The sequence below is a fragment of the Micrasema longulum genome, unplaced genomic scaffold (assembly GCF_059751315.1).
Source record: "Micrasema longulum isolate JH-2025_06_02 unplaced genomic scaffold, ASM5975131v1 h1tg001536l, whole genome shotgun sequence".
Classification (NCBI taxonomy): domain Eukaryota; kingdom Metazoa; phylum Arthropoda; class Insecta; order Trichoptera; family Brachycentridae; genus Micrasema; species Micrasema longulum.
In genome coordinates this window covers 1-144,179 of record NW_028278719.1, presented here as the reverse complement: position 1 = coordinate 144,179, position 144,179 = coordinate 1, and the positions used below count along the sequence as shown (strand labels likewise).

General features: G+C 33.3%; 4 protein-coding genes across 6 annotated transcripts in view; 1 reads left to right on the top strand and 3 right to left on the bottom strand.

The window, feature by feature from the left end:
* dx (deltex E3 ubiquitin ligase) overlaps positions 1-1,885 on the bottom strand; it is an 18,662-nt gene extending 16,777 nt beyond the window's left edge. Inside the window, exon 1 of the mRNA XM_088236331.1 lies at positions 1,759-1,885. The gene's annotated coding sequence lies outside the window, so the exon portion shown is untranslated. The remainder of the gene's footprint in view (positions 1-1,758) is intronic.
* Positions 1,886-4,893: 3,008 nt separating this feature from the next.
* On the top strand, positions 4,894-20,550 carry LOC148274989 (double-stranded RNA-specific editase 1-like). Of its 2 annotated transcripts, XM_088236336.1 has the most exons (9): positions 4,906-5,030; positions 6,954-7,018; positions 9,311-10,254; positions 12,369-12,639; positions 13,688-13,903; positions 15,712-15,831; positions 17,043-17,179; positions 19,017-19,242; positions 19,369-20,550. In XM_088236336.1, exons 4-9 carry the CDS (start codon positions 12,465-12,467, stop codon positions 19,476-19,478), a joined length of 984 nt encoding a protein of 327 aa, XP_088092462.1. In that variant the 5' UTR covers positions 4,906-5,030; positions 6,954-7,018; positions 9,311-10,254; positions 12,369-12,464; the 3' UTR covers positions 19,479-20,550. The 2 variants fall into 2 exon arrangements, with proteins under 2 accessions (XP_088092460.1, XP_088092462.1); XM_088236334.1 differs by lacking the exon at positions 9,311-10,254 and having other exon boundaries at positions 4,894-5,030.
* Positions 20,551-29,548: 8,998 nt separating this feature from the next.
* On the bottom strand, positions 29,549-49,062 carry Rbpn-5 (Rab GTPase-binding effector protein rabaptin-5). The gene is made up of 15 exons (XM_088236333.1): positions 48,825-49,062; positions 48,631-48,741; positions 47,854-47,991; positions 46,466-46,581; positions 45,305-45,415; positions 44,337-44,450; positions 42,307-42,367; positions 40,661-40,779; positions 39,669-39,901; positions 38,472-38,565; positions 35,188-35,351; positions 34,853-34,955; positions 34,617-34,733; positions 33,120-33,230; positions 29,549-31,262 (listed from the first exon to the last, which is right to left on the bottom strand). Exons 1-15 carry the CDS (start codon positions 48,874-48,876, stop codon positions 31,095-31,097), a joined length of 1,812 nt encoding a protein of 603 aa, XP_088092459.1. The 5' UTR covers positions 48,877-49,062; the 3' UTR covers positions 29,549-31,094.
* Positions 49,063-62,001: 12,939 nt separating this feature from the next.
* On the bottom strand, positions 62,002-139,841 carry LOC148274987 (phospholipase A2-like). Of its 2 annotated transcripts, XM_088236329.1 has the most exons (6): positions 139,307-139,841; positions 137,229-137,533; positions 89,714-89,819; positions 85,676-85,823; positions 68,011-68,237; positions 62,002-62,222 (listed from the first exon to the last, which is right to left on the bottom strand). In XM_088236329.1, the coding sequence occupies exons 2-6, from the start codon at positions 137,513-137,515 to the stop codon at positions 62,127-62,129; spliced, it is 864 nt and encodes a 287-aa protein (XP_088092455.1). In that variant the 5' UTR covers positions 137,516-137,533; positions 139,307-139,841; the 3' UTR covers positions 62,002-62,126. The 2 variants fall into 2 exon arrangements, with proteins under 2 accessions (XP_088092455.1, XP_088092456.1); XM_088236330.1 differs by lacking the exon at positions 137,229-137,533 and having other exon boundaries at positions 139,307-139,711.
* Between the last annotated feature and the right edge of the window lie 4,338 nt (positions 139,842-144,179).

The following is a 144,179-nucleotide window of genomic DNA, read 5'->3' as shown; positions in this document are numbered from 1 at the left end:
GTTTGGGGGGGGGGATTTTCAAAATTACAAAATTATAAAAAATGACAGCTATAATAATATGGATAGATAAAAATAAAATTATTACTTTTGGCTTAGTTTAATTTTAGTAAGTTTTAGTTAGTCTACTTTTACTGAAATGTTCTCCATCAACTCAAATCATTAGTCAATTCATTATCTTCATAATTTCCCAGGTGCAGAAATAGAGGAAGACCGAGAAAACCATATAAATGATTTTGTTATATTAAAAAGAAAAGTTAACTTTAGGTGATTTTATAAAAAAATTAGATAATGATTGTTTCGAAGTCAAATTTTTAGGGATGCATTGATTCCATCCAATCTACGGACGGACCGGGCCGCACATGGTACCTATAGTATGTCATTTTGTCGGTTCTTCCATGTATAAATTTCTGATGATGTCAAATACATTATTTGTAAGACGTCTACGAAATTCGCATAGGTTCAAATTAAATTTAACTATGCGAACGGGAACATAAATTTTCATGCACACCGTCTTAAAATGAACTAAAAATATTATGTACTCCTCCGCATATTTCTTCGAGTATTGATGCTAAAATACTAACATGGAAAAATACAATAATATTTAAGAAAAACATTAGCATGTTATTGTTATTAATTGATAAAAAAAACAGCACAAAAATTCATATGAAAAGTATATTCATTACAAAAATTGTTATGCTAAAATATTATTATAGTAGCAGGTGCCACATTCAACAGTATGAAGACTGTCTGGAGATCGGATATTTACTCGGTGAAAACCAAATGCCGCCTATATAACGCCTGCATACACCTATTTTCGTCTATAGATGCGAATCGTGGCACCTCACTAGGGCCCAAAACAGCAACATTCTGAGCTTTGAGAATAGGTGTCTCATAAGAGACTTGGGTGCGCGGTAGTTTAACTTTGTGAGGAATGAAGTAATAAGAGAACGGACGCAGCAAACTCCGGTGACAACTGTCATCAAGCGGAGGCGATATTTTACAAGGCATCAGGGTCTCGACGTTCTGGACATCCACTGCTGACTGTTCGTCGGCAGTTTATGTCAGAACTTCGGGATGAGAAGATGACTTGGGAGGACGCAAGGGAGTTGGCAGCCGATAGAGATGCATGGAGGCTCTTTGTGGATACCATATCCTCCAACTAAGGAGCAAACGTGGAATGATGATGATGAAAATATAATTACGATTTGTTTCTGCATATAAACGTAAACCTTGATCGGTATATTTTTCATTGTTTAAATTTATGAAACCTAACAATAAGGCCGCCCATGTTCTTAAATATTTAATAAAGTTGTTGATAACTTGATCATACGAAAGTTTATACTATATTTTAATAATATTTTATTGATAAACCACAATAATTAATCAAGAAAAAGTGCAATAAAAAATGAGAATAAGTATTCAAATGTCAGATTTGAAAACTTATAAAATTCTATAATAGTAAACAATAATTTAATAAGGTATCCAATGTAATTATTAAAGTTGAGAAATATTTGAAGAAAGTTTCGGTGCCGTTATTGAATTGTGCAAACTATAGCCAATTAAATATTTCACGAAATAAAATCAAGATGTACCAATGATTGGATCCGATTAGTATCATCTGTGATCTGGCGGTCGGTCGTGAACCTGCCGCTAGCTAGATGCGTGGGAAACAACCGACACACAGCTTCCCATAATGTATCATCTTAATTATTTGCCACCATACACTGGATAATTTATTTAAACTAAAGAATAACTCACTTAATTAAACTTTTAAGGTGTCCAAGCACGACACAAGCGCAACATTCCAACAGAAAAAACTTTTAAATTTATCATGTCAACAACGAACAGCCCCGCAACACCGCCATTTTAATATCAAACTGAAGTTAACCGCATATCGAACGCATTCCTCAAAAATTTTTGACATGTAGTGCTGCATCCACATTATAATTGTTTAGTTATAGCAACACTGAATTTTAAAGTCTATGACAGACTGGCCGGGTCCAGCGTTGCCATTACTACTGATTTTTCGGTAGATCTACCAATTTTTGTAGCAATCTACCGATCTACAGAATTCTATTGAAATTCTACTGATTTCTCTACATTTCCTATTTTTTCCATAGAACAATATTCAATACAACACATATTATACAATACACATATTATAATAAATTTATTGTTTGCTTCCTCACTTAGGTTAACATCTGTTGATTGTTAAAAAACTGCTTATCTATCAAACATAAGTATATACCGTCAAACGTGACAATTTTGCCCAGTTTTAACAAACTTTTACAAATCATATTTTTTTGTAAAGGACTACTCCTATTTATTTTGTTAAATAGTGATACTAATTATTCTGAGCATTTTTACAAGTACAAAACGTTTGCTTTTCTTTTATTTATGCAATTTTAGAAGACAAAACATGCTGGGCAAAATTATCTCTACTTGTTGACAATTTTGCCCACTTGGTAATTAACTGTTATTTTTGGTTTCATCATCCTTATCATACGGTTTATTACTACTTTTTGGGCGAAAAAAACTGTTTATGTTTAAACAATAGCATCATTGAGGCAAAATTGTCAACTATTTCCTGAATTTTTCTATACAATGTGAATTTTTGGACCAGGGTTGGCACACAATTGGATTTTTAACAAAACCAAAGGAGTTTATCTCTAATCCTTTTAATTTGTTCGTGTTTGACTATGCATAAGCCAATATTTTTTTTTTTACGAACCATTTCAGTTCTGATGCAATTGTCGTAATTAAGGGAGCTTGCCCCTTAAACGATTTTTCTTTAACTGTGTATGTAGAAAAAAAAACTATCTTTATATTTTTGCTATTTGCTAGATTACCTTTACTTTGAAATTGTATTTTATGTACAGAATTCATAATATTTTGTTTATTTTATTTTCTTCTTTAGATTTTTCAAAATATTTATATAAAAAAACATTTAAAATAAAAAAATAAGTCTTCATAATTTCACAAAAAGCTGGCAAATTTAACAAATAAAACTTTCTAAAATGTGGTCGGATATTCTTACATTTTTTAAAATGGTTTAAATTATTTTTGAATGGTAAAAATAAAAATTGGTTTTTGTTTCACAATGTTTAATTTACTCAGATTTACAGATTTACATCGAATTTATGAAAACGTTGACGCAAGATTACAGGTTCAGATAAAGATTTCACTATGTTCCAATTAAATACATCAGCAATATCCTCAACTTGAGATCACACAGAGCTCCATCACGTTTGCGTCTTACAAATGACATAACAATATTCAAATTGTGGTAGTTGATGCGCCGATAACTAAACTGACATAGTATTTGTCATTTTGCGTATCAACAGTGTTAAACTCGGTTTTTTAGTTTTCCTCGGCCGAAGATTCGGAGGCACGTTGTTCATATTTGTCGTAATGACTTGTGATGAATGTCTTGAAATCTGTTGATTCATTAACTGAGTAGGCATCAAAGTCTGTTGTTTCCGTATCGTTATGACATTTTTTCAATGTTCTCCTTTATAAGGTTTAGGTATCTTTTGATCCTGACGGCAGAGAAAAATCAGATGGATTGTTTACCAATTGCTGTGTGGTATAAAAAGTTTACATGAACAGAATAACTGGCTTGTCATTTTCAGCGTGTATTTGAGTTGAAACCCCCATCAGATTTTTAAATCTTATTTGTTAAATCTTTGGCAAAAAATCTGATTTATGGGCCAGTTTGAACAAAACATCCCGTTACCTCGTTGAAAATAATTTTTTTGCCATTTACTTCATTTTCTTTTAACTTACTTGCCTCCTTTCAACAACACAAACTCCGCAACAACAAAAGGTTTGACAATATTTGTAGATATACACAAACAGACCTTCAAGTTTAACTTCAAATTTCAAGTGATCAACTGAAGCTGGCGGTAAACTAAATATTTAGTTTTGCCATGGAACTATCAAAATATACTTACCAAATGTAATTTTTATGATACCAGTAACTTTTCTAACTTTAAAACTTGATTTTGTTATAGATTTCGGTAGTGAGCAAAATTGTCATGGCTGGGCAAAATTGTCATGTTTGACGGTAATGAATGATATATTAATGAAATGAATTGGTAAGTATTTGTGAATGGTAATTCCCGGTTATTTTCAAATATTTAATATTGTTGTATAATAAATCATGATCATAGAATTTCATGACATTATTAAAAAAAATATATCTCCCTTTGCCTATCTTATGAAGAGACATGTAAGGGCATCACCTTTAATAAGTATAAACAATGATAGAAATGGTTTTTTTCAGTTAATTATCTATTTTCTATTTAAATTTAGTTGAATCATTGTTTTTAGCAATTTGTTCAGTACTTCAGCAGTTAGCACTTTTTATATTTAAATAACTTCAAAATATTAATTGTTTCTTTGTTTGGTCATTTTGTTTGACAACAAAATTTGACTGATGATTGTAAAAATGACCAGGACATAGAAAGACAGAGAAGGGCTATCAGTGTCAGGGCCTCTATGCTGCAAAACGCTTCTACCTCAAAAAAATAAACATTTTTACCGAGTCATTAACAGGCTTATAATACACAATACTTGCATTTCTACAGAACGGGTATTAATAAACATCATTGAATATATGTTATGAAAATACATTCAGCTGATGTATCTTTATGCATTGAAAAAATACATTGGTAACTTAGTGTGTGATTTAATTAATTTATTTCGCTACATACACTTACATCGCGTTTTCGACTATTTAAAACCCCGGCCTTAGGCGAAATGGCGCTTTAATTTTGAACAACTGTCAAATTTATTTTTGCCCCCCCCCCCTCCTATCCACCCGAATCTACCGATTTATTTTTCTGAATCTACCTATTTTCGCTTGATCCAGTCTGGCAGCCCTGGCAGAGTCTGGCATTTTTTATCTATGACATAAAGAATCGATTCGTGACTTGCCGGCGTCGCCATTATTCGAAATTTTAAAAATATTAATTTTTGATTACTTTTCCGTCTAATCGACTGCTTCAATATGAATACCAGGAATTCTTGTAAGTTATTAAATTATATACATTATTCTCAATAGCTTTCCCTCAGTGGAAACATGTCAACTACGTTGTCTAGAGATGTCGTGACCTCACCATTGAAGCTTGTGATCTAGATAACTGAAGCGCTTAAAGTATCTATAATTTAACCCGTATTTACTCTCTTTAAGCGCTATTCAACATCACTAAGCTTGTTTCACACGATATGTGTTCGTTGTAATCGTAATATCACTGTATTATTACTACAGTGCGTCAGCGTACGGTTAGCATTTTATTTTGGGCGGCCTTGCCCGTTTGATTCCATAGGGTCAGTTCATTTTATATGCAGGAAATTCTGAATGTGTATTTTAACTTAGTGGGTATCACTTCACTGTCATGGCTTCCAGAGAACAGCAAATCATCAGTGATCTGGCCCATCTTTTTTTGTATTTTTCTTTGCATGCACTAGAATAAATTTATGAAGCCAAATGCGCTGTCCCATTTCACAATAAAATAGTTTATAAGTACATGACAATATTTGAAAGTAACAATTTGAATGAGGAAGACATCACAAGTTCTAGTCGGAAAGATCTGCCGATTGGTTAGTCAGCTTCCCGGAAGCCGGGAATCTATCACAACGCTATTATTGGTTGATTCTTAAGAACTTGTGACGTAGTTCAAAATAGTTCAGTTTTATTAAAATCAATGGCAGAAAAATGAATTCCCACGCATATCATTTAGCGCAGTGGACTGTTTTTTAATTTTAATGAAATAAGTAAATATCCTCGATATGCGGTATGCAGTGTCAATCGGTCACAACCCCAACGAATGAGATGGATTAGGAATAGATGCCACTAACCTGGTTCGTTCTTGATGGAATTGCTGTGGTCCGACTAGTCACCTGCGAGCGGCACCAACACTAGGACAGGCCCCCGATCTGGAGCTGAACACCGGTGGTTGGTAGAAACAAAGTATATGATGTGGTACACGTTCTACAAAATAAAGGCTCGATTCACGATACGAGGTCTTATTGTGGCGGGTGATCAAAGGATACTAAAGTGGGAAGTGAACAGTGGTTGTGGGTACAAAGGATGTAACTTCGCTGTACAATTAAATGCTCTAATGTTTACTGTGTGTAAGAAAACACTTCATATACATTTTCCCGTAGCACTGAACTTCCTCATAGCAATGTTTAAATCTTTCGGCATCATCAGCATACAAGACAATGCATTGTAAAATCATTCATTTTTGCTCCCGTTCTTAAACCTTTCAGTTCTGTCTTATAGATATCGATATATACGTTGAATAGCCGTGATGACACCACACATCCCTGTGTGAGCTCTTTAGGAATGTCAAACCACCATGTGTAGGATCCATTTACCCTACCTGTGCTGTCCTCATGCAGAGATGCTATAGCCCGTATCAGTTTGACGGTCATTCCATACTCCGATAACACCTTCCATAATATATCTCTGCTGACTCTATCAAACAATTCTTGCAGATCGACGAATGTGCAGAAAATTTCTTGGTCTTTAGCCAGAAATTTTTCTGTCATGTCTTGTAAAGCAAACATTTGATCCTCGGGAGTAAGAATTCACGACTGACATAAGTAAAGAGACAACCTTTCGCTTTATTGCATATAACAAAAGTGTTGCAAACTTTTTTTTATTTATTTGATTTTCGGTTCAACAATAAACGTGTAACGGACAGTTCGTCGCTGCGCTTGCAATTCTCGACTCGAGTACCCGTGGCCCGCCGTTTTACTGTAAACTGTAGCTAACTTCGTGATTGGTATTTCAAGAATGATTTTTGACTGTATGAACGGCTCTATAAGCGTGTTGCGAATTATTACTTTGAGATTTGACATATCATAGAGATGTACATATACATCCTCATCCATTCAAAAACCGCTCTGTGTATTACTGATGCTTACCTATTTATTATTTGCAGATAACCGTAATCAATACCAATCTTCCCGGTACAACAGTCCCGGAACATTCATTCCGGCTGGTCAGGTAAACACCTATTCCTTTAAAAAAATATTTGTAAATAAAATTGACAATCGAATATGGTTTAATATAAATTTTCACACAAACATAACTGTTGAAATTATAACAAAATGTCCCGAGAAGTAACATAATCTATTTAACCTAACCTTCAATGAGCAGGATTTTATTAATAAATATAAAATAATCAATAAATCGTTTGAGCCGAGTTGTGGTTCCCATTTTCTAATAGTAAGTTATTTACGGCTCGTAAAAAATTGTTTTTTTTACAATGGCAACCTCCGTGGTGTAATGGCCAAGACGCCTGACTCGCACACGGAAGTTCCGGGTTCGATTCCCGGTGAAAACACAAAAATTAATAAATTCTGGTTCTTAATTTCTGTGTTCTGTACTGTAATTTACAACAGCTATTGGGCCTTCTGTCCTGTTACCCTTATCTGCATCTGATGGTTCATAGGGCACCGCATTCGTAAAGTAAATCCAGACTATCTCGATCATCTGTTGCAGAAAAGTAAAATCTGGCGCTAAAAAAATATAATAAAGAAAATATTACCAAATCTTACGGTTCATTTACTTGTCCAAATGAATATTTTATGTCCATCCAGCCAGACATTGAACCTGGGATCGTATGTAAAAATAGCAGAATGTTAACCGCTGGGCGCTGGAAGTGTTCAATTTAAAATTATAATGGGGAAAAAAAACATATAAAATTACTTGTGGACAGCTTCGAAGTATCAAAATGTATTTCAGTGCTTCTAAACTGTCAAAAGAATTTCCTTAATAAGCAGATATTGAAATATTTTCAATGAAGTAATACATACTTGGCCAGTTATTTCTACAAGTTTAAAAAAAAAAACATTTATAAATGTGTCAAATAAACGTATGATTTTTGTTTATATGTATGTGCGATTAATTTTCTGTCTGCTTTATTTTTATATTAGCTAGATGAAGTGACTTGTGAAAGCAGAGAATTTTAGACTAAAATGCAAAGTAATATTTTTATGTACCACTGAGTTTCTTTGAAATGAACTAAAATAAAACCTTCAAATTTGGAATATCCAGTGACCGGTTTCATCGCTTTTGTAACATTTTGTATTTACCCCGAAAGACTTTGTTAACCCTCCCTTTCCTGTGATGTGCCGGGGTTGCAAATTGCACTTAATTTCGGTAATTACTTTGAATATTACCATGAAATTTTTCGTAATCTTCAAGGAAACCTTAACACATAAGAAAAAAAAATCACATATTAGATCATTTTAAATGAAATATTTAGTCCATCAGGATCTCTGAAAATGACCAAATATAGAGTACCCTGTGACAGATATATAAAGCATTCATTTGAGAGAGAGAGATTAATTCTAATTGGATCACTAAGCCAGACACACGTATAATTGTAATAAGATGTAAAGAGACAATGATTATCAAGCGATCATTTCCTAACCTATATTTAAGATTAAAAGGTCCTTCAGATCAAAATAATTCCATTAATTTACTATTCTTTATCTTTACTGTTTTCGTATAAATACAATGATTTTTTCAATAAAGATACCAGTCTCGAAGATGTTTGAAATCTGGTTATTCCAAATTTGTGAGTTTAAGTATCATTCAATAATAAATAACCAAAATGTATTATTTCATCAAGCAAACCTTTTGATGATTATTGATGATTTTATATCAATATTTGTGTTGAAATGTTTAACATCGTACTTAGACTATCATTAAACAAATAAATCATAAATGATTTTGAACAAAATATCAATTAAATTACGTACTTAAAGGAATGCGCTTTATCAAGAAATATCGTCAGAAAACATCAATGTTAAATAAATAATTATCTTTTGAGTGTACATGTCACGACTTTTATATAATTATTCTAAAACAAGTCAATAACCATAATGTTCTAAGTGCTTTGAAAATTTAATTCAATTTCTTCCTACCTAGGCTGTTAAGATTTGCCCATCAACTTTTATGATTTGTCTAATATTTCCAGCCACTTTTGAAAACCACAAAAAATGACATTTAAAAAAAAATACTTTTTTGAATATTTTTACACACATTTTTATTTGTAACAGTCTAAAATTCCTTAGTTTTCCTATATTATTAGTGGCAATTAATATTTAACCCCCCCGAATGCTCTCTATGGTCCTCCGCAGTGTGGTGATATCGAACATCACTCAATTAAGTACTTCTAGAGAAATGATTTCGCACTCACCACAAACAGCATGAAGGGGATTAATATTGACAATTAGTTCTTAAAATTTTATTATTTTGATTCATTTCCCATTTTACCTGCCTTTACAGCTACCACTGGGGCTAGCGGTCCGCGGGAGCACTCCTCCCCCCCTCCCCTCCGCCCCGCTCACGCCCGGTGGTTCCTTCTCATCGCCGGCCGTATAGATTTGGCATAGTCTCCCGATCAATACATCTCTCCGTCCCGGAGACGGTTTATCTTTTCGGGAGACTGGACTCCATAGAGAGTGGACTGTGTCATAAAATAACTACCGATGATTCCTAGTGAATTGCAGATACTGTCTTTATTTTGCCTTTAATCATCTTTCGATACTTTGTTATTTTGATCAGTCCATCCGTATTCTATACTGTCCCTTTGGTAATGAGCCACTGTGTAGTAAGACACGGCACGCCGTTACAGCAGTCTGTACCGACGTGTTGTCTCGTTTCCCATTTCTCATTTAGTCGCTCTGTTGTGCATATATGCGTTTGTATGCGTCGAAAGCATCCATGTTCGCCGTCGAGCCGTGTCTTCCACCCGGACTTTGCCGACTATTCTGCGCGAAATGTCCGGCGACAAATGACCCCAACGCTCTCTTGTAAAAATCAAAATAATAGTTATAATATCACCGTTTTGTACAGCGTCACATCGAAATAGCTTGTTTTTTATTATGGGCGCGAGTGAGTGGAGAGGTTTTGTCGCCGATGACCTCGCACGTTATTATCGGCCGTGTCTCGTGGATATACGTTAGATTGGATGTTTCGATGCAATAGATAAGCGTATACTCAGACAGTTAAGGCCGCAAGTTCCCAGGCAGGCGACGGTGTCAGGAGTCTATCGGGGCGCACACTTCACAGTAACTTCTCCCCATTTCTCTGTTGCCCTGTAAAGTGTCGCCCCCGGCATAGGCCGCCTGCCGTCGTCCTCGCCGGGATCTTGCGGCCCTGATACTCCCCATTTCCGGAAGGAGGAACTAACAGTAAGGACGTGCGGCTGTGTGCAACAGTAACAATGGGTATGTTTGTGTTCCGCATTCTATATCCGTGTGATGGATGTAATCAAAGCACCAACTACTGCTGCTTTCATTACTGTCTGCTAGTTTCTAAGTGTTCTCATTGTTCGTTGCATTTTAATATTACATATCCGTGTCCCCTTTATATAACCAAGCAAAACATGTCTTTCCTTGCATGCCATTCAGAAAAAATATGATAATTAATGCTGTCATTTTGTTCTACAAGTTCAGTTAGAGAGTTTTATGTTGCGGCTAGATAAATATTGGCTTTTTCCTCCTCTTTTTGTTCATATTAAACCTAATGTTTGTTTAACAGCGACAGGTGCCCTGGGAGCAATGGTATTTTCAAAATCTTATGTTCAAATATAACCTAGAATTTGTAAAAAAACCGACTTAAGCTAAATTTTTCATCAATATTTCTTTTATCCCCTTCAAATAGAGGCAATACATTTATTCCAAGGTTTTTTCCAATCTTCATTTCACTTCTTGTAAGCCAGTTTCGGAATGGCTTTCAGATCCCTCTGCAAATTTTCTTTTATCGCCTCAATCGAGCTAAAATGCTTTCCGCAAAATGATAATTTGAGTTTAGGGAACAGGAAAAAGTCACACGGAGCCAAATCAGGTGAATACGGTGCTTGGGGAATGACTTATACTTTACTTTTGGCCAAACGCATCTCTTCAGCGACAGATTTGTGTTGATCTTTTTGAAGAAATTCAATTAGTCTTGGCGTCATTCGCACCGCAGCACTTTTCATGTCCAGAACATTGTGTATACTGCTATGCATTGATTAGCAGCTAACTCTCTTATATATTTTCTTCCGAAATTGATGTGGGTGGATGACGAGGATGCGGCAAGTCTTCAACCACTTCTCGGCCCTCTTTGATCGCTTTGGTACCACTCGTACGTCTTTATTTTTGACATGAAATTTAATACAAAATTCTTTGCTCAACTAATTTCGATAGTGTAAATTCACACAACACACCAAAAATTGACACGTATGAAAGTCCTACCAGCCTTTAAAAAAAATACAAATTTTGGGTCATATTCAAACAGAAGGTATATAATATATATATATAAATATATTTATATAAATATATGTATTATTTATTATGAACGGTTGTCCTATTGTCCAGTAGAGCTGAATATGAATCCTGCAACTCGTTATTTTAATTTTAAATCTTTTTAATGTGAAGAATCACAAACTAGGTGCTTCAAATATTAATTTTGAAACGTAGTTTGGTATTTAATAATATATAAAAATATCTTAAAAATATAACAAGAATTTTTAAATAATTATAATTCTCTTATAATCTCACTGTGTTTTCTTCCTGGAGTGGACAAATAACCTGAGAATAGTACAAAAAATATCTGTAATTATTTTACTCTACTATTAGAGTAGCTCAATAAGGAAGTTCAGTGCCATGGGAAATTGGAAAAATGATAAATGTAATAAATTAAAAAATGGTTTCTTGCACGCGGTAAAAATTAGAGCATTTGTATGGCCGGGTTACTCAAAAAAGTATGAAAATGGTTTTGATAAAATTGAATTACTTTGAAATGTCACAGGTTCACGTGATTACAATAACCAATCGGTTGTAGCGCAACCAGTAACGGATTTCTAGTTTCCGGGTAGCCACGTTTTTAAATGTTAAGCACGTTTTGACGTTTAACAGGTAAAAATAATTTGCTTTATTTCACGCGGTTCAACTATTCAATGGCAGAAAAACTCAGGCTTAACTCATGACGTCACGGGCGGTGTAATTTCAAAGTATCAGTGGAGATTTTCAAAATTACCAAACTTTAACAAATCATGGCGATGGCATTTTTTAATTTTGTTAGTCTATAAAAAAATTTAAAAAACCGCTGAACTTCCTCATTGGTTGGTTGGGAGAAATTGCCATTTGGCAATAAGCTCGCCAATGTACAATTAATATTATGTACAAAAAAATAAATAAAAAATTGTTAGAAAAAATGTTGTCTTATTATTATATTATACATGCATTCCGTGATGTGCAATTAAATGTCGGATTTCATTTAGATAATTTTATTTTAAGTTAAAATCAGCCATTACCATCTTAATAGTTTTGTGTTGAACTAACAGTCCTTTGGTACACAGAACCAGAATCAGAACCAGCCTCAGTCCCAGTACTCGCAGCCCAACAACCAAAACCTGCAGCAGATTCCGCACCACAACAGCAACAACCAAGGATGGATGTCCACCCCGCCCGCCGCCCCCGTCAAGCAGCAGACCTTCCCGCAGCAGGTCCCCGAGCTGCCGCCCCCCTCGCCGCCCCAGGAGGAGGAGGAGGTGGAGATGGAGCCGGCGGAGGCGGCCGATGGCTCCGAAGACCCGGCGACTCCCGGCCGCAAGAAGTGGATGAAGAAAGGTTAGGTTTTAGGATTTGAACATCGCCAGCTTCTACAGTGTAACCCCCTTTCCGAGCCGGACTGGAAAACTCCGAGGGAATATTCCCCATATTTTCATTTCATTATGGCATTTGTAGAAACTGCTGCAGTCAATAAAATACAGCCCATGTAATACAATATACAGTCAAACTCGGAGTAAGATCGGGGTGAGATCTCGGATATAATGAGGAAACATTTGTTGGCACTTTATTTTATAGTTTTCTCCATACATTTGTTTACTTTTATAACGAGCTTCTTCTCGGACACACCGAACAAAAACACTGTCAACAGTTGAGCAAAAAATCTTCAATTGTTTAAAATCATCATTTTCGAAATATGAACCTAAGTAGTAAAATCCAAATGGGGGACTAACTTATTACCGATGCCGCTGGGCGTTGGGATCGGTTTAAGTTTATGATATGTAAGCGTCTAAGTACCTAATTGGTGTTTTCGCCGAAAGCATTGACAAAGTATCACACGTATGGTTGAAACTGCGTGTAAAAAATCCAAGCTTTGTGAACTTGGTGAGCGCAGGCTTGGCACCTCATTACAATTTACAACTTCTTTTTTAGTTTATGAATGACATCCTTGGTTTGGTTTTTACAATGTTTTTTTTTTAATGTTCTATGGTCAATGCATAATGAACATTGCAAGTGGGTGATATCAGATAAGCTAAAACCTAACCCTTGAATTGTTAACATGACCACTAGCAAGCGGAAGTGTTTAAATTTTCGAAATCGAACCTCTTGCATGGTAAGCAAATGTTTCAAAATAAAATTATGTGTTTTTGTAATCAGTAAAAAATATCTGTCGTCAAAAGATACATTGTTTATATTATTTCCTAAAAAAATGTTAATTTCACTGCCGGCGCAACAATTTTGTATACATTATTTATTGAAAATTCTCGATGGAATTCTATTGCAATTAAGTATTAACTTCCACTTAATTATTTTGACCAATTAGCGCTTTACCTCGATACTATTTGTGCGACAGTAGCTGACGGCGGATGTCGGTATACGGGTGTTGCAGGGTTCAAGGTGAGCACGCGCGAGCGCAGGCGGCGCCAGAACCGCCAGCTGCGGCGCCTGCTGACGCCCAAGAACGCGCTCATGGTGCTCAACGAGCTCACGAGGGACGTGCGCCACGAGTGCACCGTGATACCCGACCCGGAAACCTTCGCGCCCACGTTGCCGCTCAACTACGTGGCCATGCTCAATGTTGACGGCATCGAGTACCGCGGCACAGGTACCAATTCACACTTTGTATTTAAAAGATATTTCTTTAGCTTCATAACAGACCCATTTATAGTGGTGATATAAAATATTGTAAAGTATCTTTAGTTGTAAATCTGCTCCGAAAATATCACTACAGTATGTGTTTAGTAAGGTGTTTTTCTCTGGGTTGGATCCAGTGTATTAGATTAATATTTGGAACTACCCACATAGACTATATCGTCACCATTCTGGCAAAAGTCACTAACCAATAAAACATTTTGAAAAATCGCAATTTGAGGTTTTATGTAAACAACATGATTCATTCATGTATTTTTAATAAATTCCATTGGCAACTTTTCCTTCTGATACAAAAAAAAATAAATGCAAGGTATCATAATTTGGTTAAGTGGCTTTTGTGTCTTTATAATCTGGACAATGCAAGCTATAAAAGTTAGTGAAAGGAAGAAAATATAAAAATTATTTATTTTAATGTGGTTAAAAATGAATTTTTATTCAATGAAATATTAATCATACAAAGTCACTTAGTAAAAAATAAATTATTCCGATTTATGCAACTTTTTCCAGCTAAGTTACCTTGGTGACGTCTGCCTTCTAAAGGACATAAGTTTACGCTTCGAATAGTATATTTGTAAGGCTTAAACGTTTCACCTGAAATAGTGCGATGAACGAAGAAAGCATGACATCATTTTCTATAGAATCCAATACAACATCGTAATGCAACTCTAACAGTATTGCACATAAATCGGGAGCATCGTTCTGCAGTACATTCACATCGTCCCTACCATGAATGAACTACAAAGGAACGTGGCCTAGAAAGAGACCCTAGGGCGTGGCAACGCCAGTCAGTCAGCCCAACAATTTCAGTTCAGTCAACCCAGCTCGACGACGTCACTCAGTCCCAGCATGTAGTTCAAGTGCTGTATCTTATTCGCCATGTAATAAGTACGCATTAAACAGCAACCTCGTGCCTTCTCTGTCAATCTCTAACTGGGGTAGGAGCTCCAACCCTCTCAACTACTTATATCCTACATATTTAACTCCTGAAATAGTAGTCTCCAGCGGTCCCTATTTGTTGGTCCCCGCAGTACCAGAACCCTCCTACATTAACTTCTAACCGTACAAGAATAAATCCCTACAGAGAAGCAACGCCTTTCGCAACAGTCCACTGCTGCAGTAATATAAGAAGGAACCTTTAAATTAATGTCATTTAGCAGTTTAATTTGTGAATTAATAATATCTTATATAAAGTTTATATTTGAAGAACTAACTTTGCGGTTATTTTATTATAATAATATCTTATTTAGTTTAGTAGTTACTAGTTTTTGTTACATTTGTGATTACATTACACATTAGTAATTAGTGAAACGGTAACTGTTACTGCTACTCCTTTTAAATAACCAAAACGCCCATCTCTAGTAGCCAGTAGCTCTCTGAGCTTCATTAGGGGTGATCCACTCGCTCTCGTTGTGAGCATTAGCAAATGATTTTTTCATAAATATCATTTTTGGGTTCAAATATAGTTAATTGAAGCAATTGTCTATGAATATATCATTTTAAATCCCTAATTTTTGCATATGTATTGACTACGCAGCACAGGAACGTGCAGATTTTTCTATCACGGTTAGGGAAGAGTAAATATTCTCTCAAATGATGACAATTCACTGCGCAAATCTGAATGTCCTCTGAATCTATCTCCGGCGTACAGCTGTCTAGAGGTATCAGGGTCCGCATGTTCTGTGATATTCTGACACCGACCTCCTCGCTCTCTCGGCCTCCCCTTTCTCCTTGCGCCGTGTAATCGTGTCCCCCGCTCCGTAGGCACCTCCAAGCTGCAGGCCAAGAACAACGCTGCGGAAGGAGTCATCCGGGACATGATCATCAAGCAGATGGGGCAGTTTCCCGAAGTCGCCCCGCCCGTGGACGACGATGTCAAGATGGGTGAGTACTTTGTTTCGATCGTGAACATTAGTTTTTGTCATGATGTCGAGCTGGTGGAAGCAAGTCGGCGTGAAGGTATCTAAAACAGTTAAGTATCGTTTACATGTGGACAATGATAAGACAATTTCGTATTGTCCCAGCTCAGCGAATAGCCTCGACTACGCAGGCAGAACGGTAAGGGACAATATGGTAGTTCGGCCGCAGTTCACACATAAGCTCTGCGAAAAAGAAATCCGACAGAGTTTATTACGAACGAGTTCACAAATAATATTATTTCAAGAGGTATTGAAATTGAAAATTCTGTTAATGCTTAAAACATTGGAGTCCTCCGGTATACCACCACTGAAATAGCTTGTTCTGAAACACCAGTAGTGCAGTGATAATACTCTGCTTTCAACAAAATTCAACGGTTTGCTGGTATTAAAGCAGTGGATACCGAATAAACTCCACAGTTTTTATAACAAACTACCTCTGACGCAGTGAGGGATTTTGCACAAGATTAAATCTTATCAACCATACTTAAAAATTGTGTCATTTCTTTTGCCGTTCATTTCATTATTTCACTTTGCTTTTTTTCACATACTGTTTACTTTCAATAACTGTTTTATTGTTATTAATATCACGTTATTAAATTTATATTTACCTGTTATTTTTATAAATACATTGTTTTTCATTAAATATTCTACATTACTTTTTACACTTAAGTCCGAGGAGAAATTAGGGTTAGAACAAAAAGCATTGTAGTCCCATAGTTATTTGATAGTCCATATTTTAAATGTTTTTTTCTTAAATATTCTTCTCAAAACCCTATAAATAAAATAAAAAACAGCAATAATGTGTTTTTACTTCGAGAGATACATTTAAAACAGTTTTGTAAAAGTTGTAACTTCAAACTGCTCTCCTGAACAATTTATCAAATGTGATTTCCAGCATTTCAGCTTTAAGGTCCAGATATTATATCCAGAGATTCATAAGCACAAACTCAGTGTATCTACACATATCTATGACATACACAGGTTTTATGATTTAGTACCAATTAACATACTGTACTTGCGCAAATAGCTTCAATTTTGCAATGACCTTATATGACTTCTGTTACTGAGCGTAATACAAGGGTATTTAATTGGTTATTCACCTCAATATATAGATGTAATAAATTCTCCTTGTCTCTTGATTAGTTAGAATAACAAAGTGGTGTATTCATCTTGCAGTGGATTCCGAAGAAGACAAGGTGGAGAGCCAGGAGCCGAGCTTCCCCATGATCCAGTTGGCTTCGTACGCGCTACACAAGCTCTTCACGGACTGGCAAACCGAAGGGTTCAAAGTACCCCAATTCGCGCCCACTAAGGTATGCCAGCTCCCATTATTACACTGCTCATTAAATTTATTTATAACTAGCGCAAAAGATAAAGACATACGAATGAATGGTAACGCAGGATGAGAACGACCAAGGAAGGCATGGAGCGTGATCAGGTAAATGAAAATCTTAAGTCTGGTCATGTCAAAAGCAGACAGTACCGAAGGGCATGTGTGTGGAAAAAGCTCGGAATGTATGTCAGGATAGATGTGTGTTGCGGTCCATCCTCTCGGGGGAGTGGCATGATGGTACATAGTAGTAATCAAAATCCTCGACCACTTTTTCCACCCCTGAGATCTTTCTTTGGCATTTTAGTATATATTTTACTTTCTGCTTGTGATAATCTCCATCACCATCATCAAACCCGGTGGTGCATCTGTTAGAGGAAGATAAGGTGATCAGTCTTACGCTTCAAGTGCCAGTCCTGGGACGATGAATTACTTCAGTGCAAAACCACCTTCAATAACAAATATTTCATGCCAACCTTCCCGGAAATTGAACCTGGGACCTCAAGCGTGGTAGGCGATCGCGCTAGCCACTACACTACAAAGCGGACGGTTCTCCGCTCGATTTCCTTTTTCAGGATTTTTACCATCGAGTTAAAAACATTAATCCAGGATTCCGATTCCATTCTCATCACATTATCATCTGTGTCAGTAACTGCATTATCCGCCCTGCTGTTTCCATGTTGTGATAAACCGTTTCCAGTTTTTAAAGTACAGTAAAAGCCCGTTTTTACGTTCCTCAATTTTACGTTTTCCCGCTTTTTACGCCGAAATGTTCAGGTCCCATTTTGTTCCATACATTCTCACTCAAATATTCCCCCATTAACGTTTCATACGTTTTTCATAACCCCGGTTTTACGTTCGATCTCAAAACTCATTCGATTTGTCAAAAGACAACGAGCCGCGCACCGCTGCGTGAATGGAGAGTAAAATCGAGGTAAAAAAAAAATGTGCAAATTGTCTCAAACTAAATTCAAAGTATGTGCAGTGTAATTGACCTTTTTGTTTAAGTGTCTAATTTTGTCATTTTACTAAATTGTGACGTGCAGTTGATGCATGTTTAGGAAGAATTCTTTACATCAATAAATTAGGATGCAGAAAGTTTAAAAATGTGGCAATACAATATTATTTGATGTTGTAAACATAATATGAAAACAAGATACTTTAAACAGTTGTCGTAAAAATATGAAACAGTTTTGCCGCGATGTAGATGACAGTTGAAATTTTGTAATGCCATACTAAAAAAAGGAATATCATATAAATAAAATTTCCCAATACTTAGGGGAAAAGTCATTGTATGCATTTTATGCAAATTCAAATTTTTATTTTCGTGTTTTTAAGGTTAAGGTTACCTACATAAAAGTATTTATAGGTTACCTACATAAAAGTATTTATACGTGTTTTTTTAAAATTAAATCATAGGTAAATATTCATAATCTCCAATGATGACAGTTTTTACAATTTTTCTGCAGTATATTTAGTATAGTCTAGTACAATAAATATATTGTATATGTAATTTCATTTTTTCCATAAATTTTTCATTTCCTCACTTTAGCGTTTTCCTTAGTTTTACACTTTTTCTGTTGCTCCCTTGAAAAACATAAAACAAGGGTTTTACTGTATATCTTATTTAATTTCAATAAACTATTTTTTGAGAAAGCTGTGTTCAAATAATCATAAAACATTTGTATTTTTAAAAAAATGTATTTCGATAGACATAACCTATATGTAATTCCCAGTGACGCATCTCCACCAACTCATTTTACATTATGTAAATAAAAACGTGGCAAAATTTGACTTCTGTTTTGTTTGTCTTTCCTTAGCCGACGAGCGCGCCCCCCTCGGAGACGGGGTCTGTGGTGGTGGCGAGACGCGCGAACAAGACGCCCGTGCTGCCCCCTTCTCCCGCCTCGCTGCACCCTTGCGTGCTGCTGTCGCAGATGCGCGGCGCCCTCAACTACTCCTTCCTGGCCTGCGAGGCCGTCAAGCCCAACGCGCAGATCTTCTCCATGGGCGTCACCGTGGACGGGACCACCTACATCGGGAAAGGTGACACCATTTTGCTGTTGAATTTTTTTTTTTATATACATATTTTAGTTCTTATTATTAACATACAGAATTGACGTTTTGCTGTTTGTGATATGTGTTTTTAAGATATTATCTTTTTTCCTTCAGCGTCCAACAAGAAGGAAGCTCGCAAACTTGCCGCACAGAGGGCGTGCGAGGACATCTTCAAAATAGCTTACCCGGATGAGGATAGGAAGGTTCCTATCGAGGATATGTAAACATTACAATTATTCCAAAATCATGTATTGTAATTCTATAGAGTAAGATTATAAGTGAACGCGTAAACATTACAATTATTCCAAGTATTGTAATTCTATAGAGTTAGGTTATAAAGTGAACACAACAGGACAAGCTTCTTGTTTAATTATGTCAAAGAGCTTTTCCTGTACTTATTAGAATTAACCACTTTTTATACTTTATGGGAATAGCAAATTTGAGTGAGTGTTACGTAAATTGCGGGTGGCCAAACAATGGAAGACTTATTCAATCGTCTATTTCGAGTATGTGAGAGTATTTCAAGATGTGCTTACGAGATAATGGCCCCCTGTTTATATGTACGGTACCCCGCTTACAAATGAAATGATATTGTAAATCTTTGAAAGTTTTTTAGAATGTTAATTAAAGTTTTGAAACATCATTTCCACCCATAAATAAATTAAAAACTGTAATTTGATAAATTTGACAAATGAGTTTTGAAACTGCAATATAAATGTAAAAGAGGGGTCCTTTTAATACACAAGTATTTATATATAAGTTAAGCAAATCATTATACACTAAGTGTTATATTGAATAAATAAAAAAACGGGACTTTCACCTGAATTACTATTCATTCATTCCCTTATCCGCAAATGGTGCACATTTGTATTTGTACACCGATGGCAGCCTGTGTCAAATATTTTTTGCTATCAGTCCGTCACTCGAGGTCTGTGAAATATTGCGGTGTAAAAACACCCATTTTAAAATGAAAGTAAACCTTTTTGGGAATCGAACCCGAGACCGTGTGTGGTAGCCAAACGGGCTGACCACGAGACACATATTTTAGTGAATGCTAATGAGATTTTCTGGTTAGGTTTTTTGTGAGTCTAACATATATTGGGATAATATGTTTTCCGTGTTACTGCATTGATAAACACAAATGTAATATGTTTGTGTTGAATAAATTCAAATTTCAGTCAAGACAAGAATGTAACGTTAGGTGTGCATTTTTTTAAATAGGCAATTAAAGTTTTTGTAGACAGCCAAATGTACAAAATCCTCTCTTCTCTGAAAAAAAATAAACTTTTCCCATCATTTTTTGTTTTATTTGTTTTTTTACCCATGGAAGTTGTAGTAGATGTCCCTCACACGCCATAATGCGAGATAATGGTCGAGACGACCGAGACGATGATTGATTTTATCAGAATAACTAAATATGTAATTTCATTACATTATTTAATCGGCCATTATGGTGATAATGCACATCTATTATATAAAATTATAGTATAATAATATAGTTACATATATGGGCCTGTCCCGTGCTACATACTTAGGTGAACAGTATGAAAGACCGCCACCTAGAAATAATCACTAAGCCCACTCCGAAACTAAAAACACTTTAAATTTATATTCATGACCAAAGTGCTTAATTATATATTTCCCATCTTCTTTTGCTAATTCTTCGAAACTAAAGACGGTAGAATTCCATTTATCCGAACTCCTGTCATCCAGATTGACAGATAACCGGATTGGAAATCAGGAAATAAAAAAAATAAAGATGTTTTTCATTTTAATACAATTTGTGATGAACTTTGCTAGACATGTTTAAGTAAAACATTTAAGTTTGTTGGTGAAAATTCTGGATGGAAGTTCATTGTAATTTATTATATAAATAAAAGACGAGTAATACTTTTATCCACAAATTTGGAATATCCAGTGACGCGAAAACGATGAAACCTGTCACTGGATATTCCAAATTTGTGGATAAAAGTATCACTCGTCTTTTATTTATGCTATAAATGTTTAAGTTTTTGATGTAATTTTAATTCTCTTATTTGAAAAGCAAACTGTCTGGTACTCATTAATCTGGATAATTGGAGTTTTACCGTAGTTGAACATTTTAGGGAACATATACATACTGCGGCGGTGGTGATTATAATTATGACAATCTCTAAATTAAAAATATTTGAAGTAAGTAATAATGCTCAAAATTGATTTATTGGGTAATTATTATTTACAACGTTTGGACATATTATAAAACAATTTGATAGAAATATTTCACATTCTTACAAGAAACGATGTAATATGTCTTCACATTTTCTACAGATCACTCGTGTTTTTCTACTTAAAATATTAATTTTTGAGGAGACGTAAAAGGTCATAAATTAAAAAAATACATACTCAGCCACTAATTAGTACACTTTATAACAATTTAATATTATCAAGGTAATTTTCAAAAGTTTCACTCTAATGCGGTTACATCGTTATTATTAGGGCACACATAAGAATATGCTTATGTGCGCCCTATTTCAAGATTCACAATAAAATAATAATAAATAAGGAGCAAACATTAAAAATCTTTTTGTTACCAAAAGGGCTACATGGATCAGATAAAATATGATATTTAAACAATTCCAGTTTGAAAAACATTAAAAAAATTTACAACTGTGTTTTCATTAGTAAATGAGTGTTTTTTTTTTTTTTTACATAAATTAAAAATATTTACTCATTAAGAATTACGAAATTAAATCACAAATAACAAAAAATCTCAAATTGTATATCCTTTTCGCCATTAATTCTATGAATATCATAAAATTTAAACAGTAAGAAAAGCATTTTTTTAATCACAAAGACACTTAAAAAGATTTCATAAATTTAAAATAATTTCACAAGAATATAGGGAATGTTCCATTATTTTAAAAAAAGAACTCTAAAGACAGTTTCTCTATGAAATCGTCCAAAATTTAACGTTTTAATTTCATAAATTCATATAGGTATTTATTTTAAAACTACATCTCAAGAAAAAATCGGAACCCGTAACTTGCTGGCACATTTTCCAAAACCTAACATCTGATATCACTAAAGGTATATACTACAGAATAAAGATAGATAGGGGATATTGCTGCTCACTCAAAACTGGAACTTGAGTTACTAAAATAATTCAATAAATGACAAAAATTATTAAATAATGTTCGTAATATAAATGTGTACGGTGAAATACCCGATTTTCAAAATTAAAGTTTTCTACATCAATGTACATTATAGATTTAATATTGCGAACCACTTATCCATAAAGCATCGGAACTTGTTTTAGTGATAATTTTTGCTGTTTCTAAAAAATGCAGTTCCGTTATCTAGCGGGCATGGTATGCGGTGGGAATAACAAGACGGCCGTCATTTTTGATAGTCCAAATCACGTTATGCACCATTATGATGGCCGTTCTGCAAAACACCGCCGTTTGACATTCTACTCACAATCAACACCCTCCAGACAGCTGCGCTATCTAACGAACTAATAGACAGTGCTTCAATGACGTCATCCACCACTGCATCACGGCACCACTCTTAGGAAATCATAGTGCGCCAGTGAGCGAGCATCAGGCGTATTGGTGTTCTTATTTATCCAAATATTTCGGTTCAAGGCTTTTTCTATTAGCCATAAATAACCTTGTTAGAACATCGTAGAGCCGGGTTAGGTTAGGTTAGTGAGTCTGTGACACTGCAACCCATCTCGTGTACTATGGATAACTTGTGTGATGTCATTTTTAAAAGTAAAAATAAATCAAAACAAGAACTTTATTTTAAGAATATGGAACCATTTATGATTGATTTTGAAGCGATGTTATTTTACTTTTTACTTAGAAATTTTAATCTCGAACAATTTTTAATGCAAAATTACTCTGCAGAATGTATTAAATATAATATGTAAAAACCTTTTTAAAAGTAGACATTTTTTGTGAGATTACAATTCGGACATTGTGAATTTTCTCCCACTTTTTTATTTTCTAGTATGTTGGAACTTTAACTATTTAAATACTACTACAATAATATAAGTAAACACTCACTAGAGGAATCTGTTGCATAAGTTAAATATTATATAGAATCAAGGTAAGCGTCCACGTGTCTGAATTACGTTATATTTACTGAAGTATGTCCACTTGATCCGCAGCATTGGATTCCCGACGCAACAGCCATTTGCAATTGGATTTTTTACATTTGAGTCCACTTGATCGGCAATCCGTAGGTCGTCATCGGCACGCGTCGCAATAGTTGCTCTTCCGGATCATTGCATTGGCATTACCGATGGGCCGATGCGTGCGGTCCGTCCGATACAGAGTGGGCACTAAAAATTCTAAATTCCGTTTGATGTTATCTGTCCGATGCAGACATGTGGACGCTTACCTTTGGGACGACCGTCAGTCTACAATGTACAGGAATGGAGGCGGTCAGATTAACTTTAACGGAAGAGTGGCCGTAATCTAAATTATTAAAACTCAGTTATTATTGAATAATAATAAGTAAAGCACAAAAGAAATCCACATGTATATATATGTATTATGATCTTATTTAAATATCTTAGCATTTTATATAGTGATGTATTATGTACAGTAAATAACTTTACTAAATCTTCCGAAGTTACGTATCACGAGAAATCTTACGCAACATGTGAGTATCTACACAGTGAGTGTATCCATTTAGTATAATAATTAAAAATTATGTTGGCAAAAATGTATTGGTTGATGATATGAAATATTTATTTAAACGGGTGTTTTCACATCACAATATTTCATAGTCCCTGGACTGGTGCCTGAAGCGTAAGACTGATCACCTTACCTTCATGTAACAAAATGATCAAGATACGCTGTGATTGGTGTACCAATGCAATGCCCTATGCACCATTAGGTGCGGAAAGGGAATGATGATGAAAAAGAAAAATTTGCATTCTTACAATTTACCCAAATATTTCAATTCAACAATATTTTGAGTAAGTCCAAATGTTTGTCGTAGACAAGGGTGGATTTTCATCGCAACGGAGAGAGAAAATAATTTTACTTTGTAAAAGTTTACAGATGGAAGTGTTGAGAAAATGTCGATATTTATTTAAACATAAGCAGAATGGTGAAAGTGGCTACTCAAACCAGCCAGTGACAGGTCATTAGCCCTGTAAATACCTAGACTTTCATATTTCTGTTTCAAAGATGTTTTCTTTTTGTTGCAATAAATTGAATCTTCAATTTGCTGTAAATAACTGTTAACCTAATATTGATATCAATCCGGTCATGGAAAAATACAGAATTTATCTACAAAGATTTAGACGCACCCAAAATATTTAAATCGTCTGGTTTAAACAAATAAGGCCTATAAAAAAAACTTACCCCTTTCAACAATAGATGTCACTAGATTTCCTCGTACTCCCATTCTCTACGACAAACCAACTCGCATGTGAATGTTTATCCAAAATTTGATATTGAAATGCCATCTTTGCGCTAGCAATGCGTCTGTTATTGGCTGGTACATAATATGAGCTAACTGTAGGTACTAATCACAGAAGGATATTTCCTTACGCCACACATCACAAACCAACTACATATTTCATCATTCCATATTAGAGCTACAAAAATATTTTTATTATTTACAGAAACCGGACATGTGATCGTAAATGTGCTATTAATTCACAAAATATGAACATCATAAAGTCTAACAAAGAAAATAACATTATAATTCATTTATAACAATTAGAATCATCAAATTTAACACAATTTATAAAAAAATTATCACGTCGAGAAAGTAAATAAACCCTTAGTGCAATGTCATATTAAATATTTTTAATAAGTTTTAAGTCATATTAGGATAGATAATTTAATAGGGACTTGAATAATTTCTCAATGGGTGATGTTATCTTAGCCTTTTTACATCGGGCAATACTACAGCCAACGTCATCGTGAAGCACAGTATATGTTAATCCGCCAAAATTAAAACAACATATTTTTTCATCGTGTTAACCATGTTGAAAATTACTTTTCATCAATCAGCCGGGTTTTGTGTATTATGAGTTCCTCAAACCCAAAGAATCCATCATTATGGATCACGTTGGAGATCGCTATCGACTACAATTGAATCGTTTGAGCCGAGCTTTGGAGGAAAAACAGCCCCAATACGTGGAGAGACACGACTAAGAGATTACGCAGTATGATGACGCTCGGCCACACGTTGCAAGAAGGAAGTTCTCCGGCTGGACATTGCTTCTTTATCGGGTGGTAATCGTATCCCTAGTTCCGTTCGATGACTCGTGGCCTGGCCGAGCGGCCCTTCGATTCTTACGAAGATGCAAAAAGATGGCTCGATTCGTGAATAACCTTAGAGTCGTTCTTTCGTGGTGGTATTCGTATACTGCCAGAAAGATGGGATAAAGTAGTCACTAGCGATGGACAATACTTTAAATAACATGTTCATTATTAATTTTCACAAAAAAAGCGAGAAATTATTTAAGTCTAATACGTAACGCCATTTTTGTTAAAATCACCTCAATTGATGGTACAATACAATAAATATCCCAACATGTCTGGCAGCTACATGATGCATGGATGGTTGATATTCTAGCTCATTTCCAATTGTGATAGAATTTACTAACACAGATAGAAGTTAGATTAGAATACGGCTTGCAGCTACAGAGCACATAGACAGTATGAAATCTAGCCCCCATTAACATTGTTAAATTGGGACTATTCAATGTATTTATTTTCAAAATAATTGTTTACAAGACTTGACCCTTTTTACAAAATTTCATTTTGAAATAATTTGACATTAACAAACGTCTTGCAGCTGCAAAGCGCACGGACGAATGGAATTCTAGCAACCTAAAAATGATTTCAACAAAAAATATGCATACATCGAGTTTGTCAAGTTAAATATGACTCCATTAGAGATGAAAATCATAATTTAATGCAAAAATTATGTTTTCGGACAATAATGAATTTCAAATTTACAGTGATAAATTGCTACATTACGGTTAACAAAATAATATTATAGATGCATCTTAACCACTTACTTAACTTATCAATCAGATTCTGTACATGATTTTGGACAGGTGCTATAAAATGACCTGACAAAAGAAATTAATACCTTCACCGTGCACATAAAATTGACCAACTACAGTTTTGAGAGAAAATAGTAAATTAGACTTTAAAAAATCGATATCTCAAATTTTCCACATGAAAATTGTAAAATCTGTATGAAACCTTGTTGTGTCTTTTTAAATGAATATACATATTTTAGCAGAGATAGATAAGTATTTGAAAGGGAATATGGAAGGTTAGTCATTTGCAACTTAAACCAGCCAAAGACAGGTCATAAGCTCCGTAAATCCATATTACCTTTTCGAAAAAGTTCTCAATAAACTTCGGAGGGGGGAGAATTCAGAACATGTTTATAAAGATTTATACAAACATACATATTGTCGCTTATATTGTAACACGGCATATTAAAAAAGCGTGTTTCTTTTTTATTATTTTATTTTTGTTAATGGGTACGCCATTGCGTGATTTATATGGAAATTGTGGCAGCCTCCGAGGTGCAATGGCTCAAACGCTCGACATACGTACTGAAGGTTCCGGGTTCGATTCCCGGTAAGAAAACAATTATTAAATGTGATTTTTCTCAAGCCTGGACATTCTGCAATGCAATTCACCGCTGTAATTGGGCCACCTTGGCTGCTGGGTGTCAAAAAACTAAATTTACATTTTAATTCTCGCTATTACTGGTAAAAAATATTAATTATAGAAGGTTTATTTGTCCATACGAAAGGTCTCTTGATCAAATTTCCAATATGGCTTTCCCGAGTCATTTCACAGTCCCCGGACTGGCACCTGAAGCGTGAGACTGATCACCTCGCCTTCATCAAGATACGCTGCGATTGGTGCACCGATGCAGTGCCCTATGCACTGGAATAATAATTATGAAGATTTATTATTGTACTTCCCGAGTCTAAACCGAGACACGCGTAAATGACAATCTAAATATGTACGTATTCCAAATTTACAGCACTAAAACTTATTTGAAATATTTTCAAATGTTTTAAAATTGAATTTACTTTTGTTCGCCAAATACATTTTCAGTAGAAGTTTAATTTCGGCAAATGAAAATTTAAAAAATATCTAATTTTGCAGTTGGTCAATTTTTATAAAATATTTCGAAATACAGTAAAACCCCCGTTTTACATTTTTCAAGGAGCAGCAAAAAAAATGTTAAACTGAGAAAAACGCTTAAGTGCGGAAATGAAAAACTGCAGAAAAATTGTAAAAACAGTCATAATTGGGGATCATTCATATTTATCTATAATTTCATTTGAAAAAAAAAAAAATTTTCAATCAATACCACATCATGTTTTTTTTTTTTTGAATGTGTTTAAATAATGTTTAAATAATTTTATGTAGGTACTTAACCTTAAAAACACAAAAATTAAAATTTGGATTAGCAATAAGTGCCTACAATGATTTTTTCCCTAAATATTGAGAAAATTTATTTATATGGTAACACTTTTTTTAGTATAACACCGCATAATTTCAACTGTCATTTTCATCGCCGCAAAACTGTTTCACACTTTTATGATAACTGTTTAAACAATCTTCTTTCCAAATTATGTTAACAATTTCAAATAATATTTCTACTACCAAATTTTAAACTTTCCGCATCGTAATTTATTGATATAAAGACTCTATTCTTCATGCGTCAACCGCATGTCACAATTTAGAAAAATGTAAAAATTAGACACTTAAACAAAATGGTCAATCACACTGAACCTACTTTGAATTTAGTTTGAAACAATAATTTACACATTTTTTTATTTACCTCGATTTTATTCTCCATTCACGCGGCGGCGCGCGGCTCGTCTTTTGACAGATCAAAGTTTTTATCAATTTTCAGAGTAAATCAGGGTTATGAAAAACGTAAAAAACCTTGATTGGGGGGAGGAATATTTGAATGAGAATGTATGGAAAAAAATGGGACGTTAAAATTGCGGAACGTAAAAACGAGGTTTTACTGCACGTACAATAATTAACATAATATTAAAATAATAATACATAAATATAAATTTATACTGTACACAATAAATTATTTCTCTCGATTCTATTCATATAATTACAATTGTCTTTAACAGGAACACTTCTCACTCTATATCATAATTACTTTTATACATAAATTAATACAACACTATGGTGTTACCAAATGGCACTTGTTTTATAATTTTATTAAAGTTATATTTCTGTTATTAATAAGTATTGAAATAAGATAAAACTTTTTTTAAATGAATAGCCCGCTAAGCCTCTATTTTAGAGGCTCGTCAGCGGGTGGGAAATAGGAGATGGAAGGAAGTTATGAAAAATACATCAAAACACCCGGAAACTGAGAAATAATCTTTTTTTTCTCGCAACTGGCGGGAATCGATCCCGTAAAAAGCCAGTCGGTTGGCCGTCTAACCCACCGCGCCACGGCACCTGTCTATTGTCTGCTATTCATATTACATCTTAAAAACTGTTTGGGATTAGTTACAGACGCCCGCGCTTTAATCAAACTTACATTGATCAAAAACAAAGCCACAAATTGAAGTTCACTCGCTTGTGTTTGTCTTCGATGTTTTTATAAATAACAATGATTGTGTCACTCGTATTTCTTGAATTTGAGTAAAAATTTTATAGTGATATCGAAATTTTTGCTTTTAAGGCCACATATTTTTTTCTAAAGGATCATGCTTTTAATTGAGCGGATGGAAAATATATTCAGGAATATCGCCGTGATCATAGAACGACAGATAAGCAAAAAATGTAACATGGACTTTTTTTATATTAGATCTTGAAAATTCAGGTTTGAAAAAATATATATACACAACTAACACTAAGTATCAAATGAAATACTTTTGTACTTATCAAGTAGTGACATATATCGTAAAAAAAATAAATTAAACAGCCGTCATGTAAAGTTGAAGAAAATCACATGCATCGTTGTTCTATGATCATGATGATATTTCTGTATACATAACTCAAAAATGTCAATTTTAGACTTGTGCCATTATTATCAGGTGATCAACTGAGAAACAAGTGAAACAACTGAGTTTCACAAAAATGGCGCTCTATAAATTATCCAAACATATATCACAAAATATCGGAATTACGGTTAATAGTTTTCCTTCCCATAAACAAAAGCCTCATATTTAAAAAAAAAACTCTGAAATTAAGGAAGCTTAGTGTTTTTATACATCATTTTTATACAATTAAGCCAAAAACATTTTTTTCATGTTTTTTTACTTGATTTGATATTTTTTTTTTTTTAAATCCACTTTTAATTATTTTACTTGGGATGTTACCCCCCCCCTCTCTAAAAGATTGTCTACAAAATCTGTGGATTATTTTGTCTGGACATTAATGACTGGCAAAATAATTTTTAACTACTATTTTTTTGTTACATCGAGGTGGTCAGCGCAGAAGTTACGAAACCCACAAACATGTGTAACTCAGATAATCGCATTCAAAGTATATCCAGAGCGTTTAAATTGGTTATGGTGTGAGCAGTGCGTGATTATGGACCCCTTCCGATGTGGACACCGCCTCATTTTAGAGAAGTTTCACCATAAAATTAAGTTTTCTTTTTATTATTATATGCGAGAAAACATTTAAAAAATAGGATTCAAGGTAGCATTAGTCTTTATTACACGCGTGGCGCCTAAGTAGCAAATTCATTACAAAACTGATATTAGATATTTTGAAGTTTCAAAAACATTTAAAATTAATGCAAAAACACAAATTCAGCAATTCAAATACAAGTCGTAAAATAATAAAGATTTATTTTCAACGGCAATCACTTTGTAACACTTAAAAAATAAATTATTATGAAAAAAAATCTCTGTGATCAGAGTTACTAATGTTCATTCTATGAACACGACTATAGTTCCGGCAGATTCTCCTGCATTGACAGGTGTTAAATAGCCAACAAGATTTTTATTAGTTTTGAGCACCCTCCCGATACTATAGTCATGTTCGTTAAATAAAATACACATGATTAAATCCGATAATTCTGTGCCTCGGCAGATGAAGAATACAGTTCTGTGCGCGAAAAGAACCAGAACCCTGGTAAAGTGTGTTCGACTCGATGGCTACTTTCACATAAAATCCTGAAAAAGAAAATCGAGTGAACATAATTCCGCGTCGTAGCGTAGCGCTTAGGGCGCTCGCCAACCATGCTTGAGGTCCTAGGTTGCATTCCTGGCAGGGTGGATGTGAAATATTTAACTGCCTCACCCGAAGCGTAAGACTGAATCCCAAAATCTTCCATTCCAATGCAGTGCCCTATGCTCCACCACTCTTGGACATGCTGGGGACCGACAGTTTGAAACTTAGAAGGGATGGGTTCACACTGACCCATTTTTTCAGACTGATAAGAGGTTATATCGAGAACTCGGCTGTTTTAGACAGAATGAACTTTTTTGTTCCTGGTAGACCTTCAACAGCGTCAGCTCCCGGCTTCCAGAACCAACCTGCCTCTAGTTATGCCGATCGAAAGAGCAGTCAGGCAGCTGAACAATGAACACTTTGGAGGTCGACACCATTATCAGTGAAACCATGTTTAAGAGGCAAATAGTCTTGCTATTGGAGAGTACTATGCCTTCATAATATCGAACCATTGCTCGAAGTTTCGTGGCCCGATATGTTGTCTCAATTTAACATCTTAAATATTTCTTTTTTTGTAATATTTAAAATAAAATTAATTCGAAAAAATTAACAAGTTTTTCATTTCATAATTTTAAATAATAGAAGTTGGTAATGATTTGCAATCGCACTGGGAGAGATATTTGTGTCCAGTGTGGACTAGTCGGGCGTGTTCGGGACCTGCGTACTGAAGTAGGGGGCGGTGTCGCGCACCAGCAGCGTGTGGCACACGTGACACACGTGGGCCGGGCGCCCGCGCGGGCCCGACTTCACAGTGTGCGCTACGCACGCCGCGCAGAAGATGCGCCCGCAGTGACGGCAGTGTTGCTGGAAACAAACAATGCCTTGTAAGAGAATGTCAATGAGGAAGTTTAGTGCTACGGGAAATTGGATATCAAAGATGTGTGCTTACACAAAGTAAACGTCGGAGCATTCAATTGTACTGCCAAGTTTCTCGAAATATAAAAATTACTTAGCAATGTCACACGAGTCTACATAGAATACGAGACTCGATATCGTCTATTAAATTCTAATCTATCGTAAATACCAATTTATTGAAAAGCTTTTTCTTACAGAATATGATTTTCTGTGAAATTTCCTTGCTTTCTGTATAATATTTAAATGCCAAGTACATTTATTATACTTTTAAAATTATTAAATTATTTCTTTCTATATCCTAAACGTCAAACAATCAAAATCAATCACAGATTCTCTTCGGACATCTATCTCCCTTTGTTAACCATGGAGTTGATACAGTGCTTTATTTATTTAGTTTTTTATTGCTTACTTCTTGGTATGAACACTTGACCAATTTACTACTATACTCTATTTTTTATAAATTTATTGATATTGTTTTAACTTTGCTGGAATTCGTCTCATCCATGCGCTTTGTAGCTGCACGATGATTGGTTATCTAGCTTTCATATTTCAACTTTAAAATACCTTAATTTTGTAAACGGGGTCTAGAATTCCAATCGTCTATGCGCTTAGTAGCAGCAAGGCGTGTTGTAATCTTACTCCTTTTTACTATTCATATTATTATTATTTTGTAATACACTAAATTTATTTGTCAATTTTTAAAATGTGTAAATGGGGGCTAAATTTCTAACTGTCTATGCGCTCTGTAGCTGCAAGACGTCCTGTAATCTAGCTCCTATCTATTATAATTTTTGATTGATCTTAATTGAAAACGAGGAACTAGAATCCCAACCGTCCATGCGCTCTGTAGCTGCAAGACGTACTGGGATATTTATTAATTGTACAGCGCCCTTGAGGTGATTTTCACAAAAATGGCGCTTTATAAATTATCCAACTATAACTATATATACATTATTTTAAACTATCCTAAACCCCTAGGATACACTTGAAAGGTAGTTATATTTTACAGTAAAAAAATTACATTCAAACAGAAGAATAAGAAATATGTGTCTTATAACTTATAAATGAAACATATGTACATTGTTACTATTAGAGCACACATAAGAATATGTTTAAGTGTGTCCTATTTCAAGATCTAAAATAAAAAATTATAAAATAACATAGCGTTTGGAACATATTACATATCTCCTGCACATTTATGATTTGGCATTTAAGATATTTCAGAATGTGAAATTTTAGTGGTTGTTTTTAGAATTTGTTAATAGACTATTAAACTAAGCCAAAAATATATATTTTTATTTTATGTATCGTATTTTCAACGCTACGATTTCTTAAATTTTCGTATTTCTGAAAATACTCCGCGTGCGACGTCTCAAGTTCTCTTCCGTTTCTTCTTGGTCAGTTCTGTCGATTGGCCCGTTTACGGTAAGTAAACCGGAAATCTTCCACAATTCTCTCATCATTAGTTGATTCATATAAACTAGTGACATCGTTCAAAGTGGCTCATTTTTATAGAAATACTTTTTAAAACATTTAAGTTTGTTAGTAAAAATTCTTGATGGAAGTTCATTGTAATTTATTATGGAAAATAAAAGACAAAATCCACAAATTTGAAAATGAAATACTTCGTGATATTTTTTTTGTACATTTTCAAGAAAATTTTCTCTAATTTTTATCACATGTAAGAAAATATTTTTTGTATCCAATTTCCCGTAGGGCTGAAGTTTTTTCATTTACGGAAAACGGACATGGAAAACCTCTCGTTTAGGTCAGTGATACAATAGTAAAGGCAGCACGGAAGGTTACCTTTCTCCGGGAAGCAGAGAAGGCGGCACGGCAGGAAGAGCACTCCTCCACATCTTCATCGTGCTGCCAGCGCACTTCCACATCCGAGCCTCGGATTCGTTCCAGTTGGACCTGAATTAAAGGGGAAAATTTATTACCAGCTTATCTACAAAGTGCAGATTACCGCAAGTTGGAAATTGGAAATGCTGTAAGGGACAAAGAGTACATTCTTCAAAAGGGGAAAGAAAAATTAATAAACAATCGGTACTACAGTAAAACCCCTGTTTTACGTTGTTCAAGGGAGCAACAACAAAAAAGTGTAAAACTGAGGAAAACTTTCAAGTGAGGAAATGAACTGTCATGATTGGGGATTATTTACATTTACCAATGATGTAATTTAAAATATTTTGTATTTTTTCAAACAATACTACAATGTGTTATTTTCGATTGAATTAAAAAATATATATGCATAAATAATTGTATCTAGGTACTTAACCTTAAAAACACGAATATAAAAATTTGAATTAGCATTAAATGCATTCAACGATTTTTTCCTTAAATATTGGGAAAATTTATTTATATGATAATGGCACCACAAAATTTCAACTGTCATTTACATCGCAGACTGTTTCACACTTTTATGATAACTGTTTAAACTATCTCCTTTTCACATTATGTGTGTATAACTTAATTTATTGATGTAAAGACTTTATTCTTCCTAAACACGCGTCAACTGCATGTCACTATTTCGTAAAATGTCCAAATTAGACACTTCAACAAATTGGTCAATTACGCTGCGCTGCACCTACTTTGAATTTAGTTTGAGACAACTATTTACACATTTTTTTATTTACCTCGATTTTTTTCTCCATTCACGCGGCGACGCGCGGCTTGTCTTTTGACAGATCGAATGAGTTATGAAAAAAAATTCGACGTAAAACCGGGGTTATGAAAAACGTTAATTGGGGGGAAAATTTAATGAGAATGTATGGAAAATAATGGGACCTAAATATATCTGTGTAAAAATCGTGAAAACGTAAAATCGAGGAACGTAAAAACGAGGTTTTACTGTATTTCTTGTTTTCATTTTTGTGGGAAGAGTTAATATACTAGAACAAACAATGGACGATATTCTTAATTTATTTTCTCTTTTCTCTCTGGAATAATTTATACTTTGTCGATGATATCACTGCACAAACATTTAACACAAATGAACAATATAATAACATTTTAGTTAATTAATAAATGTCGGCCCCGTAGTGTAGTGGTCAGTGCATTTGCTTACAACGCAAGGGGTCTCGGGTTTGATTCCCGACATGGTTGACATGAAATATTGATTTAAAAGGGTGTTTTTACACTAGAATAATTCATAGTCCCTGGACTGGCACCTGAAACGTGAGACTGTTCATCTTAGCTTCATGTGACAAATATAATCAAGATACGCTGCGATTTGTATGCCAATGCAGCGCGGAAAGGGAATGGCGATGATGAATCAATAAAAGTTGGGTAATAGCTTACTTGCAATGATTGCGACAGCTTGACAAAGTCTTGCTGTACCATTTCACTATTGTCCAGATCCTGTTGGAGCGAGGACACTCGGCTACGCAACTCCAGAATTTGCCCTTCTAGAGTTTTCTGCAAAGTCATTTGTACAAAATAATTATTCGAGTCACTAAATAATTGTGCGATTCCAAAATTAAACAAAAAATTATCCGTCTCTGCCAGACGACGCTTGTATCGAAAGTAAAAATTACCTTTTTTTCTAAGGCCTCCTGAAGTTTCTGATGCGTAGTGCGCATCTGATCACCGATTACTTTAATCTGTTCCCTCTCTTCGGCAAAGTTTTTCAGTTCTTCCCTGCAACATTGTACAAACAATTCTATTTATGCCATTTTGTAAATCAAACATTTTAAGTCCCGGTAAGTTTAATTTAATCTAATAAATCTTTACATGAAACATACTAAATACAGACTAAACCATTCTCTACAATATTTCATATCCGAATAGGTGGATTGATGTAATAATTTAATTTAACAAAGAAATTTCAGTATGAAACGACGGGTTGTCTTAGTAATAATGGCATTCCCACCGTAGTTTCCTGTTGGTAAGTTTGAGCTCATCGTTGTCCCTCTCCAAGTCCTCGACGTGTCGCTGCATCAGGCCGAGGGTCTGCTCCGAGAGTTGCGCCCTCTCTCGCCCCGTCACGGCGATGATCAGCTCTTCTCTCAGCTTCAGAGTATACTCCTGAAGCTCCTGAATGGAACGACAAAAAACAGAAAATTTAGCCATAATTGATCATCATTTTTCCAATTCTTTAAACAGGTCGACTACCGGTTAAACCTTAACTTCTCTAACCATGCTGAAAGTATGCAGTACCATGAAATAAACTCTCTTAAAAATCGAAGAATAATGTTGGACCAGTTATGTTTATACAAACCAATAAATAATAAAATTGATTCCCATTGACAAAACAAAATCTTCCGTTTTACACAGATAAAGCGTCAATAAACTATTTGAAACAATCTACAATACCTAGAATATGCGACTTATATGACAATAGATTTACCGAGACTGATATTTTTATGACAATGTATGTAAATTTAGGTCAAAAGTCATAGAAATATTGAGATAAGCATATATTTAATTAACTTTAATATTATATACAGTAAAACCCTCATTTTTACGTTCCTCAATTTTACGTGTTCCCGCCGAAATGTTTAGGTCCCATTTTCTCCCATACATTCTCATCCAAATATCCCCCTAATTATCGTTTTTTACGATTTTCATAACCCCGATTTTACGTTGAAAATTTTTCAAAACTCATTCCATCTGTCAAAAGACTCCGAGCCGCGCGCCGCCGCGTTTGTCCAATACGGTGAATACAATCAAGGCAAATAAAAAAGGTGTAAATTGTTGTCTCAAACTAAATTCAAAGTAGGTGCAGTGTAATTGAGCATTTTGTTTAAGTGTCTATTTTGACATTTTACTAAATTGTGACATGCAATTGACGCATGTTTAGGAAGAGTAAAGTCTTCATATCAAAAAATTGGCAATAGAAATATTATTTGATGTTATAAACATAATGTGAAAAGGAGATAGTTTATACAGTTATCATAAAAGAGTGTAACAGTTTTGCGGGGATGTAAATGACAGTTGAAATTATCTGGTGCCATAATAAAAAAAGTGATATCATATAAATAAAATTTTTCAATATTTAGGGAAAAAATCATTGTATGCACTTTATGTTTGCCCCAAATTTTTATTTTCGTGTTTGTAAGGTTAAGTACCTACATAAAATTATTTAAAGAAGTTTTTTTTAAAATTAAAAACAAAAAAAAATACACTGTGGTATTGATTGAAAAAATACAAAATATTTTCAATGAAATCTTAGGTAAATATGAATAATCCCAAACTATGACCGTTTTTACAATTTTTAATTTCCTTACTTACTTAAGCGTTTTCCTCAGTTTAACACTTTTTTCTGCTCCCTTGAAAAACGTAAAACAGGGGTTTTGCTGTCCATATTTTTCATTTCTTATCTTTTAAATTTATTATACTGAACTTAATTAAAATTGGCTGTTCAACGTGTATATCGATAACTGCATGAAAGAACTGAAAGGCTTAAGAATGGGAGCAAAAATGGGTGATTTAAAAGTCAATTGTCTTTTGTATGCTGACGATGCTGTACTCCTTGCTAACAACAAAGAGGAACTGCAATTCTTGGTAACAAAGGTCTACGATGTATGCGAGAGAAGCAATTTGCTGATGAATGTCGATAAATCGAATGTGATGGTTTTTGAAAGAAATGCAAGTATGACTAAATGTGAAATCACTGTGAACGGAGTTATACTAAAACAAGTAGAGGAATTTGTGTATCTGGGAAGTATGTTCACTAGGGATAATGACTGAGAAAGATATTGAAAGGAGGGTGAGTGCCGGGAACAGAGTGAACGGTGCACTTAAATCGACCTTGGCAAATAAATGCTTGTCACAAGAGGCAAAATTGGCAGTTCATAACGGAGTCCCGGTCCCGTCTCTGATGTATGGGAGCGAAGTATGGACTTGGAAAAACAGGGATGAAGGTAGGCTGAATGCAGTCTAAATGCGATCTCTCAGGCGAATGTGTGGTAAAACTATGTACGATAGATGCGCAAATGTTGAGATCCGTACATTATGTAAGGCTGAGACAAGCATTATCGACAAAATCAAGAGAGGAGCTCTGCGCTTGGGTTTGGACATGTAGAACGAATGGACAGCGAGAGAACGGCTAAGAATATTTACAATGCGAATGTTGATGGATGCAGAAATAGAGGAAGACCGAGAAAGACATGGCATGACCAAATCCAACAAATACTTAAAGATGGACATGTCAAAAGTCGGAATAATCGGCACGCGTGCATGAGAAGATGTACGAATGTAGAGGAAGCTAGATCTGTATGCAAAGATAGAGTGTTGTGGCATTCTATCCTCTCTGCCTATCCTTACGGAGAAACGGCGTGATGGTTTGTTTTTTTGTTTGTTGTTTAATTAAAATTGTAGTATCCTAAACTAATTTACAAAGAAATTGTCGATATTTGTATACATACTGTTTGTTTACCCAATAAAATAAATAAATCAATAATTTTCAAATACTATAATTTCTTTAATGAAGTGACCCATGCCGAGAGAACATTTTACAAAAATTGTATTTATTTTTTAACTAATAAGAAAAATAAGACAAATAAACTTCCCTCTCGCTATTCTTATACACACATTTAGTGGTGCAGTAGTGCAGTAGTGCAGTAGTGCAGTAGTGCAGTAGTGCAGTAGTGCAGTAGTGCAGGTAGTGCAGTAGTGCAGTAGTGCAGTAGTGCAGTAGTGCAGTAGTGCAGGTAGTGCAGTAGTGCAGTAGTGCACGAAGGCAAGAGGATTACTCCGCCGACGGCAAATCTAAGTCAACCTCGCCGGAAATCAAACATTACAGCGTAAGAAATTTAACACTAAGAAACAAAACAGTCATTCTTTAGAATTAAATAAAGGGTTTCGTGAGAAAATTACGTACAAGATTGAATGCACGAAGATAAATCGGTCTAACTGCACACCATATACAAGATCCCGAGCATTTCGACACATATGAAACTGACGTGTACGGCGAATGCACGATTCGTGCATCCCAAAAAGACTAATGAGCGGTCGCCCGGGCAGAAGGAGATCAGTGGGAAGACCCAGGCTGAGATGGGGGGACCGAGTGAGAAAGGACGCGGTGCAGCTTCTCCGGGCGATGGACGGACGCAGCCGAAAGCGAAAGTTGCAGCTGACCAAACTCGATACGAGCTGCAGCGCCACGAGGGAGAGAAGGAGATCGTAAGAGGAGTAAAGTACGGTATTACTTACGGGAAGGGTGTCCGGCAGGTTGATATTGGCACCCTGAAGGTCCTTAGCGCACGACGAGTACTTCCCCACCAGTCTTTCATTCTCTATCTGCAAACTGAAACACAGACGAAGTGCTATCGCAATATGCATACTGTGGAGATGGTGATGGTACCTTTACCAGGATATATTGTGAATTAAATTAATAAATTAGAATAAAAAGGTGGAGTATTTCAGTTTTTAATAGCTACTCCGGGGTCAAAATCCTGAAAAGGAAATCGAGCGATGGTAAGTCCGCCTAGTAGCATTTGCCTACCACACTTGAGGTCCTGGGTGTGATTCTTGGCAGGGTGGACGTGAAATATTGTATTTAAAGGTGTTTCAATGCGGCAATGAGGAATTTCAGTTCGACCGGAAGTTTTGGATGCTAAAAATGTTTCGCTCACCTGTCGACGATACATTTGTTCGGTACGTCCGAGAAGTAGCTCCTTATAAAAGTAAATAAATGTATGGAGAAAACCATAAACTAAAATGTCACCGAGTACATCCGAGATCTCGCTATTTCCGTGATCGTTGTAACCAAGTTCGACTGTGCTTGTAATTGTTTAATGTTTAACTAACTAACTTTCCAAATAAGAGACTAGCTCTTGTGCTCGGAGACTCTTATTTATTTATTATTTGACACTTTATATACATTTACAATTTATATACATATAAGGGCGGACATATTGCCTTAAGGCAGTTTCTTCCTATGTACCCGAACCGTTTAGTTTGAGAAAATTACAAGTACATGAACATATTGAATCTTACAATTTTATACAAAATTAAAAACAAAGATTAAGAAAATATATAAAAAATGAACCCCTTACTATGAAGACAGGAGAGGGGATGGCTCTTGACTTTTGACTTACACTGTTATATTTATTTAGTGATTTGAAGTTATATAATTGAATTAATACAGTTTTTACATGTTTACTTTAAGTTTATACATAGAAATATAGTCCAAAATATATTAATTATTACTTAAATCGATCGATCTCTACAAATTCAAATGATGCTTTTTAAAAAATTCTACAAATCAAGGGGATATCATGAAAAGGAGCCAGAGCGCTGGGTTCAACTTTTTCACCCTTTAAAGCAGTGCCAATGTGTCATATTATATATTCAGATTTGTCTTTAAAATACAATCACATTTTTATTTTCGGGAATAAAAATAAGCACCTGTCCAGCCTCTCCTGCAGCGTCTCGCGGTCTACTGTCAGACGCGTGAGGCTATCCAGCAGATCCGCGTGCGCAGCGCGCACGGCGCTCGCGGTGGCCTGCAGCAGAGCGTCCGCATGCGCCACGCGACCGCCCAACGCCGCGCCCTGATCACGCGCCGCGTCGCGCGCCGCTCGCCACTCGCCCAGTGTGTCGCGCCGCAGCAGCGCCTCGCGCTCCAGCTCCTCCACTGCCTGGGGGTAATTAAAATACGACTGTTTTATATTTTTGAAAATAAATACAAAGACATTTGAGTGAGTAAATATCAAAAACGCCACTGTCCAAGAACACTGTTTTTGGGAAAACCAAAAAACCAGTAGTGAAAAGACTATTTACTTCAAGTTCAACGTGCACATTGAACTTAAAATGAATAGTCTTTTCGCTATTTATTATACCACATAAAAGTTGCACATTGAACATATTTTAATTCTTCTTCTTAGAGGTGGGGGTCAGTGCTATGCAAGCTCCTACACCACTGCGACCTGTAAAGATCTATCGTGACGGATCCCCGTGAATAGTTCTCGCCCTCCGAGCCGTGTCTATGAAGAGCCTGGCTACTGTGTGAAAAGCTAGAATTCTCATTTTGCTAAATCCCTTCCAAACCCAAATCCGTAAGGTATCGGGCGAGCATTATCATCCTCAGGTTGAACCAGTGGTCCCTCGAGAACGAGGCGTCTTTCATGATGTAAAGCTTCACATTTACATAGAATGTGTATAGGTGTTTCCTCATCAGCACTGCAAAACCTACGTCTAGAAGTTTCGGAAAGATTCATTTTAGCAAGGTGTTTGTTCAATCCAACCCTCATTTGATTTCAGCTGAGCTTTATTTAGTCAAAGGTAAAAGAGTGCCCCTTTACCAATTTTGTTGATTTACTCCGACTTAGAAAAAACTTAAAACTTAGACAAAAATTCTAGAAAAAAACTTTTACTAAGCATTAAGAATGAAAAATTACCCTCTTGAGAGACACCTCCAGTTTGTTAGCTTTATCCAGGTAGCCTTTAGACTTAGCCTGCTCCGACACCAGTTGGGCCTCATAATTAGCGCACATGTCACATACCTCCCCAAGTTCCTCTGAAAAATATATCATATAAAAATATACAAGGATTATTTTGGGAAGGGGCAGTCTCTGCTCGTGGCGCAGTTTGAAAAACTCAGAAAGAAATGCCAGTTTTCGAAACTTGAAAACGGAGATTCCAAACACAAACATCGCGGCCCATTTTCTATTACTCAAAAGGACCCAATCTCGGTACAATCAAAGCACTAGGACTTACATCGTTGGAAGAATGACGGAATAGAGGAGACTTGATAGGAACTTTTAAGATACTAAATAATTACTGTCTGCCAAAATCCCAGCACAAATTTATAGGGCCATAACTGGAAAATCTATCGTCCCCAATTCCATATTAATCCCAAGATGTTTATCTTGGGATTAATATGGATAATAATATGGATAATACGCTTTTTTGAAGGAAGAAGAACACAGACAAAAAGCAGTACACGAGATATAGGCGCACCAGAAAAGGTCTGCCTATAACAAATAACAATAATATTAAGAGCACGCCGATTAGCCGATTAAATAATACAATTGGCAAAATACATTAACCCGCAAACCAGCGACTTGTTAATCGGCGCCTATTGATCTTCTGGCAGGTGGGTCTAAATATTATAAATATTACGTTTATGTGTTCTTATAAATCCAAATATTGTATAAGTAAGAACAGATGAAAGTGGAAAAGCAGCAGTCAGCGTTTATACGTGTATGATTCATATCATTAATTGTAGTGCTTTCACACTTATAGATTACGCAGACGGGGTATAGTCTAAGCTTATAACCGAGTTTCACAATTTAAACCTGCAATAAGCCAGCGGGTACCCTGCAAGACATCGTACCCTCCCTTTTTTATATTCGGTAGTATATAGATCGGGTTGTGGTCCTGTGGCTAGTGTCTCGGACTCACGGACCAAAGGTCTGTGGTTCGAATCCCACTCTACCCCAACTTGATTCCATTTTCTAATAGTGAGTTATTTACAACTCGTTGAAAATGGCCCTCAAAATTAAATATTTGGGTAAATCATAAGAACGCAAATATTTCTTTTTTTCAAAAAAAAATAAAAATATTGATAAAAAAATTTGGAAAAAGTGGAAAAAACGTTTAAACAGAAAGATGTCCTTTTAGGTATGCTAGGTATCACAAGTTTGCGGGTCAGAAGGAGCATTGCCTTGCTTATGATAGCCTTTTAACTTCTGAACGGGTTAATTTACCGGTGTTGATGCCTGTGGGGAGAATGATTGGTCTGTTGAACAGCCTACCGAGAGAGGTGGATCTTTTCCATGCTGGGATTACCAGTTTTAGGCTCTTCCTCTCTAGCTATGTATCATTGTGTCACTAGTGACTTATTCGTCTTTGTTTACTATTGTTTTTATGGACCTTAATAATCTATTGTGCTTTATTTATTATGTTTTTGTAGATACCTAATTATATCACCTATGTACATTATAATTGGCAGTAGTGCTGTATGTACATTTAAATAAATAAATAAAATAAATAAATGTGGATGATATATTTGTACTTAAAACCAAATAAAAATGTTTAATACCTTTACTAGAAGACCTCATAGAGTCGGAAGTTCTGGATGTGTGCAGTTTACCCTCGCTTGCCTGAAAAAAATATTTTACATTATTTTCATTCTTCTAAAATCAAACTTAAAATAACAATTCAAATGGACCATACAATAGTATATTACAAATCTATTTTTTAAGTATAAAATAAATAAATCCAAACATAACTAAAATTGTAAAATGTCTTCCTCGGCAAGGGCTTTTCCAATGAGGAATACATTTTTTAAATCAATTATACAGGATGTTCTTTAAACCCTGTCACATCCGAAACCACGATGATCAGTATGAGCGAGAAGACAAATTGGCACATTAAAATAAATTTTTAGAACAACTAAAATCTTTCAAATAAACTAATGGTTGCTTACTTCTGCAGGGAAGATACGAGGAGGGAGAAGGGGGGAGTCTGATACACCGTCAACCACCCCACTTCTCCCCTGCAGAAGTAAGCAACCATTTGTTTTTTATTTTTATTTTTTTTATTTTCTTCATTCTAAATATTTTTTTTAAATATGCGAATATGTCTTCTTGCCCATACTAACCATCGTGGTTTCGGATGTGACAGGGGTTAAAGAACACCTTTATAATGTATCTTGGTGAAGTATTAAATCAATAAATGTACATTTTTAGGTCTTCGTAGATCACCCCTGTGTTGCAGAATATATTCAGAATGGGATATCCAAGGCATTTTTATCATGTTTTAATGTTCGGTTATATCACATAATCACACGTTACCAATCTTTGTTAAAAAAGAATCACAATACCAAAAAGTCGAAATTTTGGCTTCCAACAATTTTTTTAAAAATAGAAATATAGTGCCCATTCGATAAACCCAAATATTTGAATTTTGAGGTAAGTCGAAAATAACTGCGCTTGAAAATGGGATCGAGTTGTCGTACAGCAGGGTTCAAAGCTCGAAACGCTATCCGCGAGTCCGCGACTCTACCACTACCACGGAACTAAAATCGGATTCTAAATATTTTAATCATTTAATGAGTCTCTCGATTATACATCAAATTTTCATGCATTTTTTTCTACACATGCATAATATTCAATTTAACAAGTTTTTAGTGAACGAAATGCTAATCATATGTTAGGAAAAGAAAAATGATCAGTGGTTGGGAATTCGCTCTACAAAAATCTACCTAGAGAGAAAGAGCATATTTCAATTAGAAAGATTTCATATTAGAAAGATCATATTTCCTCAGTTCATTATTATTTCTATGTAGCTCGTTAACATAGATACGAGACTAGCTGTCAGCTGTTAAAAATTTTCAAAATGTACTTAAAAATATTACAACTTTATGTTTATTCCATAAATTTAATTGTATTCAGGAATGAAACGATAAAATTAAAAACTTTTTTAATTGTGAAATCGTTTCCTGACTTGAAAAGTGCTACTTTTTAGATGTAATTTTTAGAAGTACTATATAATGTGTATTACATGATTTGTAAAATGTGTCTGTTAGTAAATAGTAATTGAGAGTTAGCCTGTAGATAGGCCTTATTTAAAAAATATATATATTTAAGTATAATGTACAGCGCCCTTGAAGTGATTACTCACGAAAACGGCGCTATAAAGATTGTTGAAATTTATTATTATTATTGTGTCTGTTTTGTTTTTCGCGGTTGTAGTGCAATTAAGGCATTATTTCACCACAAACCATTGTGTGTCGTGCTGTCTTATGATGAAAGTTCATTAGAGAATGGAGGCGCAGAAAGCAATCACACATGAATTGAAATGCAATTTTCTTTGCGCTAGTAACGTGTCTATTTAATTTCAATTTTAATAAGAGATCTACATTTGAATGAAAGAGTTGTGACTACATATTAACACATACATACAGTGTTTAGCAATACCACCTCTAAAATTGGACATCAGGGAGTATTTCAAATTCAAGTATTCATATATTATATCTTATAAATAGTGGTGAAGGTGTGAATTATTACGATTGAAGAGGAATAATTATAAAGATAGTGTGAAGCGTATTAAGTAGATAGTCAGCCTAACCTGGTTGGCTTGCTGGAGCTGTGTATCGGTTTCCCGCAGCTTGTCCTTCAGAACCGTTATCTCCTCCTCGAGAGGAACCACCAGAGATCTCAACACGTCGGCGTCTTCTTGGGCCTAAGGAAGTGTTAGCACACTGTTAGGGTTTCCACGGATCTCGTTAAATTCGACTTTATACCTTCTCTCTATACAAAATACATTTTTACTAAATTGTGACTTAAGAAGTTCTACTATTTATATCCCTATACTTAAGACATTACGTGATCCCTAGAATGAAAACAATTATTTTCTTTTCCAAAGTAGTATGTTTAATTCAAAAGGAATACTAAAGTTAAGTGATTAATTAATTATATATCTAATTAAGTATTAACATGCTTTCAGTTTAAAAGGGTAAATCAAAAATAAAAACTAGCACTTCTAGACAATCATATTTATTGAAAATGCTCTGATTTCATTAAAATTACAATTTTACAATACTATTTTTAAAATTGATTTAAAAATACTATCACAATTTATTTATATGTAAAATAAGACACATTACATAATGTTTAATTTATATTTTGAGATATAATTTTTGAAAGCGTAACAGACAAAATACCAGCCATTTTAAATAAAGCAAAAAAAAGTTCTTTTGTTTTCATTTTATAGTCTTAAAATGTTCTTAATTCAAAACTTGGTAATACCATTGCAATAAAAATATTCTAGTAAACATAATATTATTATTTATGAAAAGTACTTACTTACAATAAAAATAAACCTGGGATTATCATTTTTATTTCAGCAATGTATTAGATTCTGTTTGATACATGCAGTCTATAAATTGATGTGAAATTCAGTAGGATTATACTAGAATTAATATGTTGCCTTCACAAACAATGTTACCTGATTTATGGAAGGGGGTCGGGTTAGGGGAAGGACTCACTCTCTAGCTTTACACTCGATCGCAGTTGGATACTGACATATTTGTTTACCTTCTTCATGGAATCCTCTAGTGACTCTTGGCAGTTTGGATCCGTGCCGAGTTTTCGTGCTATTCTCTTTGTCACGGCGTGGACTAGAGCGGAAGGCGCTAAAGAAATATCCTAACAGACAAAAATTCAAATAGTGATGCCAATATTTAATTTAAATATTAAAAATAAAATGTATAAAAATATATCCATGGGCAATCACATAAGTCAACTTTTTCAATTGTTTTTATTTGCTCATCTTGTAGTTTGTAACGATGTGCACACGTGTTCCAAAACATGTAAGTCAAATAAAGTTATTAAGGATAATATACGTACATACTTTATTACAAGAGATAAATTTATTAGTTACCGGCTACAAAAAAGTTTTCCCGAAGAAAAACCTTTTCAAAAATTATTCCTTAAACGACATAACATCGAAGAGTAATCACCTAACTATGTATTCCCGATTTTTAGCCATGATCCAATTCCTATAAGTTTGGAGAAAAAAAGGGCATTCATTCAATGTTAGATTTGATTCCCACAAAGTTTGAGACACAAAAAACTGTCTCTTGAAGAGCAAGGCATTTTGACTTATGTGATTGTTTCCCCCAATAATAATAATTATAATAATAATAATATTTGGCTGATTTATATAGCGCCAGTTTTGTGAAAAATCACCTCAAGTGCGCTTTACAGTTGCAAACTTACATTCTAACTAAACTCAAGTGACATATTATATTTTCTGATTTAAAATTGAGGGCATGATAATCTAAAAAAGTGAGATTTTAGTTGGGATCTGAACTGACTGGGACTGTCGATGATTCGTATGTTTGAAGGCAATTGGTTCCAGACAGACAGCCGGCAACGGCAAAAGCACAATCTCCAAATGTAGTGTTTAGGGAGAGCCGGATTTCGAAATGTTTTCCTTTTCCTGAATCTGACCTAAGAGTAGATTTTCTTTGACATGTATTTTCCCTAATACAAAGGTCCGAAAGGTATCTCGGTATTAGGTAAAATATTAGGTACATAATTGGTGCTGTGTTAGGTTTATGTTTTTTTGTAATAATATCACTGTGATTATACCAATATAGCACTGTGGGCACAGCAAAAAAAAAAAATAAAGTAAAATAAAATAAAATCAACAATAAAATAAGCTAATTTAGAAATATTGTTTTTATGACTCACCGGTGATGAGGTCGCCTGTCGGTTCAGTAAATTGACTTGCTGTTCCAGTTCTGTACACTTGACTTGCATCCTTCTCATTTCCACGCTAGAAGCACTACTCGAAGCATCCAACGTTTCTAGAATACAACATAACTATAATATTTACATCTCCAGTATGCCCAACACTGAAGGCCTTGCGTTGGGAAATTTGTATTGGGTAAAAGGTAACCGACCGTAACAGTACATAACCAGCTAGTAGGTATAAGTTTCATGCTGTAAGTTCGCAATATTACCGACAATATTTCGAGTTTATTCAAATTTCCGTAGGCTCTCGCCCCCCATCAATTAAGGTCTCAGCTTTTTAACTTTCACAAAAATCAACAGATGGAAGAATTTAAAAAATGGTGAATGTTACAGGGTGTAAGAGTGGTCACTTAAACCAGCCATTGACAGGTCTGTAATTTTTTATATTTAAAAAAAAAGAATAACCTGCTAAGCCTCTATTTTGAGGCTTGTCAGCAGCAGGGATAGAGGGGATATGGAAGGAGGTAATGGAAAAATACACCACAACATCCAGACCAATTGAGGAAAAAAATCTTTCTTGGATTTTTTTCTTGCAACTGGCGGGAATCGAACCCACGACGCCAGTTTCATAGTTGGCCATCTAACCAACTGCGCCAATTAGTTTGATTTATTTATTAAGTATTTTATGGCTATATTTTATAAATGTAGATCATTTGCAAAATTTGTTGCAACAGGGAAAAAATTTATGAGATTGGAATATGGAAGTTTAGGCATTTACAGGGATTATGACCTGTCATTGGCTGGTTTAAGTGTTCACTTCACTGGGAAGTCCCATGCCGAGGAATACATTTTACAAGTTTTTTATTTACAAAGAACATTTTTTTTAAATTATATAAATCTATACTAATATTGTAAATGCAAAAATGTGTTTATTTGTGTCTTTCGCGTCTCAACACACCGACCGAACGACTTGATTTATTGCATAGGAATAATATAACATACATTAGCATGACAGACTTTAAATTTTTGGTAGCATATGCATGCGCGTTGAATGTAGCCCTGGTGTGAATAAATAGTAATCAGTTACTACGGGTACGTTTTCGTGTCAGTACTATTAAAAATATTTTAGTCTATAGGGCATGTCTATACATTATGTCATATATATTAATGGGAACAGTAGTATTTTGTGAAATATTTTCTAGATAAAGCCGTGCAAATGTCCCTAGACTAAATATCTTCCTAAATGTTTCCTTTTCAAGGTTGACATATCTTATATTGAATGAAATTCCTTTAGGTTAAATAGTAACTATGGTTTTTCGAAAGAAATAATTGTATAAAGCAAATCACAATTTAAACAGATAATTACAGATAGTTATTTTACTTACCTTGTACTAAAAGTTGTAATGAATCTATCTCATTTTTCTGACTTTGGTTGACCAACCCAAAGTGTTCCAACTGTGTTCTCATCATGTCCAACTCTTCCTGAAGTTGCTGTTTTTCTTGGTTTGCCAACCGCACTTCCTCTGCAGCCGAATAAAAAATAATTTAACACAAGAAAATAAATACTGTTGCCTAGATCTTTCATATTTTTATGCATATATTATCTGTAGAAATATAATTTAATAATACAACATTAATTTATAATTAAGAAAGTAGCTGCCTTCAAATGTGATTTCAAGATCACTTTCTAGGAGTAATTATTTCAAATTTAGAACATCATACCTGACAATCGTTGCCATGTATGAAGAAACTTTTTAGGCTAATATTAAGGGTATCTACCTTATTATTTAAAAATACAGGAATTTAAAACAAAATTGGTTCATTATTTGCCTCAATTGGCCTTATAATATTTCGACTGTTTATGAGGCCAATACAACTTAAAATAAATATATTAAAATTAAAAACCATTGTAACATTTTTCAAAAAGTATTTCTAAACACTGCCAATGCTAAGAATAGAAATAATTTATTCAACCTGTAGAATACAGAGTTTAGTACAACTGATATTCATAAAAGATAAGAAATTAGTTGTTTTTATAAAACAGCAATCAAAAATATGACACCATAACAATACATCAATCATGTTATGAAATTGTAAAACAATTTACAAGTGAGTTAGTTACTATCATTACTAATCATGAAAATGTAGTAAAAGAATCATACCTTCTTTTTGTAAATAAAGATCTTTCATTTTGGCTCTCTGTAAATTAAATTCGTCTCTCAATTGCTGTGTTTTTGAGTCACCAGACGTCGACGTAGCTTCAACATTTTGTCCTGAAACCGAGCGATAATTATAAATGATAGTGTCAACTAGTAAAACCTGTACGTTGTACATGATAAAAAAGAAATAAACATACCTTTATCGCCTATTTCGTTGGAATTAGTAACTGTATTTGTAGGGCTGTCCATTTTGACGTTTGAATTTCTGCTAATTTTCAGATCTGTGTTAAAAATAATATCGAGTATCAGAGAATGCGCATTTTCAAGTATTCAGTTTTTCTAAAATTTAATGAAAGCATTGTGCAATGAAGAACAAAAAAGACAAAATTTCTCGATTTGACACCCGATTTCCGATTCTTAAGTATTTATTAAAGTGAAGTTAGGCGCATTTCAAACGTCATATAAATGAAGATTCCTGCATTATCAAGATAGTGACAGTTTTTTCCCCGAGAGATGCCACTACCATTCACAATCTTATCATATTCATCATATTGTAGATGTGATTTTTTCTGAGATTAATACCCGTATGCAGAGACAAACCTTAAGGTGAGGTAAGTACATTCTATTGTCTTCACTTTCGGGTAATTCTCTGCATATGAGATTAGAATGTCTCTGCATACGGGTATAAATGTTGAAAAGATAATAAATACAATACCTGACCTAATGCATAAAAATATTGTTTCTCTTTTCAAGTAAGTAACTGTGATTTTATACATAAACCTCAGTGAATTCTCACACATTATTATTTATTACATCTTGGTAATGCTATTTATGAAAAATAAAACAATCGCTTATTCTAAGTAGGTACGTGTCTCAAAATAATTATGTAAATAAAATATTTCGATCTAACCATATTATCGCTTAAAAATCGTCTTCAAATTTATATTTGGTCACCCCTGACTATAAAATTGTGAGTAAGTCGGTACAGTATGTAAAGAAATCGGTAAAAAGTGTATCTAATTTAAAAGCAGGCAATACCTACCCACCAAATTATAAATGACTTGTTCTGTGATTGGTTACAATAAGATTACGCTATATTTCATTAGTGTTGCTGTTTCTGCGTCCAGGCAGATGAAGAATACAGTTATGTTTCTGTGGCTACTTAGGTGAAAATAAAATAAAAATACCATTGTGTGGAGATAAGTACGCCACGTGTCGTTTTGAAGTCATTTGTGCAATTTTTCTTACCGTGCTTGAGGTTCCGACATCGATTCCTAGAAAGGGCAATACTTGAAATGCGTCTTTTCACTCGGATATTTCATTGTCCCTGGACTGGCACCTGAAGCGTAAGACTAATCACTAATCAATTTACCTTCATGTAATAGATGACCGAGATTTGGTGTGCCAATGCAGTGCTCTATGCACTATCAGGTGTGGATAATGGTGAGATGATTATTGACGTTTTAAAGGTATTACGATGAGAGGAAAGACATTATAAAGTATAACGCCAGCACCCTAAATTATTTTCTTCTATTTTTTGACAGACTGTAACAACAAGGCGTATTAAAACAGTTGTAGTATGTGGTAGTGCTGCAGGTCGCGGACTACGGATTAAGAGTTTGAGGGTCACTCCTTAACCACAACTTGATTCTCATTAACAAACACGACTTAAGAATAGTCCCAAAATAGAATTGATTAAATTCATGTGTATTTTCATAACCTCCTTCCATATCCCCTCTTGCCGACAAGCCTCTAAAAGATATTAAACGGGTTATCCCTTTTAAAAAAACTCATTGCAACAGAGATGAAGAACATTTAAGAGAAAATAATGCGGAAGTTTGGCCATTTGGGGGATTATGACCTGTTATTGACATGACACTTTACACACTGTGTAACATTCACCATTCTTCCCATGTTAGAACTTTGTGAAGTTGAAGAGCTGAAACCTTTATTGATGCGGGTAAGAATCATTGAAATGAATTCACCTGCATACTAGGCAACGCCTGAAAATATTTTTACTATTTTTTATACTAACTTCTTCTTAGACCAGGGTGCGTATTCTGAAGGGAAATCAAAATTTTTCTTAAATTTTATCTCAAATTAGTAAAATTAAGATTTCTGTATGAAAAATAAGATATGTTTACATTTTTTTTAAACATGTTCAAATACCGATTACCGACGGATAAACTTTGCATTTTCATACAAATATACGCACTTTCGTACATAAATATCGATATTAGTTTATACCGACTCGGTATATACCGAGTCGGTAGTATAAAGATAGCCGTTCATTATCGCGGCCCAGTTGGTTTAATCAACATTATTTCGAGTTCCTCCAAATGTTTGTAGACAAGGATTGGATTTCATCCCCCACGGAGTGATTAAGATAATATTCCGTTATCTTATTTTTTTGTCCCTTTTTTGTAACTTTCGTATTCAAATGTCTTGTATTCTTAACTATTGTATTTTGTTCCTATTTATAGGATTTTGTTGTTGTGTTGGTGATCCGTCCCAGCTGGAGGTGGATAGAAGAAATGATGTTGAGTGTTCGAAGGTGTGTTTATTACATGCCGAATAAATATACGGAACTTTGCTGTGGAGTGCGAGAGTAATGGGGGGTCAAACTTGCCATTTGCACTCGGACTACATGCTGGCACTGAGTGACTGCGTTGAGCTGACTTGCTTGAGCTGACTCATTAGGCTGGCTTGCTTGGGCTGACAGACGTTACCACACCCTGTGGTCTCTTTATAGGCCGCGTTACTTTGTTCTTCAAAACTCCATGGCAGAAACGAAGTTGATGTACTGAAAGTCATCGCTCTTACGTAGATGGATGTTTTATATGGAATACTCCTAGTCTTGCTAAATATGTTGTATTGCATTCAATATAAAATAACGACTTGCTTCATCGGTGGTCGCTCTATATTTCAGGTGAAATCATTGCACCTGTGTGTGTCATCGATCAATGGACTATGACCCTCACATATTTAACATGTGTTATTTTGTAATCATGTTCTTTGTATGAAACTTTGTATGATTATTGTGCACTGCTGTGATTATTTCTGTAAATTATTATTTTTTTGTAAAAGGTTCTTTGAACCGTTGATGTATAAATAAATAAATAATTGGTGTATTTTTACTTTGTTCACTTTATATTTGAAATGTGTTTGTTGACTGTATTCATGCTTCATACGCATCGCTTTTAAGGTTAAAGAAGTTAACATATTAATACGGAGAAAATAGTCTTGTAAAACGCACGAAAAATGAAGAAATCATACTATTTTGCCATTTTAAAAAGACGTTTTTTCAAAATCGCGCAGTTAAAAAAAACTTGCATTAGATAAAAACAATAATTTTTAAAGATACCTATTTATTTCTGTTATAATGATTTTTCGACCGGCAGATTACGCCTTTTTAAAAATTTTGACCACACTTTAGTACATCGATTCTCATATAAAGACAGTATTTATTTTAATAATATATTGAACATTGAGGTTGCAACAAAATCTTAATTTTTAAAAATAAATACGAGCATTTTATTCACATAAATTTTGATATATTTTTCTTCATGTCTACGTGAAATTATGCCTTTGGTAATCCTTATTTTTTTTTTTAATATTGATATATTTTCTCAACAATATTTTGAATTTGTCCAAATTTTTGTAGACAAGGACTGGATTCAACTCCCTAAGAAGCTGTTTATATTAACATATTACAATCTGTTCTAAGTCTAGGCATCTACAGGGCTTATGACCTGTCAATGGCTGGTTTAAGTGGCCACTTTACACACTGTGTAACATTTACCTATATTACCTTCTCTTAAATGTTCTTCATCTCTGTTGTAGTATGTTAATATAAACAGCTCGCCAGAGAGTTGAATCCAGTCCTTGTCTACAAAAATTTGGACAAACTCAAAATATTGGTGATAAATACACCTGGTCTATAAAGAAGTATAGAAATTGAAAAAATAACATTTTCAGGCGTTGCCTAGTATGTAGGTGAAATAATTCAATTAGATCAATCTCAGCCGCATAAATAAAGGTTTCAGCCCTTTAACTTCACAAACATCTACAGATGAAAGAATTGAAGGAATACAGATGTTCAAATATGTGCAGAATGGTGAATGTTAAACAGTGTGTAAAGTGGCCACTTAAACCAGCCATTGACAGGTCGCTCTGTTGATGCCTAGACTTTTATATTACCTTCTCTTAAATGTTCTTCATCTCTGTAGTAATATGTTGATATATTTTAGTTGAAACCTTTTTTTATTGATGTGAATTTTTTTGAAGAAGATAATTTTGGTTGTAAATATTAAATTTCTGACAATATCTTACTTAGATGAAATACAATAAAACAAGCGTATAACGTTTAATATAAATTTATTTGAAAACAATATTTACACTCAAACACCTTATCTTATAATTATATAAACAAACTTAATTAACATACATATAATTTTAATTGTATTCGTCCGATTGAAGGAAAAGTAGTAAACAATGCCAAGCACAATATGAAGTATAGATTATACCTGCGAATTAGGGACGTGCGTCGTGAGGAAGTTCAGTTGATTTTTTAAATTTGTTAATATACTATCAAACTAAGCCAAAAACCGGGTTGTCGTCCCGTGGCTAGTGTCGCGGACTCGCGGATCAGAGGTTCCCATTTTCTAACAGTGAGTTATTTGCAACTCGTTGAAAATATCCCCAAAATTGAAATATTTGGGTAAATCGCAAGAACGCAAATATTTATTTCAAAATAAATTATACAGGGTGTTCATTAAGCCCTGTCACATCCGAAACCACGATGATCAGTATGAGCAAGAAGACATATTAACGCACTAAAATATTTTTTTAAATACCGGCCGCGCTCCCTTCACTTCTGACCTGCAGAAGCAAGCAACCATTTTTTTAAAAAATATTTTATTGAAAAAAAAAAATAGTGTTAATTTTTTTTTAAATATGCTAATATGTCTTCTTTCCCATACTGATCATCGTGGTTTCAGATGTGACAGGATTTAAAGAACATCCTGTATGTCGTATTTTCAGCGCAATGATTTTTTAAATTTGTATGATTTAAAAATTACTCCGCCTGTGACGTCTGAAGTTCTCCACGTTGAGTTGTCCCGATTGGTTGGTTGGCTTCCCGCTAGCCGGAAATGTATCACAACACTCTGTTATTGGTAGATTTCGGAGAACAATGAGGTTGTTCAAAGCAGTTTTTTTTTATTCATTTTTCTTATGTACATTTTCGAGAAACTCGCCGTACAAAAATGCTCTAAATTAACCGCGTGTAAGAAAATATTGTTTGTATCCAATTTTCCGTTGCACTGAACTTCCTCATTGAATAATTCGACTATTTAGATAGCAGAGTCTTAAGTTATTCTAATGATGTTTTTAAAGGTATTTCCACGATAATTATTGCTGTATGAATTATGAAGGTATTTGTATTTTTAATTTTTGTATAATTATTTATTTTATGGATTTCTTCTTCTTCTTCTTCATCTAATGATGGATGCCAGGTTTACTTAGAAGTATTTAGTGAGCTCAATTTTCTTGAAAATCAAGGGTTGATTAAAACGCTCCACCCTCCGCCCCTGACCTATGTTTTTCAAAGCGGTCGAGTAAAAGTTTGTATCTCATTTTTCGTTTTTATTTTGTCGGCCTCGTGGTGTAGCGGTCAGCGCGTTTGCCCACCACGCAAGAGGTCTCAGGTTCGATTCCCGACGCCGTTGACATGAAAATCTTGATTTAAAAATGTGTTTTCACACCAGAATATTTCACGGTCCGTGGACTGACACCTGAACCTTAAGACTGATCATCATACCTTCATATTACAAATATAATCAGGATACGCTGCGATTGGTGTACAGATACAGTACCCTATGCACCCTTAGGTGCGGAAAGGGAGTGATGATGATGACCTTATTTTTTGATGTAGTCGTCCTGGACTTGTATGCATTTCTTCTAGTATGCTCTAACATTTCTTTAGCGCCCTAGGCTGGTATTCTAAACGCGTTTGTAGCGCGGTATAGCGCGTATTTATTACGTAAATAAATAAAAGCGTTCAGAATAGCAACGCTGGTAGAATTTTTTTTGTCTGACCCGGGGGTCAGTGTCAGTCTGTCAGGGTGTGTAGATAAGTGTTGGCTGGCCAACCAACACATGACGTCGTTGTCGTCCTAAAACTTATTTCCGCTCAGACGTTCCTTGAGTTTTGGGAATACCCGGTAGTCACCGGGGGGTAGATCAGATGACAAGGAGTGAGTGTTCAACCAAGTCAAACCAAGCTTCATTGATAGCAGCCATTGGCACTGACGTCTCGTGTGCTGGAGCATTGTCCAGCATTTTGCATTGGTCAGTGGCCTGTTGTGACCAAACCGTTGCAGGGTTGCTATTCTGAATATTCTATACCCCCTAGAGAGTGATTAATTTGGGGATTTACATTTTTTGCATGCGACTACACTTTGCTTCATATATGGCCACACTTATGATTAAACGTCAAATGACGTGTAAAACTGTTACGATTTATTACAATATTTGAGTTTGTCCAAATGTTCGTAGACAAAACCCAATCTGGTCCAATAAGAAGTTTAAAAGTTGAAAAATTATTTTTTATTAAGTTTGTGAAATAATTCAGTCAGATGAATCTCTTTACAACACTAAAGGTTTTAGCTCTTTAACTTCACTAAAATCAACAAATGGAAGAATTGAAGAAATATGGATGTTGAACATAGGCAAAATGGTGAATGTTACACAGTGTGTAAAATGGCCACTTAAACCAGCCAATGACAGGTCATAAGCCCTGTAAATGCCTAGACTTCCATATTCCATTATTTAAGGTATTCACCATCCCTGTTGTTGTTAATATTACGATTTAGTAAATTTAACCTTATTAAGCGTTTTGGGTAATGGCTGACCCTAAGGTCGCGATAATGTTCTAAATGAAAATCATTATGTTTGGTTTCACGTGTTCGGATTTATTTGACGTTTAATCGTCAGTGTTGCCACATATGAATCAAAGTGAAATTGCATGCAAAAAAAAATCATCATCATCATTCTCTTTCCACATCTAATGGATCATAGGGCACTGCATTGGTTCACCAATCGCAGCGTATTATGATCATTTTTTTGTTACATGAAGATGAGATGACCAGTCTTATGCTTCAGATACCAGCCAGGGACTATGAAATATTCTGCTGTGAAAACACCCTTTTAAATAAATATTTCATGTCAACCATGTCGAGAATCGAACCCAAGACCTCTCGCATGGTAGGCAAACGCGCTGACCATTACAAAACGAGGCCGACCAAAAAAATCGAAATCCATAAATCACCACAACAGGGGTGCTATTTTGAGTATTCTCTACCCTCCTCTAGATAGTGGTTAATTTGGGGATTTTAATTTTTTTATATGACGACACTTTGCTTCATATTATGGCCACATTGATGATTAAACGTCAAATGATATACAAAACTCTTTAAAAAACGAAAATTTCGTCAATTCGACATAATTAAGTGTTTTGAGTAATGCTTAAGGTCGTAATAATGTTCTCAATGAAAATCATAATGTTTGGCTTCACGTATAGGTATTTATTTGGCGTTTAATCGTCAGTGTTGCCATATATGAAGCAAAATGTAATCACATTAAAAAAATAAAAATTCGTAAATTAATTACTCTCTAGGGAGGGAGAAGATTCAGAATACCACCCCTGGGCCCGTATTCTAATGGGAAGTAAAAATGTATCTTCAATTTTATCCACAAAGTAAAATTAAGTTTTCTGTATGAAAAATAAAAAATGTTTACATTTATTAAAAACATGTTTAATTACAGGTTACCAACAAAGATGCTTTGAATTTACATACAAATAAACACAGTTTCGTACATAAATATCGATGTTAGTTTATACCGTCTCGATATATACCGATGAAGATAGCGTTCATAATCGCGGCCCTGGTTTTAACTTGTCACTTGATTCTTTACATGTCGGCATATTAGGCTACATAATTCAGACACAGCTCGACTGGTCAACTCGAAGCCGGCGGGGTGGAGCATATAAATCAACCCTCGTATTCCTATAAAATTTCTAACATCATCAGTCACACGTTAAATACAAAATTTAACGTGTAGAATAAATATTATCTCAAATTAAGTTGACTAAAACCAACATTTTGTAGAGAAATACCATTGAATATCAGTGTAATCATAACATTATACGAAAATACTTTTGGCAAATGAATTCCTTATACATAATATTATTATGAATCAGAAATGAGTCTTCTCTTTGGAATTAGTTATAAATATTTATTGGTCGGATTCGTGCCCGCATTTTCGCCTACCTATTTATTATTTTAATTTAATTAATAACGAGCAACAAGGCACATCCATGCCAAATCAAATTGAACAATTCTATTTTATTATATTTTATATTATGTACTGTATTTGTAGGTTTATGTTTCTGATCAGTAGCAGGGGAGGTGAGCAATCGAGAAGTCAGAGGATTCCGGTATATTAAAAATATTATTGTAGCAAAAACACGTTTACATAAATCGATCGTCCAGTTCATTAATAAGATCATACCTCAAAAAAATAAGGTTACAGATAGATTATGAAAAAGCAAATACCGTAAAAGCATAAAACATGAGACTTGTAATGAGACGAAACTTCCGCGGCATATAATATTACATGTGGTATCATTGCTGCTCTGGCAGCACTGGCAGTGTCCTTTTTTTCCGAAGTTTTTGCTTGTGAACGTATAATTGGATGCCCAATTTCAAAAAATGCCCAAGTCTAATTTAATCGGTTTTGAGTTGGCAACACTGCCGTGTAGAGCATTTTGTGAAGTATACATTTAACTAATTAATTTTTCAATAAATAATACCCATACCGAAATTTTTATTTGAAAAATGATTTTTAAAATATTATTTCAATTTCAAAATTCGAAATCCCTTAGTCTTTTAAACACTTAAAGAAATCCTTAAGTCCTGACCTTAGGGCTTAAGTCCACTTTTTTGCAAGCAATGATTTTGTAAATAAACATGATACAATTTTGTAATTTTTTATCAATTTATCAAAATTACCAATTTTCTAATACTTTTCAAAAATATTAAATAATACATTCACATTTTGTTTATTTATCATCATATCATAAAATTATACTAAATTGACAGTCAAAGACCCATCGAAATTAGTGATGAAACGAATAGTGGTTTGACCGGATACCGGATATCCGGATATTCGGTCCAGTGTCTAATAAAACAATAAAAACACCCGGTTACTCGAATTCCTGTCATAGTTAAAAACCAAAATGTTAATGTCCATAAAATAAAAAGTGGTTAAAATAATGTCATGACATTTCTAATGATCACTTATCGATAAATAAGTTGGATTTAGTTTATATGGTTTATTAATGAAATTATTATTATGGTTTAAGGTATTTGCCCCGTGCGCTTTATTTTTTTTTGCGCAAATATATTTTTATTTAAAAAATATTTTTTAATTTGTGGGTTAAATTCTTTTATGTAGGGTTTATAGTGAATACTGGCGAACGTTTTTATGAAAAAAAAAAACGTTTTTGAAATAATGAGGGTTACATACATTCTTTTTCTCAAATGCGGTCGATATCAATAAATTAATTTAGTGGCGTTGATTTCATGAAATTTTCGCAGTTGAACGAATACTAGGTATCCGCCGAATATTGAGCTACTATCCGTTATCCGGCCGGGTAATTAGTTACTATCCGGTATCCGGCCTATCCGGCCGGATATCCGTTTCACCTCTAATCTAAATTCAATTTTCTGAACACAATAAACTATACCGTATGAAAATTGTATTCATCAGAATGTTTCAATATGTTTGAATTAAGACCCTTTTTAAATATATTATAATATTTCAATTCAATTCAAATAATAGTATAATTCAATTCAGAGCTTTGAATGAATTGTATGCGTCAGCAATAAAATTTATTTTTGATACATAAATTACATTGATAATAAAAAATGCATAATATTTATGCTTTTTTTGATTGCAGGTTTTTTAGAAAAAATAATAATTAGAATAATATATCATTTTAAGGCAGTGACCAGAAATTTAATGTTTATTTTTTTCTCTCAACTGAGACTAATACTACATATAATATATTTGGATAGGTCATTGCCATATTGTAGTTTACATTATATTTTACATAGTTATAAATCTGGTATTAGCGTATATGTATATTTTTTTTTTTTAAAAACCACCAAAGAACAAAATAATCTTATTCTGCTCAGAATATTGTCGAATCCTACGTCATCAAACAAATAATCTAAATATTATAGTCCGCCAGCTGCGCAAATGCAGACCATTATAAATTTTGACGAATTAATAATTTACTGTTCTCATAAAACTCTCAACAAAATTTAACTATTTAACAATGAAATGTGCTAACTAAGCTTAAGTTAATTGAATTATTATGAAAATAAAACTTTGTTATTAGTGTTACACAATTTTTATTATTTTATAAGAACACTACTACAGTTTCGGGAGAGCACTCCTCCCATCGACGGGTGATTGAAGAAACAGTATTATTGTTCTTGTAAAATAATAAAAATTGTGTTACACTAATAACAAAGTTTTATTTTTATAATAATTTATAATGAAGTGTTACGAAGTGAATGCCGATTCAATTAACAATATTAAGTTAATTGAACTATTATTGTAATAATTGCATTGAAATTTAAAATGCTAAGGCAGAATAATTGGAAATTCGTTATTATTTAAAAAAAAATGACCTAGATAATATTTTTATAATCTATTGACTCTAAATAAATATAATTCTTGACCTTAATAATATGTACAGTTTTTTTTTTCGAGATTTAGAATTATAGTTTTTTTTAATCGAAGTATTTTTATTGGTCGAAATATTTGATTGGGACGTGCGTTAAAAGGTGGTTAAAAATAATCAAATATGACTATCGTGCCGGTGTTTTGAAGTTGGTCGACATTTTTTTGAACATCGTCAAAATAGTCCAGTTTGTTAAAAAAATAAAACAGCCAGGCGAATTCGAAAAAGTTTTGGAAGAAATTAATTTTGGGATATGTATTGGTGCAATTAAAATTTTATTTAATTTTATAATGAACACGCTTTAAGTTATTTATAATATTGAATATATTATTTGGTTCGGATTGATTTAATTCAAAGTGATCTTGAGCTTTCCAAGCAATTTTATAATCTAGTCGAAATTTTGAAACACTACAGTAACATTAGCAATTAATAACATATTTTATAGTCATCACATATATAAATTATTAAATTTCTTTCAGTAAAAGGCATTTAAAATAAAGTGTTATAATATTAGCTATTCGAAATAAATATATTATATTTTCTTTAAGCACAACATTTCACAGACCTTATCCCTAATATTTTATTTTATTCTGAAAATATACGCTCATACATAATAAGCAACAGTATTTTGAGTTTGTCCAAATTTTTGTTGACAATGACTGGATTCAACTCCATGGGGAGATGTTAATATTAACATATTACAACAGAGATTAAGAACATTTTAGAGAATTTAGTATAGAACTCTAGGAATTGGCTGGTTTAACATTAACCATTCTTCCCATATTTGAACATCTATATTCCTTCAATATTTACATCTGTTGATTTTTTAAATTTATTTTTTATTTTCTTTTATTTAGGAAACATACAGTACAGTTACAAAGTTTAATCTTTTAAACAATTAGACTTAACTCTAATGGACCAGTGAAGTTTCCATATTATAAAGCAATTATATGTAAGGTTAATTATGAAAGTATAAAAAAGAGAAGGAAAAAAAAACATAAATGAAAGTTGTTTAAAAATTCAAATTTAAGTAAAAAAAGATATTTTTAAGTTTGTAGTTTGTAGTGAGTATTTACAAATGGAAATAATATTAAAAATGAAGAAAAATTATTAGAGCAATTAAAAGTTAAGCATTGAAATAAAGAATGAAAAACATGCTTAGATGTAAAAAATAAATTAAATTGTAATATCATTTTTTAAATTGATGTTTGTGAAGTTAAAGGGCTGAAGCCTTTATTTATGCGGGTGAGATTCGTGTGATTGAATTATTTTACTTACGTACTAGGCAACGCCTGAAATATTTCATTTTCATTTTTTTTACTTTTTCATGGACCAGGTGGATTTATCGAAACAAACTTCACAAATATCAACTGATGAAAGAATTGAAGGAATATAGATGTTTAAATATGGGCAGAATGGTGAATGTTACACAGTGCGTGAAGTGGCCACTTAAACCAGCCAATTACAGGTCATAAGCCCTGTAGATGCCTAGACTTCTATATTACCTTTTCTAAAGTGTTCTTCATCTCTGTTGTAATATTTTAATACATAATAAGTATTAAAAACAAAGATTTTCACTCATAAAAAGACCAATTAAGTTTTCATTAATTATCAAAGATGGAAACAGACAAAAAAAAAACAAAACCGTAATGAGAAAATAATAATTTTACAATTAACAGATGCGTTTTTCATGGAGGTTATAATTGGTAACAAATTAAAATACCGAGTGCACACTCTGAGCCATCACATATATGAACGCATACATATACACACATGCATACGCACCCTTACATACAAAACATACACAAACGCATACCTACATCATATGCGATACATAGCATAAACCACTCGAAATGTACATTCAGCAACTATCCCAAATAATCAACTTCATGAAGAAATTGTCTGTATAAATGCAACGCGCAGTTAAAAATATCTACATTAATACCGAGTCCATTACAATTTTTACAGGTACGTCTTATACCCCAAAAAAATCTTATCTCGGTGTCTAACATGTTGAGACTTCAATCAGCATTATTTTATAACTATTTACCTAAAAATGTACGTACTAGGTAAATTTTATTGTTTCTTTGAGGAAATTTAAATAAATCGTTTAAGTACCTACCCACCATATTTTTTCCATCTGGAAACAATAACTGCAAAGGGGAAAAACATCAAACAGATGCACATTGTGTTGTGAAAGTTTTGAAAACTTTTTTTTAATTCTACAATTTTTTCTTATAATTAATAATATCTCAGTCAATAACGGATCTTTGATGCAAATTTTATATTTGTAAGCGCGGAAATACAGAAATGAGAATTATTATTTATGAATTTCCTGTCAGTTAAACAGAATCCAGTGCCACCTAGATCAAAAACGTAGATTTAAAGTACGTGACACATAAAGTAGTGGTTTTATTTTCTAGCTACAAAACAAATGGCTCTTCGCCAGTTTCACAGCTAAAAGTCGTGGAAACATTGTTTTTGGATAAAAACAACTGCGTTATGTACCATTTTATCATTTATGCAGTATGTTTCCAATTTGTTTTATTGTGTATTCGTTTTCTTGGTTTTTAATCGGGGTGTGCTATCCTATTCCAAGCAGGAAGTTGGAGCAGGCCTCCGCTATGATGATAACGGCCTCCGTCCAGGCTGCAGGCAGGTACTTGCCCGGTGGGGGCGGGGATCAGAAGCCCTCCTTGGCCTCCCGGAATGTTCTGAAACGCCCGCGGTCCTCGACGCACTCCACTTTCACGAGGTTGAAATAAATATTACCCATAACCTATAAAAACAATACGATTAATCAAAAACAGCATTATATAACATTATTATAACAGCATTAGCGCTTGATTGGTAAATATACGTAATTATACTTCCAAATATTTTTTATTAGGTATTTGGAATTGTTAATGATTTTTTGCAGTATCTAACTATCTCGTTGCAATTTTTACTAAAAAATGTAGTTATGAATCGTTCTATTTTTCTGGGCTCCGATTATAATAGAAATTCAACAAAGTTATCTGTAATTATTGTCTTTAAAGCAAAATCGAATTTTCTGTACGAAAATGCGTACAAATGTTTGTATGTTATTTACATTATTTTTGTCGGTACCCTGCAATGGAACATGTTTTTAAAAAAAGAACACGGAAATATATATTTCATAAAGAAAATTCTAACTAAGTTAACACTTTTCCCAGCTGTCCAATAAAGTGCATTTTATAGACATCTAGTGACTTTTATTAGTACTTTTTCGCTGCTGGTAAACTACGTGAAAACACGGGACCGTGACACAACGCGCGGTTATTATAATCACGCGTTTACACGGCTCCGGGATACAAAGCACAAAAAAAGGAGTGAGACCCTATATATGAGCGAACATTTCGAAGTGGCTCTTCATAAAGGCCAATGTTGGCCAAACTATCATACAAAAACAACTTACTGAGTCGATTCAAATAAATATGAGAAGTTTTAATTAATTTAATCCAGTATTTTCGTAATTACGACACTTTTAAGAAACCCTTCACAAAGCATGAGAATTTACAAAAATAGGCCGGGCACAGGGTAAATTCTATGTGTATTCGGCCGGTACTCAAAGTGTAAACTAACAGAAATCTTCAATTGTCTTTATGTAGGAAAATGTGTGTACAGTTGCATAAAAATTCAAATATCTAGAAGATGTTTAAAAAATAAAAATGACAATACTCACAAAGCGAAAATTCAATTTTACATTATAGACAATTGAAGGCAACTCTGTCCCTGTGTCCGTGAAGGCACTGGTGCATTTTTATTATTAGCTAAACTTACAACTAAATTTCGTTAAAACGAAGACACGTTTGACATGTCGTTCGATCGTATTTCAAGGGCGTCTGTTCTCCAATTTTCCATTAAAAATATATTCCATATTTTTTCTGAGTATGAAGAAAAAAAGCATTAAGTATGGCGTATGACTACGGTACATTTTTTCAAACTCAAAAGGTGTCATTTCCATAAACCCTTTATTTTTCCATCGGAATGAATTAACTAAATATATATTTTATATCAATAAGTACCTGTATTTCACCATCATCATATCCCTGTTTTCATAAGGCACTTCATCGGAACTAGATGCCGCGTATTTCGATCATCTGTTACATGAAGGTAAGGTAATCAATCTTACGCTTCGGTTACCGTTCCAGGGACAGTGAAATATTGCAGGGTTAAACCACCTTTAAAACAAATATTTCACATCAAACCTCCCAGGAATCGAATCCGGGACCTCAATACTGGTAAGTGAATGCACCAACAACTAAATACGAAGCCAGCCTTTCCCCACTCGATTTCCTTCTTCAGGATTTTACCTGAAAGAAGTAATCTAGTCCAAACCACTCATCCAGGATTTTGGTTCTATTCCACACTCACAAATGTTTATTCATACTTCATCCGCCTGAACACAGATGACATATTTTATTTACTCCTAAATAAATAGTAAATTAGCTGTTGTTTGATAATTCCCACAGAAATTTTGCATCCACGTGGCATAGGTACCTTGCCAACTTTCACCAAGCTCAACTTGTTAAATTTCATTCACACGCAAATAACGTCTATAGCAGTCGTGGGCAACCTTTTCCTAGTCGTGACCAGATTGTCAATTTTCCTCAGAATTGCGAGCCGGAATCTCAAAATAATCTACGCAAACAAATAAAAAAACAGCACAAATACAATCACGTGTATGGAAAAGAATCATAATCCTGAACGAGTGCTTTCGACTCGATGACTGCTCTCAAATAAAAATCCTGAATAACGAAATCGAGTGGAAATAAGTCCGCCTCGTAGTGTGTGGTTGCTGCGTTAGCCTACCATGCTTGAGGCCCCGAGTTCGATTCTTTGGAAGGTCGTCATGAAATATTGATTAAAAGACTTTACTGCAATATTTCATGTTCCCGGACTAGTGCCCGAAGCGTAAGGCTAATCACCTTACCTTCAGGTAACACATGATCGATGTAAGCTGCATCAATTGTACCAATGCAGTGCCTTACGCACCGTTGGGTGCGGACAGGGGGGTTACGAAGATGATGCATTTTGGATTAAAGTAATTTTCTTGATAAATAACATATCTACCGACGCTTTTCATCACAGAAGGCTGTTTCTTATCATAGAAGCCCAATCAAAATATGAAAGAGAAATACTTTAATTTTAATTTCGCTGAACGCGGAGTAATATTTCGCGCTATCTACTGGTTGAATTCGATCATATGACGTCTGAGGTGACGTAATGAAAACACTTATCGACAAGTCGGCAGAGAATACCGAGGTAAATAGAGTAGATACATTATTTCAATATTCTGACCGTGTGTATTTATTTATTTTCTCTTAATTTTCAATTTTCGAAAATCGAACTAGACGCTTTTAAGGGTTTTTAGATGGACCTCAACAAAAAAAAACTAAACATAGGAACACGCCAATGGTAGATAGCTAAAAAGCAACAATTCAGGGGAAAATACGGGAGTACGTTTGTAATTATATGTAGAAAAGTCAGACCGCGCATTCTCTTAAAAGCTTAGTGTTGTTACTATTGAATACGACATCGTAATTGTAATAAATAAAGAACAATTTATTTATTCATTAATTGACGGTATCAGAAACAAACTTGGAAATCTCCATTGAAGGAGTTTCTGAGATATTTGCGAAAAACTTTGTGAGATTTCTAATCATGCTTCACTAACTCAAAGAGAATGCCAAGTTTGCGGTGTCAAGTAGTATAATTGATACCTGTTTTGCAAGATTTAGAGACGGTTTAGAATTACGCTATTATTTAGGTAGATAGGTTTTCATGTATAGTTTATTTTGGCATCAATAACTAATTTTCCATTTTTGGTGAAGTTTTCCAAGTTCTAATACCCTCAATTAACGAACCATTCTCGTGAAAATAGCTTCTTACTCTAGAACATTACTAAAGGCCTTAAAATATAGCTTGATTAGAATGACAGTTGTCAGCAAAAGTGACGACATAACTTTGTAGTGACGTCTAAGGAATGATTTATATTGACACACGAAAAGTCATTCGTATCTGGCATTAACATATTACAACACAGATGAAGAACATTTAAGAAAAGGTAATATGGAAGTCTAGGCATCTACAGGGCTTATGACCGGCTTAAGTGGCCACTTTACACACTGTGTAACATTCACCATTCTGCCTATATTTGAACATCTATATTCCTTCGATTCTTTCATCTGTTGATGTTTGTGAAGTTAAAGAGCTGAACGAATGAATCTCACCTGCATAAATAAAGGTTTCAGCTCTTTAACTTCACAAACATCAACAGATGAAAGAATTGAAGGAATATAGATGCTCAAATATAAGCTCTTAATATAAACAGCTCCCCAGGGAGTTGAATCCAGTCCTTGTCTACAAAAATTTGGACAAACTCAAAATATTGTCATATCTGGCATGTTAATTAATTTTTTAAATCCAATTTTTGACATATAAATTAACTTTTTTTTTTTTAAAGAAATATTAGCGTTTTTATAATTTACCCAAATATTTCAATTTCGTTGGCCATTTTCAACGAGTTGTAAATAACTCACTATTAGAAAATGGAAATCTAGTTGGGCCAAAGTGGGGTTCGAACCTCGGACCTCTGATCCGCAAGTCCGCAACACTAGCCACGGGACCACCACCCGATTCTAAACTAACGTAATTATATAAAATCAGCTTTAAAACTAAAAAAGAACTAAAATAAACCTAATTGTTATTACAAGGTTTCGTCATTTTGTAAAAAATGTTAGAGATGTGACAAATTGATCAATGTAAATCGATCGAATAAAAAATAATTTATTTGTTGTTATTTATGAAAAAATGTATTTAATGTCTTATTTTTTAGTAAATAGTTGTCTTAAACACGCTATAATAGGCTTGTTTTTGCGTTTTTATATCAATTTCCGGAAACAGAGTTTCATGTTTGCATGAAAAAATTGATAAAATCGATATGATCGGTATATGATCAGCGACCAGTAATTTCCCATCACTAGTGACATTAGTTTGGCTGCTGTCTTTTAATCAAGCTATATTTTAAGGACTATAAGTTAGATTTCAAGTAGGGTTTATAAAAAAAACAACTTGAATAAATCAACGTTCGGTGATTAGAGTTTATGGACGAATTTTGGTATGATCGGAACTCCGCGTTTTCGCGGACCAGGGGTTGCCCACGCGCGGTCAGCAACAAGTAGTTCGTCGGCTGAACAAAGGCATCAGATCTGGTTCATCAAGACTCAAATTTAAGGTCAAGTCTGTCTTTAGGCTTTATTGAATGACTTACAAGTTACTGGTGCCACACCGTTATAAACAATACAACTTGCTGGTTAACTTTGTGGTCAAACATTTAACTAAATGATAGTCAATATTTGTATATAACCACTTACCGACTTTTCTGTGTTTACCGGTTTCGAGACGTACCCGTCTCTTTGTCAGGACACCAATTAAATCAACATGCGACCGGTAGACATAGAAAAGTCGGTAAGTGGTTATATACAAATATTTAATAACATTTAGTACTACTACTTGTAATCAGTGAGTAACTGGGCCTCGATTATAATGGGAAGATAAAGACGTCATACCTTCACCTTGACGGTATAGTTGAAGATAATTTGCCTCTAGCGATTATAAAGATATACCACCGACCCCCCCCCACTTTCGAATTTGGGTAGGTACATCGATATGAATCAAGGGGAAGCGTGCGTCACGGTTTACATATCTACGCTCTAAAATGACATAGTTTCAGTATGACGTCATAGTTGAAGATAAAAGTCTCCCGACCGACTACAAAGGTATTAAGCATTCTGCGATGCAACTACATCTCAAAAGCCTCCAGCCTATTCATAGTATTCACTTTCATAGTCCAAGTCTCACAGCCGTACAACAATACAGACCACACATAACATTTTACCAATCTTTGCCTTATTTTCAAGTTGAGATTAGCATCGCAGAAGAGGGATTTCATTTTATGAAAAGCAGCTCTTGCTATCTCAATTCTGCATTTAATTCCTATATCTGGGTCAAGCGTCTCTGTTAGAATGCTGCCGAAGTATTTAAATTTGTCCACCTTTTCAATGTCACTACCCTTTAATTTGAGAGAAAATGCGGAGTAATCAAGTCGACCAAATGTTATCCATTTTGTTTTGCCGACATTAATTGTTTAATCTAGTTGTTCGCCAAATGCATCCACACTATTTAATAGCTCCTAAAGATCGGTAATGGTATCCACCAGCAAAACAGTGTCGTCGGCGTACCTGATATTGTTGATTACAACTCCTATAAAAAAATACAACCTCCTGTAGATTAAGCAAAAAAGATCAACATCCGAACGTTTTGCGAACGCGCTAGCTCTAATTTCAATCGACCAGGCCCTTTTCACACATGCCACGCAAATTCACCCAGCCCGGTAACTTTCCGCGTTCATTCTACAAACGCATACACAACGTGTCACCTTTTGTAGGGTGAGAACCCGGTAAAATTACCGGGCCGGGTGGATTTGCGTGGCGTGTGTGAAAAGGGCCCATGGAGTAGGAACAGTACACGTTTACTATACAGACCTGCGAGGCCGAGGTGTTGGTGGCCTTGAGGCAGGCGAACAGCGCGTCGTCGCACAGGCAGTGCGACTTGCTGTACAGCGAGTTGTTGGTGAGGTTGTAGCGGCGCGAGAAGGCGCGCACCTTCACGGGGCACAGGTCGTGCTGGCGGCAGCAGCGGTCCATGCGGCGGTCGCTGCCCAGGTCGTGGTACGAGGCGGCGATGTCGCCCGTGCCGCACCACTTCGTCCCTGCGGTGAAGTAAACAGGAACATGGTTGAAATTTTGACTGATTTAAATTGTGTTTTATAATAAAACTTGCATCTGAAGTGTGTCTGATCTTCTTGTTATAAAAAAAAAAAACATCATACGCTCCGGTTGGTGAACCGAAGCAGTCCCTTATGTACCACTTTGAAGTCTGGTGTCCTGGGCCCCAATTACAATGGGAAGTTAACAGAGTTATCTTCGACTGTCTATAAAGAAAAACCGATATTTGTTTACGAAAATGAGTATATTTGCATGAAAATTTAAAGTATCTTCGTCGGTAACCTATAATTGAACATGTTTAGAAGAAAAAAATGTATGCACATTCTGCTTTTCATGCAGAAAACTTAATTTTCCTTTGTAGATAAAATTGAAGATAAAGACTCATACCTTCCCCTTGACGGAATTGTTGAAGATAAATTCTCTCTAGCGATTACGAACATACACTACCGACCCCTCGCCATCGAGTTTTGGGTAGGTACATCGATACGAAACAAGGGGAAGCGTACGTCACGGTACACATACATATCTACGCACTAAAATGACATAGCTTCAGTATGACGTCATAGTTGAAGATGACATTCTCGCGACTGATTACGAAGATCTCTTCTTAATTCGTTTGTATTTTTGCTCCTTTCTTTGTGTAAAATTCATTTCTGTCTTCATATTTAAAAATGCGCTTCTGTTCTTTCCGCTTTTATACTTATATGTAAAGATGATATTTTTGATATTTTTCTTTTTCTTCTAAAAATCATTTTTATATTTTTTGCTACTTCTTTGCAAAATACTTGTCTGTCTGTCTTTATTTGTATTTATGTATGTAAAACATGTAAAAGCCTAAAAGGCGTTTAAATAAATAAATAAAAATAAAAAGATTCTCTACCGATCCCCACACCATCAAGTTTTGATGTAAATACATTGGTTTATACCAACGGGTCTAGAACCCCTCGATACGTTTATCTACGCATTAAAAGTGACAAAAAATTTGTTTCACCTAGGAATTTTTCTTTTAATTACTATTATTTCAATTTTAAATCGTTCTATGGTTGGCATTTTTTCTTAAAAGCCTATTTAAAATAGGAAAGAGAAAGTCAATGTCGAAGTCGATTGAAATTCTAACATAATTGACAGTTTTGAAAATGAGCGGCTAGATGCAAAAAACAATGTCGCTAGATGTTGCCCTATTAATATATAAGAGACGTTAGAAAGTTGCCACTGTAAAAAAAAATATGTTTTTTCCATCTGTTTTACTATCTTTCTGTGTAAGTATCGAGACGTTGAAGGAGCCGGCTTTGTAATCAATCAGAAGATAAATACAGTCGAGCCTTAAGCATATCGTCTTGGTAATTGTCAAAATTCTTATGAAAATTATATTTAAGCGAGCATTTTTTGTATCAATTGGGATTTATTGGAGTTTATAATTGCTTTGAAGTGGGCACTTTTTATCACATAAGCCCATATAAAATATAAATGAGAATTATTTTAAATGTTAATGAAGTAAGGAACGTGGACTTAACCATTAAGGTCATTCATTGGTTGATTTTGATCATATGATGTCGAGATGAGTGGGTAGAACATACCGAGGTAGATACAGATAGTACAGAAGTTTAGTATGCCGTCTCGATATGTACAGATGAAGATAGAGTTCAAGCGAGGCACTGACGAAAAAACCGATAGACATAGAAAAGTCGGTAGATAGTTAAATACAAATATTTAATAACATTTAGACATTTAATTAATTTGAAATTGCTTCGGTTTTAAATAAGTTTATATTAATGTCAAATTCGCGACTTATATATATTAATATATTCATAATGAATCAGTCCTGAAAAAAAAAATTAAATGGTCGGAATTATCATGGGGGATCGAAACCATTTAAACATGCAGGCACATATAAAAAAAGCTTTATAAAACATTTGTTCGTCCCCAGCTAGAGTACTGTACTCCTATTTGGTCACCTTACTATAATACTAGTATTTATAGACTAGAAAAGATCCAACAAAAATTCTTTAAACATGTCGACTACTGGTTAAACCTTAACTTCTCTAACTATGCTAAAAGTATGCAGTACCTACCATAGAATAAACTCTCTTCAAATTCAAATAATAATGTAAGACCATTTATTTTTATACACATTAATAAACAATCAAATTGATTCCCCTAATGTACTTAAAGGCTTCCATTCCGTGTCCCATCTAGACCAACAAGACAAAATATTTTGTTTTACACAGACAACGCGTCAACGAACTATTTAAAACAATCTACAATACCTAGAATATGCGACCAATATAACTATAGATTTACAGAGGCTGATATTTTTCATAAATGAATGTAAATTAAGGTCAAAAGTCACAGAAATATTGAAAGAAGCAGATATTCAATTAATTGTATTAAAAAACTAGGTCTAATTATTGGAATAATGAAAAGAACATATGTCTCTGATAAAAGTACAAAATTAATGATATACAATGCTTTTATACTTTCACACTTTGTATATGGATTAATAATATGGTCGCAATGTAGTAAACAGATGCAAGAATCAATACAAAGAACAATGAATAAAGCACTTAAAGTAACATTTAATTTTAATAAATACACTAGAACCAAAGATTTATATAGAATAACAAAAATGCTCAATCTAGAGGAATTGATCTACACAGAAAAAATAAAAATTATATTTTAGATGAAAAATAATAAAATAAAGACAAATATTAAATTTAATTTTGACTACAACATGCATAAAATAAATACAAGTGCATCAAATAATTTAACTTGCGGACAACCTAGGACCAACAGAAAAAGAAACAGTTTTTTGTATACAGCAATAAATTTTTATAATGAACTTTCTAATGATACAAAACATATACGTACTTAAAAAACACCTAAATAAAACACTTTTTAACAGCCCGTGTGACGAGTGATATGTGGTGTTTTTTTATCGAATTTTATTTAAACTATTGTGTTATTATATATAATATCCCCTCATTCCAGCACTTTTGCTGATTGGGAATTTTTCGTACAAATAAAATATGTAATATAATGTAACATGTAAGGTTTAAAACCTTGTATTTTGTCATAAATAAATAAAAAGACACCTTTTTCATTTGTTATAATAAACACAATTTAAATTATTGTCTTAAGTTTAATTAATTTTTTGGTGTGCGCATGGGTGTTCTACACTAATATACAAAGAAATTGTGAATATATTTTGTACATACTGTTTGTTTCCCCAGAAAATAAGGATTTTTAATGAATAGTAAATTTGTATGTATTTTTTTATGTTTTTTTTTCCAGTTTTCTGAACTGACATTCGTATAGCGCGCAGCGGCCGGATTGACAGCGCCACGAGCTCACAAATAAATATTATCTGTGGTTTTCTAAGCAAGATGTTTACAATATAGGAGGCATAAAACAATGACAATAAACAGCTGAAACTAGTAAAACTAGCCTTATTTCGTAACCTATAGTGGCTCAAACCGGTCAACTGTGAGTTACCCGTTACTGTTACTGTGTTGCTAATGAATCCAATTTCACGTCAACCAATCGATACAATATGCCGCTTACTGTGCTTACCTGCAAATTATTACCTAACCTGGCAACACACCACACGCCACGTAATTTTAACCTGAATTCTACTTCAATAGAGGGCTTTGCTAGAGAAATAGTAAGCAGCGATCATTTTACAATTGTTTATATATTAGAGGTGGTAGAAAAATGTAACTGCTGTTTTAAAACAGTTACCTTTCCGAAACGCCTAAATTAAATCTTTAAAAAAAACAAAAGCTAAATCATCAAGCGCAGAAATAAGTAAAAAATACATTTTGGCCAGCGCGAAAAATTTAACGCCCCCCGCACTCTCTTACCGCGCTTCGCTCTATCTTAAAATATTTATCCATATACCTACTTCTTGTATTGTAATCTCCCAAGGAAGAAGTACATACACATATACGCATGAAATCTCCCCGGTGCGTCTGCGCCCACCCCACACCCGCGCAGACCCGTGACCTTATCCATCTTTCTTAAAATTCGAAATTTTGAACAGCACAAAGTCGTTAGTCGTTTCCGTTATTAAATAATACAAAAACTTATTTCATGAAAAACAATTTAAACTGAAACAGTATCATAACCAGTCATAAACAGTGTCATAACGGGAAAACTTCACCGTTTTAAAAAAACTGTGAAGGCTCACAACGGTGTAGGCACGCCGTTTAAAAACAACTGCGTTTCAAAGAAACCCTGTTTGAATATAACAAGGGTGTTAACGTTTTTGACACATCCATCCAAACTCAATACAATACTATCGGAATTTACATGCAGTAATGAGTCATTCAATATCAACGCATTATTTATTTAAAATGGTGATCCTGCCGTTCGTATAAAAAGAAAGCAAAGTTTACTGAGTGGCTTAATTTTAGTGAAAGCTCGCATTAACATTGTAAGTAAAAAAGCCCGTCCAAATTACATGTGCATTTTACATTGACAATTTCTTGTATATACCATATTGATAATTTTTCGTGGATAATTTATTATAAATGTTAAATTAATAATTAAGTACATTTAATACGCATATAATCCGAATGAAAACATAATTAAAGGTATAAATGAAATGGCATTTTGTGAATTTAGAGGTCTCTATTTGCATTTAATAAAATTTTTAGGCTAAAAAATATTAATTTCATTCCATAAAATAAGGTTCCTATAAAAAAAAATCAATAATAAAAAATAAAAAATAAAAAACGTTTTGGAAAATTAGTAACTTTTTGTTTCTTAATTATCAAAAATTCAGCAACGGAAAAAAACTTTATATTTTTTATTCATAACATAAAATTTAATGCGATAGGCGAAATGGGAAGAAAAATTGTTTTTTTATTGGTACTTAAATTGAAATTTGGGGAGGGGAGGTAACTGCACTAAACTGTTATTTTTTAAACGTCTTAACGAAACAGCTTAATTTGTGTAACGGTAACTGTTATTGCTATTTTTATTTAAAAAAACGAAATGCTCACCTCTAGTATAGATGACATAATATAAGCATCATAACTTTAATTGAAGCATTTCATGTTATTATAACCACATCTAATTTAATTTCTAACATGTTAGTATCCATCATGTTCGCCTCGTAATCAAATAATGATCAGCACGATTGCCTGACATTTAAGCAGGGTAGCCAAATAGCCAGTATTTTAGTAACATTTTTAATTGAATCGGCATTCACTTCGTAACACTTCATTATAAATTATTGGTCAACAAATTTTGCAAGTTCAAGTGTCAATTTTGGGGTTTGTCCTAAACAATTTACGTGCCAAAAATACGATAAATAAATTAACTTTACGAAATATTACTAACACATAAGTAACTAAACAATACTTTTTGATAATATATTATTATTAGTAGAACTCCGTTTATCCGAACTCTAGTCATCCGTATTGTCAAATATCCAGAAGTGCTATTCTAAATTGTCCCTACTCGCTAAAGAGTGGTCAATTTGGGGATTTTAATTTTTTGTTCATATATGGCTACACATTCGTGAAATCTCTTATAATCGTCAATAAATAAATTATAACTATAAAATATAAAACAATAATTAGTAAATTAAACCTATCAAACGAATTTAAATAAAAAAACTAAAATCAATAAATTAATATCAATACTCGCGAATCTAATGCCAAGCTGTCTTGTCCTGCAAATATTCATCGACTCTATAGTAGCTCTTTCTAAACAGGCTTTGCTTGACTAAATTCTTATTTTTTTTGTTGAAAAAGCCTGAATTTCTCCTATCGACGAGTGATATAAAACCGTTTTATGTAAAAGTGTTCCATAGGTTCAACTCTAGAAATTATGATATGCTAGTTGAGCCCACCGCTAGACTGCAAAAAATTCATAATTCTTTTGCCTTAAACTGGATTTGATTATACAATAAGGTACCTCTAGAAATAAGGTAACGATCTGGGGTGCTATTCTGAACCACTGTGACTAGAGTTCGGATAAACGGAGTTCTACTAATAATAATATTTTTATTTATTTAAATCTTAAAGTAGGGCACACATATCATGCATATTGTTATGTGTGTTCTAATAATAACATTGCAAATATATTTAATTTATAAATTGTTTATCACCTATGTCTTGACCATTATTTTAAATTTTGATATGTTTTTTTCTTCATAAATATTTTTTTTCCATTTCGTAATACTTTTTAATTGCTTTAAATAAAATTGAATTTTGTGACTTTGTCGTTTTCCTAAATGGAAGTCTAATTTTGTTCTTTTCTCTAGTATTGTGATCGTGTTCATGCTGGTTCCGATCAATTTTTTTCCAAAATTCTGTTTTTTTATTAGAGTTTATAAGTTTATGAACAAATATCATTGTATTGTAAAATATTCTTTGTTTATATGTTAATAATTTCATTTCATTTACCATCGACTTACCCTCGTGTATCTGTTTTTTTCAAAATGATTCTAAAGGCTATATTTTGTAGTACAGTTAGTTTATCTATGTTTTCTTTGTTTGATAAAAATAAAATGCTATGTACTACAGTAGTTAACATGTGGTTCAATAATTGCTTTGTAAATAGTTTTGCAAGAGTCCTTATCAATAAATCTTCTGATCCTTCCCAAAATATTATCAAAAAGTATTGTTTAGTTACTGATAGAGTTTCGTATAAGTAATATTTCGTAAAGTTAATTTATTTATCATATTTTTGGCACGTAAATTGTCTAGGACAAACACAAAAATTGACACTTGAACTTGCAAAATTTGTTGACCAAAAATTTTTTTTTAAATTGCCATCAATTTGTGTTCATAACATCCTTACGTATAATAAGTTAATTTTAGTAATTCCTTCAATTAAATTTAATAATACCTTCATATACTTCATAACACTTTTATTAATAATACCTTGCACAAATTTCGAGCATATTTACAAGAATATAAAAAATTAAAACGTTGTTATATTATTCATTTATATATTTCATTTAGTCAATTAATATTACTTACAATAATTATTGACATAACTGTTTACTAATTTATACCTGTACATTATTACAATAAACGTAATATATTATTAATATTCAAAGCATTAACTTTGTGGTCCAACATTTTAATATTATGTTAAGAAAATTTGAAGAGACGGGTTACGTCTCGAAACCGGTAGACAGATAAGTCGGTGAGTGGTTTTATACAAATTTTATTAACATTATATTAAACGTAATATAATTTAAATCTTACATTATTTCAAGGTTTCTTGATCAATTTATGCTACGGCCTTTGCCGACTGAAAACTTCCAATAAATTAAATTTTCAGACAGTTTTGGTGTATTTTCAAAATGCATCAGGTTTCCAAGGTATGAACACCTGGGGTCGGTAACTTTGTCAGGGGCAAAGGATTAACGAGGAGATCAACACAGCAAAGTAAAGGTATGTATCACTACCTTAATACGTGTTGCAATATAAAAGAATCTGACTTACAACAGATGAAAAAATTTAGGTATTGTATGAACGTGTATAGACAGATCGGTGAATGTTATTCGGTATTATTTAATGTGATCCCGTAAAGCTAGGGTTTCCTAGGACAGCGGTGCCCGTAGTTTAACGGCCGTAGTGAACGGTGATGCAGTGGACAGCCGTCGTAACGGTGACTAGAGTGTGGTTTCCTAGGAAAACGGTATTATCAACACCATTTAACACCGTTTACCTCGGAAACCACTCTCTAGTCGACGTTACGACGGCTGTCCACTGCATCACCGTTCACTACGGCCGTTAAAATACGTGCACCGCTGTCCTAGGAAACCCGAGCTTAAGCCTTATCCCCAGCCAATGACAACATATTCAAACTTAACAAATTACAACAGGGATGGAAAATACCTTAAATACGGGAATATGGAAGTCTAAGCATTTACAGGGCTTATGACCAGTCATTGGCTGGTTTAAGTGGCCACTTTAAACACTGTGTAACATTCACCATTTTGCCTATGTTTGAACATCCATATTTCTTCAATTCTTCCATTTGTTGATTTTAGTGAAGATAAAGAGCTGAAACCTTTATTGTTGTGAAGAGATTCATCTGACAGAATTATTTCACATACTAGGCAACGCCTGAAAACAATTTTTAAATTTTTAAACTTCTTGGACCAGTTGGTTTCATTACAATATTTGAGTTTGTCCAAATGTTCGTAGACAAAAGACTGGATTTCACCCCCTCGGGAGTCATTAAGATCAACAAATTACAACAGGGATGGAGAATACCTTAAATAAGGGCATATGCAAGTCTAGGCATTTACAGGGCTTATGACCTGTTATTGGCTGGTTTAAGTGGCCACTTTACACACTGTGTAACATTCACCATTTGCCTATGTTTTTTATTCATCAACGGTTCAAAGAACCTTTTACGAAAAATGTTTTACAGAAATAATCACAAATGTCAGCAATATATTTATTTATTTATGCATATTTTTCTCTTACAAACTATAATTAATTATAAAAATAATGTGACCTCACTGGGGTTACCCGTGCCGAGGACACTAAACAATACACTTTTTTAAAATGTTTTTACATTTGAGAATAAACAAAGAAGATTTACTTAATAAACAGAGATAATTAACAAAATATTCACAGTTTTAAAAACTAGGTTTATCTATATTGTTTATATTACAGAACGCACAATGAAAATAACAAAAACCTACCATAATCTACACACTTGTAAAGAAGTTGATTCAATTCAGTTGGGCGAATGAGACAATCCATTTTACTTCTACCTAGCTCCACTACCCATTTTTTTATAGCCTTTTAAAACATTTTCTCGTTACTAATTGTTTTAATAGATAGTGGAAGTAGGTTATAGATTTTAATTGAATAATACTCAAAATCCCTTTGTCCGAAAGTGGTATTAGTTTGTATTTGTTTAAGTTGTCTTTGTGCTGAGGATCTAGTGATTATATTATACAATGTAAAACCTAATACGAAATGTAACAGAATAATCAAAACTAAACGATTTATTGAAAATAAAATATTAAAAAACAACGACAAAAAAGTAATAAAGAAACATAACATCTCTTTAAATAAAATAAAAAAACAGTTAGTAAAATTCTATATTTGAAGCACTAACTTTGTGGTTATCTTTATGTATATAACTTTTCTGTGTCACTAAACTCCCCTAAACGACTTAGCCGGTTTACGTGTGGTTTTTTGCATAATAATGAGCTTTGCGCAGCGCATGTTTGTTGATCTTAAAATCTTCAATCTAATCTGTAAAAAAACGTTGGAAACAAAAACGTTTTATTCATCGACCTTTCAGGGTTGCATTCGATGAGAATGCATTTACAAAAAAATTGGGAAAATGTTATTTTTTTGCATATAATTAAAGTTTGTATTTGAATGTTTACAAACAGCATTCGTTTTTTGTTGATCTCAGTCAGTTTCTTTCCTTAAATTCTTTTTAATGTTTAACCATTTATTTATTTTTACTGGATTTTTGGTAATACTAAAATAATATTAACTGACATTCAATATATTTTTTTAAAATTGCAATCGTAAATAATGTGCACTCCTGTTGTTAGAAGAGCAGAGTTTGACATTTGAAAAAAATATTCTGTATTAAAAATATATTTATTTTATGTTTTGGGATTCAACCATAAAATAGTACCTAGATACCTACTTAAATTCGATATTTAAATATTAATAATTCATCACACGAAGAGAAGAATTATATATATTTATTTATTAATTACATTATACATACATTTGTTAAGGACAGATACACAGGCCGATGATATTGCACTTATTTTTTTTATTTTGCTTTGGGCAACAGCAAATCACACAATGACGAAACGAAAAGATTGAAATGTCGATCTCAATATCAAATGTCACTTAGTATATAATTTATCGAAAATTCGAATATCAAAAAAACGTTTGGTGAACCAGCTTATAGCAGGCAAGTCAACGTTTGGGTAAGACAACGTCTGTCAGGTCCTCTAGTTCATTACAAAATCACAAAGATAAAGTTCTAAAAGTCATGTGTTTTTTGTAATTAAAATAAAAATTCTGTCGACTCTTAATAAATAAAAAACATCGAATTTTACAATTATTCGTTTTATATTTTATTATTTTATTTATTTCGACGGCTTGCGCCTTTGACAAAGTATAAAATAATATTGAAAAACAATTATAATAAAACAAAACACCTGTACACAAGTATAGAAAATATAGACTTTGGTAAAAAGCAATATAATGTAATTGCTCCAAAAATATTTAATGACTTATTGCCAAATATAAAAGACTCAAAATGAAAAACAAATTCTAAAATAAAAATAACTGCACAAATAAATAGTGTAGCAAGAGATTTTTTTGAAAAATATATGTAAATCAAAAAACGTAGTACTTTATATAATTGGTACACATATTATTTATATTTTTATGTTTTTCATTGCTTTATATTTGTTTTTTATTACATATTATACTATATTATTTATGTTTAAGTAACATGTATTCTTGGCACATATATATACTTTATATGTGTATAATATTGATTTATAATTTCTTACATTTGATTAGCTAGGCATTTATAATTAAGTAGTTTTAGTTTTTTTCATGTTATTGTTTTATTAGTATAGGACTACTTATGCTCTAAAAGATATAAAATCTCCATCTTAGAACAGGCTGAGCCATGTTAGATGGAGAATATCAGAGTTAGTGCTTCAAATATAAACTTTATATATAGAGAACACTGCGTTTTCATTTTATATCAATAAGTTTTATATATATTCCTGTTATTAAATATGTATACTAATTTTATGCAATAAATTTGTAATATAAATAAAATAATAGATACACGGAATAAAATCAGCGGAAAATAAAGAAAAAATAAAGGAAAATTAAATAAGAAATTATAACATACTTATGCAGCAAATTAACGATAAATAAAGAGTTAAAAAGTATTGAAGTAACAGAGGCGATGTATTATAGTATAAGCAGTAAAACAAGTAGGTATAACACTTAGTACATTTTTATAATTTAAAAAAGAAGTGATTAAAAAGTAATGATTTCAATTTGTATAAAGATAAATTAAATAAATCTAATTTTCCATGTTTTTTCGCTAACATGTGGAGCCGTGGAATGGGTGAGTATTTAGCATAGTTTGATATATGCTAATCAAAAGCAAAATAATTATTTTGTCTCGTCCCACGCTATCTCACATAAAAATTCACACAATTTAAAAGTTCGGGACTGTCAAGAACATTATTTAATAACTTAAAAAGCAGCGCTAAATCTGATACTTCCCATTCTTTTGATCTGTACTGTATATTTAAAACAATTATAATTATAATTTCAACGTAAACTTCGTTTGTGGGACAAATACCATATGCCATATACTCGTATCTAATCTAAGTTGGTAGTATAATGCTTCTTCCGAACCGGTTTGAAGATGCGAATCGCGAAATCTCGCCTTTGTGGCGTGAACCAGAAACCTATTGGTTTACAAACGCATTCTACCACTTGACAGTTGACTGTGTGCAAGTAGTGAGGAGGTACATCTGTAATCCGTACCTGTATATCTGTATTCAGTATTTTGTATGTGAATGCGATGCTTTAAATATCTTAAGATGCTTTGCATCACAAGAGACGCCGCATCCTCGGGGGACCACTGCACTGATTAAACCCGAGGATGTGAAAGCGCTCTCAATAATACGCCCGACGCCCGACGCTTTAAGGACTTGAAGGCAAAGAATGTGGAAGTTCAGTGTTTTTTTCGTATTTCGTTTGTTAATAGCATATTAAACTAAGCCAAAAACGTTTTTTGAACTTTTATATATCGTATTATCAGCACTATGATGTTTAAAGTTTTGTATTGAATGTGTGGTAAAACGGTGTATGATAAGTGCACAAATGTCGAGGTCCGTGAACTGTGTAAGGCTGAGACATGCATTATCAACAGAATCAAGAAAGGGGTGCTGCGTTGGTTTGGACATGTCGAGCGAATGGACAGAGAAAGAACGGCTAAAAGGATATACGATACGAATGTTGATGGATGCAGAAATCATGGCATGGCACGACCAAGTCTATCAAATACTTGACGCACAATTTAATACTCTAATTTTACCGCGCATAAGAAATCATTTTTCGTATCTAATTTCCTGTAGGGCTGCAATTCCTCATTAGCAATTTGAGAACGCACGCAATTCACGTATTTTCTCCCACGACGATGGCACTATCATGCGTGGATATCATGCGCGGTCCGTCCATGGACTGGATGGAACCAATGCGCGTTTTTAAAAACCAGTACCTAATTTTTTATATATAATAAAATAAGCTATAAGTTAACAACCAACCATTTTAGTAACTACAAAAAATATTTTTTGATCAGCTTATTAATCATAACGATCTGAGATGGATTAAATGTTCATTCATTAATAACTTCTAAACAAATTCAACAAGCCCACAAACAACCTTTCGGCTCCGCAGTTATGCGCTAGCTGAAGACAAATTCATCGCGCTCTGTCTAATTCTGGAATAAGGAACTCCATAAGTCTGTTGGTTCCAAAGAGGCGGTCGTTCAGAACTGAGTTCTCAAGTCTGCGCACGCGCAAATTGAGATCTTACAAGCTCTGTGGAAGCAGTTCTAACAAACCCATCCATGTTTATTTATCACATATTGTGACTGTTTTATGACAAATTTAGCACTTTAATTGGTTGACACGGTGCGATGGTATTATAATATGAAATATCACTCTTTAATATTGAAATTATAGCATAAAATTGCTTTTTAGTTTATTTCAAAGCATTTAACTCAAATTACTGTGTTGGTAGTAGGTACATATTTTACCTGTGTACCCAGTAACAAGTGACCGCTTTCCTAATAAAAAACCTAACCGCACGCCCCTGATAGATATTTACCATTGGCGCATCGACTATCCAAAAAAGTGCCCGGTTGAAAACTGTGTAAAATGAGGTTCCAGAGTGTACCTATATTTGTTTCGAGTATTATCCTCAATGCCTTATTCTATAGAATTTTATTTAGGAGTTGGTGCTTTTTTTGGAACAGTAATTTGTGAGTTACGGACGTAATAGCAATATTTGAGTAGGGACCTAGCAATTACAATAACAGTATGCAATTTTGTTTTTCTGAAGCATGAACCACAAAACTAATAAGACTCACTTAACCACTTTCTTTCTTTGGGTACCCGCGCCCGCCGTGAGCGATATGGCGACCCCCTCGCTTCTACAAACGTGTTTTGGTAAAGTTGTGACATTGAACTTGCGTCTGTACCTCGATGTACCTCACGTGACCACCTTGAAGGAAGGTTCATTCCAGTATATCTGGACTTGGAACCAAAGTAGGTGGTACATTAATTTATGTACCAATAAAGGGACACTGAAAAATGCCCTGAATTGAGGTTACAGCTGGTTCAAGGAAAATGCAGAAATGAGTTTTATCCACCAATCTTAAACGCAAATTAAAATCAATGGCCGGCGTATTGTTTTTATGTTTTATTCAATGTAAAAACAGCAAAAAATACGATGAATTAGAATAAGATTTCCATAATATCTAAGGTAATGAATATGATTTTAATATAAATACGTCACTTGAAAAAAAAAATTTTTTACTTAACTTCTAAATGGGGTTTTTTGCGGGGATTTCTCTCATTAAATATTAAGTAACACAAATAGTAGAACAACATAATAAATGTAAAAATTAAATAAAATGCCGTCTTTTTGTGAAATCATATTAAAAAAAAAAAATAACACTAAGGCTGTGGTCCGGTAAAACGCACGAAAACTGAGGAAATCATACGATTTTGCCATTAATGATTTCAGAATGTTTTTTTAAAAATCCCGCAAGAATAAAAAATATAAAACAATAATTTTTATTAAAAAATACACTTAAAACTTTTATATAACTAAAATATAATTACTTTTTGACCGGAAGATTACGCCATTTCAAATTTAGACTAAACTTTGGGGCCTTGATTCTCATATTCTATATACTAGTATTGAACTTTTTTTTTTCAAATGTCTTTAATATTGTAAATTAAAAATGAAGAAAACGGAAGCAAAATATTAATTTTATGTTTTGGAAAAGAAATACAAGCATTTTCAATCACACAAATTTTTGAGACATTTTTCTTTATTTCTACGTAAAATTATGCCTTCGGTAATACTTTAAAAAAATTCATTGAAATATTTTAGTTGAAACCTTTTTTTATAAAAATGTATTTTTTTTTTGTTTAGAAGATAGTTATGGTTGTAATATTCCATTGTTAACAATATCTTATTCGGGTTTAGTTTCATTCCGGTACCGGTAACTTGAAAAAAAAAATTAAACCCTTACCAGTACTGGTAAGGGCCGGTATGAAAGTAATAATGAAGAGTTACAAATTACTTTTTCTTACTTTTAATAAGTCTAAATGTTTGTACATAGGCTGGATTTCCTCCATAGGGAGTTTTTTAGATCTAAATCTGTTGCAACAGAGAGTGAAAACATTTTTGAGAAGGGAATATGGAAGTCTAGAATTTTAAAGAGGATTTTTTATTTATTTCATTTTTTCCTTTATCGGGCAGTTTATTAGGGATGTGTGAGGGGATACACACTTAAGTCTTGTCTCCATACGTAGGTATTTAACACCCCGTTTTCAGTAAAATTTTCCTTTAGTTTTTGGTGCGTTCTACACCAGTCGGCCTGTTGCGCCATAACAAGTCAAGTTAAAAAACATTTATATAACTATTGCGTTTATGTCAAAATACATTTTTTAAAGGAAATAAGAAATATTTGCGTTTTTATGATATACCCAAATATTTCATTTTGAGGGCCACTATTAGAAAATAGGAATCAATTTCGGGTAGAGTGAGATTCGATCACAGACCCTTTTTTTATGTATTTATTTGTTCATACATAAATAATAATGACGTATCCCAAACTTTATGAGGCCAAGAGCCCTGTGTTGAGTTGGGATACAACATTATAGAAAGTCGAAGCATGTACATTATTAAATAATAGCAAAAATTAAAACTAAAAATTATTACATAAACACACATTACAACAAACATCTGAACAACACACTTAATAGTATATAAATCTTTGCAATAGCAGCAGTCTCTCTTCCCTTAGACAAAATCCAAACTTGTACACTCTTTCTGAAAACGGATTTCGTTTTGGAGAACTGAATATGTTCATCTAGGACATTGAACACTCTCGGAGCCACGAAAGAGAAATTCCTCTGAGCAAAAGTCGTTGAGCCATGAGTCCGAGACACTAGCCACGGGACCACAACCCAATTCATTGTTTCAATTGATAACACGTACAGCTTACCCACCACATACCGCACACCGCATCTGAGGACATAAGTCTCCTTGGCGGTGCCCACATACACGGAAAATTTGCTCGTTGTCAAACGAGAAAAGCTGCCCGAAGGAGCTCTCTGAAATCTGGTAGCCTTAGCATCTCTGTGCTGAAAGAAAGTAATCCAGAAGTACATAATATGTACTTCATTGGATTGAGAAGAGAGAGAAGTGAATTCTTCACTGACTGGGATTAAATTGATTGGACATGATCAATTCGCCGAAATGATTACAAAACTTTTAAAAAGCCTTGAAATTCTTTTTAGAAGCCACCAGATCTGTATATCCGACAGGACCTATAACAGGGCCACGGATAGTAGCGAGAAGCTCCATTCGGTAATCATAGAGAAGGGTAAAGGGAAAAGACACATGATGTGTTCAGAAGATTGGTTAGGATATCCGCAGCAGCACGAAGGGGAGTCAACAATATTAAAAACAAATAATTTTTGATTAAATTTACCATGACCCGATAAAAACTGCGTAGTCCAGTGATCGGGGATAACCCAAGAAGATTCTAAGCGCTGACGGATTGAAGGAAAACACGTACAAAAGAAGGAAATGGTGCAGTGATATTAAAGCAATCCTCTAAAACCATTTGCGGAGCTATTTGCCGCTGAATGGTCTGTTATTAAAACCATTACCGTCGGAAAAGGAGTATTTTGAAGGTAATAGTTTGTAATAATAGAGGATGTTCTAATGTCAGTGGACACTAAGTGTTATTGTACCCGTATGTGTTTGTATCCGTGTGTGGTATAAATTAAATAATATTGCATTGCCGTTTGCATATAACAGAATTAAGAACATAGTTTTTTCGTCAGTATCCGAATTGTTTTACAACAGGTAGAGTGGAATTTATAAATAAATTTACTCTGGGTCTATTATTGTATATTACTTACGTCTCATAAATGTCAAAAAATTTTAAGTATGCTTTGGCATAATGTTTGCATTATGTTTACGCCGATGACACGGCACTTGTAATTTCTCAAGAAATTCTTCTATTGCGGAAAGTCAATGAGGAACTTCAGCCCTACGGGAAATTGGATACAAAAAATGTTTTCTTACGCGTAAAAATAAGAGCATTAAATTGTATGGCAAAGTTTCTTGAAAATGAACAGAAAAAATAATAAAAAATATTTTGATAAAAACGCACTACTTCAAATGACGTAACGCACACTGGTTTATGTGAATCAACCTATGATCTGAGAGCTATGGAAGATTTCCGGTCTGCTTGTCGCTTCTGGACCAATGGGAAGAACTGAATAAGAATAAGCGGAAATGAACCTCTGACGTTACACGCGGAGTTATTTCAGAAATACAAAACTTTGAAAAATCGTAGCGCCGATAATACGATATATAAAAATTAAATAAAAAAAATTTTTTAACTTGGTTTAACAGTCTATTAACAAATATTTTTTTTTTAAACCACTGAACTTCCTCATTACAAGAAGACTACAATTCCTTGCTTAAATGGTCGCATGATATGAGTCTTATAATAAATGCAAAAAAATACTAAAATTATGCATGTCAAATCCCCCCATGTATCAGCACCAAATCAAATTAATATAGTATCTCATAGTTTCAACTGTCTTCATAATGGTATTGTCATATTATATAACGGTGAAAAATTTGGTGTAGTTAACGAATATGTGTATTTGGGCATTACTATTATTTTTTTTTTAAATGGGATAAACACATTACCAAATTATGTATTATTCAACGGAAGAAGTCTGACAAGAAACAATAAAAGTTTACGTGTGGCAGGAGAGCCATAGATAAATACGGATTGGTTAGTGTTGCCACTTTCTCATTCGTCTTTGTAATAAAATTATCGGAGGGTTTTCAAGAATTGCATTATGACAAAACAATCGAGATGCCCAATCGACTATTGTCGAGTGGGTGACAAAATGTACTTCTTTCCAGCATAAGGCTCCTGGTCTCCGAGTCTCGTCATAGTCTCGAGACTCAAATTTGTGTCGAGACTGGAGGTCCCAATTTGTAACTCTTAGAGGAAAAACTTTCTTTACATCTTACGTATGTATAATTACATTTTTTTGTTAGATGATTTCTTAATCATAGTGAAGATAACAAAAACTGACCTGGCAGAATTCCACTGAGGAGTGTGAGGGGACTATTCTCAAGTATCCCTCTTCCTTTTTCTTCTTCCGCTGCTTTCCGTTTTCCCTCGCGTCTTCCGGAAGCATCGATTTGTCGGGAAGAGAAAATCATCTTCTCCACGCCTTCCACCTACGAATTCAGAACTGACATTAATAATATTTTAACTCATAATTCTAACAAAATTATTGATTATTTGATCTAAAGACGTTGGCCTTGTTGCATTTGCTTATAAAATAATTGCAAAGTTTCTTGGTTATTGGTCAACCGAAAACTCTATAATATCTACAATGAGAGCAACATGCGATTTATTAAAATGTGGAGGCGATTGCGCCCAAACAGATACTTCACTATTATGTTTGGTAGCGATTATGTTTTGGTAGATCTAAACTCCGATGGCTGGATGCGGTGCAGCGGGGCGTGGATGCTATCGGCATCAGGGCCTGGAGAAGTACATGCCAGAATAGAGAGAGATGGTGTCAAACGTTGAAAGAAGCCAAGACTCACAACGGATTGTAAAGCCAGTGATCGTGACTTCTCATCGGTTTTAATTTAAATATGAATTGAAGTTATTACGAATTAACCAGAGCTAATTTTATCAAACAAATTGAATGTCCGACAGTTTAGTTCACACATTTTTCGGCAGTTCAAGCATAATCATTATTATAAAATTGCTGAAATTATTTAAATATTTTCACGTCTGTTTCAGAAAAATTATCACACAGATAAATTAATTGTAAAATTATGGGTCTTTGTTTTATAATTTCTTCTTCTCCTTTATTCAAATCCACTTCTGGGTGGCGAATGTGAACATAACCGGACGCCTTCAAGAGACTCTATTGTCAGCCAGCACTTTTGCTTCCTCCAACTTCAATCCCGCGTCCCTTAGTTACGCTGAATAAAGCCGAAAAATCGTCATCGACTGCCTTCCAGGACGGAGGAAGATGCAGTTGTAAAGAAACGCATGTCTCCAAACCAAATCCACCGCCACATCCTCAAAACGTTCGTTATAGGAGGCTGCTGCGTCCGTTCTCGATTCTATGAAATCGAACCACCTTAAACCTTTTATTCTCATCAAACACTTACTCTCAAAACTCAGAAGTTTGGTGTTATAAGTTTTGGCAAGGTGCCAAGATTTGCACTTAAATAAGAGTTGAATAATCGGTATTTTGTTTCGATCGAGTATGGACTAGAGCTCCAGATATTTATTCGTCCAATATCATCGTCGTTTCTTAATCCGTTATTTATTGGCAAGGTGATAAGTCTTACCCCTCAGGTATCAAGACAAGCGACAGTAAAATTCTCGTCGACCCTATCAGAAATCGAACCCGGAAACTCTTGCATAGCTAGAAGGTTATTTGGCAAATGCAAACCAGCCACTACATGGGCGACTTATCCTCACTAGAAATCCCTTTTCAGGATTTTTACCAAGAGTAGCTGTTGCCTAATATATTATACCATTATTTACTTTGTGGTCAAACGTTTTGACAAATAATTTAAGGAGTTAATGCTTAGTATTTTCTTTAAATTTTAAATTTTTCCACACCAATAACTAAACATTTTTACATTGATTTTCCCCTCAAATCGTTTGCTACGAGCTAAATTTAAAATTGACCTTGCATTTAAAATTGACAACACGATTAAAAAACATAAATATGGGTAATTCATTTTTCTGTCTGACCGTCATGGGTCAACTGTAACTGATCAGATCAGAGCAGGGCCCCGATTACAATGGGAAGTTAACAGAGTTATCTTCGACTGTCTACAAAGAAAAGCCCATACTTGTTTACGAAAATGAGTATATTTGCATGAACATTTAAAATATCTTCATCGGTATGTTTAAAAAAAAAAGTGCGCATATTTTGCTTTTCATTCAGAAATCTTAATTTTACTTTGTAGATAAAATTAAAGATAAATGTTAACATCTCATTGTAATCGGGGCCCTGATATGAGATAACTACAGACTGATAAAATAGTTTTAGTACACATTATTAGTATTTATTTAACACCAAAAATGTTCCCGAAACTTTATAAACACGTTAAACGGGCAGCAAGATTGAGTGATATATACTAAAGTGCTATATTTGACTTTATACTCATACTTATATATTGCAATATCTATTACCTAGGACCCATTATAAATTTTTATTTTTGAAATGGGACCCATGCGTCGTGTATTTGGACCGATTTTTATTATTTATAGCATGTCCTAAAACAAAATTATTTACAAAGTAATTTAAACAAATACTCTAATCATAAAATTTATATTTGAAGCACTTACTTCGTGATTATTTTTAACATGTACTGAAATTGTACAATAAACCACCAGACAAAACTAAACAAAAGCCTTAAACAACCTTTACAAAAGATGTTTAAAATATTATAACTAACACTATCCTATAATATGAATTTAAAAAAAAAATAAATTGTTAAATGAGAGTGATTTTTGACTCATTTGATTGACACTGAAGTAATCTTTGTTTGACTGTAATTGAAAAACATATTTTGATTTTTTTCAATATGGAATTTTCCTGAATTATTATCTCTCATCAACTTCAGGGTGCCTGGAAAAATGTTGTAGCAACAATTCGCGGACAGTGTATACTTGTAATGGCGTATTAAACAGACTTCATGAACTCGGCAATAGTTATTCCCACGTATCTGATATATTTAGTGCCGGGTTGTGTATTGTTCCTATAGAACAAACATTTTGAACTTTTTCAAAGATGGTGAATGGTAATTATATTTATTTATTTATGCATTTCATAAGTATACAATTTTTTGTTTACTTTGCCCAGCTGTATGAAACAGAACTTATGATTTTCTTGTTATATTACTTTAAAATATTTTATTATTTAATTTGTTTTTTACATTTATTCTTGAATTGTTTAAACTTTCAACTAAATATGTTTTATAATTTTTAGGTCAATTTTTAAAAATAAATTCTATATGATTTTTAAGTTTTTTTTTTTATAAATCTTGGGTTGAAGGAAATTTATGTTTTAAAAAAAAATTAAGCCAAATATGTTAGTATTATGATTTTTTTGTAAAATGCAGATTTGCTGTTTATGTTAATAAAAAAATAATAATAGCTGTTTGATTTACTTGTTTGTAAAAAAGTTTTTATTCTTATTTGATGGGAACTATAACATCCAATAGAATTTGGCGGACTAAATTATTTAGGTTTATTTGACAACCACTGAGTTGCCTTCCGTTAGAATAGGGTATTATCACTCGGAAGAAATATCGAATTTAACCTACTCTACAAATAAAAGATTTTTTAAAGATTCTCCTAATGTTTATATAATCCCTTATAATGAATATTTTTATTCGTTTTTTTCGTTTCGAAAATAAGGTCTTTCGAAAATGATCGTTTCTCAAGTTGGTATTAAAGTTTGTCACAGAAGTTCACGAGTAATGCATTCATTTTAATGTTGGTGATGCCATAGACCACAGATAGAAATATTAGGAGAGTTGTCTATGCATATTATCTTAAGCCCCCCCTTATCCACTCCACACTCCAGTTCCAGGCACTGACAGATGAAAGTGAAAACGGATTACATCTTACACCTCGAATTTCTTTTATTATTTTATGGTTTTCAACCTCTTCTAAATATTAATTTATTATGGTAATGATTGAATCATCAATTTATCGTGATAATTATAAATCACAACTGGTAGCGTTTGATAAGTGACAGAACGCCAAAAATGTAAACAAACGACACATAGAAAAAGGAAGCTATCAATACTCTATAAAATCCATTGACATTGATGAAAACAATCCGATGACGTCAAAAAACATCCGAAGACGTCATACTTGATGACGTCACGAATTGTTTGTTTTTGGCACCGTTCAAATTACTAGAACTTAATCCTTTATATCTCCCTTATTTCTTAACAGATTTTAATAAGAATAGTACCGATAGGCTTGTGATTTTTTCTTTTTTTTTTTGGCTAATAAAAAAATCCATGATAATTGCCTATTATCTGAAATGGATTAATGTAATCAAACTGTAAAATACCTGCAGGCATTGTGACATTAGTTTCATCATCTTCCTCAGTGAAATCTGCAGAGGTTTGTTCATAGAAGATAACTGCTCCAAAAGGTTGGAACGGTCCACATCATCACTGCAAAAATTAAAATACGGGGTTTTTAAACTAATTAAAATGTTTAACATATTAATACAAAAATTAAGAACATTTCAGAGAAGAAAATATGGAAGTCTCGGCATTTACAAGGTTTATGACCTGTCATTGGCTGGCTCAAGTGGCCACTTTACACACTGTAACATTCACAATTTTGCCATGAGCATCCACATTTCTTTAATCCTTCCACCAGTAAATTTTTGTGAAGTTAAAAAGCTGAAAGCTTTCTTTGAGATTCATCTGATTGAATTATATCACCTACTAGGCTACTCCTAAATATATTTCACATTTTTTATACCTTTTTCTAGGACCAGTTGGTTTAATCAACAATATTTATTATTATTTTATTTTAATTGTAAAAATAGAACGTTGTTTTTGCATTTTCAATAAAACATAGTTAAATCGAATTATTTTCCTATTAAATCACTTCACTACATTGTATTAAACGAGTTGATTGAATAATCCGCGTATCTTTACGCAAACGCAAACAATAAATAATTCAACACCTTGTTTTAAAAACTTTAAATGTCTCAAACCAATATTTTTTTAGGAGAGTGTTTAAACTGAATACCACGGTTTAACGATTGTTTTCGTGTCTTTAATTAATTTATAGAAATACTTGAAGTGCACTCTATAGAAAATGTTTTTTTTTTTTTAATATTTAAAATAGTTAAATATGAAATAAAATATTAGTGGGAAATTTGCTGTTTTTAGACAATATTTGGACCTTTGTGGCTTTTAGTGCAAAATAAACAAAAATTTGTACGAGTAGCTGGAATTAAAATAGTGGCTTTTCAAAAACAAACAAAAAAACAGTGAATTTGTGGTACCAGCGATTTTATTAGAAATTAATGTTTTGTAAAAACGATTGTATGGACAAAGAATAATAAAATCCAATAATGCCGTTCTGGAAATTTTTGGACATTTGGCGTTTTAAGAACGAGGTCTTCAATTTAATATACTCAACGGTGTTGTGAGTAAACGCAATCAATGAACACGCAAAGCAAAAAGTACTAATATACTAGTATTAATGAATTAATTAGTTTTTTATTGATTGAGTTTTTGAAGATCCTCATTACTTTGTACTCGGTTTTCACTATGTTTTTTAAGTATGTTTTTTTACTATATATATTTAAAAAATTACACTTTTTACTTAGTTTTTTTACTTCATATTTTACTATGTTTTTTTTATACTTTTTTACCACGTCTTTTACTTTATTTTTTACTATGTATTTTGTTGTTACTGCGTATTTTTCTGGGTTTTTAAATGTGTTTTTTACTACGTTTTTCACTATGTCTACTACCTTAATTTTTGTTTTCATGTATTGAATACTGTTTTTTATATATTTTTTTGACGGGCTTAGAACGGGGTTACAACCCTAGTTAGATACTCAAATCAACTTTATATAAATGTTTAATTTGGTGTATATAATATGGTAGTAAATATATAAACAAAATTCATATTTGTATCACATACGTCCGAAGACGGCAGATAAAAATGGGAACTTTTATGGGTTTTTGGATGGTGTGAGCTCCCATAAGAAACAATTAATCGAAAATCATAACCATGGGGACACGCACACGCACATATCGCCCGCAACTACACTGGCTCAGTATCAGGCATAGAAGAAACATTCACATTCTATCACTTCTTCGCAATATTTCAAATGTTTATCTGAGAGAGCTCTTCCAACCTCTATCACAGCACGGGCTATCTCTTCGTTCAGTAACGAGAGAACCTTTTCAATACCCGTTCACCGCTCTAATTGTTTTGCCTCCTCTTTCACAGTAGTAGCTACTCGATTATAGAATAACTCACCCACTAATGTCAGAGACGCTCCGCCCTTTCTTCATTTACATTCAAATTACGTATGAAATGTCACTTCCTGAATATTTGAGTTTTTAATTTTTTCTTCCTCTTTCCTTCCCTCTTTTCCCGCTCTTCTTTTCAAAGTATAATGTAGACATTTAGTAAATTTTTATTTCTTAAAAATATATTTATACATCAATGTTTTGTTTTATAATAAAAATATTCTAATGTACCCAAGTACAAAAAATAACGTAGAAAAAAAACAATCAAATGTATGAAGCCTATGTAAAAACTAAAATATGTTATACGCAACTATTTTGGGGAGCAGGATATCAAAATGACATAAACAGACTACAAAGACAACAAAATAAAATATTAAAGTTAGTATATGACCTTCCCTATTTAACTGCAACTGGAGAACTTTTTAAACAAACTAAGCAATTAAATATAACTGAACTCTTTCAACTAGAATCATTAAAATTTATCCATAAATTAGCCACTAATGTAATTGTAGACGAAGAACTAAAACTAGTAAAAAATTGTAGTCAATGTGGACATAATACGAGAATATCAGACAAATACCATATACAACTTTCTAAAACAAGACAAGGACAATCAAGACTAATGAACCAGGGACTGAAATTATACAATAAACTACTAGACAAAACTAAACAAAAGACTCAGACAAACTTTTCAAAAGATGTAAAAAATATTATTTTGAACAACAGAGTATAAATGAAAAATGTATATATTATTTTATGTAAAATGAATGTAATAATCCGTAAGGGTTTATAAATAAATTTTCAAATAAAAAAAATAAAAAAATAAAAATATGTTCATATACCACTGATTTTCTCAAATTAAACGGTTTGGGTAGGTAGGAAGAAATTGCCTCAAGGCAATATGCTCGCCCTTATGCATATGTATGGAAACTGTATAAGTATATAAAGTGTTTAAATAAATAAATATGTCGCCATCACCGCGCGCGTCACGTCGTCGTGAATCTACGTTCGCAGCGTTCCGCGTTCGAACTACTGTCGAATTGTTGTATTTTTCCACTGTGCCGTCTATTGTATCGTCGTCATGTGAACCCTGCTATAAAATTTCCCTCTTTGTCCGCATCCTCCTCTCCGTTGTTCTCTATCCCTGAGCAAATATAAGTTTTATAGTGAGAAGATCTTCTAATATAATTATGTATCCCCGTACTGCGGGCCAACTGTTTGTGACACCTGATTTTTATAATACGAATCATTTCTATTAAACTTATATGTTATTCTTATTTATATATTATGTAGGTGCATATAATATGCATTTGTGTGTTCGTTTTGAATCAACGTTCGCGTATTGTCAAACCTTATTTTATTGTTGTCATTATTTCGTATTTACTGCATTTTGTGGTTACCTTCCGTATTGTATAGGACTCGTCGCACATTATTCATTCGATGTGTAGCAGTTAAATTTTTTTTTTTTTTTTTTTTTCAGAAAACGATTTTGAAATTTAACACACTTTAAAAAAAAAAAAAAACAATTTATATCATTTCGTCATTTGAATTTTAACAAAAAGGTTTCTAACTTTTTACTAAGCTCTTTATTGTACCATTTTTAATACAATTTACAAGTTTTAAACAATTATTTTTTCATACTTACGCACCCACACACACGCACCCTCTCCCTCATTCATTCCCACACGCACATGTATCCTCTCCCTCATTCATTCACGCATACACACATTCACATTCACATGAATACAAACGTCACACAAATACAATTACTAAACTTCTTTTCTTATATATTATGTGTCATTATATTTACAGTGGATTTTTTTAATTGACTTTAGTATTGTAAAGATTTTTCTAATTGTTTTGTTTACGTAATAGCTGTAAAAATCCCAAATAAAAAAAAAAAAATAAAAATAAAAAAAATAAAAAAAATATACCTATGTTGTTTTATAAGTTTTCCATTATAATAATCATAATTGGTTTATTTTCTATAAACTAACGGAGCCCAGGAGTAAGCGCGTCTAACAGTGAAGCTGTGAACATTAGGACAGTACCTTAAACTCAAGATGTTTTTAAATTATGGTCAAATTATGCTACTTATAACATTATGCAATACGTTATTAGAGTATTTCATTCTTTGCATTTCACGGGTTGGATGCTCCCCTCACTTCTCCCCTGCAGAAGTAAGCAACCATTTGTTTTTTTTAATGTTTTATTTTTTTTTAAATCTTTGTTCTAAGTATTTTTTTAAATATGCTATTATGTCTTCTTTCCCATACTGATCATCGTGGTTTCGGATGTGATAGGGTTTAAAGAACATCCTGTATTTCTATATAAATAATATATTTATGTAAAAATAAACAAATAAAAAAAGAAATATATATACTTACTTACTCTAAGTATATATATATTTATATATATTATTTGTATATACTATATTAAACATACATGAAATACAAAGAGCAATAAAATTATTTTATACCTCCAATAAAATAGTAAAAATAATAACAATTAAAAACATTTAAAAATTAAGTATATACGTTAACATGGTACTCAATAAAATAGTACCCATACAAAAGTTAATATTGAAAGCACGTTAAATAATATAAATTGATCAGATTACTCAGCTTTAATAAATTTAGTAAACAAAACAATTGATTATAATGCAAATGATCCCTCGATGAATTTATTTTGAATTTAACTGACTTCAAAAATTCATTTTGTTCCGATTTTGATATTGCAATAAACAATAATAATAACTTTTCGTTTCAATGAATTTGTAATAACAATACTCAAACCAATTTAATTTAAAAGTTCAATGTGCTGTGATGCCATGATTCATCGTTTGAAAACATTTTGTAATGGTGGACAGATTGAGATCACTGGCTGTTGAAGTGACGTTTTGTCAACTAAGATTTCCCTTTTCTTGTCTATTTGGAGGCCATGTTTATGAGAACCTTAATTGCACTATAATTATTTAGATCCATGGTAGTTCGGACAAAAATAGTTATAGTATTTACCTGTGTAGAGTAATTGTTATTGCATTATAATGTATGTTGTATTATATTATACATTTGTCAGAAGCCATTTGGAATACGCATCTCAGATATGGAATCCCCAGTATGCCATATATATAACTAGAATAGAAAATATTCAAAACAAATTTATAAAGTACCTTAAATACAAAACCGGTATTTCTTATGTATCAACTCTCACTGCCTCCACCTTCCATGGAATCATTTCTCTATACCGCAGAGTGTGTGCGGACCAACTACTGCTTTACAAAATTATGACAGGAATAGTTGACTCTACAGAACTACTTAGTTTTAGGCTTAATTGTAGTCGAAAAAATATCAATAATAAAACAATTATATATAACAAAATATCAAATAATAACAATTGTCACGAAGTTTTTATTTTTATATATGTTTATATTTGTAAAAATAAAATAAAGTGTTCAGTAGACTCAAATCAGTGTTTGATTTCTAATTATAAGTTTAAATATAGAGTTCTACAAAATAAACACCAAATCAATCAATGATTATTATTATTATTAATGAAAATATATTGAAAAACAAAGTAAAGACCACAGTAAATAATAATTTAGTAAACTCAAGTTATTTTTTAATGCTAAGTACTAATGTTGTATTAATTGATTTTTATTATTATTACTTTGTTATTCCCAACTTTACTTTTAAATATTTATATTTAGAACATAAGATTTTCTCATGGTTATCTTAAAATTAATCTTAATGTCCCCTTTCGCGGGACAAGTAATAAGTATTTATTCCATTTGCCAGTCTGTAGCACTAACTATGCACAACACTCTTTTCTCTATCGTTATTGCTCTAACTAAAATGCTTTTTTTTCATCTATTGACATATATAACACGCTCCTTAATTTATTTAAAAATAAATTAAGACTCAAACATTCTGGCTGCGATACGATCCCACTTGCTATTTAATGATGCTTACACTTATACACACCTGAACGCTTACTTCCACACAAATACACACACCTCTAAACACACCCTTTTGTTTTTTTTATTTTTTTTTATATTTATTTGGACCTCTGTATTTAGTAGCCTTACGTGTCATGTACAAGGCTAAGGTACTCGGAAAAAATCGTTTTTGTTTGTCTTGGAAATGGGATGTTCGATCACTGATTTTGTTTTATTACCTTTATGAGTCCAATCACCATTGTTGCAAAGTCCAAGAACAATGGCGCGTGATAACTACTTTTAACTACAGTGTGGATATATGTTAAGGATATTCCATCTTTCCTGCATTCTGCTTCAAGATTATGGCGTTGCAAACTGAAAAATGGGCACTGAAATAACAGATGTTCGATACTCTGTAAATAAATATCATCTCATGGACAATAGTCATCATTCCTTAATTTAAGCTTATATAGATAACTTCTCATAGCTCCGTGTCCGGTAAAAATTTGGGTCGTTTCGAAAGTACTTTGGTGATGATGACGGAAGTTGGTGCATCAGCCAGCGTTGGGAAAAACATTTTAGTGATTTTACCTGTAGAAGAAGCGCGGTAATGATCCTCCCAACGCTGCTGCGTATTTTGTTTTATACAGCGTTTAGCAAAGCTAAGGGGAAATTCTGAGAAGAAAGGTGCCGTTCTTTTACAAGTTGCGGCTCTTGCTCGTCCATCCGCTCTCTCATTTCCCTTTTGTTGTACCACACTTGAATATTATGTATGATTTTAATTTAGAAACTTCACTGGTCTGTCTTTAAACCGTATCTTGTTTATGTTACGCGCTAAACCCGGCAATGCTTTGCTATTGCTAGATTTGAGTTCATACTCGCATATAGATTAAATGAACAAAATCGAATGCTGTCGAAATACGATCTCTCATGCAAATGTGTCGTAAAAATATATACGATAGATGCGTAAATGTTGAGATCCGTACATTACGTAAGACTGAGATAAGCATTAACAACAAAATCAAGAAAGGAGCTCTGCGTTGGTTTGGAGATGTTGAGCGAATGGACAGCAAAAGAACGGCTAAAACTATTTACAGTGCTAATATTGATGGATGCAGAAAAAGAGGAAGACCGAGAAAGACATGGCATGACCAAATCCAACAAATACTCAAAGATAGATATGGCAAAGGTCGGAATAATCGGCGCGCGTGCATGAGAAGATCTATGAATGAGGAGGAAGCGAGATCTGAATGCAAAGATATAGTGATGTGGTGTTCTATCCTCTCTCGTGATAGTTTATTGTTATGTTGTTATTTTTTAAAAAAACATTTCTCTTGTGCCATAATTCAGAGAGAAAATACGTGAATACGTTTGTCTGAAGAAAAGTCAGACCGCGTTTCCTCTTAAGATTAAACATAATTAAGTATACCTTAAAAACTTTAGTAAAAACCGTTCGGATAAACGTATACAAGATGTTGTAACTTTTCATTGGTAAGTAGGTACCTACCGTTGGATTTGTTTATGATTGAATTCCAAATCTAAAAATAATATTCAAATAATATTTAATTTAAGTAGGTACCTAAGTACTTGTTTGTGTTTGAATTCCAAAACATAAAATAATTCATTATTTTTAAATAAAGAATTCGTTTAGCAAATGTCAAGCTCTGCTCAGGGATGCACTTTAGTCAGGAATCCGATTTTCAAAAATGTATCGAATGTAAGTTGATATTATTTTAGTATTACCAAAAATTCAGTAAAAAGAAATAAATGGGTAGAAATTATAAGGAATTCAACAAAATAATCTGATTGGGATACATAAAAAATAATGTTTTTTGTTAACATTCAAAAACCAGCTTTTTCTTACACAATAAATAACCTTCACCCTATTTTTTTATCCGCATTCTCGCGAATGCAACCCTGGTGATGGATACAAAAAACATTTACGCTCCTAACTTTTTTTGTGCTTAATAAATTGAAGATTTTATGAGCTATAAACCTTCTCGCGGCGAAGATGTACATTTATCTGAAAACCGCACGTAAATCGGTCCGGTAGTTATCGAGTCCATCGAGGACAACCATTTGAACATTGCCTTTTATATATATAGATTATATCATTGTCGACTGTTTGTTTCTGTAAAATAAATACATTTAGAGATGTTATGTTTCTATTTTACTTCTTTGTTTTTTTAATAATTTATGTTCACTTAATTATTTAGTTTTAGTTATTCTATTATATTTCATATTATGTACTACATAATTATTGTGCACGGCTGTGATTATTTCTGTAAAACATTTTTTTGTAAAAGGCTCTTTGTACCGTTGATGTATTAATAAATAAATAAAAAAGGTTATTTTGCAAACAAGATTCTTAAGTACTTACATCATTGTACATTTAACATATAGTTAAGTGACATTTACTAATGTATCTTTAATTATTCTTACCTTGGCCAATATACGTCCACATGCATATAATATATTATCCTACCCGAACATTAATATCCCCTACCTGCCAATTATTGTCCATGAGATTGTGTTTGGTGTCTTTTTATGGCAGAAATATAGGAATTTTGCTACCAATTAATTCAATTAAATTATTTTCACACAAAAGACAATCGAAAACGAATAACTCCTAATAATTAACTTTACAAAATATTCAGAAATGTGCGTCCCATTATCATGAAAATCTTTGGGATGTTAGAAATCGTAACATCACTTATTTTTATTACAATCGGTTGATTGCAAATAGTAGTATGTATTTATAAATCAAATCACATGATCTATTTTATTTTAGTTAAATTTGTTTTATTTATTTTTTAGCCAAAAATAGTAGTTTTAGAATAAATCATCGTCTTACATTTAACAATTTTATTTTTATTATTAGATAATTTTTTAACTCGTCCTTGTCCCCGTCCTTGTTCAACTTATTATAATTAATTGTTTAATATCACAATTTAAGTGAACTTTCATCATCCAGTGCCCAAAATAGAAGAACATCTTCATAGCATCAAAGGTAGGTCCATTTCCGTGCTCCATTCCTTACTTAAAATATTTCCAACCAAAACTGAATGAAATTAGTTATTTAAAAAACAGTCCGCGTTTCGTTAACAGGCACATCACATGTGCAGTGTGTTGGTGTATTATATTATAGTAAAGTTAGAAACCGGTCCGGAGAAAGTGTTAGCTGCGTCATTCATAGTATCTTCACTGCTTCTGCTTCACTCTTCCCAGTGCGCACTAGGTCATGAAAGGCACTTAGACGGCGCGGCGTGGCTCGTATCCATTTGGTGTCCGCGCAGCTACCCAGATACTGAAGTCGTCTGTATCATCATCACAATATGTCTACCGATGAACGATGAATTTCAAATAATTATACTTTCATTCAAACAAATTCATGTATTCACGGGGAACCGTCACAATAGATCTTCACAGGTTGCAGTGACGTCAGGAGCTTGCTTAGCACTGACCCCCACCACTAAGACTAAGAATAATAACGTAAAAGCAAAACACAGTATCTTGTAGAACGGAAATTTTTCTTTCTAATGACGTTTAACCATTACCATTTTATTTTAATTTAATTAATTTGGAAAAAAACAGACACAACTTATGTTGACACATGATATTTGATTTTAAAAATTGATTTTCTTGCATAAACTGTTACATAAATAACAATGTAAAGAACAACCTTCCCGCCTTTAACGCGGATCCCCTTATTTTCTTCAGTTGCCATTTTCTTTTCCCGCCTTTCTCCATTCCTTTTCCCGCCCAATCTCCACTTTTCCGCTGCTCTCCACTTCCCCTCCTTAAGCTACCAATTTTCCTTACAAATACCGCACTTTTACCCTGCAAATGCTTCACCGATTAACAGGACGTTAACACGAAATGTGTCTTTAGTTAAATGGCACAAACCTTAACCTTGAAACTTTGAAAACATTCGTTATATTATTCAATCCACACGTAACGAATAAATGTTTTACGGAGGCTCGCTAAAGCGCTCCTCCGAGATTTGTTTGTCGAGCTATTTGGCTCGCAGCCACAATAAATTCCTATTCCAGCATAACAAATTGTTTTCATAAGGCTTCAGCGAACAAGATTATTTACTTGTATAAGTAAACTGTACAATATTTTCGTCACGTTTTGATAAAAAAATCGTTACGTTCCACTATTACGCCATCTTAATAGCCATCCTAAATCACGAAAGATGTCCCGCATCGGATTTTAAAGACAATATTCATGTTTGTTCCTTTCTCTTATTGAACGTTATACTTTTTTTATTTATTCTAACTAGCAGACTTGATAGACGTTGTCTTGCCCGAACGTTGGCTTGCCTGCTATTAGCTTAGAAAAAGACTTTTCATTGATAAGTAGGTACCTAGGTACTTGTTTGTGATTAAATTCCAAAAGTAAAAACGGTTAGTTTTCAAATATTGAATTTAAGTAAGGACCTACGTTCTTGTTTATGGTTGAATTCCTGAAAATACATTGATTCAAACAATAAAAAATATATATAAAACATATTAATGATATTATCAATGTTTTTCAAAATATAAAGTTCTGGCTTTTTGCTGATGACAAAAAGATACTTAAACTTATTAAATCTCACAATGATTGTTTTATTTTTCAACAGGATATTCATTGTTTTAATGAATGGTGCATAACATTGACAAATGTAAAACAATATCTTTCTCGCGACGAATAAAACCTATACAGTTTAACTACAAACTAAATAATTTTTCCCTTTCAATGATTTCGTCAATAAGGATCTTGGCATTACTTTGTATAGTAAACTCTCCTGCGTGAACACATTGATAATAATGTAAACAAATCGCCCAAACTTCTCGGTTTTATAAATAGAATGACGTCGGACTTAACTAATATTAATACCATCAAAACACTAGTTCGACCCCATCTAGAATACGCTTCCCATATTTGGTCTCCATTCTACAGGACTCATATTGACCATATCGAGTCTGTCCAACACCGTTTTCTAAGAAAAGTGGCATGGTTGCTCGGATTACAGAGGGGTAATTATTCCTATTTTGAAATAGAGCAATCTCTTCATTGGAGAAACGTAGAACTGAGATGGACCTTATATGCATTTTCAAAATATTTAATGCTATAAGTGATGTCACATCTCTGTTGCAATCAATTCATTTTCATGTTCCCAACCATGTCACCAAGTCAAAATTTGCTATCTTCTAAGATGAACTTTTGTTTTTATGCCCCAATGTCTAGAATGTGTAGATTAGTCAATTCGTCACATAACTTGGAATTCTTTGGGATAGATCTTCCGGCTTTTTGTAGATCTCTTCGCCACTTAAGCAGTGTGGGATGAAGATGGATTGGTATGGTTTAGCTCGAAGTATTATATGTCTTTCGTTTTTATGAATATATTGAACATCAATAAATATTACTAAATATTTGTATATAACCACTTACCGACTTTTCTATGTCTACCGGTTTCGAGACGTACCCGTCTCTTCGTCAGGACACTAATTAAACCAACATGCAAATCTATTCGACCGGATCGATTTTTATATATTTTTTTTTATTTGTGGAAGGTTTTTTTGGTTATTCTTTTTTGTACCTTATTTTATTTGAATTGTGCTTTTACGCATAAAAAAAATCAGCTTCATAACAAGAAACCTACAAATGTTTTGACCTAAAATTGAGAATTTACGTTCGAGCGAGTCAAGACTTGAATTTTTAACTTTAAATTGAAAATCTAAAAAGACGATTTCTTTGGTAACTTAAAAAGTGCTCTAGACTCTCAGCTTTCAATGCCGTTATTTTGAAAACCTTTTGTAAATAAATTTATTTTTATTACAATCAACTGTGTTTTATTAATAAATTTAAAAAAAAGTAAAATGAAATAATAACATAAAAAAGGTATTTTCTCGCAAAGCTATTAAGTTATTTTTTGTTAGTTTACACACACAATCATCTCACCTTACCCTCAGCCTTACCCTTTCTATCATAATTAGCCTTAGGAATGATTAAAAATGTTTTTTTTTTTTTATCAAATAACTATTTTAGGAATTTTCCGCCTCAGTATTTTTGAAGGCTGATTTCAGCGAAAAAAAAATTGTATTATCATGAAAGCTAAGAGTCTAGAGCAGTTTTTAAAAATATCAAAAAATTAAGAAATTGCCTTTTTAGATTTTTAATATAGAGTTGAAAAAAGTCTGACTCGCTCGAACGTAAATGCTCAATTTTAGGTCAAAACTTGTAGGTTTCATTAATGAATTATGCGTAAAAGCACAATTCAAATGAAATAAGATACAAAAAAAAATCAATACAACCTTCCACAAATTAAAAATAAAAAAAAACGATCCGATCGAAAATTTTCAAAAACTAATTAAAAAATCATAACTCGAAAACCGTGCAATATCGCGGAACATACATGTGGTGATTCGAATAGCCCTCAACATAAGGCACCTACATTTTTCCTTTGGACGTCACTTCTCCGGCCTGTGTATAACAATATAATTAAATTTTTTTTGAAGAAATATTTGCGATTTTTATCCATTTTCAACGAATGGTAAATAACAACTATTTATTCAATATTATTATCGAGTTGCGGTAGAGTGGGATTCGAAGCTCGCACCACAACCCGATACATTACACAGTAGTCCCATTTAACGGATTTTGATGGAAACGACGCGGCTTCGATTAAACGGAAGTTCGGTTAAGCCGGAAAATATTTACATGGCGAAAATGTGCGGCATGGAATAATTAAATTTATGAAATTTCTAAAATACGTAAAAACATTCTTGCATAATCGGATACATAACTGAATCGAGGAAATAAAAAAATTAGATATTTTCTTATGCTTCGTATGAGAAGAACGTTTCTTTGCAACTAAAGGTATTTCAGTGATTCCTGTTGTGCATCTAACAAATTCATCAAAATATTAGGTTCTTTAGGTAATATTATTCATATTGTGTGACAATAAAAAATGTAATAAAATAATAATAAAATCCCCTTAATCTGTAGAGTGTCAGGATATTCATGGACGCGCCGTTTCTACTGATTTATTGCCAGATAATATAATAGTAAAAGTTTATTGGTTTTACATGTTATCATTTTCCACTTCCTGCCTTTTGATTTCCTGTAATAAATAATATTCTGGTTTGTGTAGAAAGCTGGTCAGATAAAATATAAAATAATGATGTATAAAACTAGATGTTTAGGCAGTCAGTAACAGTAACTAGTACAACTGACCCCGTATCGATAGTCTATAAAAATCGCCATTAATCTAGCTTTCTATTGCTATCAAATAACCATCGTTAACATTATAATATTATCGTATATCGAATTGCGTCGGTTTGATACGAATCAGCGTTTAAATATAATGAGTTACATTTATTGCATACATAATAAAATCATTTTTTTGTCACAGAGATTGAGTAAATTTTAGACAAGGATTGTTCAGAGCAGGCACTGTTTAACAATGACATAATTTCGGTTTAGTAAAAATGGTCTCATTCTCCTGTAGCTCAATCACAAATAACTATCGACGTGTTAATAAGCTACGTGATAACAATTTCTCACCATGGTTGTTTATCGTATTCGCGATCATAATGGAACATCCTGAACACCTAATATTAAATATCAAAATATTTACGTTTCGCTACGTATAATCCTGCTGCGCAATCAAATATTTAAATTTCACCGGTGTAAATATGGAATATATTCAATAACTGCTATTTTTATTTGTTTATTATTTATCATGCTATTTATTGAATTTAGCCGGCGATCGGCAAGCCAAATGTCAATAAAAGCAGTCGCCATAGTAATTGTAATTTTATTTTAACTTTTTTGTATTAGATACTCCTTACTTTTTTGCAAATGCAATATATTGTATTATTTTTTATAGTAAACGCTGATTTTTCGCCAATGAACTGTATTTATTTACGAGGAAAACCAAAAAAGAAACCGACACGAGCATTGACTTAGAGATTTCACACGCGTTGACTTATGACTGCGATAACTTAAATGCTTAGCATGTTTTTAGCACGTCGATAGTTATTTGTGATTGAGCTTCTGAAGTAGAGTCGACAATTAGCCGATCGCTAATGACTGGATCCTTACTACAATTGGTGACCACCACAACTAGCCCTACACAGTGTATTCTAAGATAAATAACACTCAAAATTAATTTTAAAGAATGAAATCAGTAAGAAACTTTAAATAATTCCCCTGCACAATCAGCAAATAGTGACATGGATTTCTTTACCTAAATGCCAAGGAATTTTACCCCTATTTTAAGTATTATTTTACAATTTATAAACCATTGTGAAATAAATGCCGATTTTGTCAATAAAATGAACAGTTTTTTCACGTGTTGGTATTGTCTCCAGTTACGGAGTGTTAACTTTATTCAAAACGGAAAAAACATATTTTTTGTTGGCACCATCAGATCATTACACAATTTACCGGCCAGCATGCTCGAATACCTCTCATCAGTTCAGAGATGACCTTGGCTTGTCAGGGGGATTTTGCAAACATTCTGAGATTGATTGATGACTGTGGTAAGGCGAACTGAAAGGCCTGAAATTAATTCGGGATTCCTGTCTTACGGGAAATCGTTAGAATAATGGTGTTCTTATCTCGCCAAGTCTTTGTTCAATTTTAGGCTATAGTCTGATTAAAAATAGTTTAATTAAGATAAATCATCAAAAGCGATAAACATTTCATTGCTTTAAGAAATTTCCTTTATTATTTTAACACATAAGTTGAAGGGGATGATCAGTACTACGAGAAATCGGATTTATATATATTTTTACACGTGGTAAAAATTAGAACATCTGTAGCTTAATCACAAATTACTGTCGACGTGCTAATAAGCGACATGATAACAATTTCTCACGATGGTTGTTTGTCGTATTCGTGAACACAATGGAACATTTCCTTTTTCCTCTTTCCTCTTTCCTCTTTCCTCTTTCCTCTTTCCTCTTTCCTCTTTCCTCTTTCCTCTTTCCTCTTTCCTCTTTCCTCTTTCCTCTTTCCTCTTTCCTCTTTCCTCTTTCCTCTTTTTTTCCTTTTTCCCATTGAGTAATAGATTTGATTTAAGGTTATTTATAAACAAATACGTTTATTTATATTTTTATATATCCTTAGCTTTTTAATATTTTTTCCTAATGAATATGTTCTGTAACTTGAATTATAAAAATAAAACTTTTATTTTACGGGTTGGTTGGAGGAAATTGCCATTTGGCAATAAGCCCGTCAATGTACAAATAACATTATGTACAAAAAGTTAAATAAATATAAATAAATAAACATCCACATCAGGATTATTATATTTTTTTGATATTGTCACACTTCAACCTGATGCTTGGCAACACCTAATATTAAATGTCAAAGTATTTACGTTTCGCGACGCATAATCCTGAATTTTGAATTTCACCGGTGTAAATACGGAAAATATTCCAGAACTGTACTGAAATCCACGGTAATAATTAATATAGAAATTACAGACGACGATATTACCAAATTTGTAGATTTATTTATCATTTAACATATCAAATTGTGTTTATGTAAAACAAATTGTGTTTATGTAAATTATTGACAGAATTAACAAAGGGGTGCTGCGTTGGTTTGGACATGTAGAGCGAATGGACAGCGAAAGAACGACTAAAAGGATCTACGATGCAAATGTTGATGGATACAGAAAACGAGGAAGACCGAGAAAGACATGGCACGATCAAGTCCATCAAATACTTGAAGATGGACATGTCAAAAGTAGGAATAATCGGCGTGCGTGCATAAAAAGATGTATGAATGTAGAGGAAGCGAGGTCTGTATGCCAAGATAGAGTGTTATGGCGTTCTATCCTCTCTGCCTAGCCCTATGGGGAAACGGCGTGATGGTTTGTTGTTGTTGTTGTTGAAATAAATATGTATTGATTGATTTGGTGATTATTTTGTAGAACCCCATATTAAAACATTAGAAAATATTAGAAATCAAACACTGATTTGAGTCTACTGAACACTTGATTTTATTTTTACAAATATAAAAACAAAAATTTCGTGACAATTGTTTCGCCTTGTTAGGGCATTTTTGAGGCAACAAGGCGAAATAATTGTCACGATTTTTTTTTATTTAAATTATTTATTGACAATTCTTGATGGAATTCCATTGTAATGATGTAATAACTTATATGTACATATAAGTTATTAATTTAAAAAATACTTGGTACACTTCCACCCATTTATTTTGACCAATTAGCGCTTTCACCCTCTAATGGGCATCTTCAGACTGGTGAATATTATTCAGTGTAAGGGTAATTTATGTAAAACTAAATATTGTCTTAAGTGTAGGTACATTTAAAAATAAGTTGAAAAAATACAATACGAAATATTCTGTTCCACATTCTGCAAACATTCTGTTCCATTGAAATATTTCGTATTGTATTTTTTCAACTTATTTTTAAATGTACCTACACTTAAGATAAAATTTAGTTTTATATAAATTATCCATACACTGTATAATATTCACCAGTCTGAAGATGCCCATTAGAGGGTGAAAGCGCTAATTGGTCAAAATAAATAAGTGGAAGCGTACCAAGTATTTTTTAAATTAATAGCTTATATGTAAATATAAGTTATTACATCATTCAATTGTCACGAAATTTTTGTTTTTTGTATTTGTAAAAATAAAATTTGATAGACTCAAATCAGTTTTTGATTTCTAATATTATATATTTAAAATAAATATGCATTCATCCGTATTATTATTATTTAATAATTTGTTAAATTAGCGTGTATGTTTTCATTAAAATTCACATAATATTATTCAATTGCACAATGCAAAACGTTCCTAGAACAACTTTGTACGCAATATTTGCACGCGTTTGATCCGTAGGAATTTCTACACAACAACGAATCTATGCTTATGCGTTGTTGATAGAAAGCGTATATTATTATCTTCACATCAATAGCTCGCTATTCAATCACTTTACGTTATTTAAATTATAAAACAAAGCATAGTAGATAGCATAGATAGACAGCAGATAGATACCATAGTCTTACTAGTATATCTATGGCTCAAACAAACAAACAATTGTCTCTGAACATCAAATTTTATGAATCCAATGTCTCTGGGTACGGACTGAACTTATATTTTCGTACTTTCCTATCAAAAGGAAGAATTGTGTCCTAAAAGAAAATCATTTTAATGGACTAATTATTTGTAAACCAATATGCAAACTGACTTTTAATGAATATTAAAAATTACTAAGTGAAGCTCAAAAGGTAATCAGTCGGGAATAAAGTCAACGACCTCGTGCAATTATTATAGAGTGATACAATCATATTGGTACTTAATGACATATTGTTAAGTCGTTAATATTATTTCTCCATTAATAATTTGTTTTAATTATCGATCATTATTGATAACTCAGAGATTTCGTAATATCGTTTATGTAATTTACTTCACATAGCGTAGGTTCATATAAGACTAGTAAATGGGGTCTAGAATTTCAACCGTCCATGCGCTCAGTAGCTGCAAGACTTGTTGTTATCTAACTTCCAACTTTATAAATTTGATTTTTATTTCGTTTTTAAAATATCGCTTAAACTCTAAACTTCATTGTCAAATGAAAAAATTAAAATTAAAAATGTAAATAGGGGGTAGATTTCTTATTGTCCATGCTCTCTGTAGCTGCAAGACGTTCTGTTATCTAGCTCATATACATATTTCATAATTGTTATATATCATAATTGGAGACGAGGAACTAGAATCCCAACCGTCCATGCGCTCTGTAGCTGCAAAACGTGTTGGGATATTTACTTATTGTACAGCGCCCTTGAGGTGATTTTCACAAAAATGGCGCTATATAAATTATCCATACATTATTATTATTATTTTTAGTTACCGCATATTATAAGAAAGATTTTCATAAGTATTATATATTTATTTATATCTCCCTGTTTGCAGGAATATGAGCAATATTATATTAATGTATTTAATTAACTATTTCATATCAGGCGTTTACGTATAATAATAAAATATACGATATTTTAAGATTACATTTCTCCATATCTTCTGAAATTAAAAAACGGCGCGTTCATTATTTAATTACTGGTATTACTCTTTATACGTCTTTTTGGTTAAGTTGTTTTTAGTTTTACAGCTGGCTTGTTTATTTTGGAGCGAATCATCATTCATTATATCGTTCTTCGTGTCGTCCTTCTAAAATATATTTGACCCAAGTTTTGAAAATATTGTATTATATTGATGAAATTATTTTTTGTTAGTAAAGATATAATTTAATCACATTACAAATTCGAACACGTTTTAAAACTACCGAAATGCAAAAAGTTTACACTCCGCGGAACTGATTCCGTTGAGCCTGGCTGATATTGACGAAAACAATGGCTAATTAAAACAATGCTACCTATTTATTACAAAACAAAGTGCAACTCACGCCCTTAGATGCTTATTTAATAAAGTTTAATGCACATTATAAAATTTAATTGGACTGATTTCCTTACTTAAATACGAAATGACAGCCGGTTTAGCCCAAAAAATCGACTTTTTCGAAAACTTCAAGCTCTGTTTGAGGGCCAAAAGTAGTGACAAATATTTTTTGCATTCCGAGTAATCCAAAAGGCAAATTTTAAGACCCCTTTTATTTAAAAATTCGGAAAAAAAAAATATTGGCCCGCCTTAATGTATATATATATTAACAAATTACAACGGGGATAGAGAATACCTTAAATAAGGGAATATGGAAGTCAAGGCGTTTACAGGGCTTATGACCTGTCATTGGCTGGTTTAAGTGGCCAATTTACACACTGTGTAACATTCACCATTTTGCCTATGTTTGAACATCCATATTTCTTCAATTCTTCCGTCTGTTGATTTTAGTGAAGTTGAAGAGCTGAAACCTTTATTGTTGTGAAGAGATTCATCTGACTGAACTATTTCACATACTAGGCAACGCCTGAAAACAATTTTCCAATTTTTAATATTTTTAGCATATATATATTTATATATCAGCACGCACACATTTAAAAATGTACCATAATTTAATATGTATGATTTTTATTTAGGAACTTCGCTGGTCAGTCTGTTAACCTTATATTTATTATGTAATTTAATCATTGTTGACTGTACGTTTCTGTAAAATAAATAAATCAATCAATCAAACATTAAATAAGTTAATTCGCCCAATGAAAATGCCTGAAAACGCGCGGCTATTTGGCACTAATTTATTAAGTGAAAAATATGGACGCAAGTAAGAATTTTAGGGTGAAGAAAGCCGAGGTCCTTGGTTTTATTTGATGACATTATTAGCAAAGTAAATAATAAATAAGCCATATTTACATAAGTAATATTTACATAAGTAATACTGTCACGAACAAAAATCAATAAAACTATAACAAAGGCCTTGCCTTGTTGAAGCCTATTCAGCTCGTTTCCGCTTAAGGAAATTGTCTTAAGTCATAACAAAATACATTTAATTTCGTTTCTACCCGATCACGAAAGAAGTTTATGTTATTTGCATTTTATATGTTACTGAACGTTACAAAAACGATTTAAAGATTGACAGTTGACTATCGCCGACTCTTACACGCTAGATAATTCGGCTTATTAAAACGAATTTGAATGTATTAAAAACAAAAGCTTGTCCATTATATCTTGAAAATTTTGATGTTATTTTTTAGTTAAGATATCAAATTCTCTTTTAATATAAGAAAACTACCTTCGTGACAATTATTGAAACAAGCGTCCTTGTCACTGAAACACGTTTCCCATTAAATTTGACGCATCTCTTAAAAATGCCGACACGTTTAAATGCTGGGCGTCGCGACGCTGACTCTTCGTTTAACGTCGGACGGCGTCTTTTTTTTTAAGCTTATCAACAGGCTCATTTGGAAACATTTAGACAAACTTAAAATATTGTTAATTAAATAATCATTAAGATTTGACTCGGCGGGGAATGTTTATAAAATGATTATTTAAACTTTGAAGTGTTTTACTTCATATAAGTCAACAAATGGAAGAGTTGAGGAAATGCGGATGTTTGAACATAGGCCGAATGCTGAATGTCTCGCAGTGTATAATAAGGACACTTAAACCAGCGAATGACAGGTCAAATGCCTAGACTTCCCTTTTTAAAAAGGTTTTTTCTTTCTTTTGCAACAAATTTAGATCTAAATAACTCCCTAGGGAAAAAATCCAGCCTGTCTGCAAACATTTAGACATATTTAAAACATTGTAGAAAGAGAGATTGACTCACCGCACATAACAATTTTTTTATTTTTTTAAAACTGTAATTCAATGGTGTACCGCTTGAACGAAAATATTATTTTATTAATAGTGCCTAATACTATTTTTATAGGTTTTAAATAAAATTCTACTACCCAAATAAATTAAGTGGTTTGTATCCGGAATACCTAGTTTATTCATAATTCAATAAATGTAATTTTAATTCCTAGGTACAACGATATATTTTTAATTATTTAATTAAATTATTAGCAGATTCCAATTACAGTAAAGTTGACATTTTATGGAATGAAAGTTCGCAGGGTTTGAGGCCTTTCAGATTCTTGTGATGTTTTTCTGATTGACAGAGCCAATACTCTACAACCATCAAATAGACTCCAAGACCTTGAAAAAGTGCAAGATTTTATTTATTTAGGCTCATCCATCTCTGCGGGCGGTACATGCGCATTCGAAATTAAAAGACGCATCCTTATCGCAAAAAATGCCATGATTCGACTGACAAATTTTTGCAAGATCGGGGCATCTAGAAGGAAACTAAACTGTTCATAATGCGTACGCTTGTGTTTCTAATATTCTTAAATGACGCGGAAACGTGTACAATTAAAACACGTGAGGAGGAGAGAATAGATGCCTTCAAGATGTGGTGTTGGAGTCGAATGCTGAGAATACCATGGACAGCCAGAAGAACAAATATCGATATACTGGAGGAACTCAACGTAAAAGTTCGCCTATCGGCCGTATGCTGCAGTTCTTCGGACACTTAGCTAGACGTGACCCAGAAAATCTGGAGAAAATAATAATCACGGGCAGTGTACCAGGACGAAGAAGCAGAGGCAGAACTGCGGCTCGATGGATCGACCAGGTGAAAACAACGTCACAGGCAACCATATATGGAGCTGTGGACAGGGCGCAGAGCCGTGAAGAGTGGAGACGCTTTGTCAATGGAATGGCTGGTGAGAGTACCAATGATTTATTTATTTAACTTTTTGTACATAATGTAATTTGTACATTGGCGGGCTTATTGCCAAATGGCAATTTCTTCCAACCAACCAATAAAATAAAAGTTTTATTTTTATAATTCAAATTACAGAACATATTCAATAGAAAAAAAAGATTAAAAAGCTAAAGATATATAAAAATAGAAATAAACGTATTTGTTTATAAATTAACTTAAATCAAAACTATTACTCAATGGGAAAAAAAAGAGGGAAAGGAAAGGAGGAGATATTAAGGAAGAAAAATAAGATGTTTCTTCAGACGTGGTTTAAATAGAGATAATGTAGTAACATCTTTGATGGTGGATGGGAGATGATTCCACAGTCGAGCCGCATGGACACTATATGAGTTAGAAAAGAAAGAGGAATTGTGGATGGGCATTAAGAGAGTGCCTTGAGAATTAGAACGAAGAGGTTAACCATGAACTGATAAGCGTTGAAATTTTTCACGCAGGTATATAGGAGCGTTAGGACTATGAAGTACATTGAACAGAAGTGAGAGGGAGTGATAGTCTCTCCGCTATCTAATTTTGAGCCATTTCAGTTGCCTACGATAACCATTCACGACCCTCAGAACTGAAGAATGACAGATAAGAATTAAAACTCCTTCCTGTCAACGTTTCGACATCGTTACAGCTTCCATCATCCGGGCTGACGTAGTTTTAGTGACTTAAGCTAGGGTTTCCTAGGACAGCGGTGCCCGTATTTTAACGGCCGTAGTGAACGGTGATGCAGTGGACAGCCGTCGTAAAGGTGATTAGAGAGTGGTTTCCTAGGAAAACGGTGTTATCAACACCATTTAACACCGTTTTCCTAGAAAACCACACTCTAGTCATCTTTACGACGGCTGTCCCAGCTGATGCAGTCATCACCGTTCACTACGGCCGTTAAAATACGGGCACCGCTGTCCTAGGAAACCCTAGCTTTAGTAAGTGTACTGCAGTCGTATGAGTTACGGCACAAATTCCTCGTACGACAATGTGTGTAATTTTATTAATGCAGTGAATGACCTTACATGCATTATTTATAATTGGAGAAACAATAATTCGTCTAGTTATTACAGAATACAATTGAAACTAGTCTACGTAATTTAATTGTAGATTGAGTAGGTATAACTTCTATATTTAGAATGCCTTGATATAATTACAATTAATTTAAAAACGAATTAATCGTATGCAAACGAAAATTTACATTTGGAGATCTTTATATATTCGGGTAATAAGGGCAAAAATAACATCATTGTCAACCTTCTTATCAGAGAGACATTTTATATACATTGCAACAATCCCAACAAATCAATGATTTATGATTTTTGCTATTTCGAATATACCGCGTTATCTTTATTTTTATTATTTTTCTACCTAATTATGTTAAGTATTAAAATCCCAAAGTAATTATATAGAACTTTGTATAAAACAACTGTGTAATACGAGTATTAGGGTGTCCCAGAAAAATTAAAGTTTTATTTTTTCAATGCATACCCTCGTTATGCTTTAATATATTCAATAGAAAATAAAATTTCACGTAAATTGAATCACGGCGTGTGATAAAGGTTTCAGCTCTTTGACTTCACAAAAGTCAACAGATGGAAGAGTTGAGGAAATGTGGATGTTCAAACATGGGCAAAATGCTGAATGTTACACAGTATGTAAAGTAGCCACTTAAACCAGCTAATGGCAGGTCATAAGCCCTGTAAATGCCTAGGCTTCCATATTCCCTTCTCAAAAATGTTTTTCCTCTCTGTTGAAATAAATTTAAATATAAATTGGACATCCTTAAAATCAGTAGATTAAATGCCAATGAGTGAAAAAGCGTGAAATGCGACGAGCATTGTAGTTACTAATTTCGAAATCATTAGCACATGTGCATTGTAAAGAATTCTTGTCTATGTGTGTGTGTGACACGAATAATCGTATGTGTGTGTGCCGAGTGCAAGATGTTGGATAGATGGATGGTGTTACGCAAAAACGTGTCAAGCCAACCTCTTCTTCCTCCTGACTGTATGTCCCATTTACTTGGGGTCAGCCCTCCTAGTCCTAAGTCTTCTGGTCGACTTCTGGTTAACTAGAGCTGGGGCGTTCGTAAAACTTACACAAACACATTTAAAATCTACAGGATGTTGATTTTAAAAAGACTACTTTTATTAAATTTTAACAAATGTGCTATCTTTAAAAAAATCTGTGTTGGAATAGAGGGTTGTGCATATGATAAAAAAAATGGGTTAGTAAAATGTAATCTCGCACCGAGACTGTTTAATATTTTGGAAAAAGGTATTAAGCTATCGAGGACAAAAATTATTTTCAAGAAAGGAGTTAAGGACTGGATTTTCGCTAGTGGGAGGGATTTGAGTTGGAAACTCATTGATGATTTTCCGAATGTTTAAGTGAACTGTTTACCATATTGATGTGCCATATTTATGTTTTTTTAAATAATTTTTGGTGTTTTTGATTTTATATTTGTGGTGATATACTCATATGTCTGTGTCAACTAATTGCTCGTCCCATCTCAACACAGGACTTTTAATCCCATGGAGTTGGGACTTATTGTCTCAAATAATGTACACTAAACTTATGCATGAAAATTAATAAATAAATAAATAATGTATTAATTTATTTAAAATTAGTATTTTTAAAATTTTAATAATAGTTTTTGTTCATCATTAAAAAAAATATATATTATTAATAATACATAATACAAGAAGGACATATTATACTCCCAGGAGTTATTAAAGAAATTCATTAGGGACCGTAGATAAAAAAAATAATATTTTTGTGGCAATACATAATATCATACATAGCAAATAATAATAGATAAATTTATTTTTTAAATACAAGAAAATATATGTAAAATTAAAATATTTACACCTAAGCTACTATTCACATATAAACTCTTGATCGAGTAGCCACTCTCTTATTTTGCTCTTGTTACAATGTGAGTTAAATTTAAGTCCTTTTGGTAATAAATTAAAAAATCTAGGTACTAAATATTTGAGAGTTCTATTTCCATACTTATTACATACTTTTGGTACTACCAAGCCATCATTAGACGTGAAGCGTGTATTATGGTTATGTTTGAGAGGAAACTTGAATGTATTACTATTAAATTGTTCCAAAATGATGCAAAGCCACAGTAGTCTTCGAACAGGCAGAGTTTTGATTGTTTTGTACAGGAGATAATTATTACTTCTTTGTTCGTAAATCTCTGCAGGTACAATTTGCTTAACTATAGAGTACTGTAGACCCTGGATCATTTTAATATTAGTTTTAGTCGAATGTCCCCACGACTTTATACCATATATTATTATTGATTCTACTAAAGAAAAATAAATAATTTTAAGAGTGATTTTAGGTAAAATAAAAGATAACTTATAAAAAGTACTCACAAGAGTCCGCAATCGATCACAAAGTTTAAATATATGACGATCCCATTTAAAATTATGATCAATAAAAATACTCAAATACTTATACTCTTCCTCAAATTATATGAGTTCACAATTACATGTGTTAGAAATACAATCATGCAAGCAATTTGTGCAATGAGCAATAATATTAGGCTTTGATATTTTTAATGTTATTCTCGACTTGTGAAAATACCCTTCTATCTCAGTTTGGGGTTGGTACCCACCCAGATATTAGATAGACGATAGACCACAGCTATACAGTTACATAAATTGATGTTTGTATAAGCGTGTAAATAGTTATGTGAAATCTCTTTATTCTTCTAAATGTGTTCTAAACTTTGCCGCCGACACTTTTCAGAATATATGAACACCGATAAAGATTCATTGGTACCTAAGTCTTTTACAAATTATTTTATTTTATTTTATTTTTCTGGTAAAAACAAAACACATTATGGAATTTATACAATGGTTACAATATGTCGGTAGAAATATATCCATTAAATGTGTCTAATTACAATCAGAGAATAATTTTTATTATAACATAATAATATTTACTCTAAGTACTAGTTTTAGTCACAAAAAATTGAGTATATATATTTAGGATGTGTGAGTGTGTGTGTATATGTGTATGGGTGTGTGAGTATTGTATGTATGCAAGTAGTGAATATAAGTGGACTTATTGAACAACGATTATCAAAAATTATCTGTTTTTAAAAAAAAAACCTTAATGAGAAAACCTATCAACCACCTTATTGATCGATGTAAAATTGTCAAGATTGTTAAGAACTCTCCGGCCTAAATCCAAATTTAAAAATATGTTTAAAAAAAATTAAAAGTAATAAAAATGTAAGTACTCATTATTCACAGGGATCTGTCACAATAAATATTCACATTATGTCATTATAAGGCTGTATTCTGATAAAAAGGAGGGAAATCGCATTAAAAAAATAAAGTTTATATTTTTTAATGAAAACAATCATTTTCAAAGATAAAAATATACACAAACAAACGAAACAAACAAAGCATCACGCCGTTTCCCCGTAAGGGTAGGCATATAGGTAGGCATTATCTCTGTTTAAATCACGTCTGAAGAAACATCTCCTTTCTCTTCCTTTATCTCTCCTCCTTTCCTTTTTCCTCTTTCTTCTTTTTTCCTTTTTCCCATTGAATAGTAGTTTTAATTTAAGGTAATTTATAAACGAATACGTATATTTCTATTTTTATATATCTTTAGCTTTTTAATCTTTTTTTCTATTGAATATGTTCTGTAACTTGAATTATAAAAATAAAACTTTTATTTTATTGGTTGGTAGGAAGAAATTGCCATTTGGCAATAAGCCCGCCAATGTACAAATAACATTATGTACAAAAAGTTAAATTAATAAAAAATAGAGGATAGAACGCCACATCACTCTATCTTCGCATACAGATCTCGCTTCCTCTACATTCATACATCTTCTCATGCACGCGCGCCGATTACTCCGACTTTTGACATGGCCAACTTCAAGTATTTGTTGGATTTGGTCATGCCATATCGTTCTCGGTCTTCCTCTATTTCGACATCCATCAACATTCACATTGTAAATATTCTTAGCCGTTCTTTCGCTGTCCATTCGTTCAACATGTCCAAACCAGCGCAGAGCTCCTTTCTTGATTTTGTCGACAATGCTCGTCTCAGCCTTACATAATGTACGGATCTCAACATTTGTGCATCTATCGTACATAGTCAAAACTATATTTAGGAGAATTTCGATTTAAACAACTTTAAACTGCCATCGCATTCCGACAGCATTCGGCCTACTTTCATCCCTGTTTTTCTATGTCCATACTTTGCTCCCATACATCAGGGTCGGGACCAGGACTCCGTTGTGAACTGCTAATTTTGCCTCTTGCGAAATAATGCAATACTTGCGACATAAAATAAATATCAAACAGCCTTATTTTTAACCGCCTTTTTTTTCTATCAACCGGTTTCAAAGCTACACAAGCTTCTTTATCAGGGTATAATTAACAAACGAATCTTATCCTATTTTATTTAAACAATGTTTACTGAATATTAAATTGAGTTATCAGATCGACATGTGTAGATTTAATATTTAGAAACTCTAATTAATAATTTTTCACAAAAATGGCGCTATACAGGGTGTTCATTAAACCCTGTCACATTCACAACCACGATGATCAGTATGAGCACGAAGACATATTGGCACATTAAAATAGGTTTTTAGAAATAATAAAATGTATAAAAATAAAATATCAGAAAAAGCAAATGGTTGCTTACTTCTGCAGGGGAAAAGCAAGGAGAGGGGAGGGGGAGTCTGGTGTGCTGACACTGCGCGGCCGCGCTCCTCTAACTTCTCACCTGCAGAAGTAAGCAACCATTTGTTCTTTTAAATAAATTTATTTTTAAAAGTTTTCTTCGTTAAAAATATTTGTTTAAATCTGCTAATATGTCTTCTTGCTCGTACTGATCATCGTGGTTTCGGATGTGACAGGGTTTAAAGAACACCCTGTATAAATCAGCCAATTAATATTATTATTATTATCTTGAACATTTGTTATACATGTGTGAGCATGTATTTTTGTTCGAGAGTAAATTGTTTGTTTGGTTCGTAGGTAAAGTAGAAAGTCTGCGTTAAACAATAATTATGAAAACATCACGACACCGGCTCTGTCGTGTTCACTACAATAAACAATACTCGTTATATTTACACTAGGTATTGTAGGTACCTGTTCTGCATGTTTAGTGTCTATTGCTCACGGCTCATCCCGTCCAGTCCATCTCTAATCTTCACTGAGTTATACTAACCTCAATAGACAAAGAAACACGTTTTCACTCAACAATTATGTAGGAAAATACAATAATCGGTTGCACGTATCGAATACTGAAAAAAATATAACAAATCACAATATTTTACATACACCGGAACCTATTTTGACGCGGTGATACTTTCCACGCAGTAGCGTGTAAAAAAATATACTGAAAACAAAACAATGCAATTTTTTTATTTGAAAAAACATTATTTTACTGCATATTGTCCCCTTATCTTTACACTTTGATCACCGGCCGAATACACATAGAATTTACCTTTTGCCCGTCCCATTTTTGTGAAATTTCATGCTTTGTGAAGGGTTTCTTAAAGTGTCATAATAAATTCTCATATTTATTTGAAACAATTTAATAAGTAATTTTTGTATGATAGTTTGACAACATTGGCCTTTATGGAGAGCCACATTGCAATGTTCGCACATATACAGTGTCTCACTCCTTTTTTTGTGATTTGTATCCCGGAGCCGTGTAAACACGTGATTATAATAACCACGCATTGTGTCCCGGTCCCGTGTGTTCACGTGGTATACCAGCAGAAAAAAAATACGAATAAAAGTCACTAGAAGTCAATAAAATGCACTTTTTTAGACAGCTAGAGACGCAACGCGTGGTTATATAATCACGTGTTTACACGGCTCCGGGATACAAAGTGTAAATAACCTAATTGGTTGAGAATTATGTGGGTATGCATTGTTAAAATATTGTCACACTTCAAAATCATCCATTAGTATCCTTTGATCATCCGCCACAATAAGACCTTGGGTAATGAATCGCGCGTTTATTTTATTGAAAAAATGCCACATCATTGACTTTATTTACCAACCACCTGTGTCCTGTGTTCAGTTCCAGATCGGGGGCCTGTCCTAGTGTTGGTGCCGCTCGCAATTGACCAGTCGGACCACCGCAATTCCACCAAGAACGAACCAGGTTAGTAGCATCCATTCCTAATCCACCTCATTCGTTGGGGTTGTGACCGATTGACACTGCATACCGCATATCGAGGATATTCACTTATTTCATAATCGTAGAAGCCCTAGGGCTTCGCCCCCCGCAATTTCTAGCCCGCATCCGCGTGGGAATTCGTTTTCCCGTCACCCGTACGGAAAAAAACATTCCATAATTATGAACCACGAAGTTAGCTACACATTATTTATTTATTTATTTACATACATTAGTTTATTGTACATTATTTGAGAAATAAGTCCCAACTCCATAGAACTAAAAGTCCTGTGTTGAGATGGGACGAGCAATTAGTTGAGACAGATACATGAGTATATCACCACAAATATAGGATCAGAAACACCAAAAATTATTCAAAAAAACATATTTATGACACATCGATATGGTTAACAGTAAACTCAAACATTCGGAAAATCATCAAGGAATTTCGCACTCAAATCCCTCCCACTAAGGATAATCCAGGCCAATTACAGCAATACTTAACGCTATAAGTGATGTCCCATCTCTGTTGCAATAATTTTTTTTTCACGTTCCCAACCATGACAACAGAATACTATTTATCAAATCTTCTAAGAGCAACTTTTGTTTTTATGTCCCAATGTCCATAATGTGTAGATTAGTCAATTCGTCGCATAACTTGGAACTCTTTGGGGATAGATTTTCCGGCTTTTCGTAGATCTCTTCGTTACTAAAACAGTGTGGGATGAAGATGGATTGTCATAGTTTAACTCTAAGTCCCATAATATATGTTTATCGTATTTATGAATATATTTTATAGCATTATTTTATTTCCCTTGTTTGTCTTTGCTACATAGTTTTATGTTATTTTTGTTCAGTTTCTTGTCTATTTGTTTCTTTATGTAACGGACGTCCATGAGACGTCCTCCCAAGATGGCGGGAACCCTCAGGTGTAAACAAGAGGCAACTTGTGTTTGGGTTTTCCTGAGGCATGCGCAGCACGCAACACATGGCGGGTCCTCCGCCGAATCCTCAAAACGCTCGTTATAGGAGGCTGGTGCGCCCTGAACCTGTGATGTTTTAAAATAGTTCATTTTTATTCAAACGTATTTTTATAAATATTTTCATACATTTTCGAGAGACTTCGCTCTCAATAAAACGTTCTTATTTTTACCGGGTATAAGAAAACGTTTTTCATATATTTAATATAAAACCAGTCAATCTAAACAGGTACCTACTCAATATAAACCGTATTATATGGAACTCGTTGCATATTTTATTCATTCAATATGTACGAATTAAATTTTAAATTAAAATGCCTTATCCGAACAAAGTTTTAAAACCTACTATACTTTTTAAAATACAATAAAAACATCATAACTTAACTACGGAAAATATTTTTGAGAAGATTTCGAAAGTAGGTATAAACTAAAAAGGTGCGAAGGTTTTCACGGTCACTGTTATCAATATTATGTATCTTTTTTGGGTGATACCGTGTATGTTGGATTTGATCCGACGTTTCGGCTACCATTGCAGGAGCCATATTCGCACCTAACGCACAGTTTTCCCTGAATATGGCTCCTGCAATGGTAGCCGAAACGTCGGATCAAATCCAACATACACGGTATCACCCAAAAAAGATACATAATATTGATATAGGTATACACTATTTTTATTTTATTTTCTTTATAGTCAAACTTCTTACCAAGTCATCTCCTATACCCGTTTTTTAAATAAAAATACTCGTTTTAAATTACATTTCACACATTCATTCACACACATTCACATACACACACATAAATACAAACGTCGCACACATACAATTTTGTGAACTCTTTTCTTGTGTATTATTAGATTAAGAGTGGATTTTTTTTTTTTTTTTAAATATATTTCTACTATTTTTTTATGTAATAGCTGTAAAAATACCGAATAAATAAAATAAATAAACCAAAATAATTATTCATTAAAATCACATTTAGGAAAACACCTTAAAACTATTACAAAATATCCCCTTCTCCACACACATACCTAAATTTCACAGCCGTATACATCAAAACTCCAATTATCCGGATTAATGAGTGCCAGATTTTATGACTTTTAAAATAATACAGCGAATTCGAATCACGTTAAAACCTTACTTAAACATGTCCAGCAAAGTTAATTGCACAATTAAATTGAAATTAAAAACTTCTCCGTTATTTCTTTATTTCCTGAAAACGATTAGGAAATTTATCAATCCAGATGATTGGAGTTCGGATAAACGGAGTTCTACACTTTTTTACATTTTAAATTAATGCTATTTTAATTTAAAAGTAGTAAAACAAAAAAATAATATTTTTATCTTTATTAATGGAAGTTTGACGCCCTAAGAACATGACATGTTCTTCCAAAATTTCCGTACTATTGTGTAATTGGGGGTAATTTCATAATTAATCACACCATAGCCTTTTAGGTCAGTCCTTTATCAAAGGATTAAGATTGCGGAAGTGGATACACTTCCGCAATGCGGGAGTTTCGCTATTTAGTCCCCAGTTTGAAAAGAACATTCCGATACACCTAATATTAATATCACCCGCAAGCTCGAGATAAATCTTAGTAGTTTTACAATACGATGCTTATGCCATTGTGATAACTTGATTACGATCGCCCTTCAAACTTTTCCAGTAAAAATATACTAGGGGTTTTCTTCTAACTGTGGAAAGGGTTAAAAACAATCCCGGGACTGTCTTACAATGGAAAATTAACAAAGTTATTGGAGTAAATTGGATGTAAAAAATTGTTTTCTCACGCGCGGTAAAATTTACACCATTTAAGTTTCTTGAAAATGTAATATAGAAAAAAAACAATGAACGACGCCACTAGTTCTTCCGAACCAACCAATGAAAGAGTGTTTTGCAGTTCCGGTTTACGGGAGGCAAACTCACCAATCAGCAAAACTGACCGAAGAGAACTTGAGACGTCACCCACGGATTAATTTAAAAGTACAAACTTTAAATTAATCATGGCTGATAACGCGATACATTATAATATTTTGACATAGTTTGATAGTCTATTAACAAATATATATTTACATATTTTATTTTTTTAAAAAAGAACTGAACTTTATCATTGTCTATACAGGGTGTTCTTTAAACCCTGTCACATCCGAAACCACGATGATCAGTATGGGCAAGAAGACATATTGGCATATTTAAAAAAATATTTAGAACGAAGAAAATTTGTAAAAATTAAATATTAAAAGGAACAAATGGTTGCTTACTTCTGCAGGGGAGAAGCGAGGGGGGCGCGGAGGCGCGGTTAACGGTGTATCAGACTCCCCCTCCCCTCTTTTCGTTTCTCCCCTGCAGAAGTAAGCAACCATTTGTTTTTTTAATATTTTATTTTTTGTAAATTTTATTCGTTCTAAAAATTTATTTTAATGTGCCAATATGTCTTCTTGCTCATACTGATCTTCGTGGTTTCGGATGTGACAAGGTTTAAAGAACACCCTGTATAATAAAATCGAATTCTCTGTACAAAAAAGTGTATATTTGTATGAAAATTTAAAGAATTTTCGTTGGTAACCTCAAATTGAACATGATTTCTTTTAAATCATACAAATATACACATTTTCGTACAAAAAATTTGATTTTACTTTATAGACAGTTAAAAATAAATCTGTTAACTTTTCTTTTGTAATCGGGTGGGCCCGTATTTACACGGATGTACCTATACACTTCATTTTAAATTTCCGCCGAGAATATTATTTACGTTCAGTAAAAAATATCACTTATACTTAGAGTGATGCTTTGATATCCCCTCACTTTCCCAACTTAAACATCGTTTCAATTTATGAAGATACTGAATACTAGACAATTTTTTTTAAAAGAATCATTGACATGTTTCTGGCCATGCAGTTACAAAAGGAGATCCCAGCAGAATTCTCGTACGAGGTTTTACTGTAATTTGAATTGTTTAATAGCAAAAACACGTACGACTTTTGCTCAGAGAAATATCTCTTTTGTGGCCCCAAGAGTGTTCAATGTCCCGGATATTAAGTTCTCCAAAACGAAATCCATTTTCAGGAGAAGTGTACGAGTTTGGATTTTATCTAAGGGAAGAGACCATTGCAGGAGACTGCTGCTAGATATTGCATAGATTTATGTACTATTACGCGTGTTGTCCAGATGTTCATTGAAATATGCGTTTATATATTTATTTTTAATGTTTGCTATTGTTTAATAATGTGCCGATAGGTGGGCTGATATTTTGTTTTCCCGAATTCTTAAATGAAAGAGGTCTAAAAAGTTTCCTTTTGGATTATTACGGGAGTAAAACAATATTCTCACAACACACAACATCTTCGACATTTGCACTGGTTAAAAAGCCCTGAGAGAATAAAATACAAGCTTTGCTGGACAGTATTCAAATCCCTTCATGAAATGGCTCCAAAATACCTGTCGGACCTTTGTATTAGGGAAAATACATGTCAAATAAAGTCTACTCTTAGGTCAGCATTTGATTCAGGAAGAGGAAAACTTGTCGAAATCCGGCGCTCCCCAAACACTAGATTTTGAGATCGTGCTTTTGCCGCCGCCGGCCCCTCTGCCTGGAACCAATTGCCTTCAAACTTACGATTCATCGACAGTCCCAGTCAGTTCAGATCCCCACTAAAATCCCACTTCTTTAAACTATCATACCCTCAATTTTAATCTGGAAATATAATATATCACTTTAGTTTAGTTAGAATGTAAGTTTAGGTATACAATTGTAAAGCGCCCTTGAGGTGATTTTTTACAAAAATGGCGCTATATAAATCAGCCAAATATTATTATTATTATTACTCGGAATGCAAAAGATATTTCAAAAAATCGAAACTACTTTTGACCCTTAACCAGAGCTTGAAGTTTTTTTCAAAAAAAAAAGAAAATAGTCCATTTTTTGCGCTAAACCGGCTGTCATTTCGTATTTAAGTAAGAAAATCAGTCTGATTATTTTTTTAAATTTACATTAAACCTTATTTAATAATCATCTAACGGCGTGAGTTGCATTTTGTTTTACAATAAATGGGTAGCATTGTTTTTGTCAATATTAGCCAGGCGCTCAACAGAATCAGTTCCGCGGAGTGTGAACTTTTTGTATTTTGGTAGTTTTAAAACGTGTTCGATTTTGTATTGTGATTAAGTTATATCTTTACTAACAAAAAAATAATTTTATCAATATAGATAATTAACAAAATGTTCAGACAGTGATAAACTTTAAACCTCGGTTGAGGGCCAAAAGTAGTATGGAATAATTTTTCAAATAACTTTTACGTTCAATGTGATCCGTTTAGGATACGTTACGAATTAGGGATACGTTTTTATTTTGTAATATATGTATTTGTGAGAATAAATAAATAAAAATAAAGAAAATATAAAAAAACATTCTGCAAACAAAATATGTTTTGTAATATCAAAAAAACGCGGTTTATTTCAATATTTGCGTCATATGTATCTACCTATTTACGAGTAATAATATAATGGTTGATCAAATCGATAGCAATTTCTGACATGACATACTCGTACATAGGGGTTTAAACCCACGTCAGCGTAGACATCATTGGGTGGTATTTATGGCTCGGAACTTCCCCGCTATGGATACGCTAAAACTATTAGAACAGACGTCAAAATAGGAGACCATCAATAGTAAAACACGATTCAGTCGACCTTGGCTACAGTCGGAGAACTTGGGAAGTTAACTTATGAATAACTTATCGTGAGAAACTGACAGACAACAGCCAATCAGACCTTCCGGAGACTCAATCAATAATTGATAGATTATCATTTATTACAAGAGTATCTTTGGTTTTTTATTTCATTCGTCAAAGGGTAGGTTTATTTGAAAAATTATTTTATTTTATTTATTTAAATTTTTATTCCAGTAAAATGGCTATAAAGTGCAGAGCCAATTCTACCATATAAACATATAAACATGAACATAAATATAAATATAAACAAAAATATAACAATAAACATAAATATAACAATAAACATAAATATAAACATAAAATAAAATTTTATATTGCAGCACTTATGGTGGTCTTAACATATCGCGCCATCGCTTGAACAACGGTGATTGGATCCACTCTGCAGTGGCTTGGAGAATTTCGTTATTAGACTTTTTTAGGCGTTCCCATAGGCTCCAGGTTCTTTGGCGAAGCAGGGCAGCGAAGGTGTTTATTCGTCCAGCTGTAAACATTTCAGAGGCACTGCAGTACCTAGGCAATCCGAATAATTGCCGGTATGAGTTGTTATACGTGATCCTTAATTTAAATTAAACAATCCAATTTTACAGATCAGACCCCAATACCGGCTGTACCTGATATGGGGTCATACTTTGCATCCTCCATATACTCTCTTTTGTTTATTTAAGTTACTATAAGTTTCATGTTGGTACAACTATATTTTATTTTATTTTATTATGAATTTTACAGCTATTACATAAAAAAAGGAGTAGAAATATATTAACAATACTAGAGCTAATTTTGAAAATCCACTGTAAATCTAATAATACATAATATATATGAAAAGAGTTTACGTAATTGTATGTGTGTGACGTTTGTATTCATGTGTGTATGTGAGAATGAATGAGGGTGAGTGTGCAAGTGCGTGTGTGAATGATTGAGGGAGAGGGTGCGTACGTGTGAGTGCGTAAATATATGAATATTGGCGGCCTCCGTGGTGTAGTGGTCAAGACGCTTGACTCACGCACGGAAGGTTCCGGGTTCGATTCCCGATGAGAACACAAAAAAATAAAATGTGATTTTTTACTACCTATTATTGCTTAAAATATCATAAAATTGCTTATGAATCATGTGTAGAACGAGAGCGCTATGAAAAAAGAAAGAGAAATTGTACCGAAATACAACTAATTCGAGTTCATTTATTATTTCATAATACCATAACAAATAAAATAAAATATTTAAGGTGTAAAATTGGCACGACATATCAGACTAGGACCCTTGAGCGATGGTTCGATATTATTAATGTATATTACTCTCTCCAATAGTAAGAGTATTTGCCTCTTAAACATATTTTCTCGTCTCGAAAGACGTCGATCTCCAAAGTGATCATGTTCAGCTCCCTGAAAAATAAGTCTAGAATTTGAACTTTAATGCGGAGATAGAAGTATTAAATCGCCTCTATTGTATTACAAGGTATTACGCAGTGTAGGCAGACGACTATCTCCTGGCTTAAAAACTTAAGGGAGTGGTTCCGCTATAGCCTTAAATCTTTATTTATAGTGGTTGCGGACAAAATAAAAATTATCATGATGATAGCCAATCTTCACCGCCACGTAGAGTGGCTCAATTAGAAGAAAAATAACTGATTGAGTCTGTGAATAAATAAAGAACTTTTATCTATAAAATAACATTTGCAAGCAAGTATTCTTTTTCGCTTCAGTTTGAGACGATCTTTTGCACGAAAATGGTTTAATTTCTATATTGTTCGACATTTGGATTCGACAGCGAACATATCGGCCAACCAACAATGTATTGCTTGTACAAATAATTTAATTTCAATTTCAAAAATCATTGAATGTGGTATTATAAGAAAATGAGTTATTGAAGCCAAAATTAACCACACATAAAAACCTACCCACCTAAATAATAGCGTAATTCAAAACCGTCTCTAAATCTTGTAAAAACAGATTTCAACTACACTACTTGACACCGCAAACTAAGCATTCTCCTTTGAGTGAAGCATAATTAGAAATTTCACATTCTTTTTTCAATTTTTTTGCAAATATCTCCGTAACTCCTTCAATGAAGATTTCTAGGTTTTGCTTTTAATGCCCTTAAATATACAAATAATCTCTATTTGTCGAATGAATATTATTATTATCAAATTAGGAGCAGGCAGCTATCAGCTGATATGCCCCTATATTGTCTTTCTGGTAAGCTAATTTTTCTTCCAACAGATAATGCCGTAACTATTTCTTAAAACAGACTGGGATATGATTGTTATTTTTTGCATTCAATGAATTTTTTAGTAGTGGAGTTGTAAGGTCCTTTGTCCATAATCGATGACAAAAACGTGTTAAAAGTAGACTGATAACCGACGATGCAATGTCAACATTTTCTATCGAATCTAATACATTTGTATAATGCAACTCTTATAGTATTGCACATTAAACCGGGAGCATTGTTCTGCAGTACATTCACATCGTCCCTACCATGAAGAAATTAGTTCATGTAGTTACAAAGGAACGTCGTCTATAAAGAGACTACAGTCAGCCCGTTCAGTTGGTCAGGCCAACAAGTTCAGTTCACGTCAGACCAGCTGGACGACGTCACTCATTTCCAGCATGTAGTTTAAGTGCAGTCTCTTCAACCCATCATCGACGTAACTCGTCCGACATAATTCCTTATTTATTCGCCATGTAATAAATAAACATCAAACAGCAAGTTCGTGTCTTTTCTGTCAATCTCTAACTGGGGTAGGAGCTCCGACCAACACTCGACAACTTATTCCTACAGGTTTAACTTTCTCCTTGTTGAACTCCGCAATAACCGGCTTCCCATATTCCGAATCTACATTTAAGACAAATTAAAGGCCAATATTATTATTTAGACAAATGTTTTTTAATCCATTTTCACTTACTCTCTACCTCTAAATAAAGTTTTAATGAGTTAAATTTAGGTCGTGTTATCATGAAATCAATTGCCCAAGTGTTAGGAATGTATATTTTTACCCTTGCGCAAGATTAATTCGGCGTAATCTTAAGTAATAAATAACGATCCGTCGAGTTCGCTTAGAAAATACTAGCTTTGTTAGTAATTAGAATTTCACAATATTGAATTGACACAATTTGGTTTTTTGACCTTTCGCAAAAGAGCGATGTGGATTCATCGGGTATTGAGAAATTATGTATTATATTGGTTAGTTTTGGACTCTTCGTATTAAATGAGCAAATGATACATGGACTTTGGGGACGGATATCACGTTTCATACTGTCATTACATAAAAGCGAGAGCTTTTATCCGGTGGACAATAAACAGGAAATATGATCATTTTTACAAAAACACCCAGTTTGGTTTGCTGTCATGTTTAGCTGGCAATATTAGACCTCTATTTTGACAAAAAAACAAAGTCATTTCCATATAAATTTATCATTTTAGAGCTGTAAACTAAAGCATCCTAAAATGAATATTGATTTTACACAAACTAAATACATTGGACAGGTAAAGCGAATGGACGAGGAAGAACAGCTAAAAAGTTTTCGATGCGAATGTTAACAAATGCAGAAAACGAGGAAGACCGAAAAAGACCTTCAAATCCAACAAATACCTACTTTAAGGTAGAAATGTCAAAAGTCTGAATGATCGGTGTACGTGCATGAGGAGATTATTTATTTATTTATACATCAACGGTTCAAAGAACCTTTTACAAAAAATGTTTATTTTGTTTTATTTTATTTAATTAAAATTTATTTTTATTTTATTTTATTTTATTTTGTTTTATTTTATTTTATTTTATTTTATTTTATTTTATTTTATTTTATTTTATTTTATTTTATTTTATTTTATTTTATTTTATTTTATTTTATTTTATTTTATTTTATTTTATTTTATTTTATTTTATTTTATTTTATTTTATTTTATTTTATTTTATTTTATTTTATTTTATTTTATTTTATTTTATTTTATTTTATTTTATTTTATTTTATTTTATTTTATTTTATTTTATTTTATTTTATTTTATTTTATTTTATTTTATTTTATTTTATTTTATTTTATTTTATTTTATTTTAAAAAAAGGGTACAGGAAAGAGCTTGGTAAGAAGTTTGATTATTAAAAAAAAAAATAGTTTGTACTACTTTCGAAACCTTTTTGTTAAAATTTAAGTCATTTATAGAAATAACCACTGTAGATGCTTTCGCTGTAGTGATCGCTAATTTCGGGCGGACCCGATCAGGCACCTCAAAAGAAATGTGTCAATATGTAACAATTAGACGATGTCTATTGCCCATTAATAAACAAATTAATTTTAAGTTTAAAATGATTTTTGTATATAATACGTAGGTATTATAAACAATAACTATATGGCTTAATGACTTAAGATTTCAATATGACAAAAAGCTATTTGTTATACCTACACTCTATCAAATTCAATTATGAATAAAGCTTAGAGTATATACATCTAATAAGGAATAAAGTCACTAAACAATTAGGTACCTAATCTCAAATGTTCTCCTCCTTGCAACATTATTGTCGAGCAATATAATTTGAATATAGAGCCAAGTGTTGCCACATAAGGCGTTAAATTAATTTCATTTTGGTGCCTAAAATAACCGGCAAACTGGGATTATTTCAAATGTAGGCTTTCCCGCCAGAGCGCAGTAGTTACAAGTCGCAATGCGGCGGCGGCGTCCCAGATCCCGCCGTGACGTCACGCCCCCAGGGCTCAAAACGGACGCTAAACATTGAGCACTTTACTAAAAGCGACAATCACTTAACACCGAGCTCGTTTCATACTCGAGCGAACGAACGTGACATTTTGACGGCTAAATTGCAGATCGTTAACCGGGAAAATATTTACGGGGAGAAACGTCATTTTCTGAATCGGTTGATTTGTATTGGATTATTTTGGAACTAAACGATAACAAACAAACCTATTTAATTAATCATTTTCATATCATTGTTAGTTATTGTTCGTAAATGAAAGACGTAAAATTATGCATTGCAGCATAAAATCAATTAGATATACATTTTAGTATTTTACGTATGCAATATCTTAAACGTAAATCAAATAAAATATGAAAAATGGAAACTGTAAGTTAATGTGTTTTTTGAAAAGGCTATTAAACTAGGTCGATTTATTTTATTTTATTTTTATCTATCGTATTATCGTCGCTATGATTTTTTAAAGTTCTTTAATTTTACATTTACTCCGCCCGTAACGTCACTAGTTGTCGTCGGAGAGTTGTCCTGCCTGGTTGGCTCCCCGGAAACCGAAAATCTATCACTACACATAACAACGCTCTAGTTGATTGGTTGGTTCGGAAGAACTTGTGACGTAGTTCAAACGAGTTCACTTTTTTCATACACTTTCAAAAAACATCGCCGAACATTTTTTTCAGTTCAGTTCAGTGCTGGAATACGGCGTTTATTGGGAAAATAAATAATTGCTTGCAATACAAAAATAAAATAAATTAAAAATAAGTGCTTGAGATGTAAAATTGCAAGAAAATATTCCAAGCGGCTTCACTAGATACAAAATGCCTCTTCTAAATTAAATGCTATTATATTTTTTTGTATCCAATTTTTCTTATCACTGAAATTCCTCAATGCTTTTTTTGAAAAATAGTTTAAAAAGTACGTTCAACAGTATTTTGATCTAATAAGCTCTCCTGAGGCGGGTGAAGAATTGTTTTAAGTTTTTATGTGAAATAGAGCCTGACCCCTGGACGAGTGTTTTTGACTCGACAGCTGCTCTCGGGTAAAAATTCTGAAAAGGAGAATCGAAAGGCATAGTGGTTAGCGCCTTCCCCTTCATGCTTGAGGTCCCGGGTTCGATTCCTGGGAAGGTCGACATGAAAAATACATTTGAAGGGTGGTTTAACTCTACAATTTTCCATAATTTCGTGCGATTGTAATACAGTCATGGAAAAATGACTATATTCGACATAAATGTGTATTACGTTAGTGTTTCCAGTTATTTATTTTATTTATTCATTCATACAAAAAAAATCAATAATAACGTATCCCAAACTCTATGAGGCCAAGGGCCCTGAGTTGAGTTCGGATACAACATAATGGAAAGTCAAATAAAGATAAATAGATTATGGGATAGTTCTTCCCATTTTTCCTAGATCTCTCCGCCTTTATCACAGTGTGGGATGAAGATGGATTGGCATGGGTCAGCTCGAAGTATTACATGTTGATCGTGTTTTTGAATATATTATATGCCATTATTTTATTTCCCTTGTCTTTGCTACATAGTTTTATGTTCTTTTTGTTCAGTTTTTTGTACATATATTTCATATGACGGTTGCAATTGTCATTGACCATATGGATATTTAATACATAAAATATGTGCAAGCTTTATCTGCCCACTAAAATACAACTGTATTTTTTTAAATATCAAGTACACATTTTCACAAATTTTTCTTTTGACCATTCTGTTTTTTGGTTGGCTGGAAGATATTGCTTTTAGCGATAAGCCCGTTAAAGTGCTAACAAATTATTTTTTACTTAACGTTTTAATCGGGGTATGTCTCGGACTCACGGCTCAAAGGTCAGCGGTTCGAATCCCATTCTACCCCAACTAAGTTCCAATTTTCTAATAGTGAGTTATTTACAACTCATTAAAAATGGCCCTTAAAATTAAATATTTGGGTAAAACATAAAAACGCAAATATTTATTTTCCTTAAAAAAAAAAACGATAAATAAAAAACAAATAAACCGATTAAAATAATGAAAGCGTTGAATTCAACTAGAGTCGCGGTCGGACTTTTCTTCATACATATTTCCGTATTTTCTCCCTGGATTATGGCACTAGAGCGGTTTATTATTGGCTACTATGGATATTTACTATCGGCGTGTCGCTATTGTTTTGCTTTTTTGATAAATTGTTTCTTATGTGTGCTAGGACCATCCGAAATCCCATTTTTATGAGCTTTTGCTCGCAGTTTTATCTGCATTTTCGGACGTACGATATACAAATATGATAACTATATTTAAAAACGCAAAAGGTACCGAGAAAACTTCATTCTAATACTCTTTCCAAAAAAGAGGGACAACGAAACGTTAATTTTGCCGATTTTATTCAGGCATAATTAGTGCGACGCGCAGTTGTCTTGTTCGCACGGAATCGGGGAGGCATTTGCGAGATAGTAGATAGAAAAACAGTATTCAAATATCTTTTCATCAAAATTGGCTGGCACCGCGTATCCTCTGAAATTGAAATTTTAAAAAGTATGAGCGACCCGATAAGAAGACCCTTGGTCTTTAAAACGCTTTTCTAATATGTGGAAGGAGCATAAGACAAAGACTTGAAATATTTCATAGTAATGTTATTGAAAGTTTAAATTAGTTCTTAAGATGCTATGAACTGTATTATTTATTGATTCAGCATTTACTTTGTGGAAAAACATTTTTAATTTATTTAAAATAAAACACTTTGTAAATTTTTACCACATACGAGTTTCATAAAATAGCACCACGTATTTCAGGTATTCTGAATTACCCATCATCAGGGGTGCTATTCCGAACCACTCTCGCAGCACGAGAAAACAGTTTTTCTCGTGTATTTTGTATGTAAATACACGAAATAATACGGCCACGAGAGCGTTTGGAATTCCAGCCCAATTTATTTAAAATTAAACACCATATACGAGTTTAATATAATAACACTATTATTTTCAGGTATTCTGAATTTCCCATCATCAGGTGTAAATATAAACCCATATTTATATAATAAAAGTAGCAGTTTTGGAATGTTTCCATATTTACACCGGCGAAATTCAAATGTGTGATTGCGCAGCAGGATTACACGTCGCGAAACGTAAATATTTTGAAATTTAATATTAGGTGTGAAACACGGATGTTGCATTGTGACCGCGAATACGATAAAAAACCATGGTGAGAATTTTTTATCTCGTCGCTTGCTAACGTGACGTGTGCTAATACACGTTAGTTATTTGTGATTGAGCTACTGGTGTCGGCCGAACCGGGGAATCCCACGCCGGCACCAACCGGCGTAATTGTAAATCGTCGTGAATCAAACCGGCGCAAAACGACGTTTACCTGTATTTGTATTATATATTGGATTAAATAAATCAATATTTTTATCGGAATTCGTTGCATGTAATATTTCCTGTTGTGTTGTTTATCCGTCCGTCCGAAGAAGCAAAAATATTATTTTTTTCAGCGGCGAAACTTTTCCGGTTTTATGAAGGGACTCGATTCGGTCGCGGTACGGCGTTGTTTGTGTCTATTTTGTATGAAGCTCATTTTGTAGCTTTAACAAAACTTCCCGTTGAAACTTGCACAACACTGGCTTTGCCGGAGATTATTTTTTATCCGCAACTAGTTTCTTTAGACTTAAGACTAAAGAATATCAAAATAAACTCACGTGAAACAGCTTGAAAAGTTACATTTTATTTTTGTAATACACGTGGATTAATAAGAATGTTTAGTGCTACGGAAACTTAATATAAAAAATGTTTTCTTTCGCGCGGTAAAAAAAAGATCATTAAATTATATGGCAAAGTTTCTTGGAAATGTATAAAATTATTTTTTTACAAAAACAAACTACTTTGAACGACATCACCAGTTCATATGAATCAAACAATTATAAGAGAGTCGCGGAAGATTTCCGGCTTACTAACCGTCAACGGGGCAATCGGCAGAACTGACCGAGAAGAAGCGGAAGAGAACTTGAGACGTCACACGCGGAGGAATTTCAGAAATACAAAAGTTTAAAAAATCATAGCGCTGATAATACGATACATAAAAATAATAAAAAAAACGGTTTTGGATTAGTTTAATTGTCTATAAAAAAATATGTTTTTAAAAAAAAAACCTCGGAACCTCCTCATTGTACGTCGAAGTATTTCGAAAATCCATGTAAAAATTTATCAAAATTATTTAAACGAAAACGGACTATTTTGAATTACGTCACAAGTTCTTCCGAATCAACCAATAATAGAGTGTTGTGATGGATTTCCAGTTACCAGGAAGCTAACTCACCGAGAGAAGATTATTCGTTTCTTTCGCGATTTTTTTGTATAAAATTACGTAGACTTTTCTTTCACTACTAAATAACAAGAACTTGTTACACCAAAACTCTTGACACTACTATTGCTTATATCAATATAGAGGTTTTTTTCCCTTATTCCGGTTATTTATTGCTTTGCTTATGCATACAAGAAGCACTTACACACTTCTGGTCAAACAATAAGGCGAGGTCTCAGCAGAATGTCCGTACAAGGTTTTCCCAGAGCATGAATTATGTCATACCCAACTCCGTACGACTTTTGCTCAGAGATATCTCTCATTTATCGCACCGAGAGTCTTCAATATTTTGGAAGAACATATTAAGCTCTCAAAGACAAACATTATTTTCATGAAAGGAATTAAGGACTGGATTTCCCTTAGTGGGAGGGATTGGAGTGGGAAACTCCTTGATGATTTTCCAAATGCTTGAGTTTGCTGTTAACCATATTGATGTGCCATATGTGTTTTTTAAAAATATTTTTTTAAATTATTTTTTATGTTTCTAATCCTATATTTGTGGTGATATACTCATGTGTCTGTGTCATATAATTGCTCGTCCCATGTCAACACTGGACTTTTAGTCCCATGGAGCTGGAACTTATTGTCTCAAATAATATACAATAAACTAATGTATGTAAATAAATAAATAAAGCTTTTTTCTTGTATGTATATATTGTACAATAGTTATTTTTCACGGATCTGGGTTTTCATGAATTATTTTCATTTTTATAACTGAGGACTTTAGAAAGTCGATGTATCTTTCCGCAGTGGCTTCATTTTTTATTAATTCCTCTGGGTTTTCAAAAATTTGGCCGTATTGTGCGCACATTTGTATGCAGTTTAACCTCTCGGCGTCAAACATAGGACAATCGCGTAATATATGAAAGACGTCCTGAGAGATGAGTCCATCGCAAGAACAGCAATCATTATCTCTTTTTTTTTAATCTATGAAGATATTTTCGGAAAGCACCATGACCTGAAAGCATTTATGTTAGCTCGTAAGTCCGCCTAAAAGTATCCAATATCCCTTCACCCTTTAAAGTTTTGAAAAATAATTTCCTTATTTTGCCTGTATCGCTTGATAAATATCTTTTGTTCCAAGTATTATATGATTTTTCTTGCACTATTTTTTAATGTATGACATGGGAATAGTGATTTAACTTTTTGTACAAAATATTATTTGTACATTGGCGGGCTTATAATCGTTTTATTTTTATAATTTAAGTTACAAAATATATTCAATAGAAAATAAAGATTAAAAAACTAAAGATTTATAAAAATATAAATAAACATATTTGTTTATAAATGACCTTAAACTCATACTATTACTCAATGGGAAAAAGGAAGAAAAAGGCCAGAAGAAAGGAGAAATTAATCTCTCCTCCTTTCTTCTCAACGAAGAGAAAGGAGATGTTTCTTCAGACGTGATGATTTAAATAGAGATAATGTAGAAACATCTTTGATGGTGGATGGGCGATGATTCCACAGTCGAGCCGCATAGACACTATATGAGTTAGAGAAGAAAGAGGAATCGTCTGATGGGTATTAAGAGAGTGCCTTGGGAATTAGAACGAAGACGTAAACTATGAACTGATAAGCGTTGAAATTTTTCACGCAGGTATTAAAAGCGTTGGGACTATGAAGTACATTGAACAGAAGTGAGAGGGAGTGATAGTCTACTAAATGGGTAAGAATTTTTGCAACCTTCTAAGTGAGCGTAGACTGAAAAATATTTTGCGGCTTAATTCATTAGGATAAGCTCACCAGCATAAATGTTCGTCCATTAGTACTCCTAGATTTTTACGGATTTCCTGTATTGAATATGGTCATAGCAAAGCTTTTTTCGCTAATTCATCCACTCGCTCATTTTCCACGTTACCATCGTGTGCTGTAATCCATGTCATTGCAATTTCGTTTTTTACTTGTTCGGTATTTTTTCAGCAGCTCTTTAATTTATACCTGTAGACTTTGGAAGTCCGAATTCAACATAGAGGTTTTTTTATATAAAATAACAACAACAACTAAATTTCACGCCGTTTCCCCATAAGGGTAGGCATAGAGGATTTAACGCCATATCGCGCTTCCTCCGCATTCATACATCTTCTCATACACGCGCGCCGATTATTCCGACTTTTGACATGCCCATCTTCAAGATTTTTAAAAATTTGATCATGCTATGTCTTTGTCAGTCTTCCTCGATTTCTGCATCCATTAACATGCACATCGTAAATCTTTTTATCCGTCCTTTCGCTGCCCATTCGCTCTGCATGCTCAAACCAATGCAGAACCCATTTCTTAATGTTGTCGATAATGCTTATCTCAGCATTGCATTAAGTAATTCCACCAGTTTTTGAAGTGTTTTTTCATTTTCATAAAATTGCAGTTGCATCATGAAACGTCAGTGGAGAAACTCAATAAGTGCATCAATCTTGTCCTTGCTTCCCAAGTATATCGAAAAAAAATCCTTAAATATGTATGTTTTCGATCTCAAATACGGCTGGTCTTATTACCAGTATGTGGGGGCAGGCAAATGACATAATTTATGGTAAATGGAAGATTCTCTACGTTCTAGTACGAGTTGTTACGGAACTCTGAAATTGGAAAATTATATCCAACCGTTTGCCAAATATAACCAGGGCCCCGATTACAGTGAGAAGTTATCAGAGTTATCTTCAATTGTATACAAAGTAAAATTTAATTTTCTGTTTCAAATATTTAATAATCAAATAACCGACGAAGATTGTTGAAATTCAGTCAAAAATATACATATTTTCGTACAGAAAATTCGATTTTACTTTATGGACAATGAGGAATCCCAGCCCAACGCGGAAATAAATTTTAAAAATGTTTTCGTGTACACGTGAATATTTAAAAATTTTGGAGTAGGATAAAATATTTCAAAAACGCACGCAATAATAAATAAAAAATGTTAAAAATAGTATTCATTTTAAAATCGTAAATAATGACGTCACTCCTTATATCTATGTGTAGTATTTCCGGTTTCCGCTTAAAGCCCCCGCACCTTGTAAGGGACGTTTTGACCATAGAAAAAAAAGAGTATAATTTGACATTTCAACCAGAGATTATGTCAACTTTCTAGGTTTTTCTAAATCGAAGCGTTCGTAAAAACAACCATAACATAGAAACGAGCAAATTACGATCAACTAAATGAATTAATCAAAGCAATATTCCATAGATTCTTGTCAGGTCAGTGAAAGTAAGAACGCCAACCGTTTCATGACGTCACTACTGAATAGTGACACACTGATTACAGTCATTTGGCGCGGTATTTGATAAATGTAACTTTAAAAAAAAAATATCTTTGTAAATAACGAACAAAAAAAATATATTTTTGCCTAGTTAAATAGTACGCTAATAGAAAAAAAAAATAGAAAACAGTGGAATTCCTCATTGAAGATAACTCTGTTAACTTCCTTTTGTAATCGGAGCCCAGGGTCCTGATTACAATACTAAATTAACCTAATTATCTTCAACTGTATATTTACTTTATAGAGTATTGAAGACAACTCCCATTGTAATATTGTAACCCAAGCGAGAATTCAAATAATATTTTAATCACAATGTTTTATGAAAACAGAAATAATACGTAATAAGGTCGATAAAAAAGTGTTCTGTTACAATCACGATTTAAACCAATGATAATAATAAAAAATGTTTCGTTTAATAGTTTTTGCGTGTTGTTTCACTAAAAGTTTAAAAGTATTAATATATAAGTGAAGTGAAAACAACAATTTTTATGTATGCATTTTCGTGCGGAAAATTTGATTTTATCGACAGTTAGAGATATTTTTCCTAACTTCTCATTGACCCTGGGTAAGTATTCTGACAGGAAGTTAAAATTAATCTTCAATTTTAAAGTTAAATTAAGTTTTCTGTATGAAAAATAGAATATGTTTATAATTTTTTTCTTTCTAAACATGTTTAATACTGGTTACATGCGAAGATACTTTGAATTTTCATATGTTAATATATATATGAAAAAATAACCCGCTAAGCCACTTCTGTAGAGGCTTGTCAGCATTTGGAAAATAGGATATGAAAGGAAGTTATGAAAAATATACCACAACACCCAGACCAATTGAGAAAAAATCTTTCTTGGATTTTTTTCTTGCAACTGGCGGGAATCAAACCCGCGACGCTAGTTTCATAGTTAGCTGTCTTACCAACTGCGCCACGGCGCCTGTCATACGGGTATTAGTTTATACCGTCTCAGTATATACCGATGAAGATAGCCGTTCATAATCGCGGCCCTGGAAACGAATAAGGGGAAGGTATTGGATCGAATTTAGTTCAATGATTTACCATGAAAATCGCAAAGTTAGCGCTTCAAATATCAATTTGAAATATGAGATGGTTTACTTACTACACTTCTATGAGATGGTTTACTTACTACACTTCTATGAGATGGTTTACTTACTACACTTCTATGAGATGGTTTACTTACTACACTTCTATGAGATGGTTTACTTACTACACTTCTATGAGATGGTTTACTTACTACACTTCTATGATCTCGCAGTTGAGCAGCAGCTTGTTGGGTCCGAGTTCCACCACCGCCACCGCCTGGTCGTAGTAATATATCATGACCAGGGAGTCGTTGGAGAGGCGCAGCCCCGAGTAGGGCTTCGCGCCGGGCGCCGCCTTCCGCGGCGCCGGGGGCCCGGGCAGGCCCGGCAGGCTGGCCAGGCTCGGCAGGCTGAAGCCGAAGGTCGGGGACGGCGACGCCAGCGGCCACGTGGCGCTGCACGCCGCCAGCAGCGCGCACCACGCGAGGTGTCGGGACATCGCGAGCTGGCTGATGTTCTGAGCAAACACGTACTGATTGTAAACGAACTTCACGAAAAATATCAAGAGTCAGTTGCCAATAAGGTGTTTTGAAAGCCTTTGTCTTTTTATTTATTTATGAGAAACAATTTTTTTTAATGTTATCGAAAAATTATTGGTGTTTTGTAGTATCTTCTGCGTAAAAAATCAGTGAAAATACCTACGATTCCTGTGTGTTGTATGTGAAGGCGTGTGTTTTTATATGTTTTGTATGCGATTGTTTGTGAATATGAATGTATATTTGTGATATTATATTACAAATTATAGTATATTTTTTAACATAAATATATTATCGTGATCGTAGAACAACGACGGATATGTTGAAAATTAGGCATTGTCTTTCTTTTATTATTATTTATTATGTGACGAAGAGATCTATCCCAAAGAATTCCAAGTTGTGTGACGAATTGACTAATCTACACATTCTGGACATCGGGGCATAAAAACAAAAGTTGCTCTTAGAAAATTTGACATATAGCAAATTTTGACTTCTGGTGACCCGGTTGGGAACATGAAAATAAATTTATTGCAACGGAGAAGGGAATTGACTACTAATTAAGAACTACGAACTGTAAAAACCCTTCGATACTTTTTATATCTCAAATTTGTATTATCTAAAATTATATCATTTTAATTTACATTAGTTTCTTTAACTCAATCTTTATTCTTATCTTTCACTAAACTTAATATTTATTATTCCTTAAATTGATTTTACACACTTATTTTATATAATTTATGAAAGATGGTGGAGTTCTATAATTGAGAATATATATAAAGAACGTTAGTAATGTTTATTTAATAAATGTATTTTATGTATTCTTGTTGAACTTCCAAATAAATAAAATAATAAAATTAGTACAATTTAAAAAAAATAAAAATGAATATAAACGAACTTCCTCTCTAAACTCAAGTTTTTACTATATTAAAGAGGTAGAAGCGTCATTATCAATTGTTATAAAACATTTGTAATTTTTTTTTTGAAGAAAATGAGATATACTTGAGTTCTTATTATTTACTTAAAAATTTAAATTTTCAGACCATTTCCGAAAACTCGTAATTAACTTGTGCTGGAAAAATGGAAATCGAATTGTGGTAGAGTGGGATTTGAACCTCGGACCATTGGCCCGTGAGTCCACAATACTACACGGGACCACAACCCGGTAAAACTTAAGCTAAGCTAAGTTACACAATTGTTTTCAATAAGATTTTTTTTACATCAAGTACTGCACAAAATCGCTATGCTTTTACAAACAAACAAATATAATTAACGCTCTCCCAAAAAAAAAAATATTTAACTGAAAATTTTGAAAGCAAATTTATTCCGATTTCAAATAATAATGTCAGATGAAATTAATATGTAAATTTTTACTAAAGCCATGTTTGACAATGTAAAAAATAAAAATGTAATATAGGAAATGAATAAACGTAAAACGAACGGGAGTTCTAGAGAGGAATCTCAAAACACGAGCAGACTGCTCATTTAGAGAAGTTTAAAAGTATTAAAAAATATGTGAACTTATTTTAATTATTGTTTGTGTTTATTTTGTATTTTATGTCTATTCAAATATATTAAAAAAATGTGTTTTGAATGTCAAGTATTTAAAAATGTTTATTCTTTAAATTCACTTAAATAAATATCTACAAGCTAACAATTATTAGTATTATTTTGGCGAATGAGACGTCGAATAAAATCGATCGGATTAAAAAGTCAATAAATATAATCATTATTCAATGCATGCAATTCACACTTACTGGGTCAGCTATAAATCTTCTAACTTTCTTTCGTTAATTTTAACACTTATAACTTATTCAAACACGATTTCATTTAATTGACATCGAAACTATATTATCACGTCGTCGAACTTCGCTCATATTAAAAGGACTAATTGTAAATTTTAACTTTATTTTTTATATAGATACTCGAAAAAATATGTTTTTAAGTGTAAAAAAAAGTGTTACAATGAGACGAAAACGTTGTCACGTCAATGGTTAATTATTTTCAGTTGAATTTTCCATTCTGTCGCGTTGTTTTTCATTGTAATCAATCGATTTACGGTGGTTGTATAATTTGCTCGGATCACATGTCGGTCGATGTATTCGGCGCGGTTCGGCGAGCGCGTTCACACGTCGACCACTCGTCACGGCTCGTTCTCGACTGAGGAGCGAGGAGCTGACTGGGGCCGGTCAGGCTAGCGGCGGAAGTGGGTAAAGTACAGTGCAGTGTGGAGATTGTTAGTACTAGAGCCTTATGGAGTAAGGCTGTATCTCGCGCCTCGCGCCCCGCAGTGTCGGGAGTTCTCCGCGCTAGGGGTCGGTAGTTGACGTATGGAAATGGACTCTCGCGCACCATACTGCGCAGGGGTAGTAAACTCACAATCATTATTATTAACTGCCGATTTCATTTGCAACGATGCAGACTTTTCTTAATGTACAATCATCCAATCACAGATATTTCAAAGTTTGAATAAACATTTTACTATCTTTCCCCGCTGAGTCAAATCTTAATGATTATTTAATTAACAATATTTTAAGTTGGTCCAAAAATGTTTTTGGACAAAGACTGTTTTTTCACCCCCTGGGGAGTTATTACGACTAACATGTTACAACAGAGATTGAGAACATTTTAAAGAAAAAATATATGAAAGTCAAGCGTTGCCTAGTAGCCGTAATAATTCAGTTAGATAAATCTCATCCACATCAACAAACGTTTCAGCTTTTTGACTTCGCAAAAATCAACAGATGGAAGAATTCATGAAATACGTACGCTTAAACATAGGCAAAATGTGAATGTTACAGTTTGCAAAGCGGCCACTTAAACCAGCCAACGACAGGTCATAAACCATGTAAATGCCTAGACTTCAATATTTCCTTCTCTCAAGTGTCCTCCATCTCTGTAGTAATATGTTTTTTTTTTACGACATATTTTAAAAATACTTTTTTTCTATTTCATCAACATCATCCTAACCGGTGCATAGGGCACAGCATTAGCCACGCCAAATGCAGCGTATTCAATCATATATTACATCAGTGTAAAGCGACCAGTGTTACGCTTACGTCACCAGTTTAGAGATGGTGAACTATTGCAGTGGAAAACACCTCAGAGTTTAATATTTTATCTATTTATTATTTAATAAAGAAACCTTGCGGCTTAGATTATTATTCTTATTTTTATTCTTAGATGTGGGGGTCAGTGCTATGCAAGCACCTGACGTCACTGCGACTTGTCAAGATCTATTGTGACGGGTCCCCGTGAACAGTTCTCGCCCCCCAGCCCAGGTCTATAAAGAGCCTGTAGCTCAATCACAAATAACTATCGACGTGCTTAAAAACATGCTAAATGAGCGATCACAACAAACAATAATGAATATGCTTAAGTTATCGCAGTCATAAGTCAACGCGTGTGTAATCTCTAAGTCGACGCTCGTGTCGGTTTGTTTTTTGTTTTCCTCGTAAATGAATACAGTTCACTGGCGAAAAATAGGCGTTTACTATAAAAATAATACAATATATTGCATTCGCAAAATAGTAAGGAGTATCTAATACAAAAAAGTGAAAATTAAATTACAATTACTATGGCGACTGCTTTTTTTGACATTTGGCTTGCCAACTGCCGCCGCCGGCTAAATGCAATAAATAGCATGATAAATAATAAATAAATAAATGAAATGCATTATGAAATATTTTCCATATTAACACCGGAGACATTCAAATATGTGATTGCGCAGCAGGATTATACGTCGCGAAACGTAAATATTTTGACATTTAATATTAGGTGTTCACGGATGTTGTATTGTGATCGCGAATTCGATAAACAACTATGTTGAGAAATAGTTATCACGTCGCTTATTAACACGTCGATAGTTATTTGTGATTGAGCTACTGGCTACTGAGTGGAAGGCGAGAGTTTACTTATATTTGCTAAATCTCCCCCTCCAACACAGATCCGTAAAGTATCGGGCTATTAGGTAGGGGGCGAGCTCATTAACATCCTCGAATTAAACCAGTGGTCCTTTTATTTTATACATCTTCGGGAAAGTTGGTTTTAATAATAATTTTTTAGTTCATTTTTATTCTATATTGTCACTGTTTTAATATTGTGAGGTAAATCATCGTGTATTTTAGTCCATTGTTTAAAGTCATTTATAAGTAATAATTGCTTATAAGTAATAATTGTTTATAAGTAATAATTGTTCATAAGAATAATTGTTTATAAGTAATAATTGTAAGATTCAATAGGTCCATGTATTTATAATTTTCTTAAACTTAACGTTTTGGTAGATAGGAAGAAATTGCCTTAAGGCAATATGCCTGCCCTTATATAGTTATATTTATTGTATAAGCATATAAGTGTCAAATAAATAATATAAGTCGGGTTTGGCCTATTCTTATTTTGACTATTTGTATGTGGTAGTGTTGTGATTGTGTATTTCAGTTACTCATGTCAGCGAGGTGTCATCGTCGTGGGTGTGTCCGGTGTGTGAATGTTACACAGTGTGTAAATTGGCCACTTAACCAGCCTATGACAGGTCATAAGCTCTGTAGATGCCTAGACTTCTATATTGACAACCCTGAAATTATGCTGAGCATTAGCTTTTATGGTCCGGATAGACAGCGATAGCATAGGCTGTTTCTCATTCTAATAATTCTAATATACAGAACCAACCTGCCAATGGCTATGCCTGTTGGAAGGACTATCTCTATGTTGAACAATATTACTTTGGACATTGATATTTTTCACGTCTCGGAGGGAGTTTTTCGTTACAAGATTCTCTTACTTTTTTAACATATTATTCTCTGGATATTATGTAAAATTATGTATTATTTTTATTTGTACCTAATTTTATTTTAATTATTTCTAAATGTATGAATTAAGGTATTCCATTTTGTAATGTACATATATATATAAATAAATAAAATGAAATTGAAATTGAAAAATTGAAATTAACTTCTCTAAAATGTTCTTTATCTCTGTTGTAATATGTTAATATAAGATATTGTTACGAAACGTTGTACTAATAAAAACACAAAGTTTTGTCTTGAATATAAAAAATACGTAATTCCGTACATTTAACTAAATTTACTCTAATAATTTACTATGAGTTAGATGCCATTTAATTGCAAGAACAATCGTAAATTAACTTTAGTATTCCCGCCAAGTAAATGAATGGCGCAATTAGCCGTGGGAGTCTCCGGTCCCGGTCTCATCAGATCTCAGAATACCGCTACTGCTCGTATGGGGCATGGGCAGGCTTGATGCCATGATGCCATGATGCCATGATGCCATACAATGCAGATAGCCAATATTGCGCTAACAAAGCAGAGCGGAACTAACCGTGGACTTATCTTATTCTGATTCATATCAACTAATTACTTCAGACAATCGTTTTAACTGCTTTTATTGACAATAAAGCCGTTTCTTTCCAACTGTTGTATTCTTTTTGTACAAATAACATATTAGCGTTCTTATAATTTACTCAAATATTTAAATTTTGGTGACCATTTCCATTGGGGTTCAAACCGTCAGTAGGGTCGCAGTGAGTCGCAGTGAGTCGCATCTCGCTGGAGGGTGTGATTCTTTTAAATGCTGCGAACGCCCAGTTGCATTCCACCTAACCCAACCTATTTTTAAACTTTGGATAAAAGAGCGGCATGCTTCTGCTATCAGCGCGGCGGTTGACATTAATTTGTCGATTTTTCAACACCGAATCACATCCGCGCTAGACCTTTTCATCAGACGCAGACGATACAGATTAAGCTAGGCTTTGGCCACGACTGTTTACAACTGTTTCTGAGGCCTTTTATCTGTCAATTCGATTTCCCATTTATTTTATTCAAGGCACGTAACGAATCGCGCAAATATTGTAACTTTTACAGAATTTGCGTAGCGCCGTCGTCGCTGTTAGCAAAAAAAAATTTTTTACGCCTTGGTAACGAAACAACGCCGCTCTTACGACCAATGTTTTTATGTGATAAATAAAAAGGTATTTTTACAAATTAAAACATCCTACTTCAAATTATTCTAGCTACTTTCAGTTAAACGGTTTTAAGTATATAATATACCCCCGAACAACCTGCATAATGAAATATCTCAAGACGCAAGCGGGGGAGGGGCGGGGAGTTTGAGTCGGTATTAATTAAGTACCACATCTAGAACACATGTGCAAAAAATCAGCTGGTTATAAAACATTTGATGTTTAAAACCTAAAATTCCTGGGCTATAAGCGAAGGTAACGGGAAACCTCTCTGGTCATCTTTTCCCGGGAATCACTATGGCGAGTACATCTAACAAGCGATTGTCTTGGCCTCGGAGTAGCGCAGGACCAAAATGTTTCGCTGTATGAGATCGTCAGCGTCGGGAGGACCTGATAAGGCACCGCAAGAAGAAGAAGACAATTTCCAATGAGTTGTAAATAACTCACTAGTCGAGATCGGAAATCGAGTTGGGGTAGAGTGAGGTTCGGACCTCGGACCTCTGATCCGTGAGTTCGCAACACTAGCCACGGGACTGCAACCCGATTCATTGTGTATTTCTAATTTTTAAATCTCTGAAAAAAATACTTTAACAATTTTCAAATATGCCGCCATGTTTGCCAGAGATAATACGTATTTTTTGGGCACTGTCATA

Coding starts and splice junctions, on each gene's coding strand:
- LOC148274987 (XM_088236329.1), bottom strand. CDS start 137,515: ATGTCCCGACACCTCGCGTGGTGCGCGCTGCTGGCGGCGTGCAGCGCC. Junction 89,820..137,228: donor TGCGAGATCATAGAAGTGTA/GTAAGTAAACCA, acceptor TAATTTTTGCAG/TGATGATGTGGACCGTTCCA. Junction 85,824..89,713: donor TAATGTCACAATGCCTGCAG/GTATTTTACAGT, acceptor CTGAATTCGTAG/GTGGAAGGCGTGGAGAAGAT.
- Rbpn-5 (XM_088236333.1), bottom strand. CDS start 48,876: ATGGACAGCCCTACAAATACAGTTACTAATTCCAACGAAATAGGCGAT. Junction 45,416..46,465: donor GACAGGCGACCTCATCACCG/GTGAGTCATAAA, acceptor TTTGTCTGTTAG/GATATTTCTTTAGCGCCTTC. Junction 31,263..33,119: donor TCTCTGCTTCCCGGAGAAAG/GTAACCTTCCGT, acceptor GTTTGTTTCCAG/CAACACTGCCGTCACTGCGG.
- LOC148274989 (XM_088236334.1), top strand. Junction 13,904..15,711: donor CATCGAGTACCGCGGCACAG/GTACCAATTCAC, acceptor CCCGCTCCGTAG/GCACCTCCAAGCTGCAGGCC. Junction 15,832..17,042: donor GGACGACGATGTCAAGATGG/GTGAGTACTTTG, acceptor TTCATCTTGCAG/TGGATTCCGAAGAAGACAAG.